This window comes from Antechinus flavipes, chromosome 1, assembly GCF_016432865.1.
Source record: "Antechinus flavipes isolate AdamAnt ecotype Samford, QLD, Australia chromosome 1, AdamAnt_v2, whole genome shotgun sequence".
NCBI classification, from domain to species: Eukaryota; Metazoa; Chordata; class Mammalia; order Dasyuromorphia; family Dasyuridae; genus Antechinus; species Antechinus flavipes.
This window is the reverse complement of record NC_067398.1, coordinates 213,031,122-213,137,184: the sequence shown is the minus strand read 5'-3', so window position 1 is coordinate 213,137,184 and position 106,063 is coordinate 213,031,122. Positions and strand designations below refer to the sequence as shown.

Sequence of the window (106,063 nt, the reverse complement as noted above, 5' to 3'; positions counted from 1 at the left end):
TGTCTGCCCATTTGACTATTTCCATTTTTAATCCTCTTTGCTAATATGATAGGGAGATGAAACCTCCGAGTTTAAATTTCTATTTCTAATTCATTCTTAGTGATTTGGGGTATTTTTTTTTCATAGTTTGCTTTTCTTATGCCTATCTTTTGAACAATTACCTCTCAGATTAAAAATAAGTCCTTCCTTCCCCGTTACTTGCAGATGGGGAGAGAAAAAAGAGGGAGACATCTAACAGGAGTTAATCTTTTTTTCCTCCAATTCTAGCTAGCTATTCATTTCTTAATGCCATTTTGTCAATATAGACCAGAGCCACATGAGTTGAGTAACTGATCTTTCTCAAATATCTGCTCTTTCTGGTCTCTGATTCTTCCTAGTGACCTGATTTGCTTTTTCATTCCACTCTAGTCCAAATCTCAGTTATTTTAACTCCAGACTCCTAAATGATAGCCCAATCCATGGGGATTAAAATTGTTTGACCTAAAATTAACCTGCCATTCAAGGCTGTCTGTATTGTGACCTTTAAAGCTGTCTCCTACTACCCTTCACATATCCCATATTTACATCAAATCAAGCTACTTCTCACTCCTCAAAAATAGCTGCATTCCTCCACCTTTATGCCTTTGCCAGTACTATTTCCTTTGTCTAGAATGCCTTTCTTTTCTAGACCCAGATCAAAAGCCGCTATTGCATGAGGCAGGTAGGAGATCTCATTTGTTCCTGCCTTTCTCTTCTCTAATAGCTAATGGACACTGGAAAAACCTTCACCAAACTCTAGGGTTTAAACTTGATGAGGAAACTGAAGAAGACAGGTAAAGGGAGCATCCCACCGTTTACTATTTAATTGTTCTTGAGTTTTCCCTATTAGTTTTCCCCCCTCAATCCAAGACTAAGTTTCTTGAGGACAGGGATGATACCATCTTTATAAGGGATATATTTCCCTCCCAAATTCTAGTACAAAATTGTGTATATAGTATCTATATCAATTATACCTGTTATTTCCTAGGAATGTATATAAAGTTTAAAATAAAGAAAGCAAACTAAAATGCAAGGAAGGGAAATAATAGGAAGCAAAATAGTGGCTTAAATTATTTTCTTCAGGTTCCTTTTTGAAGAATGTCCCCCCTGCCACACAAAATAATCCTCTTCCCCACTTCCCTATTCTCCCATTTAACTGAAAGCATCAAGTACCTAATCTAATTAAACTTGCTGAATGCCTTTTATACTAATAATGGCTTGTAAGAGAAGTTAATTTATTTTTTAACTTAAATATCATGCATCTTTCATTGTATCCCCTGTGCTTACCACAGTACCAGGCAAATAGTAGGCACTTAATACATGCTAGTTAACTGACCAACATTTCCATATAGATGGTATAACAGGGAGATTGTACCATGAAATTGTGGCTCTTTTATGCACAGCTTTCTTTAAAAAAAAATATGAAAATTCAATATGTGTCTTTTAAAGCTATCCTACTTGTCTCTGATTCTTTCTGGCCTATTTTCTATTATACTTTTTAAAAAAATTGTAATGGATGTTTTAATCATAGTATTCCAGACAACATTCCTTTATTGTCTAACATTATTCTATGGTGAGAATTTCAAGCCATAGAAGACTGGTGGGATAGATATTCTAGAAGTGGACAGTTCAGCCCATTTAGAAGAGTCTGAAATCATATTGGTTTGGTTGTCTCTTATGAACATATTTCCAGATTCAAAAAATTGAGATGTGTTCTGAAAAAGAATATAGCTTTCAGTCTCATTAGTAGACTAAGTTCCATGATTTTAAGTTTTTTATTTCTCTGATCACTAGCATACAAGAGGCACCTAATAAAGATTGCTGAATTTTAATTTATTTTCTCGACCTGAAATATTCTGGAAAATTTGGAATGTGGGGCCATAGCACGTACATTTTTTTGACACCTAGAATGGGCCTTGGACTTAAAATGATCTAATAGAATCAATTTTAGAGTCCACGACTTTTAGGCTACTTTAATAATAAAAGTAGTTTGTAAAGATTCCAACATCCTCTCTCTAACCCAAAGTAACTAACTAACCCAAAGCTAAGAGCCTCTTTATATATGATTTCCCAAAGGTTGACTCCTCCTTCTGGAGGCACACCTAAGGGAAGTGTGAATTCACAAAGTTACAAAGTTTACTTTGTGAATCTCCCATACCTGTGAACTCCAATGAGTAAAGGTGTGAACACAAGCATTGTATCAATTAGTTCTACTTAGGACCTTGTTTCAGGTTCTGGCCCAAAACATCTTGTAAGATCAGATCAATAATCTATCACCTCTAATGGTTAGCAGTTTGTAAAGATCCCAACAAAAAGTATTTGTATAATTTAAATTACAAAAACAGGTTTAGCAGGAAATGTTGATTATAAAAAATGTTTAAAAGGAAATGGTTATGTTATGGGCAAAAATATAATTTACGGTCCAGTGAAGTAGTAAGTGAGTCTCCTAACTAATCTCTCTGTTTCCATTATCCATTTTTCCATTATCAGTACTTGGGTTTCTCCAGAACCCCTCTTCCACTACTGAGATTATATTGTTTCTCTGCTTTAAGTTCAAAACCCTTAGTCTAGTAGTCAATGTTTTCCTTTCCCAGATATCAAATCAATAATGCACCCTTGGATCCTAACCCCAACCTAAAAGTATTTTATTTTTCAGAAGGGATTAGCCAAAGGAGAGATACTACTTTGGTACATGATGTACAGAAAAGTTAAACTTCTTTGCTAGAATCCAATAACCCAACTCTGACATTGTGTAGGGATCTTTGACCATACTCCAGATTTGGGGCACTAAAATGAATTTTTTTCCTATCCGTGCTAGTGGAGGAGCTATATCACTTCCTAAATATGATTCTGAAGAGTAGTCCATGTGGGCTATAATAATGAGTCTCCTCTCTAGGCCAGAGCCAAGTTCAGTAATACTGTAAGTTTGACTTTTGCAAAATGTTTAACTTATAAGTAGGGCTTATTGTTCTGCAATTAAAAGCTCATTGATTGCTAACACTATTCTGGAATGTCACTCAGAAGGGATCTCAGTGCTTATCTGGTTTAACCCCAAAGGTTCTTTTCAATTTTAAAATGTTGTGATTCTGAGATGCTCAGCAGTCATACCCATTTATCCTTTGAGTACCCGAGTATATAGTTCATTCAAGTGATTTGAATTTGTTACTTTACTTTATCTCCTCATCTGACTTGGATATCAATTTTCTATTAGCTTGTCCTTTCCAGTCTAAAATTGTGAATTGGGTTGAATAGAAACAAAGATTGTCTATTGAAAAGCTGTGCCTTTCTGTTGTCAGTTATCCTATCCTTCCCTTGTCCAGCAACAGTTTTCTTTGATTTTTTCCATCTTTATTTCCTCTTCAGTATTGTCCCAAAGCCTTTTCTGTTGTCTTCAATGTCTTTTTTAGCTTCAGTTCATTCTGATTTCAGCACTACTAATGCTATTCTCACAAGACTGTTCCATATTTTTGTATTCATATTTTATGTTATACACTCTTGTTTCTAACTTCTGAACATGTCTTTAAATTTTCTTACTTGGTGAAATTGGCTTCAACTGGTATTTAATACCTATACTTCACTATTCATTGTCCTCCAAGCAAAACTTTCAATTTCCTGTTTTTGAATAGTTTCTGATATTATTCTTTTATTTTCTGGGCCCAGGTTAATTTTTACCACCTACTTGTATCCTTTTCTGAATGTCTTCTGCCTAAAGGATTATCTCCCTAAAATCTTAGAATACTCATTATTTATGTCAGGATTTGATAGCATCATACATTTAGAGATGGATGAGCTCATACAGATCACTAAGTCCAACTACCTCATTGTAAAGGTATAGAAACTGTAGCTCATAGAGAGTAGGATTTAAATCCTGGGTCTTTGACTAATTGCTAGCCCTCACTTCTAAATGTCTTTTTCTACAATTTTATTCTATAAACATTTCTGACATACATACTGATATAAATGGCACTCATGGATAGTGAATATAGACAAAAATGAAAGTCCTTCAAGGAACTCACATTCTATTGGGCACACACAACATGAAATTAAAAAAAGCTAATACTAAGCTGTTACAAAAGAGAATTCTTAACCCTATAAACTTTGAAAATTGACTTCTTTCTGACTCTTCCTCCTTCCATCCAATCTTTTCCTGATGCTTCTTGAAATGGGAACCATGGAAAGCCTCATGGAGGCAGTTATGGTGTGACAGGCTCTATGAACAAATTTTTATATGCATTTAGATAATAATGCTAGCTAATATTCACATGACATTATGTACTAGGCCCTGTGCTAAGTACAGCTATTTCATTTTATCCTCACAACAATCCTGGGAAGTAGTTGCTTTTATTGTTCCCATTTTACTGATGAGGAAACTGAGGCAGATAAAAATTGAGTGACTTCCCAAAAATCATACAGCTGATTGATATCAGATTTTAACTCAGGTCTCCCTGAATTTTAGGCTTGTCACTCCATTCACCATACCACCTTAGCTGTTCTTTTAAGGTTTACAAAGCACTTTATATATATTATCTAATCGTATTTACTGGACTTACAAATTTGGAGTCTGAAGATCTGCGTTCATTATCCCAGCTTCTCTACTTACTGTGTGACATTGGTCAAGTCAATTAACCTCTTGGAACTGTTGTTTTGTAACATGAAAGAATTGATGTGATCTTAGATTAGTCAGTAAGCACCTATTAGTGGTTTCTCTAAGTTCTGGAGAATCAGGCAAAATGCAATCCCTGCTCTCAAGCATCTAATAGGGAGAACTACCTAAACAATCATCCAAAAAAGATATATTCAGCAAATTGAAGATAATCATAAAAGCCAAGCACTAGCATGAAGGAGAATTTGGTAGAAGGTTGAGATTATAGATGAAAGTGAAGGAAGCCTGGAAGCCCCGGGATATGAGGAGCAGTCTTTACATCTGTGATCCTATCATTTGCTTGGGTTAAGGGTGCCAGATTGGAGCTGTCCATTGTAGAAAATTTAGAATCCACAGTAATGATGCTCATAACAATAATATAAATGCTTGGTCCTTATATTTTATTAGTTTTCAAAGGCCTTTCCAGACGTTACCTCATTTGATCTTTAAAAATTCTCTGTAAAGCGTGTGTGAGAGGGGACAGATATGTTATCTCCTTTTTTACAGGTGAGGATTCTGAGCAATATAAATGCTTCAGGGTCACAAAACTAGCAAGAGTTAGAAGTGACATTTGAACCTAGGACTTCCTGAGCCCAAATCCAAGATGGGAAACTTTTGGTTTTTATGCTACCTGACATTTATCGAAAACTGTCCTGACCTCTCAGTAGTATGGCTCTCCAAGGAGACTGCCCAAAGGCAGCCACTATTTTTTTAATCCTCTTTGTTACAGCAGATAGCAAGTGTCCAGCATATTGTTCATAAATCATAAGATTTTAAAACAGCAAAGGACCTCAGTCCAATTCAAGTCAGATTTCATTAAGAAGCTTTTTTTTTTTTTTTTTTTAAACAAAGAAGCCTTTATTAAGTACCTGTAGTAAGTACCGGTATTAAGTACCTGTAGTGTGCCAGGCACGGGCTAAGTGCTGGTCCATCCCACTTAAGAGATGGGCAGAGACTTCTTAGACAATTGCTTGTGAGAAGCTAAGGGCAAGAGGAGGGAAGGGGTAGGGAGAAGCTGGGAAAGGAGGGGGGAGGGAATGGAGGAAAGAAGAAGGGAAAGGAGGGGCGAGGGAAGGAAGGAAGCTGAGAACTCAGGATGCTAGCTTTATAACGGAAAAAGTCTATAGGAGATGTTAATCCCTCCATTTTAACAAAGGAGGAAACTGAGGCCCTGGGAGGGGGGAGAGTTGGGATTCGAACCCAAATAACCGCTCTCGCCCCTGCATCCCTAGAACCCAATCAAAGTAAAAAGAAGACAGCAGCATTTGAAGCCACTCTAGGTGATAGAAATCAGGGGCTTTGGGGCGGGGGTGGGATCACCTTGTGCGCGCACGCGCGGTCACGCGCACTCGGGGAAGAAGTCGCTCCCAGAGCTGGAGGAGACGTTCGGCGGGCGCTGTCCCTCCGACCTGGGGCTGAACTCCACTCCTACCTTCTCCCCTCCCTCCACTCCCACCCCTGGGCGGCGGGCAGCCTGCCGCCTCCAGAGCCTGGAGCAGCTGGGGTGGGGGGAAGAGGGGGAGGCGTCGACCTGCGGCGCGATGGTGTTCACGCTTTCCGGGTCCCCGCCGGCTCCACATTCTCTTCGGCGTCAGTTTCCCCGCCGGCGCGCTTAGGCGGCGGCACGGGCGGAAGTGTCTTGCAGCGGTAGGGTGGCGGTGGTCGGCGGCTGCGGCGGCGGCGGTGGCGGCGGCGGCGGCGGCGGCGGCTGAAGGGGCGGCCCGGGAGCTGGGGCTGGGACTGGCGGGGGTGGCGCGTCGGCGTTGCCGTCGGTCATGTTCCCCTTCGGGCCCAGCAGCCCCGTCGGGGTTGAGGAGGAATTAGCCGGGGATGACCTGGGCTTCGTGAGCCGAAGCGAGGGGCGGTCGCACGAGGGGAGCGGAGTGGCGGCGTCCGGGCCTGCCTCCTCTCCTTCCTCTCCGCAACCCAGCGACCACTCCTCCAGCCCTCCCCGCGAACCCCGCGAGCCGCGCGACCCCCGCGATCCTCGCACGCCTTTTCTGACAGTGACCGCCGGCCCGGCGACGGCGGCGACCTCGGCGGCGACTTCGCGCTCTGGGGAGCTCGCGACTGGAGCCAAGGGCGAGCCGAGCCCCGGATCTCCGCGCGCCCCCCTCGTCCCTTCCTCCCCCCCCGATTCTCCCACGGCCCACTCCACAGCCGCCGCCGTCGCAGCCTGCCCATCCGCCTTCACCTTCTTCTCCAGTCGTGTCGCCGCCGCCGCCTCCGGCTCGGGCTCGGGCTCCCCAGAGCCCAAGCGCGGGGGGGCCGGGCCGACAGGACGCCCCGTGGGCATCCCGCTCTTCCGTTGGCTGAAGAGCCGCAGCCTGGGCCGGGGGCTCTACGTGGACCCAGCCCGAGACAACTTCCGCACGATGACCAGCTTGTACAGCTCCATCCACCCTGCGGATTCGGTGTACCTCAGTACCCGCACTCACGGCGCAGTCTTCAACCTGGAGTATTCCCCCGACGGGTAGGTCATTGTCGGGATTTGGGAGTCGGAGGGGGCTCAAGAGAGGAGGGGGTCCCCTTCCCATCCAGGGACCAGAGGATTACGGGGGCAATCAGGCCTCGGCGCATCGCCCGATGCTCCGATGCCCCTCCTCTTTTATTCGTTTCATATTCAAGAAACCCGTGTTTCCAAATCAGTTGGTGATAGACCCCTGTGGGGTTGATTCACTTTTATTAATCTCTTAACGTGTAAGGCATTTTCGAAATGCGGGGGGATTCGAAGACTTGACTGAAAAATGGGTGTGCTTTCCTCCTGGAGCTCATTCTAATGGGGGAGACGTGAATATACAGCTATGTATCCACGCCATTTTTATCAAGCTTGTATTATGTGCCGATTCAATTCATTCTATGTTTATTAAGCGCCGACTGTGCGCTAGGCACTGTGCTAAATATTAGGCTGGGGAGACAGTTAATAAAAGGTAACAGGCCCATACCCTCACAAGTTCAGTCTAATGGGGGATGCGACGGTGTAAATAACCATGGACAGAGGAGAGTTGTCCCAAATGTCTTAATGCCTTTTTTTTTTTAATCATAAAGCAACACCGAGACTTTTGGGACACCTGTAAATACAATAGGTGGAAGGTAATCTCGGAGGAGAAGGAGATTGTAAGGTGGGTGTCAGGCAAAACGGGTACGGGGAAAATCGCCTGCAAAAAGGCGGGGTCTGAGTGTGTATTGGATCATCGTTGACGTTACCTTTTGTTAAACTGTTCCTTAGAAGAAGATGCCCTTTAGTTTACAGTTTTTGACTGCCTTGCAAAAAGCTGCTACCATTTTTGAATGTTGGAGGAAGACAGGAAAATTATGTGACAGGGTTAGGTAGGAGAGCATTTTAGTCAAGGGGATAGACAGAGGAAAAGAACAGAGAAGGGAGTACCGAGTAGGCCAAAGCAGGTCTAGAGTGTCTGTGGAAAGGAGTCAGTATAAGACTGGATAAATATTAGGGGCCGAGTGAAAGCAAGGACTGTTTGACGTTAGAGGTAATGGGAGTTATATAAGTGGATGTTCATGAGACATGGTCAGGACTGTGATTTGGAATTATTACTTTGGCATCTATAGAAAATGGTTTAGAATGGGATGAGATTGGAAGCAGAGAGACAAATTAGATGTCATTAGATTTAAGTGCCGACTGTGTGCTAAGTAGGCATCATGCTAAGCTTTTCAAAGAAGTCTGGGCATAAGATGTCAAACCTAAAGGTAAGGTGTTGGCTTTATTGAATGGAGAGATGGGGCAATAATGAGCTGTCATGACCAAAAGATAGGATGTGATTAACAAAATAGATATATGGGGAGACTGTGAATGAAGAGTATAGGAAAGAAACCTCGATGACTGGAAGAGTAGTAGTACCTTAGACAATAATGGGAAAGTTGGCAAGAGGGGACACTCTGAAAGGAAAGGTAATGTGTTCTTTCTGTTTGGAGCATGTTGAATCCAAGGTGTCCACAAGGAAATTGGTAATATAGGACTGAAGGTCAGAAGAAAATTTGAGCTTGGATATTTAAAATTGAAAATTATCTGCATAAAGATAATCTGTTTGTCAGTTTTGATATAGTGTAGTAAAAAAGTGCTAAATATCATGGGCAGAGTACCTCTGCAAACAAATAAAATGCAATTAGGAAATTTTAAGAACATATGTAAAAATAAAAGAAAACATGGATAACATTACATTTTAAAACTATCGATATGTGTAACCTTATGTAGGTTCCCAATATACATATATCCTTAGGGATCCTTATATATCCATTAGTGGTCCTTATTTCTTTTGAGTTTGACATCATGTTGTAGAAGCAGATAGAAAGAAATTGTGAGTGTTAATTGCTATACTTTGTCTTGGTATTACGAATTTCAAGAATTTTGGTGCTATGCTACTAGATTCTCTAAAATAGATGTCAAATTGTGAAAGAAGGCATTGAATCTTACCTTTCAGTTCTGCATCTAATGATGTGAAGTAGAGGCATGAGAACAGTTAGTACTAGTACCATACCACAAGACATATTTATTTTAGTTCCATACCTATTGGAAGACTGATTCTGGATCAAGGAAGAAAGGAACTTGAGTTAGGTGGTTGACTCTAGACCTGGAATTGTTCTCCCTGGTCTTTTCACTTCCTCTTCTAAAGACACTGAGGTTCTTTTGTTGTTGTTATTTGTGTCTTTTTTGGGGGAGAGGGCTGTTTTTGTGACCGTACTTTGTAAGAAGATGAAAAGTAAAACCTCTTTTGTTTTTGCTAATAACAGGGTCAGAAAAGTTAAGGCATCAATAAGTAAACAGAAGCCACAGTACATTCCTTTATACATCTCTGAGAGAACAAAGTGATTTATCTGTTATTTGGATCAGCCAGTAGGGGCAGGATTAGGAATACAGTTTTAAAAGTTGGAGAAGAAAGGATTATAATCAGGAGGAAAATGCTGAATGAGAAGAAAGAAGGGAAGAGTTTAAAAAGATTGCAAGAGGAAAAGAGAAAAAAAGGTTGGACCAATTTCTGTCCTGCTTGGCTTGTTAAAAATTTTTGAAGACTAGCTTTAGAATGAACTCTCAAATTTAAGAAGACCAGACATTTTTTAAGACCCTATGTGCTAGATATTGTGTTAGGTGCTGGAAATAGAAATACAAAGAAATATTTCCCTACTTTCAGGAGACAAAAAAAAGCATTTTTGTAAGGATATGCAGAACAAATATGGAGAGAATATAAATACAAAGTAGTTAAATTCAAGCCTGGTAGAGAGGGAAGGTAGTAGTAATTGGGATCAAGAAAAGATACCTGTAGATTGATGATGTGGGGATAAAATGGTTATTGAATGAAAACTGCTTCAGAAAGTTGAGTGGTCTAAGAGTTTTATAAATTTGTTTTTGTACTTTTGTATAATTTGATCTATTATAGCATATTCATATTCCTGTGTTAGAAATGTTATACCATTACCACTATTCATTTTTTTCTCTGATAGAATTGTATAGTGGTGAAAGCCAGTTCATTCATTATAAAAAGTATGTTCCATTTCTCTTGATTTTTGAGTTTTGTGAGGTAATCTGTATCAAGAATTTTAAGTTTTAGATTGTATATAATGGCCTTACAGAATGCTATTAGAGGAAATAGGCAGAATATTGTCTTAAAATATACATAAACTCTTTGCAAAGATGGAGGATAAAGGGATCCTACTAAACTTTTCCCAAGTAGATGTGGTTCCAAACTAGGGAGAGACTTTAATGACAAATTATGACACTAAAGAACTAGGGCATTTTTTTGAGTTGCAGGTTTTTATAATATATGTAGCATGAATGTAGGTATATATATAAATATATTTATATATATATGCAAGTGTCTATAATATATGTAAATTAATATAGCATGCATAATTTAGGAAAATATAAAAGTAAAATTTATGAATATATGAGAAAAAAGGATGTGCTCAAATTTGCGTGTCTTTTTTTTTAAACTGATGAGGTTGCATGATCAAATAAGTTAGGAGATCTTGGATATAGACAGGCAAACTCAAAAAAAGTTAGTACTGGAAGAGACTATATAGAGGTCACTTTATCCAGTTTCTTTATTTTACAAATGAGGAAAACTAAAGTTCTTAGACAGGTAGTCACTTGTCCAAGATCACACAGTAAATTAATGGCAACACTAAAACTGGAACCTACATCTTGGTGTTTGTCTTGGCCATCTTTTCTCTGGAGATTGTCAAGATTTGAACTTCTGAAAGTCAAATAAAACTAACATATACATTATCTCTGTCTTTAAATGTTTTATTCTGTACTTTTGTCTATCATTTCACTATCTGGAGGAGAGTTGTATGCTTCATTATTGATTCTCCAGAATTGACTGATCATTTCATTGATCAGCATTCTGAAGTCTTTTCAATTATTTTTTCCATACATTGTTAGGAATTATATGAAGTGTTTTTATGGTTTTGGTCATTTCATTCCATATTACAATTTATACAAGTTTTCCTGAATCCATTTCTTTTGTCCTTTCTCATAATACAATAATATGTTATTTTATATCTTTTTTGTCATAATTGATTTGGTTATTCCCCAGTTGATGAGTACCCCTCTAATTTCTAAGTCTTTTCTCTAACAAAAAATGTTATATTTATATGAGCCTTGTCTCATTTTAATCTTTTTGGCGGCATAGACCTAGAAATTATATTATTTGGCCATAGGGTATACACAATTTATTACTTTTTTTGGGTATAGTTCCTTTTTTTTTTTTTTTAATAACTTTTTATTGACAGAACCCATGCTAGGGTAATTTTTTACAGCATTATCCCTTGCACTCACTTCTGTTCTGATTTTTCCCCTCCCTCCCTCCACCCCCTCCCCGACATGGCAAGCAGTCCTTTACATGTTAAATGGGTTACAGTATATCTTAGATACAATGCATGTGTGCAGAACCGAACAGTTCTCTTATTGCACAGGGAGAATTAGATTCAGAAGGTATAAATAACCCGGGAAGAAAAATCAAAATGCAAGCAGTTTATATTCATTTTTGGGTATAGTTCCAAATTGATTTCCAAGTTGGTTTGATTAGTTTATAGCTCCATTAGTTTATAGCTTCATCAGAGTTTCCCCTCCCCAAGATAGCAATCTGATATAGCTTCTCAAACAATTGTCTTTTTTTTTTTTAGTCATTTTTGCTAATTTGATGGTTATGAGGCTAAATCTGAGCATAGTTTTAATTTGTATGTCTTATATTAATAAGTATTTTTTCATATAGTTGTTTATTGCTTGACTTTATTCCTTTGAGAAATATTCTTTGATCATGATATATTTAAATCAGACATATACACACATGTATCTTTATATTTGATATCAGACCATTATTAGAGGAAATTATTTTCTTTCATAATTTTAAGCACATCAATTTTATCTAAAATATATATAATCAGAGTTAGTTGTTCATTAACTCACTTGTGAGTCTCAGAATTCCTTGTTGGGTTAAAATCTCTTTCCTTATTTGTAGTTGAGAAAGGTATCTTCTTCCCTGTTCTTTACATTTATGATGTGATCTTTTATTTTTTGGTCCCCTTTTCTAAAATGTGCAAATTTTGTCACATGATGAGACCATACCCTAAGTCTTTTTTCCTTTGGCTTTATCAAGGACTCTGCTACTATGTTAATTTAGTGTATTTAATTTGTTATATTGATCAATTTTTCTATTTTAAAATCAGTTTCAATTTATTAGTTATCATTTTTTGATGTGTGGTTTGAGAAAAAGTATTTTTAGCTCCCTTTCCTTTCCAATTTAAAAAAATATATTTTTCCTTGAGATCCATGATCTTTTACTGCTCCAGATGGTGACTGAAAACTTAAAACATTGTGCTGGAGGTAGGTGACCTGCCTTCCAGATTATGAGCCCTGGTATGTACTAAAGGGTCCAAATGTAGTCCTCAGTCCACCATTTGGGATCACTGATGACAATCCTTAGTTGACATTTGGGAGATAACAAAGACAATTCTGAATGCTTTCTGGTTTCTGCATAAGCCCATGCAGAATGCCTGTAGAAGAGACCATATGAATGTTAGTTCAAGAGTAATAAGTATAGCCAAGTGTGAGAGTGGGTTTCTGTAGGCTTATATAACTTCTTGTTTAAAGATGGATATACTAAACTACTAATGGACTAGGACTTTTTGTCGCACTGTCTTCTAAGCTGTAATAACTTCAGATTCTGTAATTCTTCATGGCAAGAACTCTATCACCTTAAATCCCTGCATTTCCATTACTAATTCTATATCACTGAGCAATTTTTTATTCATCATTTCTTCATTAACTATTGAGTTCATGTGTATGTTGTACATGGAGCTCCTTTTGATTCTACTTGTGATAAACTACTTAGTTACATTCAAAAAAATTAATGGCATATAGCTGTTATTCGCCTTTACTATTGCTTTGTGAAATCAGTTCTCTTTGTTTTAAAAGTATTATTTTTTTAATTTCAGTTTATTCTGTGCATACCCTTTGATCCAGCAGTATTACTATTGGGCTTATATCCCAAAGAGATCTTAAGGGAAAGGGACCCACATGTGCAAAAATGTTTGTGGCAGCCCTTTTTGTAGTGCCTAGAAATTGGAAATTGAATGGATGCCCATCAATTGGAGAATGGTTGAATAAATTATGGATGGAATATTATTGTTCTGTAAGAAATGACCAGCACGATGATTTCAGAGAGGCATGGATAGACTCACATGAACTGATGCTAAGTGAAATGAGTAGAACCAGGAGATCATTATACACGGAAACAAGATTATATGATGATCAATTCTAATGGTCATGGCTCTCTTCAACAATGAGGTGATTCAAATCAGTTCCAGTTGTTCAGTAATGAAGAGAAGTAGCTACACCCAGGGAGAGAAATGTGAGAGAAATTAGTGTGGACCACAACACAGCATTTCCATTTTTTCTGTTATTTGCTTGGATTTTTGTTTTCCTTTTCAGGTTTTTTTTTTTTTTTTTAACCTTCTTTTTATATCTGATTTTTCTTGTACAGCAAGATAACTGTACTAATATGTGTACATATATTGTATTTAACATATACTTTAACATATTTAACATATATTGGACTACCTGCCAATAGGGGAGAGAGTGAGGAAAAGGGGAAAAGTTGGAACAGAAGGTTTTGCAAGGGTCAGTGTTGAAAAATTACTCATGCATATGTTTTGTAAATAAAAAAATATAATAATAATCAAAAAATTCAATTAATTTAATGGTCCAGATTCTTTGTTTTCCTTCTCTCTCCCTCATCTATTGAGAAGGTAAGAAAAACAGAGCCCTTTGCAAACATGTATAAAAACAAATTCTTTTATTCCATGTATGAAAGGGAGGAAAGAAGGAAATATTTATAAATGTTTCAATAAAGTTTTAAGCTGTTGTATATTTTGAGAATATCTGTCTTTTTCCTTTTTTTTGATGAGGAACTGTTTATCTATGGGAATGTGTTATATATATTTGTATTTCTTCCTTTGACCAGTTCAGATGCTCATGTTACCTGTTCCCTTGACCTCTTCTTTCTTGTTTTTATAGAATTCCACTTTTAACCCATGTGACAAAATGTGTTTTATTTTTATATTATATTCATTTAAAGATTATTCCCCCTTTTTGCCAAATTGCTTTTTAGAATCATTGGTCCAGATCACAATTCTAATAGGTCCTCAATGTTCCTCTTTTTCCACATGACTTCAACAGTGGTTATCTTCTCCTGTCTTTGCCTGTTTGCTAGTTATGAGATAACACCTCAAAGTTCTCTTATTTTGCATTTCTCTTATTAGTGATTTAGAAAAGTCTTTGATATGATTATTAATAATTTGTAGTTCTCTTAAGAACTGTTTCTTCCTATTCTTTGACCACTTATCAATTTCAGTTGGGGGAAATGGTATAGGCATATATTTATGTTATCCTTATCAAAGATATTTAATGCAAAGATTTTTTTCAAGCAAACATTTTCCCTTCTTATTTTAGATACACTGATTTTATTTTGGCAAAACTTTTTCATTTCATGTGATATTTTGTTTTTATGATCTACTCTTTCCCTTATTTATATACTCAGAAATACAAACAAGTACTTAAATAATTCTGGAGCAAGTCTCAATATAATTAATAACTTACATTAATTTACAGATTTTCTCTAATACCATTTACACTACCAAAGGGATATTTTGCAGAGCTAGACAATAAAATAAAATTAATTCAGCAGGATAAGTGATCTAGAATCTTAAGATACATGAAAAAAAAAAGGAGAAATGAAGGGGACAATGATACTTACAGAGCAAAAGTATATGGTACCTGCTTAAAAATTAGAAAAATAAATCAGTGGAACAGATTAATAATGCAGGAGGCAGAAACAATCTCAATATTCTAGTGTTTCATAAACCCACAGATTTAAATCTTTTTGGGAAAGAACTCCCTATATGACAAGAATTGCTGGAAAAACTAGAAAGCAGTTTGGCAGAAATTAGATTTAGACCAAAATCTTTTTCACCAGATATGACACTAAGTTTACAATGGGTATGTAAGTTGAATTTTAAAATTCATACTATTTTGAAAAATTGAAATCAGATTAAGTACCTTTCTTTTTTAAAAATTTTTATTTTTTCCCTCAAGAATATTTTATTTTTCCAAATACATGTAAAGATAATTTTCAGCTTTAATTTTTGTAAGACTTTGTATTTCAAATTTTTCTCCCTTTCCCCTCCCCAAGACAGCAATCTGATATAGGTTAAATGTATGCAATTCTTTTAAACATTTTCCATTTTTGTCGTGTTCAGAAGAGTCAATTCATTAAAATTGATTATAACATAATCTTGTTGTTACTGTGTATAGTGATCTCCTGGGTTCTGCTCACTTCACTCAGCATCATTTCTTATCTTTCCATGCTTTTCTGAAATTAGCCTGTTCATCATTTCTTATAGAACAGTAATATTCCATTACTTTCATATACCATAACTTATTCAGCCATTCCCCAATTGATGGGCATCCACTCAATTTCCAGTTCCTTGCTGCTACAAACACTTTTATACATGTGAGTCCTTTTCTTTTATGGTCTCATTGGGATGCAGATCCAAGTAGTGAGACTACTGGATCAAAAAATATACACAGATGGATAGCCTTTTGGGCATAGTTTCAAATTGCCCTTCAGAATGGTTGGATCATTTCACAACCCCTACCAATAATGAATTAATGTCCCATATTTCCCACATCCCCTCCAACATTTATCATCTTTTCCTGTCATTTTGGCCCATTTAAGAGATCTGTAGTGATACCTCAGAATTATCTTCATTTGCATTTCTCTAATCAGTAGTGATTTGGAGCATTTTTTCACATGACTAGAAATGAGTTTAGTTTTTTATTTGAAAATTGTTTATATCCTTTGACCATTAGATAAAGTACCTTTCATAGGTATAATTAGTAGGAAAATTAATAATAGGAGAGCAGAACTAATAATATTATTGCTTGTGGCAGAAAAATACATGAAATTCCAAATCTTTTGCTTATATAAAATTAATGCAACTTGCGTAAGAAAGAAAACCATTGATTTGGGGAGAACATCCTCTAGTGTACCCTTATTATAACATGCCCAACAAGTGTCATTCATACTCTTATTTGAAGATCTCCAAGGAACAGTAGCTTTTTGCCTTTCTATACCTTCTACCACTTTGTTCCTGTCTTAATGGACCAAACCGAGCAAATTTCAAATAACAGTTCTTTAGAGTATAGTTTTCATAGTTCCTTGAGTCTTTTCTTCAAAATAAACATTTTTAGTTTCTTCAGTGGATTCTCATATGACATGGACTTAAAGATCTTCGCTGGCCTAAGTCATTCTTTTTTTCATTTTTAATATGTGTTTTGTTTTCTGTTTCTTAGTTACATTTCAATACATTTTTAGCATTCATTTTTTAAAATTTTGAGTTCAGGTTTTCTCCCTACCTTCTGCTCCTACACTATTTCTTGAGAAGGTAAGTAATATAAAAATTATACATATGAAATCAAACAAAGCATATTTCCATATTAACCATGTTCTAGAAGACAAAATACATACACATTTAAAAGAAAAGGAAATAAAAAAGTATGCTTCTTCAATCTGCACTCAAAAGTTCATCAGTTCTCTCTGAAGATGGATAGCATTTTTCATCATGATTTCTTTGGAATTGTCTTGGATAATTGTCTTGAGCAGAAGTAGCTAAGTCTTTCACAGTTGCTTATTGTTAAAATATTGCAGTTAATGTGTATAATGTTCTCCTGGTTCTGTTCACTTCACTTTGCATTAGTTTATTTAAAACTTAAGTTTTTCTGAAATCATCCTGTTTATCATTTTTTTTCCCCTCAATAGTATTTTACTTTTCCAATTATATGTATGAAGTTTTCAACATTCATTTTTTCTTTTTTTTAATAGTATTTTATTTTCCCAAATGTATGCAAAGATAGTTTTCAACATTCACCTTGTCTTCCAGTTTTTTTTCTCTGAGCCTTTTTCCCCTCCCTAAGAGAGCAAGCAATCCGATATAGACTAAACATGTGCAATTCTTCTATTTCTATATTTGTCATGCTTTGCAAGAAAAATCAGATCAAAAAGGGGAAGAAAAATTTTAAAAAACAGGCAAATGAACAATAACAAAGAAAAATGAAAATATTGTGCTTTGATCCACATTCAGTCCCTATAGTTCTCTCTGGATGGCACTTTCTATCACAAATGTATTGGAATTGCCTTGAATCACCTCATTAGCATTCATTTTTTGTAAGATTTTTATCTCTTCCCTCCCCAAGACAGCAAGCAAGTATATGGGATATACTTGTACAATCATTTTAAACATATTTCTATATTTATCATGTTGTGAAAGAAAAATCAGAAGAAAAAGGAAAAACCATGAGAAAGCAAAAAAAGCCAAAAAAAAAAAAAAAAAAAGGTTGAAAATAGTATCCTTCAATTCAAATTTAATCTCAATAGTTCTCCCCTTTGGGTGGATTTTCCATCTCAAATCTGTTGGAATTGTCTTGGGTCATGATATTACTGAGAAGAACCAAGTCTATCATAGTTGATCACATAATCCTGCTATTACTGTGTATAATGTTCTCCTAGTTCTACTCACTTCACTTAGCATCAGTTCATGTAAGTCTCTCCAGGCTTTTCTGAAATCAACCTGCTTATCATTTCTTATAGAACAATATTTTATTACATTCACATATCATAACTTATTCAGCCATTCTTCAGTTGATGGACATTCATTCAATTTCCAGTTCCTTGCTACCACAAAAAGAACTGCTTATAAATATTTTTGCACATATGAGTTTCTTTCCCTCTTTTATGATTTCTTTGGGATACAGACCCCAAAATAAGACTACTGAATCAAAGGGTATACACAGTTTTAAAACTCTTTGGGCATAATTCTAAACTGCTCTCTAAAATATATAGGTCAGTTCACAACTCTATCAATAATACATTAGTGTCCCAGTTTTCCCACATCCCTGCCAGTCATTATCTTTTCTTGTCATCTTTGCCAGACTAATAGATATGAAGTAGTATCTCAGAGTTGTTTTAATTTGTATTTCTCTAATCAGTAGTGATTTAGCAATTTATCATTTCTTATGACATAATAATATTCTATCACAATCATCTACCACAGCTTATTCAGCTATCCCCCAATTGATGACTATCTCCCCACTATCCAGTTCTTTGTCACCACGAGAGTTTTTAGTACTTCTTCGGGTTTTCAGTGATTTTTCAAATGTCATTGACAGAGTGCCTCAGCAATCATATTTGCCAGTTCTTTCAATGTCAAAAGGTTAAAGGATATGAGCAAAAAATTCTTAGAGAGAAAAGTTGTAAGCTTTTAACAACCATTTGAAAGATTTTTCCCAGTCATTAATACGAGAAATGAAAATCAAAACATCTATAAGGCTTTTCACTCCCAATATATTTGGAGATGGAAAAGAAAAGGGAAAAATAAATGTTTTAGAGACTAAGAAAGAGCCATAATGAAGTACTGCTAGTGAGGCTATATATTGAACTGAAAAACTATATGGGATTGTTCTAAGAAAGTGACTAAAATGTCCATTGCCCTTTAACCCAGAAATTCTACTACTAGACATATAATTCAATAAAATCCAAAGATAAAAAGTAAGTCCCAATATATACCAAAACTATTTTTTAAAGCAGTACTTTTTGTAGTAGCAAAAAATTAGAAACAAATGTAGATACCTAATGCTTGGGAGATGGCTGGGCAGACTTAGTAAATTCTTAGTAAATAGAATATTATTTCATCCCAAAAAATGATGAATATGAAGAATACAGGGAAACATGGGAAGACATAAATGAGCTGAATCCGATACAAAATGAAATAAACAGAATTAGGAAAACAATCCCTTGCCATTCCCTATGCCCCAAACTTTTTCCATCCTTCTTTCAGGTACCTGTCTCATCTTTCTCAAGGAGGACTTCCATTTTGAGATTGCCTTCAGTTTATCCTCTATTTTTATGTGTAAATAATTCCTATTGTTTCCTCCAGAATACTCTGAGCTCCTTTCTGAGTAGGGACTGTCTTTTCCTTTTTTTTATACCCTTAGATTACTTAGCATTGTGCCTGTTACACGATAGTAATAAATGGCTTCTTGACCAGACTTTACAATGATTATCACATTATAAAATGGAAAACAAGTAAATTAAAAAATAAACGTGAACACATTTTTAAAAAATAAAAGGAATGCTGTGTAATTATGATGACCAAGATTGCTTCTTTTTTTCTTCTTTTTTTTAAAAGCTTTTTATTTACAAAACATGTGCATCGGTAATTTTTCAACATTGACCCTTGCAAAACCTTCTGTTCCAGCTTTTCCCCTCCTTTCTCCTACTCCTTCCCCTAGATGGCAGATAGTCCAATACATGTTAAATATGTTAAAGTATATGTTAAATCCTATATATATATATATATATATATATATATATATATATATATATACACACATATTTATACAGTTACAAGATTGCTTTTTTATTTTTTATTTTTTAAAATTTTTTTATTTTTTTAATAACTTTTTATTGATAGAACTCATGCCAGGGTAATTTTTTACAACATTATCCCTTGCATTCACTTCTGTTCCGATTTTTCCCCTCCCTCCCTCCCCCCCTCCCCCAGATGGCAAGCAATCCTTTACATGTTGAATAGGTTACAGTATATCCTGGATACAATATAAGTGTGCAGAATTGAACAGTTTTCTTGTTGCACAGGGAGAATTGAATTCAGAAGGTATAAATAATCCGGGAAGAAAAACAAAAATGCAAGCAGTTTATATTCATCTCCCAGTGTTCTTTCTTTGGGTGTAGCTGCTTCTGCCCATCTTTGATCAATTAAAGCTCTCTTTATCGAAGAGATCCACTTCCATCAGAATACATCCTCAAACAGTATCATTGTTGAGGTATATAATGATCTCCTGGTTCTGCTCATTTCACTTAGCACAAGATTGCTTTTTTAGAAGAGATGAGAGAATTAATCTCTCCTATCTTCTTTGTGAAGGTTGGGGAAAAGTGGATCGTATATTGCATATATTCTCAGAATTAGTTGTTTCATTGCTTGGTTTTATTGAACCACTTCCCCTCTTCCCATCCTCTCATCCCTGTTTTTTAAATTCTTTGTAACAGGATAACTCTCTAGTATGTAAGGGAAGAGGACTCTTTTTGGAAGTGAAAATGATATGAAAACAAAAGACAAATAAAAATTTTAAACCATTTTGTTCTTAATTATAGTTGTAAAAGTTATAACTGTTATACGTTTTCCTCCATTTTTTTTTTTTTTTGGTATTGATTTTAAAAAACATCTTTTAAGTCACCACTTTGTCCCTGTTATTCATTTTGCATGTGTTAAGTTCTTCTTAGCACGTTCCTAAAAATTCCTTCTTTCCCCTTTTGCTTTGAATACCCATCTCTTCTCTCTTGTGGGGTGTGGAGTTGAGTCATTGTGAGTCAGAATGAGACCTAAAATTCAAGCCTATGAAAGTTGTTTGCATGGGCCTTTGACATTGGCTAGGGGTACAGATTCAAGTAGAAAGCTTTAAATATTTCTGTGTGCCTGTGTTATTTCATGATGCTTTTTACCTTGTGAGATGTTTCTATGTTCTTGAGTTGTAGCTTTGATGTAGAGCCAGAATTATAATTAGCCCATCTAGCTGCTGTCAGTAACTAATCCTTTCATTCTGTCTCCTTTGTCAAAGAGGTAGGCCAGTCTCTGAGACTGTCTTGATTAGCATATCTTCAGACAAGTCAGACCTGGTCAGTCATTAAACTCCACTTGGCTCCTGATCCCTCCCTGACCTCTCCCTAGGTCCTCCTCAAATTCTCCTCAACTCTTCCCCTTATGAAACAGACCCTGCCCTTGCTTCTCTTCTTCCCTGAGTCTTTAAAATTTTTCTGAACCTTGGAAGAACATTGCTTAATTATCTATGATTCTGTCTGTCTTAATCATATTTGGTTGAGTTTGGGAGCTATTTCACGTAATAAATGTCAACTTTGTGCTGTGATAAATATGATTTCTTCATGTCTTAAATCATTCTCCTAAAATTACTATTTAATAAACGGCCTTTTTGTTCTGCCAACTTTAGCTGTGGTCATATTTAGTACATATTTCTTTTTCTGAGGCTGGGGCATTAGAGGATATGGAAAACAAGTATGAGTATTGTATATATCTCACTATTCATTATTTGTGTCCTTGCAGTTATGTTTTATTTTTATTTGAACCCATGATTTCTTAGGAAGAAAATCCTTCTGCCACTGCAGATCAGCAGTTCTGTAATTTGAAGTTTTAGATTATTACCTGGGAGCACTGACTGACAAGTTGTGATTTTTCCCAAATGATATAGCCACTATGTCTTGGAGATGGAAACCTATGTGCTCTGGATTTAGAGACCAACTCTATCTGATTACCTAATCTTGTGATTGCTAAGGAAACAAAATTTGATATAACACGAAATTATTCACTAGTGAACTATTTGTAAAATTTGTCCTCGTTTTGTCTCTCTAACACTGATGTTTCTTTGTACCTATTCTTGCTCCTTAAGAATTTCTTTGGTCTTTGTCTCACTGAATATCTAGCTCCACTGTAAGGAAAAATGATTTGAATATTAAAGGACTTTTGAGGAAATTGATAAAGCCCTTCTAAATATTTTTGCAGTGGCTCTGTTCTATAAATACCAAAAACGAAGTAAAGGATATATTATCATACTATTGTATAATTTTGTGAATAAACTGTAACATAAATATCAATCCTTGTTATTCTTTGTTTTAAGAATTAGCACATTGCAAAGGCATGGAGAAAGGAGATGGAATGTACTGTTTGAGGACCAAAGAGAAAGGCTTGGGGAATTCCGGATTATGGAGGGGAACAATGAAGTTAGATAGGTTGGAGCCAGACTGTGCATAGCTTTAAAAGCTAAACAGAAGAGAGGCAATAGAAAGTCATTGGAATATAGAGTGGGACAATGACATGGTCAGACTGACCCTTAAGGAAAATCACTTTGGCTTGATTGTAGATGTTGGACTGAAATTGGAAAGAGATGAGTTAGGAAACTAATTAGGAGGATATTGCAATCATATAGGAGGGCATTGAGGGCCTAAACTCAGGAGGTAGCTGTGTGAAGCAAAATAGGGGTGAGAGATGTTGTGGAGGCAGAACCGGTTAAGATTTGGCACTGATTGGTTATATGAGATGATAGAATATGAGTTGAGTATAATGCCAAAGTTATGGACTTGTAAAAATGGTACTGCCTTCTATAGAAATAAGAAGTTTGGAAGAAGGCTAGGTTTAAAAGGAAAGCTACTTGATCTGGTTTTTTTATAAGTGAGCCTGCAGAATATCCAGTTTGAAGTATCTAAGAGGAAATTAATGATTTGGGATTGAAGCTCAGGGACAATACTGAGTTTGGGTATTTAGATTTGTAATCAGTATAGAGATAATACTTACGCCAGTGGGAGCTGATGAGGTTACCAAAGGGAGTAATGTGAGAAAAATTTGAGGAATTCCCATAGTTAGGGTTTATGATCTCGAGATGAACCAGAAAAAGAGACTAAGACAAAGCATTTAGACATGTTAAGAGGAGAATCAAGAAAGAATAGTTTCAGAAAGGCCCAGAGAGAAGAGACTTCAAAAAAAGAAGGTGGTTAACAGTATTAAATGCAGCATTGGAAGGATAAAGTCTGAGAAAAGACCATCAAATCCTGCAGTTAAGAGATCATTGGTAACTTTGGAGAGAGCTGAGATGAGAAGTCATATTTTAAACAATTATTGTTTTAAACCTATGTAATTATTACATAATTATTATTCTTTGAACACTTACATATATAGATAGGCAACAAGTATATAAACTTTTTGATCCAATTTAAATAAATAGACTTTGTGGATAGTGTTTAAGATCAGTTTATCAACTTAGCTTATCTAAAATGGTAGAAATATATGTTCAAAAGTGTATTTTTCCTAATATTTTAATGTGCTTATGTGAAATAAAGCATACCTCTGAAAATACTGCCTATTTTATAGTATCACTTATTTTCTTTTTAGCATTTTTCACCTTGTAATCATCTGTGATGGAAGGCTATAAAATAAATATTAATAAACATTTTTGTAAACTGAATATTGATATTTGGGTCTTGGTAAATGTTGAATTTAGGAATTGAATGTAAAATGCATATGAGTAAGCATAGTTTCACTGAAAAGAATAAGACTTTATTAACTAAAGGAAATAATAGGAAGCTTAAAAAAATAATATTTACTTTCTTTTAGGTCAGTGTTGACAGTTGCTTGTGAACAGACTGAAGTTCTTCTTTTTGACCCCATATCTTCGAAGCATATAAAAACGCTTTCTGAAGCTCATGAAGACTGTGTAAATAATATCAGGTTAGTAATTTCTTTAGTAGAAAATTATAAAAACTCAGCATGGCCTTAAAATGTTATATTTTGCATAGTGTTTAAAACATATGATGTCTCATTTTTGGATATCATTAATAAATCTTTGAATTTTTCAGATAAACATTCTCTTGGAAATGAAAACTTTTAAATCCACATACACATGTATCTCTCTATCTTAGTTATAACATATATCTGCATAATATATGTGTGTGTGTATAAATATATATATAACATATATTTATGTGTGTGTGTACCTATACATCTCTGTCTCTATCTTTTGAGAATGTATTTTGTGCTTCCTTACGTATTTAAGTGTTATTTTTTTTGCTGAGGCAATTGGGGTTAAGTAACTTGCCCAGGGTCACATAGATAGGAAGCATTAAGTGTCTGAGGTCAGATTTGGACTCAGGTCCTCCTGACTTCAGGATTGATGCTCTATCTACTATGCCACTTAGTTGCCCCCATACATAAGTGTTTTAATGTGATTTAAAATTGTCTCTTTTTTTTGACTCATTATGATTTACACTTATATTGTTTTACAATATAATGATGATCTTTGGCATTTTCACATATGTATAAGGGTGTGTGTGTGTGTGTGTGTGTGTGTGTGTGTTTGGTTAGCCCTATTCTGTATTTTTTTGCTTCCTTTTATTTACTTTTAGTAGTTTTCTATCTGGATATCTGAGTCAATAAGCCTGTTCTAGCTTCATTTATTGTGCCTTTTCTAAAACTGGAAAAACAGATAACCAAGTTATCTTTATTTAGCATTGAAAAGGATCTTTCCATTCTTCTTGTACAAGTTCTTCATTTTACAGATGTGAAAATTGAGCCCCATTGAGTTGAAGCTACTTACGCAAAGTCACACAGCTAATCATTGGCAGGCAGAACTAGAGCTCATAACTCATAATCTTTTTGTACTATCACATTTGTAAAATTTATGTGTTTGTTTTGTAAATCTGCTCCAATTGAGCAAAAGTTCTACTGTGATGAAAATACATGAGTTTCCTGTCAGGGTTTAGCCATCAGAGGTTTGAGCTTATTTGCCCACTATTAAAGAAAGTTGAAGTTGCTTGGATAAGTGACATCTGGTTAAGTCAGGTGTTACTGTGTAGATTTTGGGAATTTTACAAAAATGTTATGATCATCTTGCAGTCTCCTCTTTTTGTTTGTTTCTGGTGGTAGAAAAAAGACACTTAAATTGCACTCCCTATAATAACTGTGTACTCTTGAAATCCAGCTGGTTTTTACATGGTAATTTGATGTTAAATTGATTCTTGTAGTATTGTATTTTTTTTCCTTAATGCTTTCTTGAAGAGTACATATGAATTTTTATAGGTTTCAGAATGTTAGGGATTCATGATTTGTGTTTTGAAGTAAATTATACTCTTGTTAAGGCTAGTATTTCTAGAATTTTAAATGTTTGAAGTATAGTTTTTTTCTTTTTTATATTTTTCTTTATGATTAAGCTCATGCTTAACTATGCAATATTTTTGTCATGAGTATTGAAACTAATACATCTCAGATATATTTTTCAAAGGATTCAACTTTGTAGAAAAGATGAATTGAGAAAAAAGGCAAGGTGTTTTAGGCAAGGTATTTTATCCTATTTAAGCTATTGCAGTTGCCAATTAATAGAACATTCAAGACAATTTAAGATGTTGCCAAAGCTTTACTATATTGTAGGATCTTACATTGTTTGTACCTAGGTATCTTTGTGGATATGTAGGTGGATTTTTGATGTAATAGAACTGAACTGGGGTTTCTCCAGGTATGTATGAGTGATTAAGGAGTGTTCAGGACTCTTTTTTTTTTTTTCCTAGTGAGTTATCTGCTTTAGTATATCTTCTTGGAATTAACTTACTGTGGTAGGTTATAGGTTTCCCAGTTGTCTTTTAAGATTTATTTTTTTGGGGAGGGGGATCTACATTGAGCTCTTCATTTGAAAGAGAGCTAACTTGGCAGAGAGAGAAGAAGGGCTGATTGTCTGAAATTTTTGTATTTTTGTCTCCTACATTTTGTAGCTCATTAGGACTTCTAGTAATGAAAAGTTATCTTAGAGTCAGTGAACATGTGGCTGCTATATATTTACTTATGGGCAGTTGTCAAAAAAAATTACAGTAGAATAAAAGATAACTAGAGAAATACATTTTTGTAGCTTTTCTCTACCTGTCATCGTTAGTAAAATGGATGGATAAGGGAGAAAAGGGAGTCTTATGATTCATCAATAAACATGGTTTGTTTGTGTTTTTTGATTTTGGGTTTTTTTAAATCCATGTTATCTTTATTTTACATTACCAGGAAGAATCTAATAAGAGTTGGCTATAGAATCGGAGATTATAGTCACTATTACATGAAAAGTTCTTTTTCATTCAGAGATTAGTATTTCCCAAAAATGAATTGTTGCAAATTCCCAGTATGTATTTTGTAATTAGAACTTTTATATCTGATAGATGCTTTTTCCTTACATTGATTAATCATGTGAGAGAAGGAAAATTCTCCTGCTAGTATGTTTTATTGTTTTAGGGAAGGGTAATGGAAAAGTTTTCCATAGTTTGAACCTGCACCGTTGTTCAGTTCTAACATTCCTTGTTTGTAGGAGTTTTTCTGAAATCTGTTACTCCTTAAAGGTCTTTTATGATTAAGTAGATATGGGAATGGTGGATTATAACTTTCAAATTCAGAGTTTCAGCTTATTTTAGGGGGAATCCTGATACTTGAATGCCCTTTTAGGGTTGCTCACTTCCTATTGTACTTTTGGGAATATGTTTTTAGGGAGGGAAAATAGTAAACATATTAGTAAACATCAGAATACATTATTTTAAAAATATTATTATTTTGAATTAGATACTTCAATGATAAAATATTGCCAAATAGTAAAGAAGGAGATATATTTGGGATATATTTCCATTCAATGAAGTTTTATTAAAAATTAATGCAGTTTTAAAATCCATTTTATCAAAATTAAAGAAAAAAATTAAAAATGAGTTATTGTATAGTAGTGGAGATCCTTTGGATTAGGAATCAGTATTGTAATGCAGGTGTTGGGAATTGGGCTTTTGTAAATCTTAAAAGATCATGTAAATGTGAATTTTTATTATGATGATTATTATAAAATTCTAATTCTAAAATTCTCTTATTTAGTTGGTCAAAAATTATTTCTTATTACTCTTTGATGAAATACATTGAATCTGCCGCTTGGTAATTTTTACTACTAGTGCTTATAAATGAATTTACTTCTATAAAAGAAAAGACTTATTTACCATTGTAAATGTTTTTTTTTTCCCTCTGGTTTGTTCTATATGTAAACTTGGGCAAATCAATTTCTCTAACATATATGTGAGAAAATATTTTGTGACTGAATTTTTATTTTATTTTATTCATTTATTTATTTTTGCTATTCTTATGTGAGGTTGATGATGAGGTTGTTGTGATAATACTCCTGACTGTATTTTATTTATTAAGAGAGGGACTAAATTGATTTTCCCTTTTTCTTTTTGGTAGGTTTCTGGATAATAGACTGTTTGCAACATGCTCTGATGACACTACAATAGCCCTTTGGGATCTGAGAAAATTAAATTCAAAAGTGTGCACTTTACATGGTCATACTAGTTGGGTGAAGAACATTGAATATGACACTAATACAAGACTCTTAGTTACATCAGGATTCGATGGAAATGTCATCATTTGGGACACTAACAGGTTTGTGAGGAGGGGAACAGAGGAAGCTGTGAATAAATTCATCTCTTTGTTTATAAATCTTTAGAACAGAGGGTAACAATAACAAGGTAAAAAATCTACATGATGAGACTATAATTTGCTGTCTCCTTGTCACTTCTTATATATGAAGAATTTTGAAAAACATAGCAAAACTTAAATAGATTAATAAATGACTACAAAATGAGTGATTAAAAGAAGTTTTTAAATAATTCTCTATTTACATTTGAAGTGCATTACAGTAATAGATCACTTCTCTAGTATCGTACAGGTGCTTTTTACCTAAAATAGACTTCTATGAAGAATGCTTTCTCTTGAGTTTTTCTAGTCTAACTTACTATTTATAATGCAATTTTTAACTTGAATTTCCTTGTGCTAAAATATTAGTTGTCAATTGAAAGGACTTTTTCATTTAAAAAACTTTATTTACAATATGCTGTTATTATAAAGAGAAATAGCATGGCATTGTGGATAGAGAACTGACTTTTAAGCCAGAAAGATCCTGCCTCTGACTTATACTGCCAAGTTACTTTTCTTCTTTGTCCTGGGCAACTCTCTAAGATTCCTATTTGCAAATAAAGTGCCAGCTTGCATTAGTAGAGGAAGTTTCCTCATCAAGGAAGATTTCAAACCAGTGAAATCACAGGTGTAGTCCTTAATCCCTATAATACTTGACATGGCAAGGCCAGAGAACAAATGGTATAGTGAAATTTTGTAAATGTTTCATTGTCTAACCCATTTATAATGTGTGATTGATTGATTGATTGATTTTTTTTTAAATAGCTTTTTATTTACAAGTTATATGCATGGGTAATTTTACAGCATTGACAATTGCCAAACCTTTTGTTCCAATTTTTCTCCTCCTTCCCCCAATCCCCTCTCTAGATGGCAGGATGACCAGTAGATGTTAAATCTATTAAAGTATATATTTTGCTGTACAAAAAGAATCGGACTCTGAAATATTGTACAATTAGCCTGTGGAGGAAATCCAAAGTGCAGGCAGGCAAAAATAGAGAGATTGGGAATTCCATGTAATGGTTCTCAGTCATCTCCCAGAGTTCTTTTGCTGGGCGTAGCTGGTTCAGTTCATTACTGCTCCCTTGGAACTGATTTGGTTCATCTCATTGCTGAAGATGGCCAGGTCCATCAGAATTGATCATCATATAGTATTGTTGTTGAAGTATATAATGATCTCCTGACCTTGCTTGTTTCACTCAGCATCAGTTCCTGTAAGTCTCTCCAGGCCTTTCTGAAATCATCCTGTTGGTCATTTCTTACCGAACAATAATATTCCATAATATTCATATACCACAATTTATTCAGCCATTTTCCAATTGATGGTCATCTACTCAGTTTCCAGTTTCTGACCACTACAAAGAGGGCTGCTACAAACATTGGTGCACATACAGATCCTGTTCCCTTTTTTATGATCTCTTTGGGATATAAGTCTAGTAGTAACACTGCTGGATCAAAGGGTATGCACAGTTTGATAATTTTTTGAGCATAGTTCCAGATAGCTCCATAATGGTTGGATGTATTCACAATTCCACCAACAATGTATTAGTGTCCCTGTTTTCCCACATCCCCTCCAATATTCATCATTATCTTTCCCTGTCGTTCTAGCCAGTCTGACAGGTGTGTAGTGGTATCTCAGAGTTGTCTTAATTTGCATATCATGTGTGATTTAAAAAAAAAAAAAGATACTGCCCCTAGTATAATGATGCACACCGGTGATATCAAACTGAAATAGAAGTGGGATCCACTAAACTGTACTTAAGGATCCCTGCAGACCATATTTTGACATAATGTTTTTTAAATTTCCATTTATTTTGTTAAATATTTCACATTTACATTTTAATCTGTTTTGGGGTATTAAACATTTGGGAGTATTTGGAAACTTTTAATATTGCATACTTTTCATCAACACTGATCTTCCCCTTTAGAGTAGAGGTCCTTAACCTGACGTTTGCAGACCTTTTTAAAAAATATATTTTATAGAATATAATTGGTTTCTTTTTATAACTCAGTGTCTTTTATTTTATGCATCTAAAAATTTTATTCTGAGAGGGACTCAATAGACTTCAAAAGGCTGCCAAAAGTTCAAATACAAAAATTAAGAAACTCTGCTTTAGTATGATGATACGAACCATTTTAACATGTTAGATTGGATGTTTGCTGCAAGTCTATGATATATGTATGAATCAGTGTTAGCAAACAAGGAAATTGTCATTTCAGTATTCTGATTTCCTGGATGTGGCTACCATATCCACTGGTATAGTTTATAGCTTGCTATCCTTAGAAAATAGTTTCATGAGTAATTATGACTAATTAAAGAGTTGTCACAGTAGTGCACTGCTGTTTATTTTTTATCAAGGCAGTCTTCTGTAATGGAAAGAGCATTAAGCTAGCAGTCTAAAGATTTGAGTTTTGTCAAACAGGTAATCATAAGTACAATACCTAATTTTCTTGGAATTAATTTCTTTTTTTTTTTAATTTTTATTTAATAATTACTTTATATTGACACTCGTTTTTGTTCCAATTTTTTTTTCCCTCCCTCCCTCCACCCCCTCCCCTAGATGGCAAGCAGTCCTTTATATGTTGGATATGTTGCAGTATATCCTAGATACAATATATGTTTGCAGAACTGAACAGTTCTCTTGTTGCATAGGGAGAATGGGATTCAGAAGGTATAAATAACCCGGGTAGAAAAACAAAAATGCAGATAGTTCACATTCGTTTCCCAGTGTTCTTTCTTTGGGTGTAGCTGCTTTTGTCCGTCATTTATCAATTGAAACTCAGGTCTCTTTGTCAAAGAAATCCCCTTCCATCAAAATATGTCCTCATACAATATCGTTGTCGAAGTGTATAATGATCTCCTGGTTCTGCTCATTTCACTTAGCATCAGTTCATGTAAGTCTCGCCAATCCTCTCTGTATTCATCCTGCTGGTCATTTCTTACAGAACAATAATATTCCATAACATTCATATACCACAATTTACCCAGCCATTCTCCAATTGATGGGCATCCATTCATTTTCCAGTTTCTAGCCACTACAAACAGGGCTGTTACAAACATTTTGGCACATACAGGTCCCTTTCCCTTCTTTAGTATTTCTTTGGGATATAAGCCCAATAGAAACACTGCTGGATCAAAGGGTATGCACAATTTGATAATTTTTTGGGCATAATTCCAGATTTCTCTCCAGAATGGTTGGATTCGTTCAAACTCCACCAACAATGCAATAGTGTCCCAGTTTTCCCGCATCCCCTCCAACATTCATCATTATTTTTTCCTGTCATCTTAGCCAATCTGACAGGTGTGTAGTGGTATCTCAGAGTTGTCTTAATTTGCATTTCTCTGATCAATAATGATTTGGAACACTCTTTCATATGAGTGGTAATAGTTTCAATTTCATCCTCTGAAAATTGTCTGTTCATATCCTTTGACCATTTATCAATTGGAGAATGGCTTGATTTCTTATAAATTTGAGTCAGTTCTCTATATATTTTGGAAATGAGGCCTTTATCAGAACCTTTAACTGTGAAAATGTTTTCCCAGTTTGTTGCTTCCCTTCTAATCTTGTTTGCATTAGTTTTGTTTGTACAAAGGCTTTTTAATTTGATCTTACTGGGAAAGGTTCCAGTTTTTCCCCATTGCATATGATGCTTACTGATGGTTTTAAATATATGCTCCTGACTATTTTAAGGAAAAGTCCATTTATTCCTATGCTCTCAAGTGTTTTTATTAGGAATGGATGTTGGATTTTATCAAATGCTTTTTCTGCATCTATTGAGATGATCATGTGGTTTTTGTTTGTTTGGTTATTGATATAGTCAATTATGCTAATAGTTTTCCTAATATTGAACCAGCCCTGCATTCCTGGTATAAATCCTACTTGGTCATAGTGTATTATCCTGGTGACAATTTTCTGTAATCTTTTTGCTAATATTTTATTTAAGATTTTAGCATCAATATTCATTAGGGAGATTGGTCTATAATTTTCTTTCTCTGTTTTCAGCCTACCTGGTTTAGGTATCAGTACCATATCTGTGTCATAAAAGGAGTTTGGTAGGACTCCTTCAATCCCTATTTTTTCAAATAGTTTATATAACATTGGAGTTAATTGTTCTTTAAATGTTTGGTAGAATTCACATGTAAATCCATCTGGTCCTGGGGATTTTTTCTTAGGGAGTTGATTGATAGTTTGTTCTATTTCTTTTTCTGAGATGGGACTGTTTAGGATATTTACTTCTTCCTCTGTTAGTTTGGGCAAGCTATATTTTTGGAGGTATTTTTCTATTTCATTTAAGTTGTCGAATTTATTGGCATAAAGTTGGGCAAAGTAACTCCTAATTATTGCTCTAATTTCCTCTTCGTTAGTGGCGAGTTCTCCCTTTTCATTTTTAAGACTAACAATTTGATTTTCCTCTTTCCTTTTTTTAATCAGATTTACTAAGGGTTTGTCTATTTTGTTGGTTTTTTCATAGAACCAACTCTTAGTTTTATTAATCAATTCAATAGTTTTTTTACTTTCAATTTTATTGATCTCACCTTTTATTTTTAGAATTTCAAGTTTAGTGTTTGACTGGGGGTTTTTAATTTGTTCCTTTTCTAGCATTTTTAATTGCAAACCCAATTCATTGATCTTCTCTTTCTCTATTTTATACAAATAGGCCTCTAGAGATATGAAATTTCCCCTTATTACCGCTTTGGCTGCATCCCATACATTTTGGTATGATGTCTCATTATTATCGTTTTCTTGGGTGAAGTTATTAATTATGTATATGATTTGCTGTTTCACACAATCATTCTTTAGTATGAGATTATTTAGTTTCCAATTATTTTTTGGTCTACTTCCCCCTGGTTTTTTGTTGAATGTAATTTTCATTGCATCGTGGTCTGAAAAGGATGCATTTACTATTTCTGCCTTACTGCATTTGAGTTTGAGGTTTTTATGTCCTAATATATGGTCAATTTTTGTATAGGTTCCATGAACTGCTGAAAAGAAAGTGTATTCCTTTCTGTCTCCATTACATTTTCTCCAGAGATCTATCATATCTAACTTTTCTAGTATTCTATTTACCTCTTTGACTTCTTTCTTATTTATTTTGTGGTTTGATTTATCTAATTCTGAGAGTGCAAGGTTGAGATCTCCCACTATTATAGTTTTACTGTCTATTTCTTCTTGCAGCTCTCTTAGTTTCTCTTTTAAGAATTTAGATGCTACCCCACTTGGTGCATATATGTTTAATATAGATAGTGCTTCATTATCCATGCTACCCTTTAGCAAGATATAGTGTCCTTCCTTATCTCTTTTAATTAGGTCAATTTTTGCTTTAGCTTGATCTGAGATCAGGATGGCTACCCCTGCTTTTTTGACTTCACCTGAAGCATAGTAGATTTTGCTCCAACCTTTTACCTTTAACCTGCATGTATCTCCCCGCTTCAGGTCTGTTTCCTGTAAACAACATATTGTAGGATTCTGGCTTTTAATCCATTCTGTTAACCGCTTCCTCTTTATGGGGGAGTTTACCCCATTCACATTTATGGTTAGAATGACCAATTCTGTATTACTTGCCATCTTGTTAACCCCGGTTTATGCTTTTCTCCCTTCTTTCCCCTTTCCCCCCCTTCCCAGTATTAAGCTTGTGAGCACCACTTGCTTCTCACAGCCCTCCCTTTTTAGTATCCCTCCCCCCGCCTTAGATTTCCTCCCCCTATCTTACCCCTTTCCCTCCCAGTTCCCGTATTCCCTTCCGCTTAGCTTATTCCTTCCCTTTTCACTTTTCCCTTCTCACTTTTCAATGAGGTGGGAGAAGTTTCACCATAGATTGAATATGTCTTAAGATTTTTCACTTAAAGCCAATTCTGAAGGCAGTAAGATACCCACTATATTCATCCCCCTCCATTCTTTCTCTCAGATATAATAGGTTTCCTATGCCTCTTCATGAGATGTACTACCCCCACTTTTCCCTTTTTCTGATACAATGTCCTTTCCACATCAATTTCTAGAACAAGGTATACATGTATTCTTTATACATCTATATAGTCAAAATATAGTTCCCAAGATTAATCTTTACCTTTTTAGATTTCTCTTGAGTTCTATATTTGTAGATCAAACTTTTTGTTAAGTTCTGGTTTTTTCATCAGAAATAGATGAAATTCGCTTACTTCGTTGAATGTCCATCTTCTTCCCTGGAAAAAGATGCTCATTCTCGCTGGGTAAGTTATTTTTGGTTGCATACCAAGTTCCTTAGCCTTTCGAAAAATCATATTCCAGGCCCTTCGATCCTTTAATGTGGATGCTGCCAGATCCTGGGTGATCCTTATTGTGGCTCCTTGATACTTGAATTGGGTTTTTCTAGCCGCTTGCAATATTTTTTCCTTCATCTGAGGGTTCTGGCATTTGGCCACTATATTCCTTGGTGTTTTGATTTTAGGATCCCTTTCAGTGGGTGATCGATGAATCCTTTCAATGTTTATTTTTTCCTCTGTTCCTATGACTTCTGGGCAGTTCTCTTTGATAATTTCCTGGAAAATAGTGTCCAGGCTCTTTTTTTCATCATGTTTTTCTGGAAGTCCAATGATTCTCAGATTGTCTCTCCTGGATCTGTTTTCCAGGTCTGTTGTCTTCCCCAGAAAGTATTTCACATTTTTCTCCATTGTTTGATTTTTTTGGATTTGCTTGACTGATTCTTCTTGTCTCCTCGAGTCATTCAATTCCACTTGTTCAAGTGGATTTTCAGTGAAGTATTCTCTTCACTCACTTTTTTAAAATCTTTTTCTAATTGTCCAATTGAGTTCTTTTGTTCTGTGGAATTTTTTTCCATTTCGCCAATTTTGTTTTCCAGTTCACCAATCCTATTTTTCAAGGATTTTACTTCTTTATCCACTCTCTCTTTAACTTTCTCCAGGCTCTTTTGCCAAGCCTCCCTCTCCTTTTCCCAAGCTTCCCTCTCCTTTTGCCAAGCCTCACTCTGCTTTCCCCATTTTTCTTCTAGCTCCCTTGTGAGAGCCTTTTTAATCACTTCTATGAGGTTCATCTGTGCTGAGGAACAGACGATCTCCTCCTTTGGGGATTCACCTGGGGACTGCCTGTTTTTAGTCTCCTCAGGATTTAGAGTCTGCTCTCTATCTGTGTAGAAGCTGTCAAGGGTTAAAGTCCTCTTCAGCTTCTTGCTCATTCTGTCTATTAATCAGAGACAAACTACCAAAGAAAAACAGAAAAAACTGGAGTCTTTCTTTGGGGGAGGGGTTGGGTATGTTATCGAGCTTCCTCTACAGACTGCAGGGGGCAGCAGTGAGGCACTAGCAGGACTGTGCTGCGCCTGCGCTCTGAGATCCCAGAGCGTGCTGAGTCACTGAGGGGGGGGAAGGGGGGGGCGGCCAGGTCCCGAGAGACTCCAGCTGTTTGGGGTTGTATTCTTCAGCCCCGGTGTTTTTAGCTTCTCTGCTGGGCTGCTGACTTGCTGCCGGAGCAAAGTATCCAAACCTGTAGCGAAGCTCTCCCCGCAGAGACGGCTGCGATCACTCCCCACCCCCTCTCCAGTCTGCTCCCGTGCTCACTGCCGCTGCCCTCAGCCTGCGCCCGATCTAAAACCGTCCCAGCCCTCCAGTAAAGACAGACCTTTCTTGGTGGATCTCAAGGATGGCTTCTCTTGGTAACTATATGTGGGTTTTTTTCAGTCAAGCATTGATTCAGAGGCTTGTAATGAAGTGGATAGTGAGAGAAAGCGTGGAGCTTATGCAGCTGTGAGCCTCCTCTCCGCCATCTTAACCGGAAGTCCCGGAATTAATTTCTTCATTTGTAAATGGTAATGATGATGTAGAGTCCCATCTTCCTAAAAGGATCAAATGATAAAATATGTCAGTTTGCTGTATTTCAAATATATATGGTAATATCATCATCTTTCTTCTGTGGGTGCATCAAGTATTAAGTGGAACGAATACAGTTTTATCCATTAACCAAAGAAAGTTATAAGTGCATTTAAAGTTTTCTGAAAAACTTATGTTTTTCAAAGCATATGATTTTAGATAGAAATCTGATTGATGTTTTTCACTTTCGTTTTTAATTTAATATTTTTGAATTAGAGCAAATCTTTGAGAAAAAACCATTTTTTAAATTGTGTAAGGAATTAGCAGAATTTCTCAAGTTAATGGAAAATTAAAATTAAACTGACATTTTAATTATTGTTTTAGTCTCTGGATACTCTACTCACTGTATTGGTAGGAATGGTATCAATGTATATATTTCCATAAATCTTTCCTACAGGGTTCACACAGGGAAAGTTATTTCATGAATAGAATTGTTTAGATATTTCATGAATAGAAGATTATCAAGGAGTAGGATTAAGTATAGCAAAATCTTTCTATTCCCACACACCCCCTTTTTCCATACAGATCTAGAAAATTCACTAGATTGAGTCCTGATGAAAAATTCAAGGGGAAAAAAAAAATCACAGTGAGTCATATTTCAGCCCAGGTCTGTATAAGGAGACAGTGAGGTCTGCAGATATTTGAAGATAGGGTTTGACCAGAAGAATTTTGCTTTGGAGCATTCCATTGTGAGGAGAAGAAAAAGGCTGTGCACCAAGGCAAGAGGTCTCAGATTCCTCTCAGAGGGACCTAAACTTGTGTAGGATCAGGAACAGGTACCAGTTGACAGCTCAGGCATTCATTACTCAGTTACAGATCGCAGATCCCAAGGTGGTTAGAAGGGACCTGTGCCTGGAGATGGCATTTCAAAGTGAGGAGCAATTCTCTGTTATATAGAGAAAGGAACAAGTTTAGAAACAGAAAATTGTTGTGTGGCTCTGAGCCACGCAGTAGAGAAGAGATCTTACTTCTAGCTTCCAGCCCATTCTGATACCTACAATGGAATAACTAAGTCAAGAATGCCAGACCAAAGGAAAGCCTGTAGTTTTATCATTCTTAACCAGCAGTGCTTTCCAACATAGCTTATGGTGGCTGATTCCGGCAGCAGTCTACTAGAACTCCAGCCAGGGGCAAACCCAATATCTGAGTCAGGAATTTGAAAAGCCTTCAGCAGAGGGACAGAAATTAGACTTTTCTCTGGTTCATAAAATACTTTGGAAATAGTGGAAGTTTCAGGGCTTCAATCTGAGCTCTTTTTGAAAACATAGAATAACACAATACCTAGTACCCCAAGAAAGTAGTAGGAAGACTAGCCCAGACATTCCTACCAGTATGTTGAACCTAATTTAAAGTCCAGTGTCAAGAAATTGGTTGAAGAATGACCAAACTGACAAAGAATCCCATCATAAAGAGCTATTGTGGTGATGGTGATGCTGAAGACATAAACCCAAAAGAAGAGAATTGTGCTATAAAACATCTATAAGCAAAGCCTCAGAAAAAACACAGATCAACCATAAATTTAACTGGAATTCTTAGAATAGATGAAATATAAGATTAAAAAAGTTATAAAATATGTTTTTTATTAAAGCTTTTTATTTTTAAAACATACGCATGGATAATTTTTCAATATTGATCCTTGCATGGCTTTGTGTTCCAAATTTTCCCCTCCTTCCCCCCACCTTCTCCCCTAAATGGCAAGTAATCCAATATATGTAATATATGTTAATTCAATATATGTAAATATATTTTTATAATTATCTTGCTGCATAAGAAAGATTAGATCAAAAAGGAAAGAAAATGAATAAGAAAACAAAATGAAAACGAACAACAACAAAAAGAATGAGAATATTACGTTGTGATCCATACTCAGTTTCCAGCTCTCTTCATTATAAGATTATTGGAACTGGCCTGAATCGTTTCTTGAAGAGAGCCATGTTTATCAGAATTGATCATTGTATAATCTTCTTGTTGCCATATACAAATATCTCCTAGTTCTGCTCATTTCACTTACCACCAGTTCACATAAGTCTTTCCAAGCCTCTCTGAAATCATCCTGCTAATCGTTTCTTATAGAACAATAACATTCCATAACATTCACATACCATAACTTATCCAGCCATTCTCCAACTAATGGACATCTACTTAGTTTCCAGTTTCTTGCCCCTGCAAAAAGGGCTGCCACAAACATTTTTGCACAGGAGGGTCCTTTTCCCTTTTTTATGATCTCTTTGGGATACAAGCCCAGTAGAACCCCTGCTGGATCAAAGGGTATGCACAGTTTGATAATTTTATATAAAATATTTTTAAATAAAATGAGAGAGCTAGAAAAAAAATAAGAAATGAAATGAAAGTTATGGAAAAAGAATTGAAAAACAATTAACAGCTTGTATAAAAGGCACAAAACCTTCCCCAAGCAATATTTTATGAATACCACTGCAGCATTCAAGCTGTCCATGTATTTCTTGTGCTTAATTCCCATCCTCTTTTCTAGTTATATATGATCTTGATTTTATTCCAATTTTATGTTCAAATCATCATTGACTAATAGGATGGTATACCCACTATGATTTTTGTCACTCGGTACCTTTTGGGTCACTTGGAATTTTGATTTTACTGAGGTCACTGTGTTCCATGTTTTCATAGCCATAGAGTATTATGTAGAAAATATTGATGTTTAAAAAGATGGGCTTTTAGCTACAGGGATAAAAATTGTGATCATTGAAAATGCTGCATAGTTAATCCAGCTTATTCTGTGTCAATTTTACTTTTTCTCTACTATACTTCCTCCCATCCCCACACAGACATGAACTAATAAAACTCAGGCTGTCTATTCTATTACATAAAAAATCCAAAATGTATTCTTAATCTTTTTGAATTTCTCAGTGTTTATTGTTAGACTAGTTTCTTTTGAGTTGCAATGAATCTTATTGAAGAGACCCTGTAGTGATTTAGTGCTTGATAAAATTATGAAACAAATTACAAATCAAAATTTGTAAATAGAAGCATTAGGAGAATTATCTATTATCTATATTATTATCTATATAGAGTATTTTTCCTTTTGAATTTTATGCTGAATATCCAACATCAGAAGTGTTAAATATAGGGCTCTGCAACACTTTCTAGTGCAGCCTTGAACAAGATTAAAATACAGTTTGAAAATATTTGACAAAATAATTAAAAATATGGTAGAACATAGATGTTTATATTATGACCTGCAGAGGTCATTAGATAGGATGCAATGGCCTCTGTTTCCATTTGTGTTTGATGCTACTACCTTATATGGCATTGTTAATATCTTTGGTAATTCTCTCACTGTTTTGTTTCACTTGTTTAAAAAAATTATCATGGATTAGAAAATCATTGATAAACATCAGTATCTATATATACAAAAAAAGGTGAGTTATATGAAATTAATTGGTAACAGTGCTGCTTTTTGAAAATATATATTAAATGTTATGGGATATAACCAGCATTTCTCTCCTTGTCTTTATCCTCTTCTGAACATTTTTCTGTTCTCTTTTGTATATTTCTGAGTTGTTCTATGGTGTTTTTTTTTTTTTTTTAATTTTTATTGCCTCACTATGCTGTCTTTTCTTTCTCTCTTTTTGTCTCTTTCTCTTTTCCTCTCCTTCATTTCCCCTCCCCATTTTCTCTTGTATTAAATGAGCTTAAAATTAAGCAAAAACAATTTGTGTTGCATTGGACAAATCTAAAAATTTACATCTTATTCATGTTTCATTTTATATCTACATTCTACTATCTCTCTACCAAGAGGTGGATTGTCTTATCAGTCTTCTGAAGTTGTGATTTTTGGTTGCATTGCCCAAGAGTTCTTAAGTTTTTCCCAATTGTTTTCCTCTTTCTTTTTTTTGTTTTGTTTTTGTTTTTGTTTTTGTTTTTGTTTTGGGGTGTGTGTGTGTGTGATTAGGTTCTTCTCACTGAAATCTGCATCAATTCATACGAATCTTCCTAAGTTTCTTTGAATCTCTTTTTCTGGGTGCAGTAATATTTTGTTAAATTCTTGCTATTTTTTTGGTTCAACCATTCCTCAATTTTCCTGTTATTTGTACACCAAAGTGATCCTTTTCCTTTGTCTTTGATTTGTTGGGACATGAACCTAGTTATAGTTAACTAAAAGAGTAGCACAGCTTAGTGACTTTTTGGATATAGTTCCAAATTGTTTTCTAGGATAACTCGACCACTTCACAGCATCTCCAACAGTGTATTAGTATAAAAACGTTTTGTTGTCTCCACACCAATCTGATTTGTGTGAGGTAAGCTTTAGAATTGTTTGAACTTGTATTTTTCTTATTATTTAGTGATTTGGGGTATTTTTTTCCCATATTATTTATAGTTGCTTTTATTTACTTGAGGATTGTCTGTTTGTGCCCCTGGACTTTTTTTCTACAGAGAAATGGCAGTTTTTAAGTAAATATTAACATTCTCTTTCCATCTTGCATATCAGAACCTTTCTCAGAGAACTTCAGTGCAGACTTTTTTTTTCCTCATTTAAGTCTTCCTCTTAAGATTGTAACTATTGCATTTGTTATAGCAAAAAAATTTTCAGTCATGTATATGTAATCAAAATTATCCATTGAGTGGCCCAGTGTCATTATTTTATAGAGATGAGAAAGTCAGCTTATGTTTCAGTATTTGCTGCTCTTTTCTTAGTACTTGGTTGTTTTTGTTTGTTTTTGAGGGGAATGGAGGATGTTTGCATGTATGATATTTTTCATATTTTTTGGAATTTCTTCCTCTTGAATATTTTGAAAATAGCACCTTTACCCATCATATACTTATAGCACAGATTTCTTGTGTGTGTTATGTGGTTAGTTAGGCTTAGCAATTCCTTAAATTAATGTTTTTAAATGCTATTTCCATTTTCTCACACAACACATTGGATGCCATATGGATTTTCTACTGTCCTTGATGATGAAAATAGATGAATAGAGACACACTGACTAATATCTTCTAATTCTTTTCTGTTGTTTCTTCCATGTAATTTTGAGATTAAATGTGCTTGGAATGTTTTGCCTATGCTAATCTTTTTTAATAGACTCATTTCCCCCTTTATTATATTTTACTGTTTTTAAAAAAATGATAATGTCTTCTACTTTCTTCTAATGTTTGACAAATGAGTTTGTTCTCAAATGCAGGCTTTTTTTTTTTTTTTGTAGTTTATTTGTCTTAACATTAATTTTTTAAAATTTGAGTTCCTAGTTCTCTCCTCTCTTCAGGTTCCTCCCCATCCTTTGAGAAGGCAAACAATATACTATCAATTATATGTGTGAAATCATATAAAACATAATTATATGTTAATCATATTGCCTCTCAAAAAACACCAAGAAAATTTAAAGTAAAATAAGTATGTTTTAGTATGTACTCAGAATCTCTTAATTTTCTCTTTGGATGTAAATAACATTTTTCTTTGTGAGTCCTTTGAAACTATGTAGGATCATTGTATGGTTTAGAGTAGCTAAGAGTTTCACAATTGATCATTATACTATTGTTCTTTCTATAATGTGCTTCTGTTTCTGTTTGTTTCATTTTGTAATGCAGGCATTTTTTTTTAAATTTTATTTTATTTAATAATGACTTTGTATTGACAGAATCCATGCCAGGGTAATTTTTTACAACATTATCCCTTGCACTCGCTTATGTTTCATTTTTTGCCCTCCCTCCTTCCACCACCACCCCCCCCCCAAGATGGCAAGCAGTCCTATATATGTTAAATATGTTGCAGTATATCCTAGATACAATATATATTTGCAGAACCGAACAGTTCTCCTGTTGCACAGGGAGAATTGGATTCAGAAGGTAAAAATAACTCGGGAAGAAAATCAAAAATGCAAATAGTTCACATTCTTTTCCCAGTGTTCCTTCTTTGGGTGTAGCTGTTTCTGTCCATCATTTATCCATTGAAACTCAGTTAGGTCTCTTTGTCATAGAAATCCACTTCCATCAGAATACATCCTCATACAATATCGTTGTCGAAGTGTATAATGATCTCCTGGTTCTGCTCATCTCACTTAGCATCAGTCTATGTAGGTCTCTCCAAGCCTCTCTGTATTCATCCTGCTGGTCATTCCTTACAGAGCAATAATATTCCATAACATTCATATACCACAATTTACCCAGCCATTCTCCAATTGATGGGCATCCATTCATTTTCCAGTTTCTAGCCACTACAAACAGGGCTGCTACAAACATTTTGGCACATACAGGTCCCTTTCCCTTTTTTAGTATGTCTTTGGGGTATAAGCCCAATAGAAACACTGCTGGATCAAAGGATATGCACAGTTTGATAACTTTTTGGGCATAATTCCAGATTGCTCTCCAGAATGGTTGGATTCGTTCACAACTCCACCAACAATGCATCAGTGTCCCCGTTTTCCCGCATCCCCTCCAACATTCATCATTATTTTTTCCTGTCATCTTAGCCAATCTGATAGATGTGTAGTGATATCTCAGAGTTGTCTTAATTTGCATTTCTCTGATCAATAGTGATTTGGAACACTCTTTCATGTGAGTGGTAATAGTTTCAATTTCATCATCTGAAAATTGTCTGTTCATATCCTTTGACCATTTATCAATTGGAGAATGGCTTGATTTTTTATAAATTTGAGTCAGTTCTCTATATATTTTGGAAATGAGGCCTTTATCAGAACCTTTAATTGTAAAGATGTTTTCCCAGTTTGTTGCTTCCCTACTAATCTTGTTTGCATTCGTTCTGTTTGTACAAAGGCTTTTTAATTTGACATAATCAAAATTTTCTATTTTGTGATCAGTAATGGGCTCTAGTTCATCTTTGGTCACAAATTTCTTTCTCTTCCACAAGTCTGAGAGATAAACTATCCCATGTTCCTCTAATTTATTTATAATCTCGTTCTTTATGCCTAGGTCATAGACCCATTTTGATCTTATCTTGGTATATGGTGTTAAGTGTGGGTCCTTGCCTAATTTCTGCCATATTAATTTCCAGTTATCCCAGCAGTTTTTATCAAATAATGAAATCTTATCCCAAAAGTTAGAATCTTTGGGTTTGTCAAACACTAGATTGCTATAGTTGACTATTCTGTCTTGTGAACCTAACCTTTTCCACTGATCCACTAATCTATTTCTTAGCCAATACCAAATGGTTTTGGTGACTGCTGCTTTATAATATAGTTTTAGATCACCTTCATTTGATTTTTTTTTCATTAATTCCCTTGAGATTCTCGACTTTTTATTGTTCCATATGAATTTTGTTGTTATTTTTTCTAAATCATTAAAATATTTTCTTGGAAGTCTGATTGGTATAGCACTAAATAAATAGATTAGTTTAGGGAGTATTGTCATCTTTATTATATTCACTCGGCCTATCCAAGAGCACTTGATATTTTTCCAATTATTTAAGTCTGACTTTATTTGTGTGGAAACTTTTTTGTAATTTTGCTCAAATAATTCCTGACTGTCCTTTGGTAGGTAGATTCCCAAATATTTTATGCTATCAACAGTTATTTTGAATGGAATTTCTCTTTGTATTTCTTGCTCTTGGATTTTGTTGGTGGTGTATAAAAATGCTGAGGATTTATGGGGATTTATTTTGTATCTAATGCAGGCATTCTTAACCTTTTTTTGTATTATTGATCTCTTTGTCAGTCTGATGAAGTCTATGGATCCCTTCTCACAATAGTGTTTTTAAATATATAAAATCTTTCAGTTTAGTCATTTTTCTGTTGTGTTCAACTTTTTGTGACTCTCTTTGGAGTTTTCATTATAAAGATAATGGTTTGCCATTTCCTTCACCAATTCAAAGATTTTACAGATGAGAAAATTGAGGTGAGCAGAATTAAGTGACATGCCCAGGGTCACATAGCTAATAAGTGTCTGAGGCTACATTTGAACTTAGGAAGATAAATCTCCTGATTTATCTCTGTATCCACTGTGCCATCTAACTGCCCCCCAAATAAAATGTATAGGATTACAAAGGAAACCAATTATGTTGAAATAAAGATATAATTTTTTCCTGAGTCCAGATATCTCCTGAATCCATGGTAAGAACTTACGCTAAAAAATTGTTGTTTTTTCCTGGCATCTTTCCACTTGTCAAAGAGATTAAGCTTTTGTTAGCTGAAGCAATTTCTAGGCTCTCTTGGTTTCTACTCTCCTTACTGCTTGTGCTATTTGAAGATTGTTTTTCTTCATTGATGGGATAAGGAATAAAAAGTGTTTAATAAACTTGTTTATCTAGTATTCAAAGAAGTAGAAAGTTCATAAAACTTTTCCCAGAAAGCAAATAATCAAATTGTTATTATATTTATTTAAAAAAATACAAAGGTGGCGATTTTGAGTATTTTAAGCATAATATAGGTTCATTATAATCTATACCTTTTACGTGCCACATGAATAATTAATTTTCATAATAACAGACCTTAAATAAAAATAAGATTTCAAATGTCTTCTCAATTTTCAAAGAAGTATTGTTATTTTTCTTATAGTTTGTATAGTTTATCATATATTAGAAAACTGGTGCTGTATGTAGTGTGTCCTCCACTAAAGTCTTATCCTAATGCCTCATTCTGGCAAGAAAGTGACCCTGAGTCCTCAAGGTCTGTACTAGTACTTTAGATACAAGTTAGCAACAATTTTTTTTGTCTCATGTGATATAGAGAAGCATGTAAGAAAGAATTGGCCTCCAGGCAACAGATCAGTTCTGGACATAGCAGTTCATAAAACCATCATCTACTGCATGATGGTAGTCATGGATTTGAATGCCACAAGTATACTCTGTTCTTCATTCTCCAGCTATTCTGGACAAACGGGAAATGTATTATAATTAGATTAGGTTTTTTTTTTTTAGCTAATAGTTATATGCAGTGCTTAGTAATTATTTGGAGAAATAATTATTAAATGACTACTGCTTCTTATCTGTAGGTGCACAGAAGATGGATGCCCACATAAGAAATTCTTTCATACACGCTTTCTTATGCGGATGAGGTTAACGCCAGACTGTTCCAAAATGCTGATTTCAACCTCTTCTGGTTATCTTCTGATTTTACATGATCTTGACTTAACAAAATCTTTAGAGGTTGGAAGCTATCCAATTTTGAGGGCAAGAAGAACTACATCGAGTTCAGGTAAGGCTTGCGTTTTTAGTAAAAAGTTTCTTAAAATTCAAAAGACTGTTCTGAGATTATTAATGAGAAAAAGAGGAAAGAAAAAGATTCTAGCAATTCAGAAGATTCTGAATGAATATCATTGAATGAAGAACTTTCAGAATATTATTTCTGTATCATTGACATATGGTGTCCTTCATATATCTGGGTATTTTTTAGTCTGTGGTTCTTTACAAAGAGATGTTAGAGGAGAAATTTTTTTTTTATAGAAGAAATTATTAAATACACAAATGTTCTTTGAAATTTTCAAAGGAAGATTCAATATGTAATCATTATAGTTTTTTATTCCATATGTAGTATTTTATTTCACATGTAGCTTTTATCTTAGAAATACTTGATAAGTGTCACATTGATTTCAACGAACAGCTGTTTATCAGTCAATAAAGCATTTATTAAGTAAGCACTTATATGTTAGGCACTGTGCTAGGCTATGGGGATATAAAGCAAGTCAAATATATACTTCTACCTTCAAAGGGCTCATATTTTAGGGTGCACTCACACATATATAGACACATGCTTCCACATATGGACACATATGTCCCAGCACTTATATTGCTTTGGAAACCTTTCCTTCTGTTAGCACCAGACTTATTTGTGCCCTCAGAGGGACTCCAGTGTGGTTAGTACTCTGTGGTTCAGCTATAATTCTAAAGATCCATGAATTCATTCATTGTGGATATTTTGTACATTTAAGCAGATTACAGTCTCTCCATATCTCATATGTTATAGTGGCCAAAATAATCATATAATAGCAAATTTTCTTATAAATTCCAAAATTTAAACCAGACCTCAAATGATATATTGAAGTCCCTTTCTCATGGTGGGGGACACTTGCTAGAGTCTATGTAGGTTTTGAGAATCCAGGGGTATTCCTATGCCACAAAGAGGTATTTAATAGGATTTGAGTGGAGAGTAGTTGAGTTATTTAATGTGTTTAGCAGGGTTTTGTGGGAACCTGTTATTTATAGAAATTATAAATTACAGAAATTATAATATAAAAATTTCTTAGGGGAGAATGTACTAAGTTCCTATAAACTGAAACATTAATTTTTAAAACACATTATCTTTGGAAGTTGAGACAATCTTAATCTAATTCTTTGATATTATTAATGTATATATAGACTCTATATAGCAACACTATTCATTAATCTAACGGGTTTATTAAGTAGAACACTCCTTTTGTCATTGATGATAGATAATTTTAGTTTATTGTACTTAGACTTTCATAATCTTATCAGTGTGGGTATTCTCTTCTTCACTGTAGACTATAACCCAGTTCTACTTGTTCTTGTGATTTTTGTCCATATTCTCCTACAGATCTTCCACAAAGGATTTACTCGGCAAGCTGCCTTCCCTTGGGTCTTTGAACATTTCAAGAATACTGGTGCAGCTCTTAGGCTGTTTTATACATTTATTAACCATGTTCTTCATACCTGACTTTCCCCACCTCCATTTCTAATCATTCAGTTTTCTTAATAGTATCTTATTCCACTTCTTAAGCATAACTCATCATAAGGAGTGTTATAGTCTACTTTTGTCTTCCGTGTTTCTCTGTTGCCCTTTGGATTACACCAACTTTTATAAAGCCTTAAGAGAATTATAGTATTTCAACATTTATAACTATGTGGCTTTGTCAAAAGAACAGTATTAAAAAAAACAGTATTTTTATTATTATTTTTTTATTGTAGCTTTTCATATACAAAACATATGTATGGGTAATTTTTCAACATTGACCCTTGCAAAAACTTCTGTTCCAACTTTTCCCCTCCTTCTCTCCACTTCCTCCCCTAGATGGCAGGTAATCCCATATATGTTAATTATGGTAAAGTATATGTTAAATACAATATATGTAAACTTATTTATAGTTATCTTGTTGCACAAGAAAGATCGGATTTGGAAAGAAAGTAAAAATAACCTGAGAAGAAAAAACAAAAATGCAAGCAAACAATAACAGAAAGAGTGGAAATGTTATGTTGTGGTCCATATTCATTTCCTAGTGTTCTTTCTCTGGATGTCACTGGTTCTGTTCATTACAGATCAATTGGAACTGATTTGGATCCTCTCATTGTTGAAGAGAGCCACATCCATCAGAATTGATCGTCATGTATTGTTGTTGAAGTGTATAATGATCTCCTGGTTCTGCTTATTTCACTTAGCAGTTCCTGTATGTCTCTCCAAACCTCTCTGTATTCATCCTGCTGGTCATTTCTTATAGAAAAATAATATTCCATAACATTCATATACCACAATTTATTCAGCCATTCTCCACTTGGTGGGCATCCCTTCAATTTCCAGTTTCTAGCTGCTATAAAAAGGACTGTCACAAACATTTTTGAAAATACGGGTCCCTTTCCTTCTTTAATATCTCTTTGGGATACAAGCCCAGTAGTAACACTGCTGGATCAAAGGGTATGCACTTTTTGAGTATAGTTCGAAATTGCTCTCCAGAATGGTTGGATCCATTCACAACTCCATTAACAATGTATCAGTGTCCCAGTTTTCCTACATCCCCTCCAAATTCATCATTATCTTTTCCTGTCATCTTAGCCAATGGGAGGTATGTAGTGGTATCTCAGAGTTGTCTTAATTTGCATTTCTCTGATCAATAATGATTTGGAACATTTTTCATGTGACTAGAAATAGTTTGAATTTCTTCATTTGAAAATTGTTTATATCCTTTGACCATTTATCAATTGGAGAATGGCTTGATTTCTTATAAATTTGAGTGAATTCTCTATATATTTTGGAGATGAGGCCTTTATCAGAATGTTTTCCCAGTTTATTGAAAAGAGTGTTTTGAGGTCATTAAAAGCACTATTTAATTTTTAAAATTCAGTCCACTTACCTCTTTTTTTCATGTTCAGTTCTAGTGTCCACCTGCAGGATATTTCTTAAGATATAAATATTGTTTTTATATTTAGAAGTTTAATCACTCTCACTAAATTGCCACAACAAGAAAAAAAAGAGCCCGGAAAGTACCTCAGTCAGTACTTCATACTAACTATATAGAATATATAGAGGAGATCTTGTTGGAGGTGATAGAATTGTAAGAGCACATAAGGATGTAACTGAATAGGTATATAAGTTATCTGAAGGAGAAAAGGATAAAATAGAGGTAGGAAAAAATCTTGGTACTGGGGGGGGGGGGGGAGGAAGTGATCAAGAGAATGTAAATCAAGGGCATCCTTGATGAGGATATTAGTAGAGAAGAAGTAAGCTTTCACAAGACATAATCAAGCACTGACCAGATCTTTTAACTTCTCACAATTAGCTGAAAATATAGAAAATTATAAGATCTAATTGTGTTTATTTGTTAATTATGAGAAAGCATTTGATTCAGTAAAATCAAATGTCTCCTTACAAATTCTTTTATAGCAGGTTATCTCCTATCCATAGAACAAGATCATTCAAAATTCCTTAGAAGATGTAACAACAGAAATTACTCTATTCATTAATTCTCCAATAATAAACATCCAGCTAGGTTGAAAACAAATACTTAAATTAGCCAAAGGATATTTCCCACCCTGGTGGAGGAGATCCACTGGGATTCCCTGTGAATGGTTAGATCGTTTAGATTAGTGAGTTCAAACTCAAATAGAAACTCATGTCACATACAGTGTAAGAAAACCATCGATAATACTATCTGTTATATTTTTATTTGTTTTGTTAAATATTTTCCAATTATATTTTAATTCATTTGGAGCAGCAGGCAAGGAGTGAGTTGGTCATCTTTGCTCTAGATGCTTCTGTTTGTGGATGACAGTGCCGATTGTGTCAGTAGCCTTCCAAAAGAGAGCTATAATCCTTAAGAGGAGTTTTGGCCTGTTTATCCATTTGGTCATTTAACAAATATTTATTAGCACCTCCTTTGAACCTGGTAGTGAGCTAAGCATCAGGGATACAAATAATTCCCCTCCCCCCCAAAAAAAGACACCCCCTCCCTCAAGGAGCTCACTATCTAATGGGGAAAGACAATATACAAAATGTTACTGAATGGGGTGTAGTCTGAGGGGGAGGAGAGAGAAACTTGTGGTAAATGAAACTAATGGGGGGGGAGTCTCTGCTTTAAAAAAGGAGGACTTGGAAGAAGTTGGTTGCTTTGTTCGTTAGTCTTGCAGTCAGAAAGAAATGGCGGCTGGGATTCTGAGAAACTATTAAGCATCAAAGGTGAATCAGTTTCTAAGATGGTGAGGTTTCAGGTAATGAGCTTTTTTTTGGGAGAAGCATGTACAAGGAGTTGAAACCAAGCAGAATAGCTGAAGCAGAGAGACCAACAACAGGCTATTTTAGTAGTCAGGAAGGTTGAAGGCCTAGGCTGTGTTGGTGGTGGTGTCAGAAGAGAGAAAGGAATAGTTAGAAGAGATGTTATGAAAGTATAGGTGAAAGGACTTGGCTTACAGAGAGAATATGTGAAATGAGATGGTGAAGAGTCAAGGATGAATCTGAGTGATTGGGACAATAGTGGGATTCTCCACAGTAATAAGAAAGTTAAGGAGAGGGGAGAACTCGAGGGGAAAGTTATGAATTCACTTTTGGACATGTTGAATTTAAGAAGTCTGTGATAACATCTAGTTACTTCCAAAAAGCAGTTAGAAATAAAGATAGAGGTTTTGGCAGGATAAATAGATTTAAGAATCATCACCATAGAGATAATAATTGAATCCATTAAAGCTGATGAGATCAGCAAGTACAATATCATGGGAGAAAACCTTGAAAGGGATGCCCACTTTTTTTTTTTTTTAATTTAATTTAATTTTATTTAATAATAACTTTGTATTGACAGAATCCATGCCAGGGTAATTTTTTACAACATTATCCCTTGCACTCGCTTATGTTTCGATTTTTCCCCTCCCTCCCTCCACCCTCCCCCCCTCAAAGATGGCAAGCAGTCCTATATATGTTAAATATGTTGCAGTATATCCTAGATACAATACATATTTGCAGAACCGAACAGTTCTCCTGTTGCACAGGGAGAATTGGATTCAGAAGGTAAAAATAACTCAGGAAGAAAATCAAAAATGCAAATAGTTCACATTCGTTTCCCAGTGTTCCTTCTTTGGGTGTAGCTGTTTCTGTCCATCATTTTTCCATTGAAACTCAGGTCTCTTTGTCATAGAAATCCACTTCCATCAGAATACATCCTCATACAATATCGTTGTCTAAGTGTATAATGATCTCCTGGCTCTGCTCATCTCACTTAGCATCAGTCCATGTAGGTCTCTCCAAGCCTCTCTGTATTCATCCTGCTGGTCATTTCTTACAGAGCAATAATATTCCATAACATTCATATACCACAATTTACCCAGCCATTCTCCAATTGATGGGGGGGATGCCCACTGTTAATGGGAGGAACATGGACAGAGTCACAGAAGTGATTAAAGAATGGCAGTTAACTGAAATTTGAACATGAAGTTGGATGAACATTTCAAAGAGCTTGTCTAATATCTGAGGCAAAAATAATTATGAGTTGGTCCCAGAGCTTAAAAGGAGAATTTGGATTGCTTTTTAGGAAATTGCAAAGCTTCCCTTGAAAGCAAAGGTCTATGTTTTCAGTGCTAACCTTTTACTATACTATACTCTGTATAGTAATGTAGAGTAGCAGATAGAGAGCTGGCCTTGGGCCCAGGAAGATGTGGCTTTAAGCTTGGGCTCTTACAAATATTAGTTATGTGACCCTGGTTAAGTCATTTAAACTCTCAGTCATCTAGCCATCTCTCTAAGACTTTTAAGGTAGAGGATAATTCAACATTAACCCTTGCAAAACCTTGTGTTCTAATTTTCCCCTCTTCCCTCATCCCCTCCCCTAGAAGGCAAATAGTCCAATGTATGTTAAACATGGCAGAAATATATTTTAAATCCAATATCTTGCTGCACAAGAAAAATCAAATCAAGCCAGAAAAAAAAAAAAGAGAGAGAAAATAAAATGCAAGCAGACAACAACAACAAAAAAGTGAAAATGCTATGTTATGAATTACACTCAGTTTCCAATCTTCTCTCTGGGTGTAGATGGCTTTCTTCATCACAAGATCATTGGAACTGGTTTGACTCATCTCATTGTTGAAAAGAGCTACGTTCATCAGATCAATTTAATTTTCTTAATGAATGTATTTTGCTATCATTGTTGGTAAGAATGAGTCATTAGAAAAACTGATATCTATGCCATTTTATATGTATTTTTCTTCTTGTCATTTTATCTGTAGATGATTTTTGATAATCTAGCTTTACTTATTCAAAACATTGTTGCCATGTTTGTTAACTATGGCAGTTTCTGGGCCTTTTGAATCTTCTTGCTGGCAAATGCTTCATTTTGATAATGACATTGGTTATTGCTATTTTTAAGTTTATCTCTGTCTTTTTATTACTTTTCCAGTCTTTGCTATCTGTAATTTAATTGAATTGGCTTGGTTAAAGCTGTTGGAGTTGTATATGGTGTATTCTCGTATTTATCTTTTCCTCTAATTTAATGTAGATTTTTTTACTTTTGCTTGAACCTGTTGATTATTTGATTGCACATCAACATGTGGTTCTAAAGTTCTTTTACATTGGTAATTAGAGGGTGTTTCTTTTTTATTTTTTTGTAAGATTAATTATTTTTCCCTTTTTGGCAAGGAAGGAGGATAAATTTTGGTGTTTGTCATATCCAATATCTTTCAACTCTTTTCTGGGAAAAAATAATAATGATAATATGTGAGGTATAAGGTTTCTGAATAGTCTATAGACATTTGGATTCTTTCATTTGAAACTTAAGCATATTTTCCAATTTTTGTTTATCAATCTTTGAATTCATTAATTCATCATCAAAACATAACAGCTTTGAATTGAAATCAACTAGGTCTCAAAATATATGATAATTTGATTTGAAGGATGTTTTCAAATTTTTCAGTTTTTATTTACTGTTTCATCTTTTGCAATAATTATTGGCTATGTGCTTTAGTTATCTTATACTTATGCTAACCATGAATACAGTAAGATTTCTAGATGGTGCAGTAGACAAAGCACCAAGCCTAGAGTCAGGAAGTCATCTTCCTGAATTCAAATCTGGCCTTCAACACTTACTGGCTATGTGACCTTGGACATTTACTTAACTGTTTGCCTCAGTTTCCTCATTCGTAAAATGAGCTGGAGGAATATTCTAGATTAGGGGTCCTCAAACTATGGCCCACGGCCAGATGTGGCAGCTGAGAACATTTATCCCCCTCAATAACGCAGGGCTATGAAGTTTCTTTATTTAAAGGCCCACAAAACAAAGTTTTTGTTTTTACTATGGTCCTGCCCTGCAACAGTATGAGAGACAGTGAGCTGCCCCCCTATTTAAAAAGTTTGAGGACCCCTGCTCTAGATGGTGTCCTGAAGAGTTGAATGATTAAATAACAAATGCCCCTCACATAACCACTTTCTAAAAGTAACATAACTCACTAAAATTATATTAATATTGAGAGTTGTTTGTAACTATAATCCTTTTTAGCTTTCTCTCTCTTCTCCCTCCCTCCCTTCCTTTCTCTCTCTTTGTCTCTCTCTCTTTTTTTCCCTCTCTCTCTCTTTCTCTCTCTTTAGTGTGTGATTACCAGAATTATTCATGATCAGCTATACTTTAAAGGGAGGTAATGATATGAGAGACCTGCTTGTATTTTCATTTACAATTAAAAGGACAACTTATTTGGGGGCATCCAGAATGAATCACATGATTAGAAGTCTATGTGAGTGGGTCTTAAGATTTTTTTTTAACAGTTACTGATTATACAATTTACAAGCATCCTAACACCCTTTACAATTCTGACAATCCTTTACAATTAAAAGCATCCTAACGTAATTCTTAGTGGCAATTCCTAGTAAGGTGCTAGCTTCTGTTGAGGTTTTATTGCTAAATATCTCAGGCATGCCATTCTTTGGGGGTCTGGTAAAGACATGTTAACTACTGAGAGTAAAAGATTATTAAGAATGGGTCTGATATTAAATGCTAGGCTTAGGATTAATGACAAGGATTATTAATGCAGGCTGGAAAATAAGGAAAGATGAAGAAAATTGAAGTTTTTAGGTTTTTTTTATTTGTTTTGTTGCCAGGAATTGAGTTGATCAGTTTTAGGTGAACATTGGGAACTGGTCTCCAGGGAGGAAATGCCTACCAATGCAGCTCTCCAGCTGCTCTTCAATAATATTGTCTTCTAATTCCTGACTTGCCTAGGATGTGAGCTGTTTTAGTTTGGAGGCCAGATTTTCTTGGGGGGCCAACTGTCTATTCATTGTGTCATGGTGCCTCACAATAGACTTTGTAGTTGGGGCTGGATGGGTGGGTGGAATATTTTATAGAATCCCAGAAATGGAGAAAACCTCAGAGGACATCCTGAAACATAAATCCTCTCTGTAGCATCAGCTAATCTATAAGCAATTATTAAGCACTCACTATGTACCAGACACCCTGGATGTGAATACAAAGACAAAGAGTTTACTATCCTGTTCTAAAAGAGTATATATATATATATATATATATATATATATATATATATATATGCACACACACATGTGTTATATATACATGAATGAATGTATGTATATTACAGGCATACATGGATACACAAACATACACACATGTGTGTCTGTATATGTGTGTGTATTTATGCACATACATACTTCATGAATATAATACATACTACTTGCATCAGAACTGTGATTGCAAGGAGCTTCTACTGAAGAAGCCAGGAAAGAGCCTTTCCTATTAGCAGATAGGATATGAATCATTTTCTAGTAAAAGAAACTGGAAAGAAGCAGTTAGGTAAGAAGAGAACCAAGAGAAAGCTGCGTCACAAAAGTGCAGAGAAGAGACTGTATTCCAGAGGAAAGAGTATTCAATAGTGTCAAATGCTGTAAAGTTTTAAGAAGAATGAGGACTGAGAAAAGACCTTAGGATTTTTCATATAAAATCACTGTTAATTTTGGAGAGATAAGTTTCAGTTTAATAGTCAGGTTGAATGAAAAGTGATATGATATAGTGGCTGGAGTGCTGACCTTGAAAGGAAGATCTGGGTTCAAGTCCTACCTTTTTCACTTATTATCTTGATTTTGGAGAAGTCTTTTTTTCCTTAGCCTCAGTTTCCTTGCAATAAATTGAGCAGACTAGATAAGCTCTAAATCCATGATTCTATCTGTAATCCTTTATAGTTTTTTAAATGGTACAGTGTTCTTGGTTTTAAGATGATTAATAATTTTTTTAAAATTTTAATATGCTTTTGAAGTCAGATTTCATTGAATTGGTCCCAACAAGGAAATTCAAGTAATGAATCTATTCCTTTTTTATCATTAGAAAACAGTATGCATAATGCAACAAATTATTTTCATTGAGACATTGAGTATAGCTATGGTGGAAAATGTTCTGGATTTGGAATCAGGAAGACCTGAGTTCAGATTCTCTCTCCTATACTTACTACCATCATTACTATGAACAAGCCACTTAACCTCTTCAAGTTTCTGTTTCCTCATTTGTAAAATGGAGGTAATAATACCGTAAGTACCTAACTCATAGAGTTATGTGGTTCAAATGAAATAATATATAATAAAAACTTTACATAAGTTTAAGTTGATTAAACTCATATATTTAACTTATTCAAATTCAGAAGAAATGATCCTTTAACCAAAAGTTTTTTGTTTTCCTTTTTTATTTCAATTAAATCTTTTAAGTTAAAAGAAGGAGATTTATGTAAGGAGGCCAGTGTTTGGGTTATGTTTGCTATATTTAATCTTAGTTGCAGTGTGACAAGTATATTTATTATGATGTACTTTGAATGCTATTTTAAAAGAATGGTTCAGAAGTAGGGAAAAAACTCAATAGGTTACATCATCGATTTGTTACATTTACCTCGATGTTCTTTTGTATTTTCAAGATGCGGCTACTTCTCCAAGTTCATCTACGCCTAGAACTTCTGGTTCACCTTGTCATCATAGTGATTCTGGTTCATTATCTGACAAAAATGTGTCAAGATCCTCTCAACGAGAAGGCATGTAAAACAATAGGATTTTATTATCTGGCAAAAATTGATTTCATTAAATAAACTGGTAGTTTTCTCTTTAGTTTTAATCCATAAAAATTATTAATCTCAGTAAACTCTAAAAAAAAGTTTACATTATTATTGTTGAATTCTTTAGGCATAGTCATTTATTGGATTTGTATTACTGTTTGATTATGAAGAGATTGTGTCATCTAATCTGGAAAAGAATGTTGACTCTGGAAGCCAAAAGACTGAATTTAATCCTGGTTTTGCTTCTAATTCTCATTTGGTTAGTTTGTGACTAGATGATTATCTGGATATATCATCTGACCTCTTCATATCTGTTTTCTTATCTATAAAATCTAGTTCATATTTAGTTGCTTTACAAGATGATAGAATAAAATGAAATATAATCTAATTCTATCCTTTCTTTCCAGCTGCTTCTCAAAATGAACACAATATCTTTCCTATGCCATTTCTTTCTGTAATTTAGGTCCTCTCTACCTTTAAATTCTACTGATTTTATAAAACTTCGCAGCCTGCAGCACTGTCTTCTGAACATCCCTAACTCTTTGGACTTCAGGATTGTTGTGAGAGTCAGATGAGCTAATATATGTATAGTGCTTTGCAGACTTTGTTGGTTATAAACTTGGCATTTATTATTAATAAGCCTTTTATGTGTATTAACTTAAAAATGAAATATTTTATTAGAAAAATGACTAAATGTCAATAAAAGAACTATAGTTATTCTTCCCTTTCTCCCAAGTTGCTATTAGAATTCTTTGTCCATTCATTTTCATAAGTTTATGGTCTTTCTTCTGGTTCTGCAGTTTTTTTTTTTTTAATTCTGTTTTGTTCTTGAAAAAAGTCTTTCTAGATTTATTTGCACTCATCTTATTTGTTCAGCAAATTGTTATATAACATTTCATTACACTAATATCCCACAGTTTATTTAAGCATTTCCTATTGTTGGATACTTAGGTTGATTTCAGATATTTACCTTCATACGTAATAATGCTATGAAAATTTTTTCAACAGATACATTTTACAATTGTTAACATTAACAAGCTATGTTTTTTGAAATAAAGAATTTTTGAAAATAGAATTATTGGGACCAAAGACATGGCAATTTTGGTAGCCTTTATTTTCTATTGCCAGATTCCTTCCAGAAAGATTTTGTGTAGCTCTTTCTCTATCGTACTGTTAGCATTTTTATTAATTGATTAATTTATTTAATGCAGTACTGATCAATTTTAAGAAGCTCCTTTATGGAATAAAAAATGGTAATGAATTTTAAGTGTAAAATATCAAGAACATTAATGAGTACACTGTAAAAAAAAACTAATTGTAATCTAAAATGGAATTCTAGATTCTAGCTAGATGAGAGACATAACATATAAAAAAAAAAAGAAACCTCTAGAAGATAAAATGAAATATTCATCTGAATCATAGGAGGGATGAATTAGTTTCAACTCAGCAAGTAGAATGAATTACTGCTTATTAACTTTTCATATTTAGCTATCTTATCTTTTAAGTTGAATGTCTGAGAATGGAACCTGTAAAGGTTTATAACAGCAGTTGAACAACTGCAAACCCATGTTTTGATTCCTACTATAGTACAGGTTCTAATATCAATTGTATTTACTGAATTGTATTTACCATTCTTAAAAAATTTTTGTTTAGGTGTGTCACCTCGTAATAGTCTTGAAGTTTTAACACCAGAAGTTCCTGGTGAGAGGGATCGTGGTAACTGCATTACATCTTTACAACTACATCCTAAAGGTTGGGCTACTCTTTTACGGTGTTCTAGTAATACAGATGATCAGGAGGTAAGAAACTGAAGAGTTCCATCTTTTGAATGTTCTTGAAAAAGTGTAAGAAGCCTAAATGTCTGTATTCAGTCAGAAGAACATGGAAACAATAACTGATCAGTACAGGGCCAGTTTTCAGAAAAGGCATACGTAACCATGTATCATCTTTTGAGTCTGACTAGATTTCTGATCATCCTAATACAATGGATCCTTAGAAGAATCTCTAAACAACAGATAGAGTTGGTTCATCTTCATAGCCACATAGGGATTGGTCAAATAATGCAATAAAGTTTTCTCAAAATTCCCTCAAGACAGACATTGGACTAGACCCATAATTGAATAAAGGGAGAACTAAGTTACAAGAATTGAGTCACAAGGTGGAATCAGTGTGGTTTGCTCAATTCCCACTACCACTTGCTATTCCAATCTCCTCAAAAGGCATAGGGAAATAGGACTTGAGAGGACTGCCTTTTTCTTGATACTTTTTGAAATTAGAGGCTTGGCCAGCTTCTGTCTTCACTGCTTTAAAGTGCTGTACATAATTAAATTTATTATGGTACAGAACAAGCTAAAAAAACTTCAAAGTAGAGAATGCAGTCACATTAGCCATTGTTCTTTAGATGAAAGTCAGATGGGGATTCTGAGACATATTTTGGGACACCTATCTGTTTTCTACAATGATTTTATGAGTTCCATTGGTTAAAAATTTTTCATTTGTTTTATAGGATTCATAGGCTTTAGAGCTGAAAGAGACATAGAGGTCATCTTATCCCACTAAGACTAGAAGCCAGGTCCTCTGACTACAAATCCCATGTTTTTACCTCTACATGATGATGCTGAATTTGTTAAGTGAGTTTGTTGTAAAAGAAGCATTTGAGAGTCACTAATTTTCATTTCCTTTCTTCTTTTCTTTAGTGGACCTGTGTCTATGAATTCCAAGAAGGGGCTCCAGTACGACCCGTCTCACCTCGTTGTTCTCTAAGATTGACTCATTATATTGAGGAAGCTAATGTAGGCAGGGGGTACATCAAAGAACTTTGTTTCAGCCCTGATGGTCGAATGATTTCTTCTCCACATGGCTATGGGATCCGCTTATTGGGATTTGACACTCAGTGCAATGAACTTGTTGACTGCTTACCCCAAGAAGCTAGTCCTTTGCAGGAAATTCGTTCTCTCTACTCTCACAATGATGTGGTTCTGACAACCAAGTTCTCTCCTACACATTGTCAGATTGCCTCAGGGTGCCTTAGTGGACGCGTATCTTTGTATCAGCCAAAGTTTTAGGCACAACTGACATCAAAAAAGGAATTCTTCTGGTGTTGGACTTCTAAATTACTTCAGTTTAGGTGAAGTATTTTCTTTATAGATCTTGTAAGTGTAAGGAATCCTCATTCCTAGGGGTCCATGAACATCCTAACAATGACATAGGAGTACTCAGTCTAGCACTGGATGTTTGATACTACATCTCTAAGTCAGACTCTATGCATTGTCTTTCCTCTTCAGCATTCCTCTGCTCCTGCTGATCCTGTGCCATTGTTCCTCTGGTTATGTTGCACAGTAGCTCTTGTCAGGACTTTTCTTTGGGTGTGACTCTTTGTAGACATTGGGCAGGATTTTTGGTTGGGGTAGAAGAAAACTGGTCCTAGTACCGAATAAAACCTAGAACTTTGATGTTGGCATATTGGTTGTTACAAGCAAAATTTTATCTTGTCCATTCATTTGGCCCTTTTAAATTGCCATTATTTCACTATAAAGACTAGATAATGAAAATGTTCTCATACGTATTAGATTAGATTTTATCATAATGACCTTTGAAGTTTATTAAAATTGCTATACTAGTTTTCACAACATGAGGGATTTTGTTTATTGTAAAATACTAGAAAAATGTTGTCATGTCTCTGTAATTTGTTTCCTTTGTGTGAAGTTAAATTGCTAGTTTCCTTACTGTGTATACTTGTTTTTATTGACAGCTCTGAGAAGTGAAGAAAGGGACTTTTTCCAGTGGTGCAAAAAAAGGTTCTGCTGGCTTAGCAGAAAGCATTTATTATTGAGATGGGAGAAGCATCATTTAGACACTTCTGTCATCTTCTTTGCTGCAATCTATATAGTGTAGTAGAAATTGTTATACTACCTGGGGCAAATCAATGAGTAAAAATGCCCTCTCTTACTCTGCTTTCTTCCCTTATTCCCATTGGGGAAAATTGTGTGTAAGAATACTGAGTTCTTTGAGAACTCTTAATTTGTTTCATTAGTGTTATATTTGTTAGTTGAGAACTCCAGCACTATTTCCAAGCTAATTGTCTAGTTATGATATTATTGATATTGTGACTGTATTGAATGAAATGTAACATAAGAGCACATATTGAATAGGTTTCATATTTAAACAAGGGCTGGAAGTCCTTTCCCCCTTTTTCTTTTCCCTCCTTCCTTCCTTTTCTTCTTTTTTTTTTTATCATGGGCCTGAAAATCATTGGCCTACGAGCAACAATCAAGGGCCATCCTCAAGAAATGACAATTATTCACAGGTTGCCATGCCAGTGCAAACATCCTCTCACCCACTGTTATTGCTAAGTAACTATCATTGGTACTTGCATGTATTAAAATATTACTTTAGTAGATCTATATTTGTAGAATACTTGTGAAGAGTTAAGATTATAAATTAAGTAGTAGCTCAGGCCTAGCTCTTGAACCAGAGAACACATATCCTAGCTTAGGCAGTAAACTTCAGAACTACAAAAATATTGATATAGTTATACCAAATGAAGCCAGTTTCAAAACCTATTGAGCCAATCTGATTCTAAGAATTTCATTCATAAAGAGAAAAGGGTATTTTTTTTTTGTATCTTAGTATTTCAGTAATCAATATATGTGACATTTCTTAATAAGCCCTTATAACCAATCATTCAAATGTACAAATGTGCCTCATTTTAGCCAGTAGATACATTCCTCGTATTTTGGGGAAATTTCTGTCCACTTAATCATTTTCTCACTGATTTGTATTATATAATTGGGAGATGCTTTTCTGTAGAAAAATGTTGCCACAAGAAATAATAAAAACCACTCTTGTGCATGCAGAGAATCTCTTTATGTAATATATTTAGAGAAAAATAATTGGGGGGGGGAGGGGGGGAAGATCCTTAGACAATACTACTAGCCAAAATAAATGAAACCACAAAATGCAATTTATTACATGGAAACTTTAAGTATCATACCACAAATTGTGTCCCCTTGGGACAAATTCATCTAGGATAAAGCTGTCAAGTCATGTTCCTTGGCATTTTACAATTCATTTATTGGCTCTCTCAGTAAAGATAATTATTGGGTTTTAAGAACTAAAGGTTTTTTGAGATTTGAAAGGTTTTTGTCTTAAGGTGGATGGATAGTGGCTGTTAGTGACTGTCATGCAATTTAGTATCCTTAGAAGTTCGTTGTGGAAAGTGTTGGCATAATTTTCTGCACAGGTGGGTTATCAGGTACCCACTAAAGACTCTTCTCTTATGTTTTATTACCTTGAGCATGAATTCCACTTGTGGCAAATTAAATCTTCTTTAATTGGGACACAATTTCCTAACAAATGCCTCAAGGAATAAGTAGATGTTATATAATGAAAGTGGAGATAAGCCCCAAATAAAAAATTAAAATTTTAAGACCTGCTTAGACTTTGTAGATCCTAAATTTTGTTAATAATGTTCTGTAATGACTGCACAGTAACCAGCATGTATTAAATAGAAAAAGAAAACAGCATAAGGAGTGTTGTACTTTACCTAAAGCAATGAATTTTTTTTAATTTCTATAATTTCTATTTCAAGTTAATTTTTTTCAAATTAGTTACATCTTATAGTAATAAAAATTCAATCTGTTGTTATTTCATGTTAAATCTATTCATTTTTATTCATAATAGGTTATAAAACTTAAAGGTATATTGAGAATATTCCACTTTTAAATATCTTTATAGTCCTCATCAGCTTACTTAAAAGTCATGATACGGTCTATTATGAGACAAAACTTTTGGGCTTTGTTGAGGGTCCTGAGTATAAACAAATGTATACATAACTGCCTGCATTCAGGGATAGAGAAGTGGGTGGGAAATTCAGTTTTAATGTGTGTATAATATATTTAACCTAAGGTGCTAAAGTATTTTTTCATTTGTTCTCAAGCTATTCCTTGGAAAGGTATCAATATTACTTGATAACATTTTACTATTAGGGGGACAAGTAGAAAAATGTTATTAAATTAGTCATTCATTGGTAGATTTTACTCTGGAAAAAAGATCTTTTTCCCCCCTACTTGGTTTTATTTTCTAGAGCAGATAATAAAGGAGGTACAGAAACATTCTAATAGTTGATGACAATCAAATATTTGTGAGCTAACAATAAATGATGTGTAAAATTATGTACCTTAACCTATATCTTTCCAAGAATGAATTATTATACACAAATGAATTTTCCAGGTAAAATTTATGTCTTTCAAACATTACTCTGGATTAAAAACTTCATTATATTCAGGATCATTATGAATGTCAGTTGTTGAACAGTAATGTTCTTAGAAGATGAATAGAATTGTAAGCCACTATGATAAATGACCATGGACTTAAGATTGTGGTTTTTTCAGTTGTCTTTTTTTAGCTGTTGGTGTTTGCCTTGACCATTAAAAAAAAACAAAAAAAAAAACCTGCTTCTAAACTACTGTGAGCTGAAAAAAAGAGAACTAAGGCACTAAGCTTGCGTTGTTAAAAAAAGCAGCTACAAAATTAGATCTGGACTCTGTACATAATCTTTAATGTTAGTATATACACTATATAGAGCTCTGTTTTGACCAGTAGTAGTTACCTCCGTATTTTTCATAGTTCTTAATAATAATGATAAATTAAGTTTTTTGGGAATCCAGATCTGGCTAGTTTTCTCATGTGTAAACCTAAATGTTCACATATGCAAGAATGAAGGCTAAATATATTCCAAAATAAAAATTATAAAACAAAATCAGAAAGAACTGGATTTGGAGTCAGCAACCTGAACTTGAATTCCAGCTGTTACTACCTATGTCACCTTGTCCAAGTCAATCTCTGGTCCTTAGATTCCTAATCTTTAAATGAGAAAATGAAGGCATTGAACAAGATGGTCCCTTTTAAATCTAAATCTATGATAAACTGAGTCTGAGGTTGTATAAATGTATTTCATGATTTTATAAATATGGAAAAAAGAACAAAGTACAACTAGGAATTATATGTCTGATTAGAATAATATTGAAAACTTTCCACATGTATAATTGCATCCTTAAGACAAAACTTTTTAAGTCATCATCTTACCACCTGTAGATAGTCTTTATACTAAACTACTGAGCATTAGTAGAAGCACACATTTAAATGCCATTGCAGTGCATCATGCAAATTTGTGACTTCATGTTTTTCCTTATATATAAAAATGTTCTGAATTTGAATGGTTCTTAATGCTTAAGATTTACTTAAATGCAGGCATTTGGAAAAAAATTCATTTTACTTACTTTTGTGCACAGCAGATATAAATATAAACAAAACCTGAAAATTTCATCCAAGAATAAGCGTGTGTGTGTGTGTGTGTGTGTGTGTTAATTTGGTCCCAAAATGCCTTTAGGAAAAGCAGAAAGAAATGCTATTTCTTCATATTCCATAATTGACTTTCATTTTAAAGACAAAAAAAAATGCATAAGACTTAAACAGTTAGCTTCCTGTGTGTGTTTATGTAATTATTTATCCATTTATTTATTTATTTATCTATTTATTTGTCCTAGCCTGCCTTAGGCAGGCTCCTTCCCTTCATAAAGCCAGACTTAATGTGGATATCAGATAGCTTAACCCAGTCCAATTTACTTCTACAGATTATATTTACTGATAATATTCTTATTTATGTTTTGGAGCCATAATGATTTTTAGTGCTTTAGGATTTTAAAATCAACAAAACCATTATCTGACATCAGGTTCTCTTGTGAAACTTATAATTTGCAAAATGTTTACTAGAAAAATCAGTTTTGGTCATTTAAAAATAGTTCTTGAGGTTTTAGTAGATTTTATATGGGATTAATCTTTATTATAACTTTGGAAAACACTAGATATTTATATTAGAAGTTAGGAAGTAGCTGTACTTCCCTGGCATACTTTTTGAGTCTGGCTGGCACATTCTGAGCTTGAGTTTGTTGTGTTCATATTCTCAGCTTAGAAATAAAAGGCAACTGAATATGTAGTTAAATTCTACCTCATAATAATTATATTCTACCTCTTTCTTAATTGAAAGAATAAAACTGTAAAGCATGGTTTTTTAGGTTTAACAACCCAGGGGTACAGTTTTAGCTCAGAAGAAACCAGTAGGCATTACGAACTAATAAGAAGCAGTATAGTTTAATTTTAGTGGAGTGTTTATGTGGTGTTTCTAGGAAATATTTTATATTAAGATAAGTTATATCTTGATTTTCTGACCACTTACAGATTTACTTGCATAAATCATTCCTTGTATTGTGTGATGTACTTGCTTTTTCCAATAATTCACCTCTCCATAGCATTTCAGGCTTACAAAACACTTCTTACAATACTGTGAGTTGGGTAATCCAAGTATTATTTCTACATTACAAAGACAAGTCCAGAAAGGATAAGGAACTGGCTCAGTTTCATACTAGGGTCACAGATAGGTATCGTTTTCTTATTCATTTAGAAAAGTTGTTGTAGTTATATTTATACTCTACTGAAGTGAAATTTTCTATTTTCAGTTTATATGATTGATTTGATTATAGAGTTTTGTCAGCATATTACAAAAGTTTGAAACTCCCATTGTGAAATAAGGATAAAGCAAGGGTGATTTTGTGGTTTTTTTTTTTTTTAAAACAGTTCTAAGGCCTCATTTTTCATGGGATTTTTTTTTTTTTTTTTGGTGGGGTGGTGTTGATTCTGGAGGATTAAAGAATGGTCAATAGAATGGAAGTTCATATGTTCATAGCAGTATTATGTATTAGACTCCAAAAGAAAGAAGAGTCAAGTGTCTGTATAGTTTTAAGTCTCCTTCCATATCTGTGCCAAGATGTGTGCCTTGCCACATCTCAACAATAAAAGAAATCTAGACACTGGCAATTAAAATATTAATTATTTAGAGAGGAACAGCCATAACATTAGATGAGCAAGGCTGAAAATAACAATTCTACAACTGATTTAAGAAGTTGGTGCTGGTTTGGGCTTATCTAACTTTTAGAGGAAAATTCTTTAATTGCTCTTTGTTGCTACTCTTAAGACAAAAGATTAGAATAGCATTTCTGATATTGTTTAATATGGATATTAAGCTACTGAATAGCTAACCAGTTGTTATGACTCTGTCTTTGAACACAAAATAATCTAGGAGCCTATCATTTAAAATCCTAAAGCACTGCTAACACAAAAATGATTCTGAACCTAATGCTTTTCTTAAAAATCTTAACAGTGGTTTGAACAATACTAGTTCATTTTACAGAAAAATGGAAACATTTAAAATTATATCAGAGCATTAAAGAAAATAAAACATTAGAACTTTTAGTCATACAATTAATAAACACTGAAATTACATTCTATTCAATTAGTACTTTTATTGGGAAGGAGGTAGACAAGATATCACGTTAAAACAGAAAATTGTGCTTCAAGTTATATAGAAGAGTGACAAAATATTGGATTTGTTCTGAATATTTTTTTATTTATTTCTAAGCAATATGAAGTTCATTTTTTTAAAAACTAAAATTTAATACTCAAAACAGTGCAATTAATCTGGGTATTTCATTAGCACAGGTAGTTTTAGGCATTGCTAGACTGATGGTTTGAGTAGGTATCTCTTCCTAAGCAATTTGGAAACCACAAGTAAATTTACTTACTTCCATATCCAAAACCCCAAAGCAGAAAATTTACCTATCTTGTGACCTACCCTCAAATTTGGCAATCTTGGGGAATGAGGGAGATTTGTAGTGAGCTTTCCTTCTATAATCTGCTTTAATTAGTCATCAGTTTTGAAATGAATAATATTCTTTTGCAAGATTTGTGAAATAATTAGAACTCATTAACCAATCTGCTAGAGACATTAATTTGGAACTAGGGAATACAACCTCCTTAACTGGGAAACTTTATTTTTGCAAAATTTACTAAAATATTTTCTGATGCCAGCAACTACCTACTTTTTATTTCAAGGATTCACTGGTATTTTGCTAATACCTGTTTTATTATCTTAAGGTTTGAAAAAAAAATTGCCAACCTCTGGTAATTAAAGTCTTTGAACTTGGACCTTGATCAACACACATCAATGGGCCATGCACAAAATCTTTCTAATTGTATAGGATCTATCAGAGCCTTATGCTTACCTTTGCTCTGACTTTTTTAACAAATCATTTCCATATCACTATGAAGCATGTACCCATCAGTGGAATATTAATAATGGATTATTTACTTGTTTTTCTGTAGACTTATGCTCTCTCTTATAATAGCTAATTTAACTTAAGTCAGGTAGATAGGTATGAAAAAAGTTAGTCCTTGAATTAAAAATTTCATCTTTTATATATGTCACCTAATCAAGGCAGAGTATATTTCCTTTCACCTGACTTGTTTCTTGTATTGTTAACATCAGCTATGCTATTTGATCAAATTCTTAATAACTTTCCGGATCAGTGTGACTAAATGTTATATAAAGTCTCTTCACTTATGGTTTTAATTATTTTTCTTGAGTGAAAGTGTTTCTCAGGCACTTTTGCTTGTTTGAGCCCCTTGCCCAAATCAAGCATTTAAGTAGTGTATTTTGACAGTACACTCTTGTCGGAGTACCAATACAAATGACTTGTTCTTGTATTGTTCAGTCAGTAGCCATGTTCATTTCTGGTTAGAATTTCTAGAAGTTCATTTCTTGGTTAGAATTACAAGCTAAAAAAAAACAAAAACCATCAGCCAGAAAGCAAAGGCAGTAACCTTATTGGATATGGATAAAAATATTCAATAAACAGGTTGTTTGTATTTAGATTTTTGTATATAAGACAACCAACTTATCACCAAGTTTAAAACTACTTACTCAAGGTACCTAAGATCATATTAGAAATCTCATCTACATCAAATGGTAACCTAAGTTTCAGTTTCTTTTCCATATTGAGTTTAAATTATTACTCATGGGAATCACTTCTTTTAAAATTATTTCACTATGTGGTGTCTTTCATAGTGCTACACCTCTGGCATCTATACTTTCCTGCCACTTAATCTTCTTTGACCTTTACAGAGGAAAGGTAAAGAAATAGGGATTCAGCAAGGAGGGCTAAAAATGAAGCTTGAAAACTTAAGCATATCCACACTTCACTGGTTCTTTGCTTATTTCTTTAAAAAGGGTTAAATACTTTTACTAATTAATTTTCAATAAAATCCTGTGTAACAAATCAGTTTATCAATTTATATGTCAACATAACTAGTTTATTAGTTTATTTTCTGCAGTTTGTAATAAGCAGAAGGAAACAGGAAGGTTATAGGATCATTTTGCTCACAAGAAATGCTGAGTAGTAAATATTCTAAATGGCAATCGTTTGCCTTTAATTATAGAAAATAAGAATCTAGAGAGGTGCTATGCTTCAAACTAAGATTTAAAAATGAATGACCTTCATAGCATTGCTTATAATACAAATGCTTACTTTAAAGAATATTCTCTCCCTTCACTTGAATTGAAAGAGGCATTGATGATATCCTAAAAACTAATCTCCTTTTAAAACATCCCAGCTGAGTAGGTATTGGCCTGACTGCAGAACTCCATCATGGAAAATTTCCTCTCAGGAGACTTGGGCTTGAATTCATTCTTCAAACTCTTACTCGTTGTTCTTCTACATAGTATTATAGTCTTCTGGGACCAAACAAAAACAAATCTCTCCTTTTCCTTGTGGCAGTCCTTTCATATATTTGAAATTATCAGCTCTGACCCTCTTCCTCATCTTCTCTTTCCCATTATAATAAACATCTCCAGTAACAATCTCCTGTTATTATTAACAGTTCTCTATCCTGATGTCTCTCTTTTGGATGCACCGTGTTGTCAGTGTCCTAAAATCTAGTGAATAGACCTAAACACTAAAGATGTGAACTTGCTAGAGCATGAAGTCAGGATGATCATTGCCCTTACTCTGGGGTACCATATTCTTAACTAAATTTGATTGGAGTAGGGTTTTTTTTGGTTTGGGCTTCTACATGATACCGTCTATTCAAATTAGGGTTGCAATCAGTAACGTAGTGAGGTGTTTTTCACATGAACTGGTGCCTAGCTTTATCTTCCTCAATTTGTGCAAATGATAAAAAATCCAATGTAGTGCTTTACTGGATGGATCTATGATCTCTTCTGTGTGGGTACTGCCTTACAGCAATGCAAATCCCAACTTAATCCTTATCTGCATATTCTATGTGACTGGCCCATCTTTTCCTCTGTGGGCCTTAAACTTGATGTTGGCTTTGCTCTTGCTACATGACAGGCCTGTATTTTTCCTAGCCATGTTATTTGTCCAATGATATTTCTTTCCATCCTTCTGCACAATTCACTTGTTGATTTGTTGCTTGTTTATGCTTTGTCCCTTTTCATTACCTTTTCAGTGATCCTCAATTTCCTAAATCTTCAGAAATCAGCCATACAGTATCACCAGGAGAATACTGTCTTTAAAAATGGGTCTTTGTTTCAGCAAGAAGTTTGGCATCAGTGAAAAAAGCATCTTACATTTCTCAATTCATTCTAGCCTGCTTTGCTCTTGTTCAATTATAGATGGGGTTCATGGTCCATTTACAGCATCTGTCCAAGATAAATGGATCAATTCTCTGGCCTGTCTAATCATCTGTACAATCATTCTTGATCCAGTTGTTTTTTTTCTTGCATTTTAAAAAAGTGGCATTTTCCTGTATTGAATCAAATGCATTTTTATAATCAATAAACAGTAAGCACAATGAGCTCAGTGTATTATTTGTACCTTTGAATCCTTTGTCTACAAAGATGTGGTCATTCTTTCTTCTAGAATAGTGTACAAAAGATTTCTGGTTCCTTTCTCAAATCTTAAAAATGTCAATATGGATATAGATTATCCTCATATAATTTTTGTAGTGATGGGAAAATGGGTTGTGTGAGTAATTGCTGACATTCTTTTTTTGATCACATTTTTGTGATAACATCTTAGCATTTATAGGTTTTTAACTTTAAGGTCTGCAAAATGCTTTAGAAATATCTTCCCAACGATCTTGAGAGGTAGGTTCTGTTAGGAGTGAGTCCCATTTTATAGAAGAGGAATTTGAGGCAGATTGGTTTGCCCCAAATCATCTTTTAGCTTAGTGTCTAGGGCTAAATTTGAACTCAGGTCTTTCTGAGTTGGGGCCCAGAATACCACAACACCTAAATGTCTCTGGTCAGGACAGTTATTTTTTTTCAAGATATTTTGATGTATCTTGAGATTTGAAACACCTTCAAATTGTCCTTAAGCACAGACCCCACTGCAAATTTGATCTAGCTGATCATTCTTGTTTTCTTCAATGTCATTTTCAGTTTGTTTGCCCTATTAAGTTTCTCACATTTTTTTCAACCCACTTTTCCAGCATATGGTCACCTTTTTAGATCCTTAGTATAATAATTCACAATTATTTTGAAGATATCTGCAAATTTGGTAAGAGTACCTTTAGGCAATTGGATGGTGCAGTCTACTCCCATCTTTTCTATCCATTTTTGGTCAGATAGGAGTCTGAGGGATTAGCACAAGAAGTATAAAAGAACCTAAGAAAAATAAAACATCTGTAAATTCTCATATTGGCTTCAGAATACTTCTAAAACTAAATTTTTTTTTTTGAGTCAGTAGGTATTTTACAACATATAAAGATCAGTAATTCTTACAGAGACTAGAGAGAAAGATCCCATTAGAAGGCCAAATTAACCAGATTTCCTAAGGAACTTTGGTTCCTTACTGAGAGTCAGATATATGAAGTGACTATTACAAATAATTTTCTCGGGGATTTGTGTCTTTGTTCTTTACTAATCAGAGTGATCAAATCCTTTTATGCTATCTTCCACTGCAAAATCAGATACATTTATTTGTTTTTATTTTATTTTTTTACAATTTATTGATTTAAAATGTTGTATCATGTAATATTGATGGAAATGTATGAAATACCTTTTCAGCTGTGGGATAGCTCTTATATCCCGTCTATGATCAAAGGATTCTTCTTCATGCCTAAGAAAATAACTGGACACTTAAATCTTATAAACCTTGGCTATCCTGTATTTTTGACTAAGCCTTTATGACTAAAAAATTAAAAAAAAAAAAGCCTTTATGACTGCTAAGATAGGTTTAAAATATTTAAATAATATTAAAATTATATATATAATTTTATTATTTTATATATATAACATATGTATTTATATAAAAATATTAAAATAAATTTAAGATAGGGTTAAAATATCTTCAGTATATGCTGCCATCTAACATATTTTTCTGCCCTTAAATGTCAAATTTTAGGTTTTTCATGACATAAAAATTTCCTACTTTATTTCTCTTAAAGTTTAATTAAAACAAGGAATAACTTGTTTTTAAAAATTATTTTACTATATAGAAATAATGAATTTATGTGGTATCTTCAAATAATAGCATTTAACTTAAAATAATACTCATAACAGACTTAGAGATACCTTTCTAGCATGATAAGATTGGACTATGTTAATATTACTATTATAATGCAATTTTTAAAAAGTTGCAGACTTTCATTCTTTATGCAAGGATATTATAATCTCTGGTTTAACCAATCACTGCATTTAGGATACATATCCTTTAAAGATTTTGTGCAGATGTTAATCCCATCTATTGAGGCCTTAATTTTATGCCTACATTTACATACACTATTAAAATATTTGAATGGCAAGGGCAGGACATTTAGCAGTTCTCTATCCATTTCATCATTCCTATAAAGGAGGAGCTAGTATATTTAGAACACAGAAAGAAAAAAAAAGACTTGGTTAACATCTGTTGTAATTTGATCAGGCAATACTTAAAGCTTGTGAATTTTATTTATCTGAGAATTCCTTGGGAACTTAGACCTGACTTTTAATTTATCCAGAATTACAACAAACCTGGTTATATAGTTTCCCAGATGTTCAAATTGTAGAATGCTCAAGTGACAGTTGAAAGCAGTGGAGCAGTTGAAAACTATCAAAAGAAGAGACAGGAGAACTCAAAAAACATTTTGAGGGCTATAATGTAGGGTTGAAAAATGGACTACACCTAAATGGGCAACAAGGCCTATATAAGCACAGACTATAATGACAACTCAGTGCTCAAAAAAAAAAAAAAAAAAAAAAAAAAAAGGTTAATTCCATTCAGCATCTTCTAATTAAACTGGACAACCATATAATAGATTACATTAATTTTGAAAAAAATTTTAGTGCTTATAGTACTAAGCTTCAGACATGTAGAAATTTAGGAACTAATCTCTAATGCTAACTAAAGGAGTTATTACTATAATTACATATCTTCAAGTAATTTGGCATAGTATACAAAAAATTGTATATGGATGAAGCAACTTCATCAGTTAACATAAGTGGAAAGTTCTATAAAGAATAGCATGGAAAATAGAAAATGGAAGAATATATTATAGATAAGGCAATGAATAAATATATGATGATAAAAATTGATTTAGATTGAGACCCAAGTAAAGTGGCAAAGGATCTTCAGCTCAAAATAATCTAATGGGTCAAAGAATAATGCACTAATGCACAATAATGTCCAAATAAGGAAGACTGACAAATGTATTAAAAAAGAAAAATCAAAATTTAACAGGATTCATTTATAAATTAATAAAATCACTAAATTGTACGTATCAAATGAAAATTTTTTTAACGCAATGCATAAGAAAACAAGATGCTACTTGCCAGTTTCAGTCTGGAGTATTTTAAATAATCAAAAAGATAAATTTAAAAACAAGATAATTTTAAAGATTAGAGATTCTAAAATATACAAAACACTTTCTTCATCAGAAAACAAATGGAGATATCTTTTATTGAAGTTAAAAAGCAAAATTGGATCCAAGTGCTTTCCCCATTCCCTTTTTACTGCAAATTTTACTTCATGACTGATAACCATCCAGGTACATATAATATTTCATCCATATTGAATCAATCTACTTTTAAAACATGATTGGCTTACTATAAGCCCCGTTTTATTAATATGCCCTTTCCCCTTTTTACACTTTTCATCTTTTTACTATGCTGCACTGTAATACAAGTATCATTACAGTAATTTAAACTTAGGAATTTCAGTTCTCCAAAAGATCCCACTTTACAGCACTGTTCACAACATATATTACACAGTATATACAACCTTAGCTAAGATGAATGCTGATTATATTTGTTTAAACCCATTTTTCTTGGCACCCATAAATAAGTAGAGATGCAGTAGAAGTTGTTAATGTACAAAGGCTGTTTTACTACATTGAGAGCACATAGAAACTTTTAAGACTCCACATATAAAACCATAACTTCTGGAAGTCTTAGAAATTAAGTAGCACAAAAAGGCAAAAAACAAAAGCACCCTCATGTTCCCAAGTAGACAATGGGGTGATACAAAGAACACTTTTAAAGCTTTTCAGATAAAATTATCCAATCAACATTTACCTCGTCAAAAATTTGAAAGCAGGCAGTTACGCTGAAGTTGACTAACACTTCTTGCCTAGCTCACTATTACTTTTTTAAAGTCCAGAACAAAGCAGATGGCTAAATATTCCACACAGATATCATTCAATCTTTTGTCAAATTAAAGCTGTCTAGTGTGATGCAAAGTCAACTTCAAATATATGTGCATTCTGGCTTTCACATGCTGTAGAAAAGTGATAAGAAATCCAAAGTAACATCAGAGTTAGGAGTATTAAAAATATTCCATGAGCCAACTTGTTTATTTTTTAAAAATAATAACGCAAACTAAACACATTTTTAGAGAGGGAAAACTAGGCAATCTCTCTGACTTCTAATTTCATTTGCAGTCTACAAAAGTGCATAAGAACACAATTTCTACCACCTGGAGTGTAAACACAGGACTAGGCCAAGATAAAGATAATACAGTCCCAATGTACAATGGAGGGGGAAATAATTTACAATGCATGCATACTTAAGTGCAAGTATTTAGTAATATTTCCAAAAGTTTAGTTTGAATATATGGCCAAAGTCAAGGCCTACCTCAAACATTTTTTAAAAAATTTAAATTCTGAAAAGTTCCACTCCATTTGCTCAAATCATCTTCCATTTATTAAGTAAGCTTTAGGTTGCGATAAACATGTATTTAGTGATCTGAAGTGGTAACATTTAACCTGAATAGTGTTGATAATTAATATTAGTTTTATTTCCAGCATAACAAAATAGCTGCTTTTTTAAGGATGTTAATGCTGTTATATAAAGCAATTTTTAAAAATGATGTTTGCTGGATTCTCATATAGTTGGAGAAATGTCAAATTCTCTAGTTCAGCCAGTCATATACTTGTATTTAGAAATATGTATCTTTTTTGGCTCTTTCACTAACTACTCTCCTGCAACACTTTTAATAAACTGTCATTTGTCAATACCTTGATTTTAAGCACAGATTTTCATAGATTATTAAAATATTTGAATGGCAAGGTCAGGACATGTTGCTTTACAACATCATTCCCATAAAATAAGGAGGCAGCAGTACTCTCTTAAATTGAAAAGTCACTGATTTCAGAAACCAACTTAATTAAATAACATTTAGTAACTCTTTTAGTAGCTAAGATAATTTTTCCAGGATGTTTTCATTGATAAAATTCTGATTTATGAAAATCATTTCAATCATATTTATCTGGGAAAAATGTTTAAAACCCATTTCTACTATAAATGATATTTCCAACTTATGTAGCTACTAGCTGTCAAGATATGTAGTTAGCCTCAATTGCTACAATTCTAAAGTCTTACCCAGGAGCTTAAAACTTGGTTGAGTTTTATGTTTCATCAAGAAAACCTAAAATTTGGGTCCCAACACAAATTTAATAAGTGAATGTCAAAATTAGTTAGTATTATGGAAAGCAAGAGTTTGTTTTTTTCACATATTTTGAAATCAGAAAAAGCATAGGCTACAAAATAATGAACTTTTGCAAAGCACAACAAAGGTGGAGATAAAGTAGTAACTAACTAAAGCTGCTCCTTAAAGGGGGAAAGAAGAATGGATATAGAAAAGAGTTAGTGGAATTTCAAGGAAACAAAACACCTGTGCTGATGAAGCATTAATTCAATGAAACAATTCTATGCCATGTGAAAATGGAATGAAAATGTATCAAAGGACAAACTTAAGATTCAGGTCTCATTTTTTGTGATGAAATTTAACTTTAAAAAGGATAAATCAACATGTAAAGTTATTCAAGAAAGATTCAACATAAATTTTGGATCAATAAGAGAAATGTATCTAATGAAGAAAATTGGAGGCTATAAATTTTGAATTTTTTAGAACAAAGTTTTGAATAAAAATTGCTCAATTACATCACCACAAATAAAATACTAGGTGATTTAAAAGCAACACAATTTTGGTAACTATACATTTGGCTTTACAATGAAGGGAGGCAGTTTTTCATGAAAAGCCTGTACCTAATAGAGCTGCTTCTCTTCTTTATTTTGCTTTCCTCTCTGATCCTCTAAGTTCTGAAGCTTCACTAAACTAAAGATCATTTTATACAGCTTCAGAGAGTAAACAAGAAAGTGAAGCACAAAAAAGCCTGAGAAATCTCAGGATATTAGGACTCTTCTCCAGCTGTTCATGGCAGTTCAAGTTTTAATATAGTTCAAAGAATTTCCATTAAAAAAAAAAATCACTTCTTGGACTTTGAACCCTTCCATCAACAGTGATGGTAATTAATAACAAAAATCTAAACCTAGCAAGTATTGATAAAAATAATTTAACTTTCCTGCCCATAAATCTTTATTTTCAATTTTTGTCCCAAAGAAAAATTTGCTCATATTTCATCTTGCTCAGTTTGGTTTATGACACTGTCTAATATTCAGCCAATGTTAATAACCAAGGTATAACTGAAGTCGTCTTAGAAGTTCTACTGAACTTATTACTGGGATTTATAGATGACATTTTTCATACAAGCTTTAACAAGAATTCATAAGTTGCATTGATTATGCCCCAAGATAGGAGGGATCGATGGTAATTCAGATGGGCACCTCTAAAAAGATGTGTCAATTTCCCATTACGCTCTAGCCAGATTTTTCCAAAAACCTTGGGGAAAGACTGAAATTCCCCACCAATCTGAGACTGCATTCGAGTTTTGACAACATTCACTGGAAAAAACAAGAATCCTAACATGGCACCCAATAGACCTCCACTGATAAAATCATTAATCAAATGAGCACTCTTAGAATTTGCTTCAGGCAAATGTTCCTTGATGGGTCCTCGGAGACCAAAAAACAGTGCATTGCTGAGTCCATTACGAAAAAGAATAGGTATCAAACCTCGATAATATTCTCCAATTCCATAGGACCTCAGAGCCTTGAAAGCATGATAAGTGTTTGTAAATTTATCCTGATGCTTGTTGTCTTGCAGCAATGTCTGTACACGTTCCAGTGGTGTAAGAAGGGCCTCTGTTGCTCCAGCCAGAACAGCTGCTGTACTTCGAGTCACAATTCCAGGAGAACTGATATGCCGGTGGAGAATGGAAGAGAAATCTTCATAGAGACCAAACATGAGTGCTAATGTTGCAGTCTTTTGCATTAATGGAGGCAGAATTCCTCTGTATAAGTTTCGCAATCCCTCTTTCTGTAACTGAATTAGGGCACCTCGGGTTTTAAGTCCATACAGCTGTTGGCGGAAAAGGATCTTCTGAATGGGATAAGTGATCGCTACATTGTTAAAGGCTGCACAGCAGCCACAAAAGTAATGCTTAAAATCATTAACAGCATGAGGTGATATTTCTTGCTGTGAAGGCGACAGGATGTTTCCCCTCTTTTCATGAGCTTCTGAATCCATCATATTGAAGAAAGTCTTCTTCATATGGGAGTATTTTTTACCTACAAAAGATGTGGCATGTGAGAAAGCTTTTCCCAGAATTCAAAATATTTCCTAAAGTTGTGACTACAGTCAGTTTGCTCTCTTAGTCTATCATATGTTCTAATATATCAAATAAATTATCATAGCGAAAAATACAATGCTTGGAACTATAGTCTTATCAAACATCAGCCTACCTTGCCCCATGTAGGATTTTAAAAAATTTGGTTTAAAATCTCAAAAGATAACTTAATATAACTGATTTCTGATCACATTCTAAAGACAAGAATATGAGATGCAATTTCGGGAACTAAATCAAACTCATCAAAATTTACTTTTCATTTCACAAACAGTAATTTACTTTAACAGCATTCAAGACAAAGAGACAACCAAGAAAGTATTTGGTGGGTAAGAGGGAAAAAGTGGTGGCTTTATTATCTTCTCCTTTTTAAAAAAATCTGCTATTTTCATTCCTAGATACCACCCCCAACATGATTTCTGGGTTCCTTGTTTGCCTTTTGTTTATTTTTATCTGTATTCACAGAATAAAAATTTTCACTTGAAAGATGATCAACCAGAATATAGGAAATAGTGAGATTTGTCCTAGGATGGACTGTACGACTAGCACTTATTAAAGATGCTTGTAAATCACTTTCATTTTAGAGCTTAAATACAAGTACGTTAACACTAATGCATTAATAATAAAGCCTTTTAAAAATCATTCTATTTACAAAATTCCAAACAAATTTCAATGAGAGATTGGATTAGATGATTTAAAAAGTGAATTAAAATCTAAAAAGATACTTCAGAAAAACTGATCGAAGAGATCACAATCTAAAGAAATAACGGAAAAATTTTGGAACAAAATCAAAATCATCAAAATTTTCTTTCCACTTGACACTTGTTATTTACCTTAGCATTCAGGGCAAAGAAATACTTTGCTAAAGAATAGACTGAGCAGCAGAACTAAGTAATCAGGAAATCACAGTCCTAGCTCTGTGATTTTGGACAATTAATCAAATAGATCAGTAAACATTTATTAAAAGCCTGCTTTGTACTAGGCACTGTGCTAAAATGTGTGACGAAGTCCCTGCCTTTAAGAAACTTAAAATGCCATGAATGAGACAACATGTAAACAAACACACACAAAGCAAACTAAAGGATAAATGTGTTTTGTTGAAATATATGCAACTCTTCATAACTCCATTGTGGTTTTCTTCATAAAGAATGGTTTGCCATTTCCTTCCCCACTTCATTTTGCAGACGAAGAACTTAGAAAATTGGGTTAAGTGACTTGCTTACTAAAGTACTTGAAGCCAGATTTGAACTCGCAAAGATAAGGCTTCCTGACTGCCAGTTCCGTGCTCTATCCACTATGTCACTTAGCTGCTACAGGATAAAAATTTAATTAAAAGGGGTTGGAAAAGTTAGTTGGGACTTCAAGGAAGCTAAAGAGATTGGTAACTGGGAACAGAAAGCACTCCAGGTTTAGTTTACATTCTCTTTTTTTTAAAAGGAAAGCATTACATTAGATGTTAATCAAGGTCTCAGATGCTAATACATTCCTTTTCCAAAATGAAAATTCCTGTTCTCCAAAAAATTACTGTAGCTAGAGAAATATAATATTCACATGGAACTCATTTGGAAGACTCAGAAACATGCTTAAAGAATATGCACAAAATAACATCAAATATGTAGAGAAAAGGTTCACAGTAAAAGATTAGTTACTGTCTCAGGATAAAGGACAGTTTTCGGGAAGTGGACAGAAAAGGTGATAAATTAGTACTCAAGGTGAGACCTATAGGAAACGAGTCACATCAATAGTATCAATATACCAGGAAATACAAGGAAGCCACATTTGGATGAAGGATGGCTTATAGGTTCTCATATGAGAGAAAAATAAAAATTGCTTCCAATAAGAAACATCAGTTAGATAATTTGCATTATCTCATTCGTGAGCACCACAAAAAAACCTGCTATCAAGTTAATTATAGTTTATCACCAGCATTTATTCTGGAGAATGAAGAGGTAGAACAATCTTAAGAACCTGATCAGAGTCTCCAAAAACAGACACTAACTTTAAAGTGAAGATGGGCACAGAGAAGGGGTGAGCTGGAAGGCAAGGGTCTTATAGACAACTTAGAATTTTCACTCCTGTATAATTATGCATAGTTTTTTTGTTTTGTTTTGTTTTGGAGACATTCAGGATTAAGTGATTTGCCCATGGTCACAGAGCTGATAAGTGTCCAAGGTCACATGTGAACTCTGGTCCTCTTGATCCCAAGATCAGTGCAAATCCCAAGGTCAATATACTTCATTTACTAAGTCACCTAGCTGACTCCACATAGTTTCTTTAAAAGAATGGGAAGGTGCTAGATACTGAAAGCATCAAACATCATCACATATAAAACTTACTATTTTATCAGAAAGCAAACAGATCCCTAACTTAGGAATTATTTCAGAATCATTTCTGTATAATGTCAGAACAAAAGTCAAAACAATAAAACAGGCCAATGGCTTTGAGTGGCTTCAGATTTCACTGAGGAGGCGCTAACATTATTATGGAATTCAAAAACATCTGGAAAATCTCACTATAAGAAATCTCTCCAATTTTACTTTATATGACATTCTTAATATCAAATAAGTTGTCTTATTTTATTCCTGGCTTGATAATCAATTAAACAAAGCTGTCTAAAAGATTGTAGATGTAAGAATCTTATATGACTTTAACAGAAATGGAAAGCATACTTATTTCCTCTAGCAAATACTGTTTTTACTGGGTAATTATGGATATTTTTATTTTGCCTCAAAATAGCTAAATTAATTTGTCTTGAAAATGTTTTAATTTTTTTGCTAGTTCTCGATTTAGTAAAAAATTAAAATATTTGAATAGTTGAAAGTCTATTTTCAGATGGAAGATCAGTACAAATTTGAAAAAAAAGTTTTTTGTAGTGTACTTTTACATTGCAAAAATTTCTCCCAATATCTCTCCTAGTTCCTTCTTAAAGAGTCATTCCATAGGGGCAGTTAGGTGGCGTAGTTAATAGAGCACCAGCCCTCAAGTTAGGAAGATCCGAGTTCAAATTTGGTCTCAGACATGTAACACTTCCCAACTGTGTGACCCTGGGCAAGTCACTTAATCCCAATTGCCTCAGCAAAAAAGCAAAAAACAAACAAACAAACAAAAACAACGGTCATTCCATATAACAAGAATATTTAAAAAATAAAATTATCTAAAACTAGAAATATCTCAAAAAATTCTGAAAACAGTGTTAAGTTTTTTTCCAGTTTCCTTTTTTATATTTTGCAACTTTTATGACATTTTAGTTTTTCAATGTTTAGGTCTTTTTCTTTAATAAAGTAGATGGTTCCATATTTTAAGCAGTTGAAATTCAAATGGAACTATTTGCAGGCTGTTTCTTTAGCTTAGTGTGCTTGCAGTATGGCTAAGGCTTCATCAATCTCAGAAAGGAGATCTGAGGTGACTCAAGCATATGAAAAAGCTCAGAATTGTCAGTTTCTAGCAACATGCCTGAGTTTTACTGCTCAGAGTAGAGTGCATGGCCTGAATGAATGAAGGTAGCTATTCACCCACCATCTGCTTTTATTCTTCAGGAGGGATGGAGGTCAACATGGAAGCAGTAAAAAGTTCCTGACACTGCACATGAATAAGGGGCTGCTTCATGATTACCTTTGATTGTGCTTTAATATGCTGCTGAGGACTATGAACAACTGTGGAATTGTGCAGACAACAGGAGTAGCTGCAGCAGCTGGTAAAACGTAGTCCCATTATCTGAGCTGATGTTTGCAACTCTCGTGGAAACTGTGAAGAAGTTGGGTCCATGATACAAAACAGTGGCTCAGAAGCTATTGAATTGATATCACTAGGCATATTCTGGAATGCTCAGGGAGGACTTACCCTGAGTTAAGCAATTTGGCTAGCAGGAAAGGATGCAGTATAGTGCTAAGTCTAAGGAATAGACTCATGAAATAATATGAAGAAGGCCTATGCAGGTTGATTACAGGGTTTGGCACAGCTCAGACTCTTGCCATTTGTGCCTACACAATAGCTTAGTGTTATTCTGCCATCATTTCTGTGACTGCTTTAATGTTGGCTTCCTGATGATGAGTTCCATGTTTTACTAGCATAAATTTGTTTTCTATTTAGTTCTTTTCCATTTATTTTGTCTATATCTTCGTGTCTTTCAAACCAAAACTTTTGGATTTTTTCACTTTCTTTAATTATTAATCATCACTTCTACAATTAAAACAAGTCCAAACTTGTTAGAGAGGTCCTTAACTTTTTAAGTCTTTCATCATGCATGTTCTCACTAAAATTTCTGGTTAACTCTTTTGTTCTAGCTCCAATAAGTTTGTCTTTATGGATTTAAACTGACAAACTTTGCGATAATTAAGAAGCATTCTACTCATTTTCACAATAGTTCTCTGAACAGTTTCTTGTCTCTCAAAAGCATATAAATGCATAGCCCTTTGGCACTTTGTTATCACACATTACCTTGTAAGAAAGGATGTTTCCAGGGGCAGCTAGGTGGCACAGTGGATAGAGCACCAGCCTTGAAGTCAGGAGGACCTAAGCTCTAATTTGGCCTCATTCACTTAACATGTTCTGGCTGTGTGACCCTGGGCAAGTCACTTAACCCCAAATTGCCTCAGCAAAGAAAAAAAAAGGATGTTTCCAAAAAGCATGTATCATAGTATCCTTTATTATCAATAGATTTATCAAAACTTTTAATGGCCATATTGCCCACACAACTTTGTATCATAGTGAGACCACATGACGTGCATTGGCCTGACCTTAATGATATCAAAATACATTGTACTTAATGAGCATTCAATGTCCATCAACTGCTGGAAGTTGACACAGATTAGGGAGTGATAAATAATCATGCCCCTGCAGACCCAGATAAAGGAGGGCTTAGCTGGGCAGAACTTACTGTAAAGCATTGCCTTAGTCACCTTAGAGGGCAAATGCCTCATATAGAGTGAGACCACAGGGTAACTGGAAGTGCTGGGATTTATTTTGGGATCTCTGATGAGTGTAGTTTTAAAATTCTTAAAACCATCACATTATTTGATCTTAGATACTTATTAAACTAATTGACAATACTAAGAAATGGTGATGTGCTATAGTGAGAAAAACACTTGTTTTCTAGAGTCAAGAGAACTTGAGTTTGAATCGTAGCTCTGCTATTTAATAGAGTGCTGGACCTAGTCAGGATGACTCATCTTCCTGGGATCAAATGTACCTCAGATACTATGTGAACTGGGCAAATCACTTCATCCTTTTTGCCTCAGTTCACCTGTAAAAAAAGCTGAAGAAGGAAATTCAAAATACTCTAATACCTTTGCCAAAAAAATCCCCAATCCATTGACTAAATGGAGTCACAGAGTCAAACACAACTGAAAATAACTGAACAACTTGTACAAGTAATTTCATCTCTGTAGGCCTTAATTTTCTCAATCTGTAAAATGAAGCGGGGTAGGTGGGAGAGAAAACCCACAGAATCTCTATGTTCTTTTCCAGTTTTAACTCCTTTGGTTCTAAAATATTAAGGAAGCATTCTTCTTATAGTCCTTACAAGATAGCAAATTCAGTAGAATGATTTAACTGAGTCCAGTTTAAAAAAAAATCTGATAACTGCATTTCAGTATAACTGGTTTTCCTTTGTATTCCTATGAATTCCTTTTTATGCATCTAAAAACAAAATTTTAAGAAGTCCATACACTTCATTAGACTGGTCATAACACAAAAAGGCTAAGGAATACTTGGACTAGATGTTTTTGGAGATTCCTCTGAACTCAAAAATTATTTTATGAAATGTTCAGGGAGATGAAAAACTCTGACATCACTTAAAATAATCTATAATGGCATGTGTCAATGTTAGCTGATATTTCTATTGCATTTTAAAGTTTACAAAATACTTCATTCACATAAATGATCTCATTTGAGTTTCACAACAATCCTAGGAAGTCAGTACAAAGATATTTCCTCCATTTTAGAATTGAGGAAACTGAGTCTGCATCAAGTGATTTATTTATGCTAACAAGAATACCAAGTGTCAGAATTTGAAACCAAGTATTCTTGACTTCTAGCCAAACAATCTCTGCTCTACAGCTTCTCTGAACCTCAAATGTGAAATATGGGCAATCCTATAGAAGAGCATTACATTGCTAACTTGCGGACAACAAAAGGGAAAGAAATATGGCAAGTTTTCTACTTATCTAAAACAAACATTTCTTTACACATCTCCATTGTATCCAAGTTCTAGAAGGACAGTCATTTTGGTTTTTTTTTCCATCTCTCTTGTCCCTAGCACAAAGCCTAACATATAGTAAACACTTAGTAAATACTTCCTCATAAATGGAAAAAGAATAAATTACACATAACTGCAACAGGATGTCCATCCATCCTAATTTTGCTTCTTAATGACATGAAGCTAGATATTCTCAGAACTGATCTGTAAAAGAAAAAAAAAAAGACAGTTCCTGCTGTCAAGGAACTTAAAACACATAAATTATCAATACAAATACAAAACAGTATAAGATGATCCATTAGGACCTGGTTTCAAATTCTACCTTTGGTATTTATTGACACACAGCAAAGGACAGTAAAAAGAGCCCTGGCTTCAATGAATGGGGATTCAAATCACCCCTCTGAACATTTATTACCAAGATAGTGATTGAAAGTAAAGATTTCTGCTTGGGCAAGTCATTTCCTATAACCTTTCTTCTCATAAATAAATTGGAGAATAGGGGACTACTGGACTTGGACACTGTTGCAAAGGTTTCCCTAGCAGGCACAAATCAGAGATGATACAGAATTTTAAAAAGAAAATAGGATTTTGCAGATCTTGATTTTAAAAGAAAAACAGAATTTTTAACTTAATCACAGGATATATTTGCCTCAAACATAATCAGTCCTCTCCATAGCAGAAAGTATAGCCCTGAGGACAAATGAAATATTTGCAAAGCATATTGAAAACCTGGAAATATTATATCAATGCTAGCTAGCTACTGTTATTATAATTGTTGCCACAGGCAAATCCTCTAACTTCCTTAAGCTTCAATTTTCTTATCTGTAAAATAATAATACTTGAAACATCATCTTCACAAGAGTTTTGGGGAAAGCATTTTGCAAATCTTAAAACACTACACAACTGAGTTATTATTAACTACATAACCCATAACCCAGAGTGCAAATTTCCATTAGTTCAGCTATACTACACTATCTGTAAAGACATCAGAAATACTGTTTCCAACTAACATATTATTAAGAATTCAGGGAACACTTTAGGAGGATGCTTGAGTTCCACTAAATTCAGTTCTGTGGTGGATTATTAAGAACAATTTCCTTGGATTATAGAGTATATTTTTTTTACAATCACTAATGAAACTAACTTGCTCTAGTTTAGCTTTTTAAGCCCTATCTTAGCACATTCTGACAGCACACCCAAAAATTTCGATTCTTTCTCTTTTTGTTATCAGTCCAATCCATATGGACTATAAAATGTTAACGATCTTGACATCCTCAAATACCAACCTTTCTGCAACATTGGACACTGCCTACTACCGGATAAATTCAAATCCAAAATGCCAACTCTTTGCTACTTGTACTTAGTTCTCATTGTTTTTCTGACCCATTCATTCTTGGCTTTCTTTGCTGCTTTCTCTTCATCCATTTCCCTACCAAATATCAGGCAGTCTCCTCCATATTGTCACTGACCTCTTTTTGCTCTATTCTCTCCTGGTGATGTCATTTACTTCCTTTGTCATCTCTGTGCAGATGACAGCTAACTCTCCCTCCAGTACTGTAATAACTCTTCTGAGCTCCAATCCCACAACATCAACTGACTGCCAGATATCACCTGAATTCTCACTAGTCCTGCAAACTCAACATACAAAAAGTGACCTCACCTTTCTTGCCCCTTCCCAAGTCTGAAACTAGCTCGTCTTAATTTCTCTACTTGATTGATCAGAATCTTTGCCCTTTATTATCCTTCAAACCCCCTAAGTTTGGCTGTTTGTTTTCTATAAAATCTTTCACATCTATATGAAAATCACCAGCTTATCAGTACCTCCTACTGCAAAGTATTATGATAGGAATGCAAAGAAAATAGTGGAAAAAAAAATTCCCTAACCTTAAGGAGTATTTAATAGGAGACAACAAACTATACAAAATGAATACAAAATATTTTGAAGAGGAATAGCATAAGTAGCTAGAAGAGAATCAAGAAGTTTCATGGATAAGGTGACACTTAAACTGATTTTTCACAGGACTAGAAATTCCAAAAGGTAAGAAGAGAAAGAATTCCAAGCATAGAAGACATAGTGAAAGGATTATTTGTTGTGTGAGCAACGGTAAATATATGGGAACCAGAGGACATGAAATAATGGGTAAGAAGACTGAAAGCATAGAAAAAGACCAGATTGTACAGTTTTATATGCCAAAAGAATATATATTTGATCCTAGGACTAACAGGGAATCATTATAGTTTGGTGACATGGGCAGAATTCCATCTCTTCCTTTCCACTCTTACCACCACCATAATTCAGGCTCTCATTATTTCACTGCTTAGATTTTCCATTAAATTTTTACTGAACAATTTTTCCTTCAAGGCCCTGTTTAATAACACCTCCTCCATAAAGCCTTCTCTAAAACCTCCTAAAACTGCCCCCAAAAGCACTACTTGAAAAGATTTTATATAGATTAGTATTTTCCCTCATTTACTGACATAATTTATAATTAGGAAAAATCAGGTTTAAGTTTCCCATTCCATGTGCTATCATAGATAGTTTAGGGGTAGAGACGGGGTCAAGAATGAGTAGGGTACCTCCTGTTATTTCATAACTGTAAGAAAGAACCTCAGAATTATTTTCTACAACTTACAGTAGAACTGGTACACAATAAACCCAGAATCATAAAGAGCTGAGTTCAAATCCAGCATCAGATACTTAAAAAGTTATGACCCTGGGAAAGTCACTCAACATCTACTTGCCTCAGTTTGCTCAAATGTAAAGTAGGGATGATAATAGCACCGACCCCATTGATTTGCTTAAAAAAAAAAAAAAAAAAGTATTGTTTAGCACAGCACCTGACAGAAATTAGGATTAATGTTAGAGTTATAGCAGGCTCTTTATATTTTTATCATCTATCCTCACCAACTTATAGTCTTAAAGAGTTGCCTAAACACACTAATAAGTTAAGTCAGACCAGGTCCAGATCATTAATAGTAATGCAAATGCTGAAGTTTGAACTATCTTGTAAAATGGCAAAGGTGCTAAAAGAAAGAAATACTGTGTTTGAAGGTGTGGAAAGATAGGTACATTACTACATTATTCATGAAGCTATGAATTGGTACAAATATATTGGAAAGCAATTTGGAATTATGCAAATAAAATACCTAAAATACCTTTTTGGCCCAGAGATCCATTGCTAGGCACATACCCTATGCAAGCTACAAAACATTTATAGCAATAATTCTTTGTGGTAACAGAAAACTGGAAATAAAATACATTGGATGCCCATCAATTGGGGAACAACAAACTACAGGGCATAAATGTAATGGAACATTATTATAAGAAACGACAATGAACGTAAATAACAGAGAACCATGGAAAGACTTTCAAGAATTTATGCAAAGTGAAGTAAGCAGGAAGAGGAAAACAATACACATAATAATGATAACACTGTGAACAGAAATAATCTAAGATGAATGTTGCAAAATTAAAAGAACAAGCTAGGTCTCAGAAATGTGAAATCACTGCAACCCACTATTTTCCAGAGTTGGAGAGATCACAAGTGTAGAACGTTACATATATAGACAGATTTCCCCCCCAATAAATTGATTGGTTTTGCTGGGAGGGGATTTCTTGATCTTAAAAAAAAATTGTTATATGACATGGCTCCCTGAGGAGGTGTGGAAAGGGGAGTACTGGCGGTGGTGGTGGAACAGGGATACATGAAGAAATGCAGATTATGTGAAAACAAGAGATTAAGGACAATTTTTTTTTAAAGAAAACTTTCTCCAGATTTGCATATATAGTATGTGTCAGAGGAGAGACTTTAACCCAAGAAGTAAAGATAAGGAGACTTACTACAGATATGGAGAATAATTTTTTAAAAAAATCTCAATTCTGAGAAAGGGGCTTTATTCAGTTCACCTTCCTAAAATCTCACAATGCTCCTTTCTCTCCTAATTCAGCCACCCTTCTAATACAGGCTCTCATCACTTCATATAGGGATCATTGCAATAGCTTACTAATGGGTCTGCTTGCCTCAAGTTTCTCTCTACTCCAATCCATTCTTCATTCAGCTATCAAAGAGATTTTCCTAAGTTGAAAGTTCAACATGTTCCCCCTTACTCAATAAACTTCAGTGGCTCTCATTTACCTCCAGAGTCAAATTTGGTGTTGGGTGTTTAGCCTTCTCCTACCATTCCAGTAGTCTTATACTACTCTTCCAAACATACTCTTCTATCTAGTGATACTGACCCTCCTTGCTGTTTCACCAACCAGGAACTACATTTCTTCATTTGAAACATTTTTTTAGCTGTCATCTATGTCTGGAATGTTCTTCCTCACCTCTACCTATGGCCTTCCTTTCTTTGTGTCCCAATTAAAATCCATTTTATTTCTCTCATTTCCCATGTGTAGCTTAATGTGTATGTGTATGTGAATGTGTGTATATTTGCTTGTTCTCTCCCCTATTAGACTGTGAATTCCCTGAGGAACTTTTTGCCTCTTTTTGTGCCCTCAACTTTTACCATAGTGCCTTTAATGTTTACTGACTGCCTGGGTTCTGTATGTCATGCCCTCTAAATGAGGAAGGTATAAAGGAGAACAAAAGTACAAAAACAAGAAATACATATACTAATAGAAAAAATAACAAGTAACAGGTACATCTAAGATACAGAGTGGGAGATAGGTAAACCTAGAGGGAACCGTTCAAGTGATTATGAGAAGAAAACTCCAGGAGGAAACCATATGTACAAATAATTTCTGAGTGTCCTCTGGTGAGGTGAGGAAGTTAAATCACAGTGACTTCAAAATTCATGTTTAGTTTAAGTGGACACTCAAAAAACTGCCAACTTGCCCAGTTCCTCAGTGTGGCTCATTAGAAATAGTCAGCAGATTTAAGTTCTAGTCCTGACACTAACTAGCCATAAAGCCTTGGAACTGAGTGCTTCCTTTGTAACCCTGGACAAAGCAGACACCACTAAGCATCCATCAGCCTAAATGACCTCCAAAGTTCCAGGAGGACTCCATTTTCTACATTTAAAATGAGAATTGAAGGGGATGATCCCTAAATTCTTCTTAGGATATCTAGAATTTTATCATTTCATTATTCCTTTTGATCAACATCCAACAAATGTTACTAGGTTAAAGTTAGGAGGATTGTAAAAGTTAAAACTAACTCACAATAATACTATAATCTTTTTCTGTATCTCACAAAATTTTACTTAAAACTAAAAATTAGGATCTTTTTGGAAATCTCCTGGTTTTTCTAGAGTGAAAGTATTGGAAATAGACTTGTGATGTCACTGATATAGGAGAACTTCAATGAGGAATACTATCACTGCGGGGAGGGAGGGGGAGAGGGGAGAGCGAATTTCAGCAATTTACAGCTTTGGGCTCCAAGATTTGGTGACATGCATGGAGCACTCATACTCCATGGCATTAAGGACTGACCCCCAGTCACACATCAGGTCAGCATGTATTAGAAGAGATGGCGATTAATTTTCTAAGATTCTTTGTAGGGAAGAGAGGGATGTCCCGCCAAACGGGGACAACAGAAATTCTCAATAAGGATTACATCCATCACTACCCCATTCCAACACATACACACACACATACACATACAAAGACAACTTGTCACCCTAAGAAAGGGGACCTAATTGTTGCGACCTTGAGCCAGGCACGTGACTTCAGGGCGATCCCCGCTTCCTGCTCCATAGGGTGAGAAACCTGGGTAATAGTAATAATGAAGAGGATGAGGAGGAGAACAACAGTAAGAGGAGGTGTAGTAACGTTAGTAATAATAGTATTTAGCATTTACACAAAGGTGGTTTGCAACCTCCGCGGTCAGCTAATCGACATTCCGGGGTTCTAGGACCCCCAGTTGCCGCCGCCCACGGCTGACTGCAACGCGCTCGGCCTTTAAGAGCGCGAAGACACGCAAACGCACCCATTTTCGCTCAAGGTGGGGAGCGGCCTCCCCGCGACAATCAGGCAGTAGAGCGGAGGCCATGCCACAAGTGGGGTTTCGGGGCGGCGCTCAGCCGTTTGCTGGTGGTTTACCTCAGCCCTCGGGCCCGGGCTCCAGGCAAGGGCTCGGCCCCGCCCTCCGAGCCCCGCCCGCCCAGCTGCCAAGAGCGGGGGTGAGGAAGGCCCATCCCTTCCCCCCAGGTTCGCTACGATGCGGGTGGGGCATCCGGAAGGGTCGCTGGCCCGCACTCCCCAGCCTTGTGCCCACCCCCCGAGGGTGACGGACTGTCCCCTCCAGCAGTCACCCAGCCAGGTCCTGGGACTCACCGGATGGCTAACCCCCATCGCAGCGGACTTCAGGGCCTAGGCTCCCCCCGCAGGAGGGCTGTCAGACCAGCCACCTCCGAGGTGAGGGAGCAGCAGGCAAGCCAGCGCGCAGGCGCAGAGTACAGAAAACGAGCCTCCCAGACCGCCAACCTCACCCTACCCCCCCCACCTGGGATCACGTGACGGCGCGGGGGCAGGCCCTGCTTTCTGACCAAGCTTGAAGGAAGTCACGTGAGGTGGGGATCCCTCCTCTTCTCTTTCCCCCTCTCCATTTTCCTTTACTACATTAACCTCTTTGCGGAACCGCTTGTCATTCCGGGGCTCTCCGCCTTTTCTCCCTCCGTCACTCCCTATTTATCTCTCCACATATACTCCCAGGCTCTTTGGTCGAGCATTTTCCTGGAGTTGAAAATTAAATTAGCACATGTGCTCCCTGCCTTCTAGGAATTTCTGCGGAAGTACACCTGGTTTGTATGCCCGGGGGATTCAGGGGCTATTAAAGCCAGCTATGGGTACGGTCCCTACGGACAAAATCTCCCAGCACTCCACGCCCTTCTGTCCAGATTCAAAGCAAACAGGTCCACGCGGTGATGTGAACACAGATGTTGGGGAAATCCTTCAGCCCACGGGTCCTAAAATCCTCCGAGAGAGCCGCTCTTCCCACTGTGATCCCTCAGGCTCAGTGAGTCAGTAAACTGGCTGGGAGAGGAAGAGTTAGCATCCACTAATGAGCTGTTGCCAGGTGAAGAGTGACACCCCCAACAGAGGTATAGGTGGTTTTATCCAGTCTTAGGGTGCTGAAGGAAACTAACGGACGGGGTTCCTCAGTCATTTTCTATTTGGCACCCTCAGAAGTAAGGACAAGTCAGATGATTGCGGGGGAAATGAGTTATCTTTATCACACCTCTCTTAGGACAACGTCACCAGGAGACAACAATACGGAGATGGCTCACCAGTACCTCAACTGTCTCTGCCCCGGCAGGTTTGGAGGGGGAACAGAAAAAGTTCCTCCCACCGCCTGCTTTTCTAGGGGACTTAAAACACCAGCCATCTCTTCATCTACCACCATTTCTTGGTTTCTAGTCTATCAGCATCTTTCCAATGCCCCTGCCTCCAATACTCTGTGGCACTCCACCTCCCCCAACTTCCCACTGCTCAGCTTCTTTTTGTGTAACTGGCCTTGCTGATCAATCAATTATGATTGATGCCATAAGAACAGGGACTGTTTCATTTATATCCCTAGCATTTCCTGGCACATGGTAGGTGCTTAGTAAATGTTGATCGTTTTGTACCATAATCTAGAGATTTCAAGAGTTGCTAAAGATCAGGTATTGTTCCAGTAAGATAATGCATTTCTCAGAGATAAGTCTTGTAATATCCTGGTGGGGTAGGAAATTAAGATAGAGGAGTTCTTCAACTCCAACTGGTGCCTGCTTGAGAAGGGTCTGTTTATATAATCTGATAGTTATATTTTTTTGACCTCTCAGGTTACTTTTCCCTAGAGATATTCCTCCCCTAACTCACAATCTACATATTTTACTCCTTTCCTTCAGAATGGATTTTGGAAAATATTAAAGATTTTTGTTCAGTCCTATCCTACTCTGATCTTGTGGACTATAATGTCCATGGGGTTTTCTTGTCCAAGATATTAGATAAATGCAAGAACTCTAACTTCTGGGATAAAGATTTATTATATAACAAAACCAGGTGGGAATATTGAAAAACGATAGCAGAAATTAAGTTTAGGGCAGTAGCTTATACAGTATAATCCAATAAGCTCCAAATGGATATATAACAGTTAAAAATAAACTAAGATACAAATTTCTGGGCATGATCAGTTTATAAGTAAAGCATGAATTTACCAATAAATAGAGTCTCAGTTTTTTCAACAAAGATAAGACCCCCAAAAGAAAGAGACTTTTATAGGTTTTGGAGAATACAGAACAAAGACCAGAACTGGGTAGATGACATGGAATTGAGAACAATGTGACTGGGTATATAACAGGTGTGGGAAAAAATATGGTTGTTTGTGTTATGCCATAGTCTCCTTGAGGTCGTCCTACCTTAGTTACTCTGCCCAAAACCCCAGGCTATAATCATTCCCTCTTAATGTTTGATGAGATAAAGGTATTATATCTTTTTGTTTGTTTGTTGTTGTTTTTTTTTTTTATTACAGCTTTTTATTTATAAGTTATATGCATGGGTAATTTTACAGCATTGACATTTGCCAAACTTTTTGTTCCAATTTTTCCCCTAAAGGTATTTTAGGCTATAATCATTCCTTCTTAATGTTTGACAGGATAAAGGTCTATCCATTTTAGACATCATTAGAATATCAGTAACCTCTCCAGTACCTCCCCCCATTATGTCATCCTATGTGCCTCCCCTCATTAGGTTATCCCCCGTCCAGGTACCTCCCCCATTATGTCATTGTTCTTGTTATCCTATAAAAGAGTTTTGTTATCTGATATTCAGGGCTGGATACTTTGAGACAAGAGTCCGATCCAGTCAATTGATTTACTCTCCAATAAATTAATATTCAAATTGTTCTCTAATCTCTATCCTGCCTCAGTTTCTCCAGCATTACAGTTTGGAGGCCCCAGTGAGATATTAGAAACTGAGAAAAGGACTAGGGATTAGAGACATTTCAAGTCTCCACTTTGGTCCTGGAGACAGTTGGGGATCTGGGTTTTCTTTTTCTTGGGAAAGTTTAGTCCTCTGGATTCCTCCAGAGAGTCCAGGAAGAGAACAGTTCACCAGCTGCGGCCACACCCAACAGTGGTCCGACAGTTGATTAATAATCAAATTGTTCTCTAATCACTATCCTGCCTCAGTTTCTCCAGCATTACATTTGGAAATTTGGTATAGAGGGACAAGCAATGGCCTGCTCCTTACCTCCTGTAACCAGGAAGTGTTAATTGTTTTACTCTACCCACAAGATAGTTTTCCAGACTTCTTTGGATGGCAAAATAGACATGTTTGAAGGATAGCTTAGTGGTGTATATATTTCTGATCAAATTCCCTAAAATCCACCCACATTGCAAAGAATTCCTGGAGGCAAAGGAACTAGGTTTCTGAACTTAATCACATGGCAGCTGAATTCTAAATTTAGAAACAAAAAAAGATAAAAGCAATGAACCATAAATAGAATCAATTTTTTTTAAATGATACAGAACAATCTTGATCATTTCAGATACCATGACCTAAATGTAAGGTCTGCTTAGAGGACTAGAAATAGAGGAAAAGTTTTTCATCAAGCAATCAAGAAATTTTGATTACATGAAATTGAAAAGCTTTTGCACAAACAAAATCAGTGAAGTTAGAATTAAAAGAGAAAACACTGCAGCCGTCAATTCTCTGATAAAGATCTCATGTTAAAAATGAAAAAGGAAATTGATACCAGTATATAAGAATAAGAACTATTTCCCCAATATGATGAATGGTAAAAGGGTACAAAGAAGCAATTCTCAAAAGAACAAAGGAATCCATCAAAAGACATAGTGAAAAAAAAAGTTCTAAAAGATTAGTAATAAGAAATGCAAATTAAAACAACTCTGGTAGGGAGGTAAGATGGTGCAGTAGATAGAGACTGACCTTGGAGTCAGGAGGACCTGATTTTAAATGCAAACTCAGATATTTGACACTAGCTATATGACCCTAGTTAAATCATTTATTACCTTGAAGAAACCCCAACAACTCTGAGGTTCAATCTTGTACTCTTCAGATAAGCAAAGATATTAAAAATGGTAACTGACAATTATTGAAGGGGCTAAGTGAGACCAGGCATACTAACAAAAGCTGTTTACTGTTTTGGAAAGCAATTTGGAACCATATTCAAGAATTCTAAATTTTTTTAGAATACTTTGTGACCCAGTGACTTCATTAATGGGATAACTCAAGAAAAGATTTACACATTTTAAAAAATGTGTAAGGAAGGACTCATCTGCCCTAAAATATTTTAGTAACATTTTGTTGTATCAAAAAATGGAAAACAAAGTGGGTGCTTAATCATTAGGAATGACAGATTATTTTATGTTACTTTAATGAAATTTTATTGCACTCTAAGAAATGAAAAACATAGGAATATGTATAAATTGATGCAGAGTGAAATGATTGGAATGCAAATTCACAGAGTTTAAAAGAAGAGAAACAAAAAGCAGTAAGATTTAAATATTTCTAGACTGGGATCACAGGTAGATGGTAAGCTTTCTCCATCCTTGCTCTCAGCTGTGAAATATATTGATTGTGAGTAATTGCAATCTTTTTATTCCTCAAATCAAACTATGTGAGTGGATTATTGTCAGTCTATGCATTTGAAATTTAATTCCAGGGGCAGTTAGATGGTGCAGTGGATAGAACACCAGACCTGAAGTCAGGAGGACCTGAGTTCAAATTTGGTCTAAGACACTTAACACTTCCTAGCTGTGTGACCCTGGGCAAGTCACTTAACACCAATTGCCTCAGCAAAAGGGGGGGGGGAGAGGAGAAAGAAAGAAATTTAACTCCATTCACATGATATAAATTTTTCTTTTTTTTAAAAAATATTTTATTTTATTTTATTTAATAATAACTTTATATTGACAGAATCCATGCCAGGGTAATTTTTTTTTTTTTTTTACAACATTATCCCTTGTACTCGTTTCTGTTCCGATTTTTCCCCTCCCTCCCTCCACCCCCTCCCCTAGATGGCAAGCAGTCCTATATATGTTAGATATGTTGCAGTATATCCTAGATACAATATATGTTTGCAGAACTGAACAGTTCTCTTGTTGCACAGGGAGAATTGGATTCAGAAGGTAAAAATAACCCGGGAAGAAAAACAAAAATGCAGATAGATCACATTTGTTTCCCAGTGTTCTTTCTTTAGGTGTAGCTGCTTCTGTCCATCATTTATCAATTGAAACTCAGGTCTCTTTGTCAAAGAAATTCACTTCCATCAGAATACATCCTCATACAATATCGTTGTCGAAGTGTATAATGTTCTCCTGGTTCTGCTCATTTCACTTAGCATCAGTTCATGTAATTCTCGCCAGTCCTCTCTGTATTCATCTTGCTGGTCATTTCTTATAGAACAATAATATTCCATAACATTCATATACCACAATTTACCCAGCCATTCTCCAATTGATGGGCATCCATTCATTTTCCAGTTTCTAGCCACTACAAACAGGACTGCCACAAACATTTTGGCACACACAGGTCCCTTTCCCTTCTTTAGTATTTCTTTGGGATATAAGCCCAATTGAAACACTGCTGGATCAAAAGGTATGCACAATTTGATAACTTTTTGGGCATAATTCCAGATTGCTCTCCAGAATGGTTGGATTCATTCACAACTCCACCAGCAATGCATCAGTGTCCCCGTTTTCCCGCATCCCCTCCAACATTCATCATTATTTTTTCCTGTCATCTTAGCCAATCTTACAGGTGTGTAGTGGTATCTCAGAGTTGTCTTAATTTGCATTTCTCTGATCAATAATGATTTGGAACACTCTTTCATATGAGCGGTAATAGTTTCAATTTCATCATCTGAAAATTGTCTGTTCATATCCTTTGACCATTTATGATATAAATTTTTCAGGAGTGGCTCACATCAAAGCCATAAACTCCAGTGTATGAGTACAAGATAGCAAGTCTCATTGTTACTAAATATTCTGTTTGAAAAGGCATTTGGTTTCTTATTACCATTACATTCTGGGTATAAAAACAGTCTTCTGGGGTGGAGCTAAGATGTTAGAGAGCAAATCTGGTTCTAGCTGAGCTCCTCTAAGCTTCCTTCAGATTAATAGCAGATTAAGCCTCTGTCTCTTTTAGAGTGACAGAAACCACAAATATTTGGAGTACAACAAATTTCCAGAAGAAGATACCTTGGAAGAACTTCAGAAAATGTCTGTTTCAATCAGGCAGGGGAGAGGCTGCTGAATCCAGATCACAGTGCAAGGAGCTGGGGTGGAGAGCCAAGGCATGCTGGCATCCACCAGGGAATCTACTGTGAGGCTCTTGGGCTACTCTGTTTTGGTTGCAAGAAGGTGGTTCAGCAGATTTGCTGTAAGACACCCAAAAGCAAATGCAAAAGGCAAATTGTGAGCCATTGAGTCCCAGAAGAATGTGGGACCTGGTTGTGCTTACCCAGTACCTGAAGTCAGTCAACAAAACCACCTGAGGACAAAGTAAAGTGGCTGTCACCCTTTTGCCTTAAGAGCAGACCTCAGCCATTTATTTATTCATTCATTCATTTATTTATTTTGGCAATGAAGTTAAGTGACTTGTCCAGGACCACAGAGCTAGGAAGTGTTGTGTCTGAGACCAGATTTGAACTCGGGTCCTCCTGATTTCATGGCTGGTGCTCTATAGACTGCGCCATCTAGTTGCCCCAGATCTCAGCCTTTTGAAAAAAAAAAAAAGATAAACAAAAAAAGCAAAAAGAACTCTGATCATAGATAGCCTTTATGGAGAGAGAACAAACCTCAAAACCTAGGATCCTAAAGGCAAATCAGCTCCAGAGGATGCCCAAAGGATGATATGAGCTGGTCCCCATTTCACAAGGCTCTTGTGGAAGAATTCAAAAAATCTTAAAAGAGAGAAGAAAAATGGGGAAGAGGAAATGATATTTTTGCAAGAAAATATGGAAGAGGAAAACCAGAAATTATCTGAAGAAAACTCCTTAAAAATAGACTTGATGAAATGGATAACTTCTTACAAAATAGATATGAAAAAGAAACCAATTCAGTGAAAAACAAAATCTGTGAAATAGAAAAAAAATGTAATGAACAAAACACTTCATATAAAAGTTCAATCGGCCAAATGCAAAAGGAGATTTAAAAAAGCTAATTGAAGAAAATAATTCACTAAAAATTAGAATTGAGCAAATGGAAATGAATGACTCAATGAGACTTCAAGAATCAGTCAAACAAAACCAAAACAACGAAAAAATAGAAGAAAATGTAAAATGCCTTATTGGAAAAACAACTGACCTGGAAAATAGATCTAGAGGAGACAATCTAAGAATTATTGGATTTCCTGAAAACTATGATGAAAAAAAAGAGCCTAGACATCAACTTTTAGGAAATCATCAAGGAAAACTGCCTGGATGTCCTAGAACCCAGAGGTAAAATAGCCATTGAAAAAATTCACTGATCACCTCTTGAAAGAGACTCCAAAACAAAAACTCCAAGGAACATCATAGTTAAATTTCAGAATTATCAAATCAAGGAGAAAATGTTGCAAGCAGCCAGAAGGAAATAATTCAAATATCGAGGAGCCACAATCAGGATTATCCAGGACCTAGCAGCTTCCACTTTAAAGGATCAAAACACATGGAATAAAAACAATCTTCCAAGTTAGCATCTGTTCTAGAATAGAAGACTTGTTGGATTCTGCAAAGGTTATAACTGGTACACATATGATACAGCAGATCAAATCTTTAAAAGATTATTCACATTTGTCTGTTCAGTGATCTCCAACTGACTTCAAAGGATTTAGAGAATATTGTCCTTTTCTGAACTTCTGTTTCTATTGTCTATAATGCTCTGTAAATTTATAAGCATACTCTCCCAACTCTTAGAAAACTTCTTAAAACTCAAATGTTTGTTATAGATGGCCATTTAAGTAGTGCTTTTTTCACTTCCTTGAGTCAGTCGTACTCTTTGCTGAGATAATATATCTTAATACTAAACAGAAGCTCTGCAGAAGGGTGCTTATCAATTGACAGTTTCAGATTAGCCTTCTCTAGACTAATACTTTTATCAGTCTCTCTTCATGTTCTTCCAGGACTTCTTAAAAACAACAACAATAAAGTCATGGAGGTATACCAACATTTCTAAATAATTCATATCTTCAATTATGGGAAATGAGTGTGGACCACAACATAGTATTTCCACTCTTTCTGTTATTGTTGCTTGTGTTTTTGTTTTACTTCTCAGGTGTTTTTTCTTTCTAGATTCTGTTTTTCTTGTGCAGCAAGATAACTGTATATGTATACATATATTGGATTTAGCATATACTTTAACATATTTAACATGTATTGGACTACTTGAAGGTGTGGGAGGAAGGAGGGGAAAAGTTGGAAGAGAAGGTTTTGCAAGGATCAACGTTGAAAAATTACCCATGCATATGTTTTGTAAATAAAAAGCTATACATCCCTTGAAAGTGAGAATCTAGACGTTGCCTGAGCACTTCTAGTAATAGGAAGTTCATTACCTCATCAGGCAATTCATTCTAATTTTGAACATATCCTAGGCATCCTATCTTTGCTTGTGTTGTTCCCTCCACCTGAAGTACCCTTCCCTTCCTCCTCTGAATCCCCCACCCTTTAACTCTCTGCAGCTATAGATTAGTTAGCTTGGAGCACTACTCCATATCTGTTTATGTGGCTCTGGCTATGAAAAGGAAGAATGAGTAAATAACATGAATGACTGGATATGTGAAACTAAAAAGAATGAAAAAGCATAGTTAGTGGCTATCTCTGGTGGTAGCAATAAGAACTGGGATTTAGATGGCCTAGATCCCATCTTCTTAAACTGTGGTTCACCACCCAATATGGGCTCTTATAACTGAATGAAATTATAATTTATTATCAATAAATGTTTGATTTGTATACAAAAAAAAGTAAATAAAAAACTATAATAATAATTAAAAAAATTTAAATGGGAATTCCCACCCTCCAAAAAAAATTCATATCTCCAACTGCTTTATTCATTAGCCATTGGAAAGTATCCTCAAGATACCTTGAGGCTTTTGTTCACATTGGTAAGAATCCAGCTGGGCAGATAAAAGCAATATCTTTTCCTTGTCATTTTTTGCCATTGGTGATTGATAATAAGTACTTTGTAAATATAATGCTGAAAACTATTGACTGCCTAAGAGGCAAATGAGAGCATCTTGAATTCATAGCATTGTATATTGGTTCACTTTAATTCTTTTGAATGGGATAAACTGAGTGAAGACCTCTCATAAGAATATGGCCTTCTCATTTCCAAAATATATAGAGAATTGACTTTAATTTATAAGAAATCAAGCCATTTTCCAGTTAATAAATGGTCAAAGGATATGAACAATTTTCAGATGAAGAAATTGAAACTATTCTAGCCATATGAAAAGATGCTCCAAATCATTATTGATCAGAGAAATGCAAATTAAGACAACTCTAAAATACCACTACACACTTCTCAGATTGGCTAAGATGACAGGAAAAGATAATGATGAATGTTGGAGGGAATGTGGGAAAACTGGGACATTGATACATTGTTGGTGGAATTGTGAATGCATCCAACCATTCTGGAGAGCAATTTGGAACTACGATCAAAAACTTGTCAAACGATGCATGCCTTTTGATCCAGCAGTGTTATACTGGGCTTATATCTCAAAGAGTCTTAAAGAAGGGAAAGGGACCTGTATGTGCAAAAATGTTTGTGGCAGCCCTCTTTGTAGTGGCAAGAAATTGGAAATTGAATGGATGCCCATCAATTAGAGAATAGCTGAATAAGTTGTGGTATACGAATGTTATGGAATATTATTGTTTTGTGAAAAATGACCAGCAGGATGATTTCTGAAAGGCCTGGAGAGACTTACATGAACTGATGCAGAGTGAAATGAGTAGAACCAGGAGATCATTATACACTTCAACAACAATACTGTATGGTGATCAATTCTGATGGACATGATTCTCTTCAACAGTTTCATTTGTTCAATAATGAAGAGAACCAGCTACACCCAGCAAAAGAACTAGGGGAAATGAGTGTGGACTACAACATAGCATTTCCACTCCTTCTGTTATTGTCCACTTGCATTTTTGTTTTCCTTTTCAGGTTATTTTTACCTTGTTTCTAAATCCAATTTTTCTTGTGCAGCAAGATAACTGTATAAATATGTATATATATTGTATTTAACACATACTTGAACATATTTAACATGTATTGGTCTATTTAGGGGAGGGAGGGGAAAAATTGGAACAGAAGGTTTTGCAAGGGTCAGTGCTGAAAAATTACCTATGCATATGTCTTGTAAATAAAAAGCTATAATAAAAAAAAAATAAGAATATGGCCTTGACCTATGCCCTAATTGTGACTTAAGACTTTTCAATAACAAGTTGAGCTATAGTTAAGTTACAGTTGAGCTGCAGGTGTACCACTATCTTAGATAAATAAATATTTCCCTCCTGTCTCCCCAACACCAACACCTTTTCATTAACATCTATGTACCTAATAAGTAAAGTGTATTCTGGGGTCACTATTTAGTCTCTGGGTAAATTAGAACTTGCCAGCCAATGAGAAAAAAGGGGGGGAAGAGGGTGCTTCTGGTTAGGGTCTATATAATCTTGTGTTTTGAAGTTTGCAGTTTGCACTTCTCTACTGAGACCTTGACTCTTAAGGAGTTGCCCTTTCTGCATAAATTCCTTTTTGCTTATTACCTTGAGAGTCTCTGATTTTAATTTTGGGTAAGGGTGACTATCCCACACATTTTGTACCAAGTTCTAGGGTTCATACATGATTGTATCTTCTCTCTTTTATACCATTACTAGAGGTAATACATTCAAGTTGGTAGACTCCAAACATTCCTTAATATGTTATCTGAGATCTATCACTGATAGAAACAGAGGCAGTGGGGCATAGTGGATAGAGACTTTGGACCTAGAGCCAGAGTAACCTAGGTCCCACCCCTAACACATACTGGATTTCTGATCTTCAGCAAGTTGCTTAATCTCTTAGTGCATCTCTATAGGCATCTCTTGTGTAATCTATAGGTCTCTAAATGCTATAAATTGTAGAAAAGGGGCAATGACTTGGATTGATCAAGATAATTTTCTCACAGAGAAGTTCATTATTATACCAAAATCACAAGTCCAATCTCTTCCGTATCCATGACAGACAAAGGAATTTTCAACAGAATTCTTTATGGTTAGGATAGTCAGTAAATTGTATTCTGTAATCCTCTACTTGGGCACATCCCAATCCCAGTCACAAAATGATGTATGCTTCTTCTCTTACAGAATTTCTCAATATATTCTTCTATTCTTTTGGTGGTGGACAGTCATTAAATTCTTAATATTATATTGTATTGACTACTATCATTTGTTGTCCATATACTCTATAATCCGAGCTTTTTGCATGCAACATTCTATCTTTAATAAGTTGGAATTTGTCCTGATACTGACAGACCAGTAATAGATGGTGGATCTGAGTTTAGCAGAATCAGCATTCACTTTTCCTATTAACATTTTTAAGGAAACTTCAAAGATACTTTGATATAACTCAAACATGCTGATCTTTATCACTTAGAACATCAAGTACTAATACTTTTGTAGGTTGTAAAATTATTTGTCTTAAATGTTACTTATAAAAGGATTAAATATTTTGGATCCACTATCTAATTCGGCAGTATATGATGTATTTTCACATTTTACCATTACTAACATAATGGAAATTTAAGAATCCATTCCTACATGTGGGGTGTTCGATGAGCCTGCTTCCAGCCTGTGTAATAAAGGGCACTGGCAAAAATAAATAAATAAATGCAATGAATTAATGAATGAATGAATAAATAAAAGGCACTTCTCTCCACTTTTGATATACACAAGTATTCTATAATTTTTTTTGTCTGCTTACTTTATGCTTTTTTTTTTTATTGGCTGATGATCTGGAACTTAATATGCATCTAAACGACTTCTGTGGGGGCAACTTGTGCTTTTTTTTTTTTCTGATTTGTTGCATGAGTGAATTTGTTTTTCATATTAGTACACTCCTTTTGGTTGTCATATTCTTCTGTTTTGCAAAAATTTCAGGTCTTCATTGATTGATGCAGTTTTCTGAGTTGTTTTTTTTTTTTTTTGATCTCCTTGTGGTGACTGATGGACATCTTTTAACTTCTATAGAAAATGGTAGTGATGTTTCCCATTCTTTAGTATCAATAATTCAAATTGAAATTGTATTATTTGTACAATATATCTTCTCTTTATTTTTCTTCTAATTTTTGTTGGGGTATCAGTATTAGGACATATTCCAGCTTATTAAAGATGAAATATTGCATGCAAAAATGATTGATCTTTGCTGTAATAATTCAGTATCTTGATTGCACACAGATGATTCAGAACTTACTCCCACATAGGTAATCTTTCATTTACTATTTAATACTTATTTTCATTTAAATGATCTTATTTGCTATTTGCTATAAATAGTTAACACATCAAGATTTACTTCCAAATTCACTGCATAAAGAAATTATTCGTGGTATGTAGGTATATGTAGTCTACAAGTTTTTCACATCTTCCCTTTTACACCTGAATCATGTTTTTCAACAAGATTTTCATTATTTTCCCCTATATCCACTTTTGCATTTATGTCACTGAATAAAAAAGTAAATGTGCATTTAATGTGGAGGATATGATTGAGTTTTTGTTCCAACCCTCTATCTTAATAGTTGTGCAACCTAGTATAAGTTATTTAAGCTTTAAATCTTGGAGTCCTCATCTATAAAAAGGAGATATTTCATTATCATGTCATAAGGCTCTTATGAACGTAAAAAGACCTAGGAGACAACAAGCTAAGATACATAGGAGTCCAAGCAGTGATATTAGAGGAAATTGGGACAAATTCACCAGCCTTTTAGCCCTCTTTAGCCAGCACAACTATTGCTGTTTACATAAAACAGCATGACCTGTTGGGGGAAGCCTAAAATAGTAATATCATCATAATATCACTTAGCTTCTTTTCACTTTGTGGAAGAAGAACCTTGAGGATATTTCCCTACCTAGGGTCTATGATATTAAGAACCAAAGTAGGGTTTTGACTATAATTAGGTGACAGTTGAACTGAGAGACTCAGGTGATATAGTGGAGGAGACTAGTAAAATATGTCAGTAGAAAAGTTCAGAGAAATATAAAACAGGTCCTAAGAAGACCTCATGGAACAGACCTGATTTTATTCTTATTCTCTATTATCATTTGGTATAATCTGATGGTGTTAAAAGAGTTTCACAACCATTGGTGAGGTTTGTGAGAACTAAAAGGAGAAACCTCCATAGGATTAACTGTGGGAAAGAATAAGGGAGAGCTTCATTAAATCACCTGAGATGGCTAGGTAAAAAGAACTGCAGGCCTTCTCTGTCCGAGAGAGGCTTACAAATTTCAGCACCCCAGTAGTTGGAACCAGAGTAACTAAATAAATTTTTATTAAAAACTAAATAGTTTTGAATCTATCACTTAAGTGGAGGGCTACAACTAAGACTTAATAGAGGCTGAAAAAACTAGTTAACAGAGATGTAGCCCTCCAAAGGGGGAAAGTGAATCAGAGCTTTCTCAATGGATGTTGGACAAGATATTACATGACCCCAAAGATAACAGCTAAAGAACATCTGGAAAAGAGATGAAATATCTGTTAGGAAACAGTGAGGATGACCAATGGCAAGCAACTGAAACACAACCCCTGGTGCAGAGCAGGTTCAGCAGAGAGCTAGCAACTGAACAGTTATGTTATCAGAAGATTTTGGTCAGTTTTGCATCATCAAGGTATGAGTTTTCCTTTCAAACATGTCCGATGTATATATCCTATACATGATTGAATCAGGGCTACCCATTATAGCAATTTGAATGTGGCTATTTGTGTAAGTTCTAGATGTTATAAATAAGGAGATTTGATTAATTTCTCCAATTGATTTCTATTCCTGCATTTGGTGGCATTCCAAAAGATTAATTCAATCTTAATTCAGTATCTGCTTTGGAGAAGGAAAAAGGAAGAAACCCATGTTAAAAAAAAATTGTTCAAATGACATTTATTAAAACTTATTTTCTTTGGTGCTGGTTGGAGATGGGGGAATTTAGGTTGGAGGGGAGGCAGTTCCAAAAATGGTTTCTTAACTTCCTTTTTGTATATTTTGTATAGGAAAAAATTCACTTCTGACATGTGTTAGATGACATTCCTTCATTTTTTAATTTCAAAATGGCAGATGTAGGGAAAGCAAGATGTTACCTATTAACTCTATTTCCAGATCTATGCTTTGGTGCCTTTTGAGAAATGTGATGGAATGAGATGCCAAAGAAAGGTGAAAGAGAAGTGCGAAGAGAATATGATTCATTCTAGGGTTGACTCATAGACATAGGAACGGTCTCAGAGACAGTAGCTTTTTCTTTACAGCCTTGGCTGGACTTTTGAGGAATTCTCCCTAGAACTGGTGGTCATGAACTTATACAAAAACCACAAGTATCATGGTTTATTCATAGCCTAAATTTCTATTTTAACTCTTAAGGCTCTTCTTCTAGTCTGTAGATTCTAAAATGTTCTATGGGTGCAGTGATTAGTTTAACATTCACTCAGAGTTTTTTGTTTAGCAATTTATATGTTGGGACATCTTAGATCTATGAGGAAACCAACAGGCAGTTGAGTAGGGCTGAAATGTACCCTAACATAATGATTCTTATTGAAGTCTATTTTTTCCGTGTGTGTGTGTGTGTGTGTGTGTGTGTGTGTGTGTGTGTGTGTATTTATGGGAGAATGAACTCAAAGTTTATGGAGAAATGTTTAGTTTTGATACTATCTCATGTCGTATTTTAAGTGCATCTGGAATTAAAAGGGAAACTGTTGATTGAAAAAATATTTCTGATCAGAGTAGACAAAATCTAAGATATATAGAGGATTAACAAGAAAATATGGCTAAGATCTATTCCCCAATGACAAAAAAAGTTCCCAAATAATTGCCAACTATATGAAAGATTGCTCCTTGTAAGAGATGATAGAAATAGTGAATGTTGAAAGAAAAACAGACACTCTAATATACTCTTGGTAGATGTGCAAATTGGTCCAATCATTCATTTGCCATGCAATTTGAAATTGTGCTATAAAAACCATCCAAGGAACAGACAATTTTCAGATGAAATTAAAACCATTTCTAGTCATATGAAAAGGTACTCTAAATCACTCTTGATCAAAGAAATACAAATTAAGACAACTCTGAGATACTACTACATACTTCTGAGATAAAAGGCTAATATAAAAGGCTAAAATAAAAGGAAAAGATAATGACAAATGTTGGAGGGGATGTGGGAGAACTGGGACACTGATACATTGTTGGTGGAACTATGAATGGATCCAGCCATTCTGGAAAGCAATTTGGAACTATTCCCAAGGAGCTGTCAAACTGCATATCCTTTGATTCAGCAGTGTTTCTACTAGGCTTAAATCCCAAAAAAAATCATAAAGGAAAGAAAGGGACCACATGTGCAAAAATGTTGGTGGCAGCCTTTTGTTGTAGCAAGAAATGGAAATTGAGTGGATGCCCATTAGTTGGAGAATGGCTGAATAACTTATAATATATGAATGATATGGAATGTTATTGTTCTATAAGAAATACTCAAGAGGATGATTTTAGAGAGGCCTGAAGAGACTTACATGAACTGATGCTGAGTGAAATGAGCAGGACCAGGAGCAACAGCAAGATTATATGATGATTAATTCTCATGAATGTGATTCTTTTCAATAATGAGATGATTCAGATCAGTTCTAATAATTTTGTGATGGAGAAAGCTATCTACACCCAGAGAGAGGACTATGGGAACTGAGTGTGGATTACAGCATAATATTTTCGCTCTTTTTGCTGTTTGTATTTTGTTTGCTTTCTCATTTTTTCCTTTTTGATCTGATTTTTCTTGTGCAACATGCTATTTGTGGAAATATGTATAAAAGAATTGCACATGTTTAACATATATTGGATTACATGCTGTCTAAGAGAGGGGGTCTGGGGAAGAGAGGGAAAAATTTGGAACACAAGATTTTGCAGGATGAATGTTGAAAATTATTTATGCTATGTTTTGAAAATAAAAAGCTTTAATAAAGAAAAAAATCATTCAAAAGTTTGATACTCATAAATCCCACTACTAGGTAGAAATAAAATCAAAGCCAGGCTTTGCACATATGAAAATATTTATAATAATGCCTTTTGTGATAGCAAAGAGCTAGAAACAAAGTAAATGCCCACATGTAGGGAATAACTAAAATTGTGGTAAATCAATATGGTATAGGGTATTATAAATATAAAACAATTAAGAGAAGCATGGGAAGAACTTATATGAAATGATATAATATGAAGTAAGTAGGTCCAGGAAAATAATCTGCACAGTGGTGGTTCAGTTATGTCCAACTCTTCATGACCCCATCGACTGTACCATCCATGGGGTTTTCTTATCAGAGATACTGCAGTGGTTTGTCATTTCTTTCTCCACTGGGTTAAGGCAAATGGGGTTAAGTGACTTGCCCAGGGTCACTTAGCTAGAAAGTATCTGAAGACAGATTTGCACTCAGGTCTTCCTGACCCCAGATTCAGTATTCTATCTACTGAAATTAAATTATGTGCAATGAAATGAAAAATGACAAAATGAAATGAAATGAAAATGACAAAAAACAGCTTTCAGCTGTGTGATTATAATGACCAAATTTAGTCCAGGAAAAAACTGAGAAAACACATCATTTTTTTTTGTTGCACTAATATGTAGAATATGTACTGTCTTATTCAGTTGATGTATCAGTTGGTTTTGGTGAGCTGAATTTTCTTTTTAAAATTTTTTTAACTTTTTGTTACAAGAACTGGCTCTAGGGAAGGGAGAATGGATATATCTAAAATGAAAGTAATTCCAGAAAAACATATGTCAATAAAAATAAGGTTTAAAAGTTTTTGTTGTGAACCTTTTCTCTGGCGGGACAGGTGAAAGTAAACACATTGGTGGGGCTCATGAGCAGTATTTTGGAGAGGATACTAAAGTTCCTAACCTAAACTCTGTGCAACTAGGGTAGTTAAGGAGTAATCCATAGGTAAGAAGAGCCCCAGCCATTACATGAAGAAAATGTAATCAACTGCTGCATGAATATCAACTACTATTATTATTAATAGTAGCAATCAAATTAGAACCATTCAGTAAAGTAGTAAGCCCAACTGCAAGGAGTTAACCTGGAGGGGAAGTAGTTTAGTTATTATATATACCTTATTCCTTCTACATGGTGATTTTCCCCATCATGGTTCTGATATATTATGGGTCAACATAAGAAATTTAAGGGGGATTTTTAGGAGTTGTTCAGAAACTGCAGATGATATGTGAAGGCCAACAGAAAAAATTCAGAATCTGAGAAATGTATAAAATACATGTTCAGTATTGTGTATATAGCCTATGACCAAATACTTTAATCAACATTTTATTAAGATACTCTAAGCATCTTAAAAAAAAAAAAGAAAAAAGAAAAAAAAACTAAGACTTCTTTGGTACGAATTTTACAGGTACTTTCTTTTTTTATTATTATTATAACTTTTTATTGACAGAACATATGCATGGTAATTTTTTACAACATTATCCCTTGCACTCACTTCTGTTCCGACTTTTCCCTTCTCTTTCTCCACCCACTCCCCACATGGCAAGCAGCCTTATACATGTTAAATATGTTATAGTATATTCTGGATACAATATATGTGTGCAGAACCATACGTTCTCTTGTTGCACAGGGAGAATTGGATTCAGAAGGTAAAAATAACCTGGGAAGAAAAACAAAAAATGCAACAGATCACACTTATTTCCCAGTATTCTTTCTTTGGGTGTAACTGTTTCTGTCCATAATTGATTAATTGGAACTGAATTAGATCTTCTCTTTGTCGAAGATAGCCATTTCCATCAGAATACATCCTCATACAGTATTGTTGTTGAAGTGTATAATGATCTCCTAGTTCTACTCATTTCACTCAGCACCAGTTCATGTAAGTCTCTCCAAGCCTCTCTGTATTCATCCTGCTGGTCATTTCTCACAGAACAATAATATTCCATAACATTCATATACCACAATTTACCCAATTAATGGGCATCCATTCATTTTCCAGTTTCTAGCCACCACAAAAAAGGCTGCCAACATACATTTCGGCACATATAGGAGGGACTTTCTAAACATCATAGGCACCATGCCCCTAACACCCCTTAATGTGGAAGGCATAATAGTATATAGCATTATTTCAAGAAATATAGTCATGAAGGAGTGAAATGGGATAGTAGCTGGATAGAGTAGAAGAGTTGTAAAGAGTGCTTTTCTGTATTAGAGAAATCTAGGAGTACCTGTAAAGATAGGAGAAGGAGCCCATTGAAAGGAATAGATTAAAGATGCATGAGAAAGAGGGATTGATGGTTAGAGAAAGGTCCTGTAGAAGACAAGAATAGATGGGATCAAGATCATGGGTGATGAGTTTTAGCAAGATGTCTCCATGTTGGGAGGGAAGGACCACTTAATCTGGTGCTGCACTAGAGAATGTTGAGGCTGGTGTCTGACATGTATAGAGTAGATAATGGATGAGAAGTTTTTTTAAATTAAAAACTTTTTTTTTTCAATTTGCTGAGGCAATTGGAATTAAGTGACTAGCCCAGGGTTACACAGCTAGTAAGTATTAAGTGTCTGACGCCAGATTTGACCTCAGGTCCTCCTGACTTTAGGGCTGGTGCTCTATCCACTGTGCCACCAAGCTGCCCTCTAGGTGAAAAGTTTTGAGAGCAATTTAGCTCTGTTGAGGAACAAGTCCTCCACAGAGTGAACACTAGTTTTCTGTATCCAAGTAGCCAATATTCAAATAGATTGGGTCTGTTGGTCCAATCAGAAGGGTGAGAGGTAACTCTTGCTCTAAGTATAAATTGTTCCTTTTTATAGATGGGGAAAATGAGGCCCAGAAATATAAAATGACCTGACCAAGATTAATTACTCAACTAGCTGTTATTTTTTTTTTTCCATTTGCTCAATTGTTTTTCAGTTATGTCTGACTCTCATTTGGGTTTGTTTGTTTGTTTTTAGCAAAAATACTAGAGTGGTTTGCTATTTCTTTTTCCATCTCATTTTATAGATGAGGAAACTGAGGCAAACAGAGTTAAATGATTTTCCCAGGGTCACATAGCAAGCTTTGAGGCCAGATTTGAACTCAGGAAGATGAGCCTTCTTGACTCCATCTATCCACTGTGCCATACTCAATTAGTGAATTCTATCAAATTTAGGAATGAAACCCAATTCTCCTGATTCCTAGTTTACTACTTTTCCTACTACATCAAAAGTGACAGACCATACCACATTAAACAAATAACAATATGAATTAAAAATTTAAAGGTAGATAACATTACATTTAAAAATTAAGTCAACATGTGACCAGCAGGCATCCTTATGTACTATTAGTCACCCCATATTTTTATTTGAACGACATTAACAATATCATGCATAAACTCTTTTCTTATGGACACCAAGGGAAAAATTAAATTGGGAGAGAATTGGGGGGAGGGGAGTGACATAATGACATGTTTTAGAAAGATTAATTTGAGAGTGGTGAGAAAGATGAATTTACCAGAAAATTATATTTGCCCTGTTTTTTGCCCTTTTCTATTCTGTCCTATTATTCAAAAAATAAGTGAATCAGTCAGGCATCTTAACAGA

The 106,063-nt window shown here is 34.8% G+C and overlaps 2 protein-coding genes and 1 pseudogene across 6 annotated transcripts; 1 reads left to right on the top strand and 2 right to left on the bottom strand.

The window, feature by feature from the left end:
- The first annotated feature begins 6,364 nt into the window (after positions 1-6,364).
- Positions 6,365-73,745, top strand: DCAF10 (DDB1 and CUL4 associated factor 10). 2 transcript variants are annotated; one of them, XR_007953421.1, is made up of 8 exons: positions 6,365-7,133; positions 23,429-23,542; positions 27,056-27,253; positions 44,061-44,263; positions 54,178-54,291; positions 55,966-56,111; positions 57,009-57,439; positions 73,647-73,745. XR_007953421.1 is itself a non-coding variant. In XM_051995829.1 (7 exons), exons 1-7 carry the CDS (start codon positions 6,436-6,438, stop codon positions 57,375-57,377), a joined length of 1,842 nt encoding a protein of 613 aa, XP_051851789.1. In that variant the 5' UTR covers positions 6,365-6,435; the 3' UTR covers positions 57,378-67,020. The 2 variants fall into 2 exon arrangements, 1 of the variants encoding a protein (XP_051851789.1); XM_051995829.1 differs by lacking the exon at positions 73,647-73,745 and having other exon boundaries at positions 57,009-67,020.
- SLC25A51 (solute carrier family 25 member 51) lies at positions 70,070-86,769 on the bottom strand. 4 transcript variants are annotated; one of them, XM_051995861.1, is made up of 4 exons: positions 86,640-86,769; positions 86,013-86,072; positions 80,497-80,566; positions 70,070-74,110 (listed from the first exon to the last, which is right to left on the bottom strand). In XM_051995861.1, the coding sequence occupies exon 4, from the start codon at positions 74,091-74,093 to the stop codon at positions 73,185-73,187; it is 909 nt and encodes a 302-aa protein (XP_051851821.1). In that variant the 5' UTR covers positions 74,094-74,110; positions 80,497-80,566; positions 86,013-86,072; positions 86,640-86,769; the 3' UTR covers positions 70,070-73,184. The 4 variants fall into 4 exon arrangements, with proteins under 4 accessions (XP_051851821.1, XP_051851814.1, XP_051851805.1 ...); XM_051995854.1 differs by lacking the exon at positions 80,497-80,566; XM_051995845.1 differs by lacking the exons at positions 80,497-80,566; positions 86,013-86,072.
- Positions 77,032-80,483, bottom strand: LOC127560914 (polyadenylate-binding protein 1-like; annotated as a pseudogene).
- Positions 86,770-106,063: the final 19,294 nt, after the last annotated feature.

What these genes read in the sequence shown, in the direction of transcription:
- DCAF10 (XM_051995829.1), top strand. Translation starts at nt 6,436, where the DNA reads ATGTTCCCCTTCGGGCCCAGCAGCCCCGTCGGGGTTGAGGAGGAATTA. An exon ending in AAGAACTACATCGAGTTCAG is followed by an intron (nt 44,264 to 54,177) that starts GTAAGGCTTGCG and finishes TGTATTTTCAAG; the next exon opens with ATGCGGCTACTTCTCCAAGT. An exon ending in GTAATACAGATGATCAGGAG is followed by an intron (nt 56,112 to 57,008) that starts GTAAGAAACTGA and finishes TCTTTTCTTTAG; the next exon opens with TGGACCTGTGTCTATGAATT.
- SLC25A51 (XM_051995861.1), bottom strand. Translation starts at nt 74,093, where the DNA reads ATGAAGAAGACTTTCTTCAATATGATGGATTCAGAAGCTCATGAAAAG.